At 50.5% G+C, this 143,645-nt stretch overlaps 1 protein-coding gene across 1 annotated transcript; it reads left to right on the top strand.

Annotated features, from left to right (window-relative positions):
• Window positions 1–90,978: 90,978 nt before the first annotated feature.
• On the top strand, window positions 90,979–140,789 carry PODXL (podocalyxin like). Its single transcript, XM_080663164.1, has 8 exons — window positions 90,979–91,337; window positions 130,194–130,796; window positions 132,207–132,457; window positions 132,783–132,854; window positions 134,867–135,023; window positions 135,296–135,357; window positions 135,631–135,798; window positions 136,785–140,789. Exons 1-8 carry the CDS (start codon window positions 91,268–91,270, stop codon window positions 136,980–136,982), a joined length of 1,581 nt encoding a protein of 526 aa, XP_080519290.1. The 5' UTR covers window positions 90,979–91,267; the 3' UTR covers window positions 136,983–140,789.
• Window positions 140,790–143,645: the final 2,856 nt, after the last annotated feature.

Raw genomic sequence — 143,645 nt, 5'->3', positions numbered from 1 at the left:
TGATACATATGAGCAGGTACGAGGTTTAGCAGGGAGGTGGGAGAAACATCTCTAAGCAACAGAAGTGACTGATATCAACCAAAAAGAACCTAAAATAGTGATGACCTAAACTGTCTTGGGTATGTTTGCAACACCATTAATTCAGTGCTCTTTCTCTGAAGCCATCCTATCCACTTTACCCATCCTGTTGCACTCTCCTCCTAAAATGAAGAAAATCAGGATTCAAAATCACTTGGACATGCCAGAATATGGACTGCGGTCATCAAGGTGAAATCTCACAGAGGTAGGTGTGACGTCTCATATTCAAGTTTACAAACCGTCCACTACGAAATTATTGGATGGGTTGGGAGATGAGGATTACTTCATAATCCAAGGATGGTGACTTAATAGAAGTTTACAGAGTCAACCGTGAGGATGCTGGGAAAACTACTACGTGCTTGTAGATGACATCAAGGGAAAGAGCAATTTCACCGTCTTCTGCCCTGGCCAAACCACATCTGGAATACAGGGATAAAATCTGGGTACCATATTTTAAAAGTCACTTTGATAAATGAGAATATATCCAGAGAGGAGTGACCAGGAAGATAAGGAGTATTGAAATTATAAATCCCGTTTTAAAAAGAATGTATGAGATTTATCCTGGAGAAGAAACAACAAAGGGAAGAGGGTTTTAAACATCAAATAGCTGAAGGCTTGTTATGAAGAGTGTTTTGTAGATGAGGGGCTAGAAGACAGATTTTGCCTAGATAGAAGAGAGAGCTGGAAGGAGCTGGGAGTGTGCAGCAGTGGTACCGGCTGTGAGATAGGCAGGAGTTATGGTCGCCATCATCATCATCACTATCACTGTCCCCTTCCCCATTCTACAGTTGAAGCTACTAGGACTGAGAAACAATAACTAACTAACTCCACAGCATGTTGCTCATTTAGAAAGCCATTTCCAACACTACCATTCTGTTCTTTTTAATTATGCAAGAAGCAATCTCCTTTTTCCCTGACTGGAGTGGAGGGAAGGGTAATCAGGGGTCCACCCTGAGGTCTCTCTTTGCTGCTGGTTTCTTTTAGCAATTTATACCATCACTAGAGGCCCGGTGCATGAAATTCATGCATGGGTAGGGTCCCTAGGCCTAGCCAGCGATCAGGGCTGATCAGTTTCACCGCCTGCATGCCTCCTCCTTCCCTCGCTCCCTCAGCACCCTGCCACTGCCACTGGTCGCCCGCCATGATCCACGCTGCCCCCTGGTGGTCAGCGCACATCATAGTGAGTGATCTAACTCCTGTTCTCCTGGTCGAACTCCCAAGGGGACACTTTGCATATTAGCCTTTTATATATATATATATATACACTGAGTGGCCAGATTATTATGATCTCTGAACGCATAATAATCTGGCCACTCAGTGTGTGTGTGTGTGTGTGTGTGTGTGTGTATACACACACCAGGCCTCTAACATATATATATATTAGAGGCCTGGTGCATGAATTCATGCATGGGTGGGGTCTGGCCAGCCTGGCCAGGGAGAGGGGACATGGGCAGTTGGCCGGCCTGCCTGCTGGTCGAACTCCTAGTCGAGGGGACAATTTGCATATTAGCCTTTTATTATATAGGATATACACTGAGTGGCCAGATTATTATGCATTCAGAAATCATAATAATCTGGCCACTCAGTGTAGATGAGCTTTGATATTAGACAGACTCTTTGGGCCCAAGCCCCAGATCTACCACTCATACAACCTACGGCCAGGTCTTTGGCCCCTCTAGTCCTTAGCGACCCATCTGTGAGACAGAGTTAATGAGCATGAACTTCTTGTGAAGTTTATTTATGGACTGACTGGGCTAAGGCACACAAAGAACCACTAAGGTAAACACAACAAATGTTCATTGATGTTTCCACCTTGAACTTGCTGAGCACCCCCCTCTGACCCTCACCAATGTAAGGACAGTGTAAGATGTGGTCCTTACCCACAGAGCTCATGGCCTAGCTGCCAAGGCTTTTTCTTCCAGGAAGCCCACCTCAAACAAGTGACTGAAGGTCCAAAAAAGTTTCCGGGAAGTGCTGAGGACTGGTGGTCTCAAAGGAAATCCATTTCCATTCTGAATACTCAACGTCCAAATATACCCCACTCCTGAAACTAATCTCCCTGAAAACACCTGCCCTAGAGACTTCCCCCATGCGAGTCCCCTTCTCCCACTTTGCAGAAGGAAGGCACACTCCCACCCATCCAGAATCACACCGCGATGCTGTATTCCCAGGTGTGTAAACCTCTGGGGCACCAAACAAAAAGAGCAATTTTGAAACATTGGATTATGTGGTGAGAAAACAAGTGAATCCATTTACTTTTTACAAGTCATGTAATTTTCCAATTCTTTGCTTTCTACAAAATAGGACGAGAACCTCATCAAGTTGTTAATTGATATAGATTGCTATCAATATTTTTTTATGATAGCTCACGATGCAGTTTTTTGGCTTAAAAATCAGAAGAAAGTTGAAGAATTGAATAATAAGTGGAACAAAACTTCATTTCCATCCTCTCATTTATGTGACCAAAGTTGTTCAGTACTTTTCTCTATAAAAGTAAAAAATAAGTCCAGCCGGTGTGCCTCAGTGGTTGAGCATCAACCTATGAACCAAGAGGTCATGGTTCAATTTCCGATCAGGTCACATGCCCAGGTTGCAGGCTCAATCCCCAGTGTGGGGTGTGCAGGAGGCAGTCAATCAATGATTCTCTCTCACCATTGACTTTTTCTCTCTCCCTCTCCCTTCCTCTCTGAAATCAATATAAATATATTTAAAAAGAAAATAATAGGAGTGAAATATATTGAGTCCTGGCTCATTCAAGCAATAATGATACTGGCCCATGTATGCTTGACCTAATGCGTCAGTCCCATCCACCTCATAAAATATTCCCATTTTTAAGTACTTAACTATTTATCAATTTTTATAATGTATGAATATATGTCATTTTGGTCAACAGCATACTAATAATAACTGCAAAATAACTCTATCCAGAAGAAATGTGTTCAACATTAAGGAACTTAGGATCATGAGAAATAAAATTTAACTTTATAAACATACTTGTGTTACTGAGAAATAGGAGAGGATGTCAACAAAATACTTTCAAAGGGAAAATATTACATCAGAATAAAATTGTTTAGGAGGATGTGGTACAGAAAAATGAGTTCAAAGAGAAAAAATTATGTGAAGCTTCAAACTTGTAAAGGAGAAGTTGTATGTGCATTTTTTAAATGAATGATGGTAGATATCAAATCACTAACATTTTAAAAAGCAATCTAAGTTTTATTTTTAAATGAACATATTTCAAATAGGCTGAAAATTATTTCACCTTATTTGGAAGATGTTCCTAACGGAACTTAAAAATGTGCTACAAGCCCTGGCCAGGTGGCTCTGTGTGCACCAAAAAGTTGCAGGTTCGATTCCCGGTCAGGGTACATGCCTAGGTTGCAGGTTTGATCCCAGGCAGAGGCACATGCAGGAGGCAACTTATAGATGTTTCTCTTTCACATCATGTTTCTCTCTCTCTCTCTCTCTCTCTCTCTCTCTCTCTCTCTCTCTCTCTCTCTTTCTCTCTCTCTCTCTCTCCATTCCTCGCTCTAATTCAATAAACATATCCTCAGGTGAGGATTTTTTAAAATGTGCTATAAGATACAACACTTTTCACAATTCTTTTAAGTAAAAGAAGGTGAAGACCACAGAGGTAAATGAAATGCACCTGTTCCAAAGAGGCTATCACAAGTTAACACAACGCATTCTGGTCCTGTTCCCTTCTCCCTTCTTAAGCAAGAGGCATCATCCCTATTCAGTTGAAAGAAGGGGCTGAGAGATTCAGATTCTAGAAAAATGGGAACTAAAAGAACCTAAAAGTTCCTATACATTTTTGGAAAGTATAAAAAAATACACATTTTAGTGTAGCTGAGCTCATAAGAGAGTGAGGAGAAATTCCTCGGTGCCGGAAACCTGTGGGACTGAAGCCTGTGAGCCTGTCCAGGTAAGTCTGAACTGCTCAGCTCAGTAATCAGGGGCTGCCTGCGTCCACAAACATGAAAGGAGACTTTGTATAGGACAAGGTGAGGAGTTGAAACCAAGATCCCAACATAGAGCCAGACCTCGAAAAGGGATGCAATCTCAATAAAGGGTGGATCACAACAATGCCTTCCCGTGCAGGGAGACGGGGAAACTATCTGTGTTTTCCTCATTGGTTTGAGAAGTCTCCCCTGAGAACCCCAGGCATCAGGGTATGACTCACAGGGTCTGGGAGTTGAAATTATGTCACCTGGGGACCTGGGAAGCCCCAAGTAGAAAAATAAACAGGCAGTTGGTTCCATGGCAAGCGATAACCCAAGAAGTCCAGAAAAAGCAATTGCAAAACTACTCTGAAGAAACAGGCACCTAACCCACAGATGAAGCTCCCGAAGATGAGCGCTCAGAACGAAAATGACAATTCCCAATTAAATTCTCAGGAACGCCCGTACTGAGCAGGAGCCAGCAGGCAAAACAAATACAAGTACTAGAAAACCAAATTTTCAGATGGAGGGGGAAATGCTAGAAACAATGAGACCAGAATATTTAAAATCATGAGACAGTCAAGAATTCATTAAAAGTATAAAGGCAACACTCACCATGAGAGAACAATGAGCTATTTTTGAAGACTTTTAAGGAAAGTCAGGCCCAAGTGATGCCCGCTGCCTGGACTCCATAAGATCCCCAGTCAGACAGGACCCCAGAGGGTCTAGGCAATGTCTAGCCAGGTCAGGCCAGTCACTGCGAGCCACTCTGGGCCGCGTGGGTGTCGAGGTGCATCGAGGCTGCCCAGGAGCACATCCCTCACCCTGCGCCTTGGAGCGAAGCCCAGTTTCCTCAGATGACCTGCGAGCGTTTCCTCCTGGGTTACCTCTGCTGCTTGCAGAGTTAATAAGAAGAGCTGTTGATTGTTGTTTTGCCTTGTTTTTAAGATCAATTGTGGAGCACAAATTAGTTTTCAGCAGAGAGGGCCACAGTGCTGAGCCAGCAAAACACTGAGACTCAGAAACTGCTGCAGTGCAGAGTCTGGGAAGAAAAACAGTGGACTCACCACACAGCCACACAGCAAGGGTTGTGGGGCTCATCTTCAACCTTTGCTTCCCACAAAAGGACACAGAGGCCCAGGGAAACGCACAGTTGGCCTTGAAGAATGCAGATTTAAACAGCGCGGGTTCTCTTAAACCACTAGAGATTTTTTTCAGCAAAAAGTCCGCCCTTCCCATCCCTGGGTTTCCTCCTGACCTCACACAGCTCCTCAGCCAGTACCACAGACAGGTGTTCTGTTATGGAATGCCCCACGCAGGTCCTCATGTATATATCAGTCAGGATGGAAAGGTTATGTTGACTTAACAGAATAACCTAAATCATCTCAAGGTTTAGTTCTTCCTCGTGCTGCATATCCATCCACCGTGGGGTCGCTGAGGGCTCAGTTTTCATCCCGAGAAGCTGGCTGGCAGAGGCTTGCCATCCAGAGCAATGCTGCTCCCTGAGGCAGCAGGAGAACGGGGCAAGTCACAGGCCAGCTCTCAAAAGCGCCGCCTGTAAACGACGCACACCACTTCCATTTGTGTCTCATTGGCCAAAGAAGTCCTAGGTCTAACTTCCAGGGACAGGGCATGCAATTCCATCATGTGCCCGCAGGAGAAAATGGAAGCCCTGCTGAGGGAAGCAGCACCGATGGTCACCACTCCATCCAGCCCGAGCCCGTTATAGAAACCATCTGTGTGCGCAGGAAGGCTCAGGGACAAGCCTGCTGCTTCATGCACAGTTTATAAAAACCTCCCCCAGAAACAAGATGGGGCACAACCTAAGTGTCCATTATTGGGAGAATGGATACAAAAATTGTGGTATTCCATATAATAAAAGCTAATATGCTAAGTGCCTGGTCATCCAGTTGTCCGTTCAACCAATCAAAGCGTAATATGTTAATGATATGCTAAGGCTGCTCAACCGTTCGCTATGACATGCACTGACCACCAGGGGGAAGATGGTCTGACAGGTAGATTTGCTTGCTGCTGGGGTCCTGCCAATCAGGACTGAGCGAGACAGGCTGGAGATGCCCTGGAGCCCTCCCGCGGTCCCTCCCCGGCCCCGATTGTGCACCACTGGGGTCCCTCAGCCTGGCCTGCACCCTCTCACAATCGGACTGAGGCACATCCCCCCCCTCCACCCCCGAGTGCAGGAATTTCATGTACTGGGCCTCAAGTATTCATATAATGAAATAGTTTTCAACAACTTAAATAAAAAACTCAAACTATAAGCATCAACCTAGATAAAGCTCAAGAACATAACATTGCCCTAGCTCAGTGGTCGGCAAACTGCGGCTCGCGAGCCACATGTGGCTCTTTGGCCCTATGAGTGTGGCTCTTCTACAAAATACCATGGCCTGGGCAAGTCTATTTTGAAGTGGCATTAGAAGAAGTTTAAGTTTAAAAAATTTGGCTCTCAAAAGGAATTTCAATCGTTGTACTGTTGATATTTGGTTCTGTTGACTAATGAGTTTGCCGACCACTGCCCTAGCTGGTTTGGCTCAGTGGATAGCACGTCAGCCTGTGGACTGAAGGATCCTGGGTTTAATTCCAGTCAAGGGCACATGCCCAGGTTGCGGGCTTGATCCCCAATAGGGGTCGTGCAGGAGGTGGCCAATCAATGATTCTCTCTCATCATTGATGTCTCTATCTCTCTCTCCCTCTCCCTTCCTTTCTGAAATCAATAAAAATATATTTAAAAAAAACATAACATTGATTGAAAAGGGTAAATTGCAGAGTACGAAGTGATGTGATTTGTATAAATGTTTAATCATATACAGCACTGTTAGTGGGAGTATATGTAACTGGAGTCGAACAAACAGGGCCCATGGGTGTAATCAGAAAGCAACTGCATTGTTGCCTATTAATGTCCCTTTGTTTTTATTTTGTGTGACATGTTTTCCCTCCACCCCAGAATGAAATGTAGGCAGTTCTGATCACTAATTAATGTCCTCTACTCAATAAATAATGTCTATCTTAGTGTAATCATCACAATTTTCCACTCTATTTGGTCACTCCTTTTATCACTCAGCGATTGCCATTGTTCTCATGACTAATGCCACATATAACCCACCCAGAGCACAGCGACACATGGAAATACATAAGCACCTATTTCTAGCTCGCGAGTCTGGCGGCTCTGCTGACCTCAGTCGGGCGTGCTCCAGGCCACCAGCTTTGTTCAGGGCTGTTCCGTGTTTTTCCTTCTTTAGGAAACACACCCTCTGCCTGGGTCACATTCTCCTGGTGACCACAAAAGTGGGAGAGCAAAGTCCTCAATGCGAGCATTTGGATGCTTTATTCATGTGACATCTGCTAACATCCCACTGCCAAGTCACATGGCCACACCCAACACCAATGGGGTGGGGAGATAGACTCTACCACCATGGGAGGAGGCAGATGGAATCTTTACAGAATCAAAAACCTCTCTCCTGCTATGTATCTCAGGCCAGCTGCAGTGCAGCCATTCAGTGGGGAATGAGGCCAGCTTCTTCCCTCTCTCCCTCCCTTCCTCCCTCCCTCCCTGTGTCCCCTCTGCCACCTTGTCAACCCTGATCTCTGACCTCTCCAGCCCTGAGGAGAGGGGAGGAAGAGAAGAAGGGCAGGAGACGAATGCTGGCATCACTGCCTCTGAGCCAGGTGGTGCTTCAAGGCCACTCTCATGAGCACGCAACAGGTTCTCTTTCGGGACCTTCAGAGTTCCAGGTGGCGGCTTCAGGTTTGGGGGCGGGGGTGGTGCACCAGGCTCAGAGCTCACTAACAGCAGCTGCTGCCCTCCATCCTCCCTGGACTCTCGAATCTCTGCCTCATTTAGACTCTCATGAGGATGAGGGTTAAAGGGTCTGAAGCTGGTTTTCCTTTGCAAATCCTCCCACATGGCTTCACACCTGGTCGTTGTCTGGTCGGCTGAAACTGCCACTTTACCTGCCATATTGTTGCACAAACCTGTGTCGTCATCGGATGAAAACATGGGTGAGAAGGAAACGCACCAACTTCAGGATGGTTGCTACACCCCTGGGGAGGGGAGAGGAAAGCAGGCGGACAGCGGGGGCTGGGATGGTGACATTTATATGTCACCTTGGCTGGGCCATGATACTCAGACACTCTGTCAAACATTATTCTAGATGTTTCTGTAAAGCTCTTTTTAGATGAGATTCATGTTAAATCAATAGACGTTAAGGAAAAGCAGATTGCCCCCTGTACTGTGGTGGGCCTCAACCAATCAGTTGAGGACTTAATAGAAAAAGACTGACCTCCCCCCAAGGAAGAGGGAATTCTGCCAGCAAACTGCCGTTGGGTTGGAAGGGCAGCATTGCCCTTCCTGGGTCCCCAGCCTGCTGACTAAAGATCTGGGGCTTGCTAAACCTCCACAATGGCAGAAGCCAATGTCTTAAAAGAAATAAATCAACACACATGCCTCCTGTTCTCCCTGGAGAAGCCTGACTGCTACGAGGCCTCTGCGATGGGCAAGGTGGGACACGGTGAGCATCGGAGCCGAGGGAAAGTCTTCACTTCCGTTTTCTTTTTCTTTGAAAACCTGCCTGGGCAGTTCCTGCCTTTTGCCGCAGTGTATTTTATCTCTGGGTCAGGTTATGTTGCTTTTGGCCAAAGGCTTCAAGACAAATGCATTCCTGGAAACTACAGTGTAAATCCAATTGTCACAGAGCGCACTGTGCTTTCCCAGGGAAACAATGTCACACGGAATAATAACAGGGGGAGCGATGCCCTGCACTTGTCTGGAGCTCTGAGAGAGGCTTTCAGGGGGCACCGCTGCACTTGCTCCTGGCAGGTGGGCCATTTGTTCTCTTGATTGCACAGATGAAGAAATTGAGGCTCAGAGGACCACTTTGCTCAGGGTCACAATGATAAATAGTGACTGGGCCAGGATTCGATCCCAGTTCAGTGGCCTTTCCAACGTCTCCTTAACCAGGTTAGGTCTCAGCTTCAACCAAGTCATACACATACAATGAAAAGCTCATCTAATGCAGAGATGCCAGAGCTCAAGCCTCCACAATTGCTTAAAACTGTAAAATTTTGCTCTTAAGTCACATAAAACAGGCAAATGAGCACATTGATCACTCGAGAAACCCCTGAACGATAAAGGCAGACATACAGTATAACACATAAACAATCATCACTACCCACCCTCAAAGCTACTTACCTAAAACGACTGTGCTTCTGTCCACGGAGGTCCTTCATGAGCAATCATTCCCTCCACTGAAGGAGACGCGAAACTGCACAGCGGACCTCCTGCCTCTGTGTGTTTTCCAGTCCCCTTTTCATGCTTTGATCTTCCTGAAAACAAATTAAACTTCATTAATGGTGTGGCTTGTGTCTGTCCAGCTTGGGAGTGGGGACCAGCAGGGGCTGACTTGGTTAGATCAGGGCTGAGCTATAAGCACCACATAGGAGAGGAAGAAAAAACTTGGGTGGGTGGAGCTGGGTACCGGGGAAAGTCAGACAGACCCCTCCCAGCTGGGCTGGGGGTGCCAAAGGAACCCTGTACCTCCACCTCTGAGACTGCTTTCAGCGCTGCCAGGCCATCTCCGATGCCTCAGTCTGCTCTGCCCTCCGTCTCGGCCGGGCTGCTCTGCCGACTGTGGGACCTGCCTAGCTTTCTCCGCTGGCACCTCCGGCACCTCTGCTGTGGCCCCTTGCCGTCTCTGCAGACTCATCCAGGCCTCAAGCTCCAGGGTGACCTGTGCCTGGAGGGCTAGAGAGAAAGGAACCCTCGGGGGCACAGCACTGCTCAGCCTTGCCAGTGTCTTGTTGTTCCTTCTCCGCTGCCCACACCCATCTGCAGGCGTCACTCCCATTGCTGGTTCCTGCTCCATCTCCATGTGAAAGAAGCGGCTGTGGTAACCAGCTGGGTCCTCTGGTCCCCCCACACTTGGGGTTTGGGGCTCTCCCTGCCTACTCCAACTAATCCGTGTTCCTGCTCTTGGGGCTGCCCAGGCACTCTGCCCCCAGCTCTGGGTGGCCCTCTTGAAGCTGACTGCCCGAGGGTCACAATCCATCAGCACCCACTCAGGCCACGGGGCTCACCTCCGTGTGCTCCCTCCAATCCCACTGCTCTGTGACACCACAGGGTGGCAGAGTCCCAGGGTAAGGCCTGGAGCCTCTGCCTACACATTGGACTCTCAGGGCACCTCCGACCCCAAATGCCTGAGCAGTGACTCAGGAAAGCAGCAAGAAAAGAGGAAGAAGGGCCTCAGTGGCAGGAGCCACAGAAGACTATAAAGCAAACACCTAGAAATTAGATTTAAACCACAGCCCCCAACCCAAGGCCAATGGCAAAGGGAACAGAACAGCCTGGTCCCTCAAGCAGCCTCAGGTTTTAGTCCCGGAGGTCCACGTGACTCTCACACATGTGGCCACATGGAAGTGGGAATTCCGTTCCCATGAAGAGGGTCACCTGTGTGACTTCCTCAGCCCCCAGGCTGGCAGGGTTAATTCCCGCAGGCCTGGGGTGTGCTGATCTGAGCCTGGGAAGTCAGGAGGCACACAGGACTGGCCCTGTCAAGGCACGAAGCACACTGAGTGATAGAGCTGCTGTGTAACAATGCCCAAGGAGTTTGAGGTGGTTCATGCCAGCTTGTGCTTTTGTAGCAATGACCCTGATGGTTTGCATCTGGCCTCAGTGATCCCCAGAAGCTGCCCTGGGGATGGCTGTGCAGCGAGAGCCCTTTGGGGACTCTGACGGGCTCTGTGCAGGTATGGGTGGCTCATGATTGGAGAGAGTGCATCCTGCCTCGGCCCCGAGCTGGGGAGGCAATAGCAGCTCAGATTTGGCCACCAAGACCTTTAGTGCTGAGCAGCCTTGGGCTGTGATGAGGCCTCTACGTTGATGTTGTTGCTGTGCTGTAATAAATGGTAGATTTGAAAGCATCATCATTTTGGACTTCTGACCCTCCTTTAGTAACTAAACCTGATTAGCTGCATCCCCACTGTTATGGGTAAAAGTGTGTTCATTCAAAGTTCATGAGTTGAAGTCCTAACCCCCAGCACCTCAGATGTGGCTTTATTATACACTAGAGGCCCGGTACACAAAATTCGTGCATGGGAGGGGGGGTGTCCCTCAGCCCAGCCTGCACCCTCTCTAATCTGGGACCCCTTGAGGGATGTCCGACCGCCCATTTAGGAAGACAACATGTATTGCTTTCTGGTGGGATCGGGCCTAAATGGGTAGTTGGACATCCCTCTCACAATCCAGGACTGCTGGCTCCCAACTGCTCACCTGCCTCTGCCTGGTTGCCCCTAACCGCTTCTGCCTGCCAGCCTGATCATCCCCTAACCACTCCCCTGCCAGCCTAATCAACACCTAACTGCTCCCCAAACAGCCTGATTGCCCCTAACTGCCCTCCCCTGCCAGTCTGGTCACCCCTAACTGCCCTCCCCTGCCAGTCTGGTCACCCCTAACTGTCCTCCCCTGCAAGCCTGCGTGCCTCCAACTGCCCTCCCCTGCTGGCCTGGTCACTCCTAACTGCCCTCCCCTACAGGCCTCCCCCCCACCAACTACCCTCCCCTATAGGCCTGGTCCTCCCCCAACTGCCCTCCCCTGCAGGCCTGGTCACCCCTAACTGCCTTCCCTGCTGGCCTGATCGCCCACAGCTGCCCTCCCCTACAGACCTGGTCTCCCCCAACTGCCCTCCTCTGCCAGCCCAGTCACCCCTAACTGCCCTCCCTGCTGGCCTGATCACCCTCAACTGTCCTCCCCTGCAGGCCTGGTCCCCTCCAACTGCCTTCCCCTGCTGTCCTGGTCCCCCCAGTTGTCCTCCCCTGCAGGCCTGGTCCCCCCCCAACTGCCCTCCCCTGCAGGCCTGGTCTCCGCCAACTGCCCTAACCTGCAGGCCTGGTCCCCGCCCCCCCAACTATCCTAACCTGCAGGCCTGGATTCCCCCCACCCCAACTGCCCTTCAATTCAGGCCTGGTCCCCCCAACTGCCCTCCCTTGCTGGCCTGGTCACCCACAACTGCCCTCCTCTGCTGACCCGGTCACCCCTAACTGCCCTCCCTGCTGGCCTGATCACCCACAACTGCCCTCCTTGGCAGGCCTGGTCCCTCCAACTGCCCTCCCTTGCTGCCCGGTCTCCCCTAACTGCCTCCTCTGCTGGCCTTGTCACCCCCAACTGCCCTCCTTACTGGCCTGATCACCCACAACTGCCCTCCCCTGCAGGCTAGGCCCCCCCCCCCACAACTGCCCTCCCCTGCAGGCCTGGTCCCCCCCCCAACTGCCCTCCCCTGCAGGCCTGGATCCCCCCACAACTGCCCTCCCCTGCAGGCCATCTTGTGGCGGCCATCTTGTGTCTTGGAGTGACGGTCAATTTGCATATTACTCTTTTATTATATAGGATAGGATCCATTAGTGCAGCTGTAATTAGTTAAGATGAGGTCATATCAGAGTAGCCTGGGCCCTAATTCAGGACTGATCTATATATATAAAAGCCTAAGTGACCAAACGACCAAACGAATGGTTGACCAGTCGCTATGACGTGCACTGACCACCAGGGGGAAGATGTTCAATTCAGGGAGCTGCCCCCTGGTGGTCAATGTGCTCTCACAGGGGGAGCACCACTCAGCCAGAAGCTGGCCTCACGGAGAGAGACAGTGCCACAGCCTGTAAGCTGTCTCTTTATTTTATAGCCAGACTAGTGACCTGGTGCATGAAATTCGTGCACATTAAAAAGGGATTAATTAGAGGAAATAATTTAATATTGCTACTTGCCCTTTCTCTATAATAGAAGTGTCAGAGATGAAAGAAAATTAGTAAAATGTATATGGAAACCTTCCTCCTGTCAGAGTCTGGGGCTCACCATGGGACCCAGAGTCAAGTCCCCGCCCACCCACATGCACCTCAAAATTGCATGAGACCCAGACCTGGCTGCCCCCCCCCCCCCCATTGGGCCAGATCCAGACCCGGCCAGTCCCACCCTTATCAAGCCCTGCCGGGCATGGGAATAGCCTCAGGTCTGCTGGCCCAGCGCTAGGACGGAGGGCGTGGCCTGAGGTCCCCCAGCCCAGTGGCGGGGGCCATGGCCTGAGGTCCTCCGTCAAGCCCTGCCAGGTGGGGGACATGGCCTAAGATCCTCTGTCAAGCCCTGCTGGGTGGGGGGAATGGCCTGAGGTCCCCCGTCAAGCCCTGCCAGGTGGGGGGGGTGCAGCCTCAGGTCCCCCGTCAAGCCCCACTGGCAGGGGCCTGCAGCCTCAGGTTCCCTGTCAAGCCCCACTGGGTGGGGGCACGGCCTGAGTTCCCCCAACCCAGCACTGGGGGTGCACCTTGAGGTCCCCCGTCAAGCCCCGCTGGGTGGGGGTCATGGCCTGAGGTCCCCTGTCAATCCCAGCCAGGCAGGGGAGCTCAGCCTCAGGTCCTCTTGCCCGGTGCTGGGGCAGGGGGCGTGGCCTGAGGTCCCTTGTCAAACCCCGCCAGGCGAGGGGTGCGGTCTGAGGTCCCCCGGCCTGGTGCCAGGGTGGGGGCCATGACCTGAAGTCCCCTGTCAAGCCCCACCTGGTGGGGGGCACGGCCTGAGGTCCCCCCGCCTGGCGCTGGGGCGGGGAGAGCAACCTGAGGTCCCCTAGCCCAGCACCAGGATGGGAAGCGCACCTTGAGGTCCCCTGTCAAGCCCTGCCAGGTGAGGGACACAGCCTGAGGTCCCCTGTCAAGCCCCACGGGGGCGGGGGAGGGCATAGCCTCAGGTCCCTGCTGATTGCTCGTTGAGTCTCCTTATGGGAACTTGGCCTTAGCTGTGGGTGCAGCCATCTTTGTGAGGGAGTGATGATCAACTAGCATATTCCCTCTTTGTTAGATAGGATTCCACGAGGCAAAGTAAGGGCATGGTTACAAAGTTCTCGTGAGTTTCAAATTTACTCAATTACATGCTCCTGAACTCTATCAAGCCCACATCACTCAGACGCATGGGGCCACGTGTTCGGACCATAGGTTCAAGCTTACAGCTATAGCCTCTGGCTATCATTGTGCTGGGAGGACTTTGCCTCCAAGCTGGGACTTGCATGTGACTTTGCCATGAGAGGACTGTGCCCTCTCATTAGCCTGAGGCTTGAACCTGTCCAAACACTGTAGCCGCTCTCTACAAACAGGTCCTTCCTGGAGCCTTCAGAGGGAGGTGGCCCCTCATCTTGACCTTGGACTTCTGGCCTAAAATAAATGTCCCCTGTTTAAGCCACCAATGTGTAATATTGGTTATGGCAACCACTGCAAACAGGTGCACCCACAGAAGGCTTTACTCTCTCCCTCTCCCATCTGATCTGCGACAAATGCTGGCATCTACGCGGCGCCCCTCCATATTCGGTCTCCATATGGGACCCTATGACTTTACCTGTCTTCTCCCCAGGCAACTGTGATCTCTTTGGCCATAAGGGCACAAGGAGTTTGCCCATAGTGTGGGGGAGTGTTTGTATGGAGCCATGCATTCTCTGCTCTCCCCACAAGACCTGCAGGCCAGGCTCAGCATCCATCTCAGACAAGGCAGGGGCCTTAGCAGTCAGGTGTCCACGCCTTGCAATTTACGGGTAAGTAAGATGAGGACAAGAAAAGGGGATAATTTTTCAAGGGCCGCATACCTAGCTCATTAGTATGCTGGTTATGATAACAGCCCAGGAATTCTGCTGCCCCACCCAGTGCTGCTCAACCTCAGCTTTCTCCTCCAGAGATGACTTTTGTCGCCAGCTGCCCTAAAGTGTGTCTGCCTTACTCATTAGAAGTTAATTGTGTTTAAAAGAGGGACTTTGATTGAGTCATCTCTGTAAACCCTGCAAGTCCTTCAGTGTGTAGGTGTTGAACAAATGTTTTGATTGGATTTACCAGAATGTCTCTTTCTGTTCAAAGCTAGCAGATCCCCAAGGGAATAAGATGCCAGGCCAGTGTTTCTCAAAGAGTGCCCAGGGGACCCCTCGCACAGGCGGCACTGCTGACTTACTTTTAAGTGAAGCATCGCCAGCCTCCACTGCAGACCGTGCACAAGGATTTCTGGGGCTGAGGCCCAGAAAGCAGGCCCCAAATGATGCCGACTCCATGTGAAAGTTGCAGTTCTCAGCTTTGGCTGCACGGAGGAGTCACCCACCTGGAGAGCTTGAAAAAATACAGAAGCCTGGGTCCCACCCAAGAATCTTATTTTTTTATCCTCACCTGAGGATATTTTTTTCATTGATTTTCAGAGAGAGTGGAATAGAGGGGGGAGAGAAAAAAAAAGAGAGAGAGGAGGAGAGAGAGAAACATCAATGTGGGAGAGACACATTGATTGGTTGCCTCCCACATGCACCCAGACCAGGGCCAGGATCGAACCTGCCACCCAGGTACGTGCCCTTGACAGAATCAAGCCTGCCACCCTTTGGTGGGCAGGCCAGCACTCTTACCACTGAGCCATGCCAACCAGGCCCCAAGAGTCTAATTTAATCGGTCTGAGTGCAGCCTAGGCCTGGAGCTTTTCAATAATTCACAGGTGATGCTCTGTGCAGGCAGGATCGTACCCATGGCACTAAAGCTTTGAGAGATTTGAGCATCCTGTGTTCAGAATCAGGTAACCACTTGTCAGTTCGCCTAGGGCTTCCCCAGCTCTAAAACTCAAGTTCCTGCCCTGGCCAGTGTGGCTCAGTTGGTTGAGCATCGTCCCTTGCACGGAGAGGTCACCAGTGGGATTACCGGTCAGGGCACATGCCCTGATTGTGGGCTCAGTCCCCAGTAGGGGGCAAGCAGGAGGCAGCTGATTGATGTCTCTCTCTCGTCCTCACCCTCTCCCTCTCTCTCTCTAAAAAACAATAAAAACATATTAAAAAAAAAAAAAAAAACCTCAAATTTCATATCCACGGAATACACGGAATACTGGGAATGCTGGGACTGTTGGTCACCCCAGTAAAGACTTGCATCTCTGTTCAGTTAAAGATCAAGAGGCACAAATATGCTGTGTTAGGAATGAAGGAAAGGACTGAGCCCAAGGCTTTCCCAGTGAGGAGCCCCCCACCCTCTCCAGCTCCGGCTTCCTCCAGTTCCTCCGTGGAGAAGGCTTGTCCCTGTTGGGGGGTGGCGGCCCCCACAGCTCCAGCCCTGATTTCCTGCTAATTCAGAAAGCATTTCCACAGTGGCCCAAAGTTTCTCTTTCCTGTCCCCTCCCAGGCTATTTTTAGGTGCAGAGAACATTTCCTGCTCAGCCTGCTCCACCCACCTGGTGCCTATCTCAGCCTCTGGCATTCCGCAGGGTGGGCCTGCCCAATGAAGCATCTGATCCCTGGGGTCCTGCCCTGCTGTCCCTGGGAGCAGTGTCTCGCCCAACAGCCCTCATGGCCAGCTCTGGCTTGGTGAGGTCCCTCTAGGCTAAAGTGCTTCTTTTTGTTTACCTTACAAGCTTGAGAATAGTATTTTCCCATTTCTATTGTGTTAGGCCTGGCTGTACCAAGACCCATATATCCTAAGGTGAAAAGTCCCAAGTGATGGTGTGCTGGCCAGCTCAGCTGCAGACACCTGTCTAAAGGCCTGTCTTTTGCCTGTTTTACAAGCAACTCCTGTGTGTTAGGCACTGTGCTTGTCTCATCAGGACTCACAGCAAACTCATGAGGCAATGAGAATCTATTTCCAAGGTGAGGCACCTGAAGCTCAGACAGGGACATCCTCTACCCCAGGGGCCACACCGTGGCAGAGCTGTCGCCCAAACCCCACTGACTGGTTGGAAGTCTCCTTGTCAGCATTTCTCGACCTTTTTATTTTATTATTATTATTATTATTGCCCTTCTAAGGAGCTGTATTAGACATTTTCCCCCTAATCGCTCCCTCCCCCTTGAACTTTTAATACCACAGATATACTGGAAAGCTGTCTGTGTACCATAGGGATGTCTGTACATTGTACATAAAAAGAGTGAGATCTTTTTCACTCTTCAAGAGCCAATTTCATCTCCTTGGGAGTGATATCACTCCTGTTAAGAATGTCAGCAGGGCCCTGGGCAGATGACTCAGTGGGTTGGGGCATTGTCCTGTGCACCAAAAGGTCACCGGTTCAATTCCTGGTCAGGACACATGCCTAGGTTTTGGGTTCGATCCCCAGTTGGGGCATATATGGGTAGTAACCAATTGATATTTCTCCCTCACGTCTCTCTCTCTCCCCCTTAAATCATTAAAAACATATTTTAAAAATAAATAAAATAAAATAAAAAAGAATGCCAACAGTGGCCCTGGCCTGTGTGGCTCAGTTGGTTGGAGCATCGTCCCATGCACTGAAAGGTCTCAGGTTTGATTCCCAGTCAGGGTGTTTATGGGATGCAACTGATTGATGTTTCTCTCTCACCCTCTCTTTCTAAAAAATAAGATGAAATAAATGGTTTTAAAAGAATGCCAACAGGGTGTGAGGTGTGACTGATTTGTTCTTTGCTTTGCGTGCAGGTGGAGAGGAAGACTGGCTAAAGCCACACAGAAGTTTCTTCCAAACTAATGTTCCCAGGACTCTCGTGCAGAGGGGGCGGCTCCCAAGGAGAGCTCTGTGGCCAACATGCTTGGGAAATGCTGAGTGCGACACCACTCCACCTCCTGGGACGTCATCTCAGCAAAACCTGAGTAGCTACTTAAAAAAAAAACACAAAAAAACACTTTATTTTTATACCAATATATCTTCGTTTAAGTTGACCATGAATGAATGTCTCTTCTTCTCTCTTACACTGTCTTTCTCTCCCTGCATTTGAAACTCGCGTTTATGCATTCATGTTTGTAAATCACTTTGAATTCCTGTTTACAGAACATACTTTTGGAAATGTGGCCACAGGTACAGAGTTGCTTTCTCTCAAGAAGTGAGTCATTGTGGTGATGTTTGGCCAAGAAGGGGAGTAAATAGCTCTGAGATTCAGTCAAGCTGGCCAGCCGGACTGCAGGGTCCTGACCAGCGGAGCCCACAGCACAGACTCAGCCTCTGTGCTGTACCCCAGCCGGACGCAGGCAGCAGAAAGACCTTAAGATCGTTCATTAAATCGCGTTTATTTAACACAAAGGTATGGCCCTCTTACTCACGTCAGAGAGCAACCACCAGCACGTGACATGTGCAGATCGAGCCTCCTCGTCCGGGGCCATGAGCAGAGGTTTCCTCTGAGAGGCAGGTGCCGGCTGCCCCAGAGCCACCATCCCCTGAGGCCACCAGCACACCCTGAAATCCACTGCCTCCCACACTGTCCAATCCCAGCCACACCCTAGAGAAGGGGTTCCGAGCCTGGCTTTGCAGTAGCTTTATAGAAGTCTGACTCCTGGGTCCAACCCGACCCACTGAATTAAAATCTCTGAGCATCAGCATGTGAGTTGTTACGCAGATGAGTCTGGTAAGATGATGTTTGTGTATCATTGAACTAGTAAATTTTGAAATGTCCCCCCACCCCATGCCAGAACCCTTCCAGGACCACAGCTTTGGGACACACACACACCACCCACACATACCACATACACACACACCTGCTACAGCCTCGTGGGAGCATTTATCCCGAAGTAGCCACTCGAGGGCAGGTGAGTATTCTGTGCAGCTTTCTGTGCCCCATGTCTAGCTCAATGCCGGGCCTGTGCTGAGCAGTCGGTAAATGTTTGTGGTGTCAGTAACCATATGCACAAGTGAGCAAAGGTCCCATCGCATGAGCATGGCAGAGGCACCCACCCACCAGCCATGTGGAAAGGGCGAGTGGTCAGTGGTAAAGCCATACAGCACCCACAGCAAGCTGCCATTAGTCCCATGCTGTATTTAATTGTTCAGGAATCTGCACTATGTGGTTTGTTCGCCTCCTTGTTTGTTTTTAAAGCTTTATTAGGAACAATAAAGCAGTTGTGAATTGCATGGAGCAGAAATGTCTAACCCCAGTGACACCCCCGCCCCCATCTGTCCCCCCACCGAAGTCCTGGCAGGGATGGGAATGTTCCACAGTCAGCCACCTGATTGGGGGCGGGCTGCACACCATGTCACACTGCCACTGCATTCATGAAGGCCCGCAATCTACCAAGTCCTTGTACAGTCCCTCTTAGCATCCATTTCACCCTCACACTTCCTGTGGCGGTATCACCCATTTGTGCTTCAAAAGTTGGGGACCCCCAGGAGAAGCAGCCGGCCTTGGGTACAAGGTGAGAGAAGAGGGTGGCAGGAGGTGCAGCAATGAGGCTGAGGGCAATAGAGACAAGAAAAGAAGAGAGGGAGACAGGGACACACTCGCAAAGAGAATGTGCCCAAACCCAGCCTTGGTGAGACGCCTAGTCACCTGCCACCCTCAGCCACCAGGTGGCAGGCCCTCACCATGGTGCCCAGGAGCAGCATCCAGAGGTGGCCTTGGGCAGAGATGGAGGGAAAGGGATGGGAAGGGGCTGAAGAGAACACACACCTCACATATCACACACATACACAACACACATCACAGCACACATGACATACACACGCATCACTCACACACAAACAAACATACCACCACAACATGCATCATACACAACACACACATCACACACAAAACACCACACACCACCTTCCACACACACACTACATACACATATATCACATACCACACACAACATACACACATTACACAACCACACACGTCACACCACAAACACCACACACACATAACCATATACACACCACACACATGACATACACACACCACACTCACACACCATGCCTCACACCATTGTGGTATCTGCTAGCATTTCCTTTTTCAGCTTTTCTACCCTCTTCTCCTCCCTTTGTCTCTTCAGTATCAACAAATTCCAAACTTCTCTTCACCATCCCTTCCCAAACACTCCCTTGCCATGCCTTTCTCTCCCACCATCCTCTCCACAAATATCAGCATTTTTCTTCTCTCCGCCATCCATTCCTCAGAAGTGAAAATAGAGCCTCCCACCAGCATGCCGAGAACCAATTCCAGCATGTAATAATAACAAGAGTTTTACCAAAAGGTTGGTGAAACTTGGGCGGCTCAACAAGGGTGAGCCACATATATAGTTTACCTGTTGAAAACGGCTAAATGGCACTTCCCCCAAACCTGAATAGGATTGTCTGCTGCCAGACAGCTCAGGCATTTTATTGCCTCCTGTTGGCCAAACACCTGAACAGCTGTAGGCTATTCCCTAAACTGACAATGCTTCTGTACCCTACCCTTTGATACTGTACCCTACCCTTTGATACCGTACACTTTGAAATGTATATCTCCACCTTGCCTTAGGACAAATTGTATGAATGAAAGCAGGGTCCTGAGACAAGGAGGGAGTCTTCAGTCCCTTTAGCTGAAGCTCCTCTGATCCCCAATGCCTTTCAAAATTATCTTTCGTCCTTGGACTCCTTCTTAATCATCTACACACAGCCCCTTTCTCCAGAATGCTGAACGCTTTGTAAGGCTGGGAAAAGAACCCCGGCGCCAGCAGGACATTTCTGCTGCGGGCAGGCCTCCTCGCCTGCTTTCTCACTGAGGGCTCTGCAGCCCTGCAGGGCAGATGCCAGTGCTGCCCCTTCACAAACGAGGAAGCGAGACTCCAGAGGTTGCGTTCTTGCCCACTCACAGCACTGGAGGCCAGGTCTTCACACGCCTGGGGTGACTTGCCCTGGGCTCCGAGTCCCTCAGCACCTGTCCCTCCCACAGCTGACACCCACCTTAGTCTCAGCCATTACCCCCTCTCCATCCCCACATGGGATGTCTGCCACTCAGGTCTCATCCTGAGGGAGACAGCTCCCCTGAGAAAGGCAGAGAGGTGTCAGGCTGCTTCTCCAGAGTTTCTGCCTTCGGGGAAAGGGGCTTTTGGCCAGAGCTAAATTCCCTGGGGGTGTCAGGGGCAGAGAAGGCTGAGAACACCACTTGAATCTTAACAAATGGCTTCCTGTCTAAGTGTGTCCTGTGTGCTGTGACTCAGAATAGAGGCCGCGGAAGCAGGTTCCAGAGCACCTTGGCCACACAGCGGGGCAGCGGGAGGCCCTGGGCCGAGGCCTCTGCCAGCTGCAACCCCGGGGGCCCACTCCTCCTGCCCAGACACCCACGGCACCTGCAGCGGCTCCTCTAGGGGACACTGAGGAGCAGTCTTCCAAACTGAACATGCCCAGCCTGTGTGGCTCAGTGGTTGAGCGTCGACCTATGAACCAGGATGTCATGGTTTGATTCCCGGTCAGGGCACATACCTGGGTTTCAGACTCGGTCCCCAGTAGGGGGTGTGCAAGAGGCAGCCAATCAATGATGAGAGAGAATCATTGATGTTTCTTTCTCTCCCTCTCCCTTTCTCTCTGAAATCAGTAAAAACATTTTTTTAAACAATTGAACAGTAGAGACAGGGACAGGCATAAAATGGGGATAACAGGTACCTCAGACAGTGCAGGTCTCGGGGCTCTGCCCCTCTTAGGCCAAACCCTGCTTTCCAGGAGCCCAGCCCCCAGGGACCTCACGAACTCCCAACCCCGAGACCCTTGCAGGGTGAGCCCACTTCAGGGTGGCTCTCAGGCCCGCGGATGTAGATGGCTGCTCCTTGGGGAGACCTCTCTCAGGCTCAGCCTCCAGCCCAAGATGTCAGGATGCCCCTTCTGGGTGGGCATTCACCCTGGGCACCGCTCATCTCACCCTGATTTCCTGAGCCCCAGCACCTCAGCCCCCTTCACCTTCCCAACCTTTCTCCTGCCTTCATCCTCCTACTTCCCCAGAATCTTAGCATGTCCATTTGCCCATCTGAAAAACAGGATCGCAAATCCTACACAGTTGCTGCAATGACCAAATGAGGTGAAGCCGATGTTTCCAAACCGTTTTTTAGCTACAAGAATCCATTGTTTGTTCTTTTCTAGTCTTTTTCTTTTTTGAAATGCATATCGAAGCAGCACAGGTTTGCAGCTGAATCCTTTGTGAGACAGCAGGGTTCCCAGGGTCAAGAAGGTGGGTGAGATCTACGACCCTACTGTGTCACCTGCAATGGGCACTCCTGAGAGTGTGAGAACCTCCGCGGAACGAGTGTCTAAGACGCTCCAATGGTCCTCCACACCCACTGGGCAAGGGCCAATTAGGTCAGAATCAGAATCCACCTGAGCTGAACACAACCCACAGATGATGGATAAGCAGGATGTGGTATATGTGGCATAGCCATGCAATATGATTCAGCCTAGAAAAGATAACCTGTCACGTGCAACCACAAGGGTGAGCCTCGAGGACATTCTGCTTTGTGAAACGAGCCAGCCACAAAAAGGCAAATGCGGCATGCTTGCACACAGAAGAGCATTAGGTCTGATCACATAATTGAGTCAACACCCCTCCCCTGGGAACTGACCTTTAGATCAGTTCACAAAGGACATTGCCTTTCCTTTAGACCACATTCCACTTGCTATGACCACATTCCACTTGCTAAGACCATTATCCTTCCCCTTCCAGCCCCACCCAGAGAATGCTCTGCCCAGTAAACGCCCACCTAGAGCCCTTTAAAACCTCTGACTCCCCATCCCTGAGTGTTGGTGCCATTTGGGGGCTCAGCCCATCTGGTCTCCAGATGACCTAATACATTTATCATCCCTCACCACTTTTGACCTTGAGTGTTCCTAACAAAGAGGTGCCTAGAGTAGTCAGGTTCATAGAGACAGAGGAGAATGGTGGTTGCCAGGAGCTGGGGGAGGCAGAAGGAGGAGTTGCTGTTTAATGGGGACAGGGTTCTGCAAGATGAAAAAGTGCTGGAGATCTTTGCATGACAATGTGCATATACTTAAGTTAACACCACTAACTGGATCCTTAAAGATGGCTACAATGATAAATTTGAGGTTGTGTGTTTCTTAAAAATTAAAGACTCTCGCCCAGCCAGTGTGGCTCAGCAGTTGAGTGTGGACCCAGGAACCAAGAAGTCATGAGTCTGATTCCCAGTCAGAGCCCAGTAGGGGCTGTGCTGGAGGCAGCTGATAGATGATGTTTCTCTCTCATCGATGTTTCTCTCTATCTCTCTCCCTTCCTCTCTCTCTAAAAAATCAATAAAAAAAATTTTTTAAAGTAAAGACTCTCTTGGGGGACCAAGAGAGGGATGGGTTTGCAATCTGAGATGCTGCAGCCAGGAGCATCCCCACCCCCCTTCCCCAGTTTCACCCAGCTGGTTGCAGAAACTAGCTTAAAAAGGGAAAGGAAGTTGAGAAGAGCACCAGGGAGGAGGGGGAAGGAGTTTGCTCAGTGAAGCTTGGGGAGATCTATAGCACCTTCGCCGCGTCCCATCGGCTCTAATCCTCCTGTTCTTCTACACGCATCTGTGAAAGTCTCCTCCTCTCTCCCGCCCCACGCTCACCGCTCACTCCGACCTCCGCTCCGCCTCCACACAGCAGTGACGTCAGGACTCCGCGTAACGTCACTGGTTGCTAGATGCCAGTCAGGCGGCCCTAGCGACCAGTTTACGGTAAATTAATTTTCATTCTGAGACAGAGCCTGGGCCTTATTTTCGGGGGATGCCTTATATTTCACTCAGAAGGAAACCTGTAAGTAGGTCTTATTTTCGGAGGATGTTTTATTTTCGGGGAAACACAGTATTATGTATTGAAGGCCACTTTAAGCCTGAGCTGAGTTCCTTAGGCACCTCAAACTGCAGGCACCAGCTCAGTGCCAGATATACTCTCATCCCAATTCCCCATCCTGTGCAGGCAGGGGGCACACAGCCAGGGCTCCCCAAAACGCAGTTCCAGAGTTCCCCCAGCAGCAGCATCTACTCAGGGAGATCCGGACTGTTGGCAGCAATGAATGCCTGGCTTCTGCCCCTGCCCACCAGAAACTGGTCTCCTGAGGATGAGTATCCTCACCTGTGCTTTGGACTAGCAAGTGTCCTGGCAAAGTGGAAGCAGGGTGGACCTATGGCTAAGGCACCTGGCAAGGGCATCTCTGAGCCCTTGGCTGAAGGGCCTGTGCATGAACTTGAAGGGCAAGCCCACGAAGGTAGCCAGGGCATTGCCAACGGCCCTGACTCCACCTCTTCAGAAGAAAATGACTCTGAGCGCGTGCTGCATGGCAGACATGTGCACCCTTAGCGTCCGTATTCCTCACAACACCCCCAGAGGGTGGTCCTGATGCTCCCTCTCGCAGAAACGGAGACCAAGTCTCTAAGACATTGACAGAGAGTCAAGGGAAGATGGAGGAGGGACAGAAGTCAAGTCTGCCTCTGAGGTCCTGAGCTGCCCCTGCTCCCTACTTTGCACTTGGGCAACCAGCCATGGAGGCCCAGGGTCAACACAGTGACCTCTCCAACCTGGCTTTCCTGGCCAGTGCAGGCTCAACCCATGAGGGGCATCCTCCACAAGAGGCCACATGTGCTCCTGCGAGAGGGCCATGCCCACACTCCCCAACGCCTGCCCCAAGCACCTGCTCCCAACCCCCCAGCGTTGCCCAGAAGCCTACAGGTACAAACCTTTCCTCTGCCTTTCTAGCCTCAGCTCCTCCCCGCCCTACCCTCCCCAGGGAATATGACCCCATGCCTGCGCCCCTGTTGGCCTGTCTCTTCTCTCCAGCTGATTCCCTGCACCCTCCCTCTTTCCTTCTTTCCCCAGCTTCTCCTTAGCAACCCAGAGGTCCATCCTGTCATCCTGCTCAGAATTTTACTACTCAGAACACATTTATCATCCTCCATCTCTCATTTTCACAGAAGAAAAATGCAAAACAAAACAGTACAACCGCCACCAACAGAAACAGATCATTCCTGGACCTGGGAGCAACCCTCCAGGGATGGGCAGGGGCAGGCAGACACATTCCTGGGCCGGGGCAGGGAGTCTCGGGTTATCTCTGAGCTGATTATATTTTGAAGTGGTTGCTTCACTTCAAAGGGGCTTTTAGGGCTCGCTGGGGGTTCTGGCGAGCAGAGCCTGTCCGTCCCCTGGGCAGACGTAAACCTGTGAGAAGGAACAGAGCCAGAGGCCCCGCACGCACACACACACGCAGACCCCAGGCTTCCAGGACAGGTTTCGGAGCTGATTACACTCACTCCTGTCCTCTCCCCTCTCCCCAGGGTGGCCTCTTTGGTGACAAAGGCAGAACCGCTACAGAGGACAGGTGGTGGCTGTTGCTCAGGGAACAGTGAGAACTCTGGGGCACCCGGCCTATGTCTGCTCTCCCCTCCACCCCACCAAGTGTCTTGCCTCGTTTAGGGGCTCCCACACCTCCCCGAATGCAGGGCACATCCAACAGGGACACCCAGCATCCGCAGTCCTTCTCACAGCGCCCTGGGACCTGGGCTGGGCCAATTATCTAGAATAAATTAGGCAATACAGTCATTAATGCCTCTACTGAGCACTTCCACAAGGATGTTACACACATTTTCCTCCTTCGAGCCTCCTAACCACTGTGAGATGGGTGACATGGGTGTGCTATACCCATTTAAAAATGAGCAAAGGGATGAGGGCATGCGACAGGGGGTAGGGGAGGCTGGGGGAAGGTCAATGGGGAAAAAAAAGGAGATATATGTACTACTATGTGTAATACTTTAAACAATAAAAAAAATAAAAATTAAAAATTAAAAAATAAAATAAAAAACAAAAGCATTAAAAAAAATAAAAATGAGCAAAGTGTCTCCACATCACTAATAAGAGAGAAATGCCAATCAAAGCCGTGAGGAGGTACCACCTCACACCCGTTAGCACGGCTACTATTAAAAACAAACAAACAAAACAAGTATTGGCAAGGATGTGGAGACATTGGAACCCTTGGCATCATTTGTGGAAATGTGAAAGGGTGCAACTGTTATGGGGGCTCCTCGAAAACCTAAAAATAGAATTACCATATAGTCCAGCAATCCCACTTCCGCATACACACGTGGAAGAATTGAAAGCAGGGTCCAGAAGAGATATTTGTACACCATGTTCATAGCAGCATTGTTTGCAATAGCCAAAAGGTAGAAGCACCCCAAGGGGCCACCAACAGATGAGTGGATAAACAAAATGTGGCCCATACAGATAATCTAATATTGTTCCGCCATAAAAGGAAACTCTGACACATGTTACAGCATGGATCAACTTAGGACATTAGGCCAGGTGACACAAGCCAGTCACAAAAAGGAATACTGATGATACTGTGTGAGCCTGTGTATACAAAGTACCTAGCTACAGTAGTCAAATTCACAGAAACAGAAAGTAGTTGTGGTTGCCAGAGGTGGGGAGGGAGAAGGAGGAAATGGGGAGTGATTGTTTAATAGGTGCAGAGTTTCAGTTTTGCAAGATGAAAAAGTTCTGGAAGTTGGCTGCACCACAATGTGCTCTGTACTTAGAAGCGTGGATTTACTTAGCATGACTGAACTGTACACGTCGAACAGTTCAAGTGGTGAGTGTTATGCTATGTGTGTTGTATGGCAACATTTTTTTAAATGAGGAAAGGGAAGAATTCAGAATTAAGAAACTCTCCCAAAGTTCAGAACTGAGATCCGAGCTCACATCTACCTGGGGCCAAAGCTTGTGCTTTGAAGCATCCAACCTGTCTCCCTCCCTCCCTCCCTCTGCCCAAGGCTCTCTGTGGAGTTGGCCACACTCTCTTGGTAACCACAGCACCCTTGTCCCGGGTGACACCCCGGCTCATGGTACGGTCAGGGTCAGGGCCTGTGCACCATGTCTGGGCTGAGCACCTGTGCTCCAGGCCCCGTGCTAGGCACTAGAGCACAGTGATAAAAAGGACAGTCCTATCTCCATGCACTCACATTCTAGTGAGGTGAGCCGGATAATCTATAATAATAAAAGGGTAATATGCTAATTAGACCGGATGTCTTCCAGATGTCCTTCCTGACGAAGCTGGGGCCCAGGGGAAGCCAGCCCAGGTCCTGGGTGCCAGAGGGAAGCTGGTGCTAGCAGCAGGGGGGGGGGGGGAGGCCTACTGTTGCACGAATTTTCGTGCATCGGGCCTCTAGTAGGTCCATAAATAAATATCTGGGAAAATTACAGATAGGGAGAAGAACTGGGAATAAAATAAACCCTGAATGTGAAGGAAAATAATGAAGGGCAGGCGGAAAGTACAGGCGCTTTAGCTAGACTTGTCAGGGAAGGAGCCTCAGAGGAGGGGACATCATAGTTGGGTCCCCCAGATTGACCTGGGGTGTGGGGGAGGTACTCCAACCAGAAGGTACAGTTCATACTTGAGTCAGGAATAAGCTTCTAAGTTGGATGGCCAGAGTGGCTGGCACAGGGTCAGAGAGGAGAGTGATGGGGATGGGGGGTGTTGGGGTGGGAGGACTGGGGCGGCTGCACAGCTTGGATTATCTAAGGGCAGAGGGAAGCCATGGAGGGCTGCAAGCAGGAGGTGACATGATTCAATTTTTGCTTTAGGGTGTGCGGGCTTTTATATGTGAACTTGACCTTTCCCTAATGTGTCATCAAACTGCTCTGGTCAGTGGCGGTCAGGGCTCAGACCAGGACCTTTCAGAGGGAGGCCTGTGATCCACACTCTGCACAGGGTCTTCTGCACATCGGCGCACAGGGACAGACACCCTAACTTTCCACAGGGCTACCCTGGGGAAGAAGAGGGACTGGGACACAGCACCACCACCAGAGTTGCTGAGACATGCTCGGAACCAGCTCCTGGGGCTGGGGTCCTGGTCTGTCTGCTCTGAGCCCCGCCTTCCTCCAACCCTAACATGGAGTCAGTGCGATGAGCTCCCCAGATGGCTCGTCCCTCACAGCTATGATTTAGGGAAGCATTCGGGCATTCATTTCCCTGAGTTACAAGCTGTTCTTTCTCTGTACTGGACAGTATTTTTAGCACCGTCAGCTCAGGAGAGGCAAGAGCTGTTTACACATGAGACAGCTGAGGTGCAGAGATGAAGTCGCTCATGACTGACAGAACCACAAGAGCCCAGGCGTCACAATCCCCGGGGGTGTCAGCCTGGCCCCCTGTGAAACCAGGTGAACACACGTGGTTATTACACCTGCTTTCACCCAAGGCCCATTGGGACCTCTGAACTCTATCTGCTTAGCCCTGACACAACACCTCTCTCCATCAGCCTCAAGTATCAGATCTCAATGGTAAGGATCAATGTTTTCCTTGACCACCGTGATGGTTTATATAAAACTGACCTGATTTCAGTTTGGGAAAGGGCGTGGACCAAGCTCCCTTTGTTCTTAAACTCTGGGCTAATCAGTTGCTCTTCTCTGAGCTCAATGACCCCATCTGGGCTTGTCTCTCTCTGAGCCCGATTTGGAGTATTGAAGGCTCATTTTGCAGCCACTGATCTTCTCACCCTATATTGGGTTGTAACCCTCACTCCTCTGCTGATGGAGCCCAGAACCACACCCCTAGCCTTCGTCTCCTGCTCAGGGAAGGTCCCACCGACACCCCAGGCATACTTTGACTGACATGAAGGAATTATTTCCTTCCCCAAACTGGCTCTTCCTCCTGTGTTCCCTATCTTTCTTGAAAGCCACACCAGATGGCAGCCAGGCATCCATCATCTTTGACTTCTCCCATGCTCACTTCCCATGAGAGGTCATAAGATGTTATCTGTTCAACTTTCAACATCTCTCACTTATATCCGCTCCCCCCGCCCCCCGACCCCCCGACCCCCCACGCCCCGCCCAAAACCCTCACTCAGGTTTTCCTCATCTGGTACCTAAATGATCACAGCATTTCTCAAATGGCAACCTGAACTTCCAAGCCCCCTCCCAATACATACCACCAGAGGTATTTTTCCAGAACATAGATCTGATCATGTTGCTCTCCTAATCCCAAATCTCTCATGGTTGCCCATAGCCCTCAAGCCCTTGCTAACCTGACTTCTACCACCTTGCAGTGTCTGCTCTTACGACACTCCAAAAGCACCCTGGTCTTCAAGCAAGTCCACAGTAGTCGTTCCCGAAACATGACATGCGCTTTTCTGTACACTGTACCTCTGCCTAGAACATTCTTCCATTATTTTCCCAATAGGCAGAATCTAGGCTCAATTCAAGGGCCACCTCCTTGGAGGTGCTTTCCCTGACCCTCCCATGCCCATTCCGAGGTGGTTCCTCTTTCCTCTGGACTCATCACATTTAAGCAGACTCGGTATGGTCACTCTGTGGTGGCCTGCTCCACTTGCCTGGAGCTTCTTCTTTTTTTAAAATAGATTTTTATTTATTTCAGAGAGGAAGGGAGAGGGAGGGAGAGAGAGAAACATCAATGATGAGAGAGAATCATTGATTGGCTGCCTCCTGTACACCCCCAACCAGGAATCGAGCCCACAACCTGGGCATGTGCTCTTGACTGGAATCGAACCCGGGACCCTTCAGTCCACAGGCCAATGCTCTATCCACTGAGCCAAACTGACCAGGGCCTGCCTGGAGCTTCTTAATAAGCAGGTCCCACCTCTGTCCTCTGCAGCTCTCACAGTGTTGAACATCTGATGTTCAAACATTGACAGAATTAGATTCATTCATTCATAAATGCAGTCAATAAATATTCCTTTAAACCTTGCTATATGCAAAGCATAGTTTTAGATATTTGGGGGGGTGGTGGCGCAAGGATGCTTGATGGGAATCTACTAGGGAGCTAAAATGTGTACATTCATACCTGTGCTACCCAACCACATATGAGAAGGGCCACGTGAATGTGTCACAGAGCGCAGGGGCTCCCTGGGGGGAAATGTCCCAGCACAGTTGCTGCCTTTACCCTAACAATCCAAGTGGCCCACTGGGAAGGAGATGACTGCTATGGCTGAATTCCAAGCCTCATCTTCTGTTCAGTTCTTTGGGCACCACGCTAGGAGCCTCAGAGTCATCTCAGTTCCCACCATCCTTCAAGGCCCCAGATGCCATGACCTTCGTGGAGTCCTCCCTGCCTGCCCCAGGCCACAGGGACCTTCAGTTCCTCACCCAAACTCCTACGCACTCGCTCCTCTGCCTGTGGACAGTTCTGCTCCATTGGTTATTTTCTATCTACAGGTCCTGCTATTTGTATCCGTCAGTGTCCCAGCAGGAAACAAAGAGCACACTCTAACCAGGATCCCTGTAGGAGAGTTTTTAGTGTAAAGAGTCTATTTACAAAGTTGTGGCTAGGGTAGGGAGGAACCAGAAGAGGAAGGGCTATAGCTCAGGGCTGGTAATAGGACACCTGTCACACCCCTGGGACTGAGAGGTGAGAGGAAACACATCTCTGGACAGGTAGTGACTTTGCATCAACAGGTCCCCCAGGGAGGGACCTCCAGGAATAAATGCCCCATGAGTCACCTACTGATCTCCTACCCAAGCTTCCCCTTAGCCAAACCCAACTGGTAACCAGAGAGCAAGGGAGGCCTTGATGTTTCTCTCTGGAGGGCAGAGAGACTGAGTGGGTGGGTCTACAAGGCAAACAGCTGATACCAGAACGCGTGTCTCCCTGGGCCTGGCACTCCGCCTGGCCCGTGGTGTGCCCATGGATCACAGCGTTTTCCTTTAATTGACTAAAGTAACGATGCTGCTTCTCACTTTTGCTCTAGGCCCCCATCGGGGACAGATCCATTCAAATCAAAGGAGACCTGCAGACAGGGGGGGAAAGCCTGGAACTCTGGAGAGAGACAGCCTGAGCCAGGAGCCAGTTTGTGACGTTCGGCAAGTTACACAACATCTCTGCGCTCCAATTACTTCGCCAGCAAAAAAAAAAAAAAAAAGTCTTTCAGAAGATTGTGCTGAGGACAAAGAGGCAATTTATACAAAGCATTTAAGACAGTGCCAGCCACGTGATGCTCAGTAAACATAGTAAATTGTTGGTGGTGCTTAATCAACCTCTCCTGAACCCTCTGGAGGAGTGGGGTGAGTAGGCCTGGCCCTCATGGGATCCCACAGGCAGAGCTGGCTTTCCCAGCCAGCACCCCAAGCTCTTTTCCCAACTTCCCCTCATCATCCCACCTCCACAGCTCCTGTCAGTCCCTATCCTGAACCTTTAGGGCCTGACAGGTGACCAGGAACTGGAGCTGCTTCCTACAAATGCCAAGGCTGACTCAGACCCAGAGCTGATCTTCAGGGGCCGTGGGCCCAATGTCAAGACCCAGTGCCGGCCTTGCTCATCCACAAGAATTGAGAGCCTTCGTCCCCCAACTCACACACACTCTGGGCCTTCCCCAGGCTGCCCAGCGCCTGCTAGGGACCACGGGGCCTGGCGTTCCCTTCTAGGGGTGGGTGCTTCCCTTTCCAGGAGAAAGCACATTGCCTGCCCGGTATGCGTCTAGAGAAGAGGCTGGGGAAAGGGGCCCCCGGAATTCCAGGGCTCCCTCCCAACAGCCTTTGACATCACTCCCCGAGTTGTACCAGGAACAGGGGAGCCCATCAGTCTGCTTGAATTTTCTTTAAACAGCCGAGTCCTGGACAGGAGGCAGCTCCGGCACAGCCCCCACTTGAGAGCTCAAAAGGGGTGTGGGGTTTTGCCCTTCATCATCATGTCAGCCAGGCGAGAGCCCGACCTCATCAGCACCATAATCTGGGCCCTGCGAAGGAGGGGGTGATGGACTGCTTTCTCTGCAGCAAGTCAATTAATAAGGAAGCTAAAAGGGCCATTGTGTTATTCCACTTATGAGAGGAATGTGACCTGGGGCCTTGGTTCCAGGTACCTGCTCTCAGCGCTCTGGTGTTGCTGCTGTGATAAGGGAGGCTCTGGGAAAGTAGGATCTGTCTGGTCTCCTGTGAGTGCTTATGCAGAATGGCCTGCAGGACCCACAGCAAGGAAACTGTGGTCAACAGGTTCATCTGAGGCTCTTCCCAAACCCTCTGCTGTTCGCCCACAACCCCAGGCTGCCCTACAGGGGTCAGGCCTCCGTGGCACACACCCTCGCCCCCCTTCTCTGTTCTGCATCATATTCTCTGCCTCTAAGATGTGGCCAAGCTGATCTGATTCACAGCCTGTGCAGATGTGGCCATGTTAGGCATGACGTTGGCATGGACAAGCTACCTTAAATTGGCATCAGGTCTCATGCCAACATCATTACAAAAGTCCAGGATTGGGCAGATGCTTGAGGGCACCTAAGAAAGAACATTTTCACAACTGGCTGATGCCCCAAAATTTCAGCCTTAGACATCTACTCCTTTAACTTTGTCTTTAGGAGTTCTCTGCCCTAGGAGAGAGGAGTGACCTTCAGTTGGCCACATGTTCATTCCAATGGCATGTTTCCAGAGACTGTGGCCTTGCCCTTGCCTAGAGCTCCGGCACAGAGTAGTTCATGGCCCGCTTGAGATGCCGCTGTAGGCTGGCGCCTTGGTTCAGAACAAATGGTTCAGTGGAAAGAGCAGTAGTCCGAGGATCAGCAGCTGTGGGTCATAGGCCATGTGAGCTGGGAAAGGTCACTTTCTCTCTCTGGGTCTCTGTTTCCCAACTCTAAAATGAGGCGGGTGAGTGCTCTCCAGGCTTCCTCCCAGCTCCATTGCTCGGCTGTGCAGGGGCCTGATCCTCCAGGATAAGAAAGAGGCCTGGCCCGCAGGCCCTGTGGCTGGCAGGCTGAGGCAGCTCCCTTGAACATTCCCAGTTTAAAGAATCCCATACTTGCTTCCAGGCTTCTCCCCTAATTCTTCCCTCCAGTCCTTAGGCTCCCACCGCCAGCCCAGCCCCTGGGTTCCATTTATCCTCTGCACCACATGGATTTGGCCCTCATCCACACCAAATGGTCTTCCAGCCTTCTGGGTTCATAGAGAAGCAAGGTCTGTCCTTTGACTTGAGGTTGGACCTGACCTTTCCAGCAGCCACCTCTAACCCCCATGCAGAGCCGACCCTGAACCTTGTCCCAGATCTGGACATCCAGAGCCACTGCTGGCCCTCCCCTCAGCTCTGCTCTCCTGCCTTTTCTCCAGCGTCTGCTCCTGGGCCCCCTGAAACCCTCCTCATGCTCTGTGTGCCTCATCTCCAGCACCTCAGAACCCCATGCCTGGGGGTGTAAGACCATCACCAACGCGGGGTGGGAGCCTCACACCCCGCATGCTCCTTGGTGATCACCAGCTTCCCTTCTGGTAGTTCAAGACCACATTAGTCAGGACAGGGGCCAAGTCCAAATGATATGAAGTTTATTTTTCATTCCGTTCAACAACTGTGACAGCATTGGGTCCCCATCCCAGATTCACATCAGCTCCTGACTTACAGGAGAGACCGATGACAACTCAAAGCCATTCTAAACTCCCTACAGGAAATGTCTCCTTGAGAGTACTGGGCAGAAGATCATCAAAGCACCCCTCCAGAGGCCGCTGCCATCAACCTCACACCCCGGATACCCCGAGAGTAGCCATGACAGAGAAAACAAGTGAAAGCCAACACTTACCATTTCTCAAGCACATGTGGCCCTGGCCCTCAGCACACTTTCATCTGTAATCACTTTGGCAAAGGAGAGGCCAGAGGATGCTTTTTCTTAAATTACTAGAGGCCCTGTGCACAAATTCGTGCATGGGTGGGGTCCAGCTGGCCCACCCTGATCGGGGCCGATTGGGCCAGGCCGGCTGGGGGGAGGGGATGGGGGTGGTTGGCCAGCTGGCCCCACCCCCTGGTCAAACTCCCAGTCGAGGAAACAATTAGCATATTAGCCTTTTATTATATAGGATGCTGAGTTATGAATCACTGGCAAAAAACACAAAATCATAACCATTTTCTGTTGGTGACATACCTGCACACACAGTGATTTGGGTGGGGGGGGGGGCGGGCGGGCACACCTGCACACACCATGTTGGGGGAAGCACACCTTCAAAACATGTCCGGGTTGATGTCCTATCCCTTTACCAAATACTGAGTGGTGGGAGGAGGCCTGAGCAAGGCGACTGATGTCTGTGAGTTCCTCTTCCAAGTTCAAGGACTGGGGGCAGACAGTCAGATGACTGTGCAAGGGTTGTTGGTGGTGGGGGGAGGGGGAAGGGGAAAGGGAATGAAAATTCCCATCCTATCCTCCACTCCCTCTTCCATGCAGTGGCTCACCCGAGTAATCAATACTCTGACAGGACAGTTCCGAAACGCTACATAAACTGGTACCGAAAGTTTTAGATAAAATCATAGAGTCTGTCCACTGTGGGATATTAAGAGCAAAATGGAATTTGGAGGCAAAATCCCTGATTGTAAGAGTGACACCAGGGAGAATGATCACCCACAAATCAGGACGTGCCTTGTCAGGAACACAGCCCTAGACCACTGTGACATTTCCTGTGCCCCCTTAGATACCAGAGACCCCCCACCCATGCAGTGAGAAATTCCCTCTTCCATCCATCTGCCAACAGCCCCTGCTCAGGCCCCATAGTCAGACACGGGAGGAGACATTTTTTAATTTTGCTGCTTTTCTGTCTTTGTTCTTCCCTGTGCTTCATTATCTTGAGATGTCTTTAATATCTGAGCAGGCTGGAACACTCCTCCTCCCCTTCTCCCACGCGGCTTCTGCCATCCCAGCAAGCAGGAGGCTGCCGGAGGAGCAAGCTGGCGCGCAGCCCCGGGCAGGCACTGGGAAGAGGGTCCTGCAGCCTCCACAAAACCCATCATCCACAGGAAATGGGACTTTTTAAAAATATGTTTCTATTGACTTTAGAGAGAGAGGAAGGGAGGGAGAGACGAACACCAATACAAGAAAGAGAATCATCGATCAGCTGCCTCCCACACGCACCCCGACCAGGGATTAAGCCTGCAACCTGGGCAGGTGCCCCGATCAGGAATCGAACCATCAACCTTTCAGTGCACAGGACACCACCCAACCAACTGAGCCACTTTGGCCAGGGCAGGAAATGGGATTTTAGCAGAAATGAAAGTCATCTGTCCCACCCTGTGTGTGTGTGTGTGTGTGTGTGTGTGTGTGTGTGTGTGTGTGTGAGTTCAGCAGCCAGCAATGCCGGAGTCATCATGTCCCATGAGTTGTTAGGTGAGGGGAAGTTTGAGGGGGAGGGTGGCATTCTAGGTTGGAACATGCCAAATCAGGTGTTTTCCTACAACTCACTATGATGTTAGGAACACACCCCCACGGACAGGATATTACTTATACGAACAGTGAGTCCCAGCTGGTTAACATTCAAGTGACAATTATAGAACATTCCAGGTGTTCCAAATGATTCCCAAACCATTCGGATTCCTGTCAGTCCACGTGGGAGGAAGGGAAGTTGGCATCGTCAGATCCAGATGGAGCCCTGTGCTGGGATGGGGGCACCAGGCAGACGCTGGTCCCCAGCCCTAGGGGCTCCCACATTTTCAGCAGAGCCACCACCATGCACAGCAGCTGCCAGCGGGGCTTCAACAAAACAAACTCTGTGAGGGGATCAACTAGGGGCCGGGGGCATCCCAGAAGTGGTGGCACTGAGCCAAGCCTTAAGCTCTGAATGGTGTCTGGGCTACCTTCCACAGCCAGGCGCCTGGTGCAAGCCCCGGGTATGGGTGTAAGCCCCGGATATGGGTGTAAGCCCCGGGTATGGGTGCAAGCCCCGGGTATGGGTGCAAGCCCCGGGTATGGGTGTAAGCCCCAGGTATGGGTGCAAGCCCCGGGTATGGGTGCAAGCCCCGGGTATGGGTGTAAGCCCCGGGTATGGGTGCAAGCCCCGGGTATGGGTGCAAGCCCCGGGTATGGGTGTAAGCCCCGGGTATGGGTGCAAGCCCCGGGTATGGGTGCAAGCCCCGGGTATGGGTGTAAGCCCCGGGTATGGGTGCAAGCCCCGGGTATGGGTGCAAGCCCCGGGTATGGGTGTAAGCCCCGGGTATGGGTGCAAGCCCCAGGGATGGGTGTAAGCACCGGGTATGGGTGTAAGCCCCAGGGATGGGTGTAAGCCCCAGGGATGGGTGTAAGCCCCGGGTATGGGTGTAAGCCCCAGGGATGGGTGTAAGCCCCGGGTATGGGTGTAAGCCCCAGGAATGCGTGTAAGCCCCGGGTATGGGTGTAAGCCCCGGGTTTGGGTGTAAGCCCCGGGTTTGGGTGTAAGCCCCGGTATGGGTGTAAGCCCCGGGTTTGGGTGTAAGCCCCGGGTTTGGGTGTAAGCCCCGGGTTTGGGTGTAAGCCCCGGGTATGGGTGCAAGCCCCGGGTATGGGTGTAAGCCCCGGGTATGGGTGCAAGCCCCAGGAATGGGTGTAAGCACCGGGTATGGGTGTAAGCCCCAGGGATGGGTGTAAGCCCCAGGGATGGGTGTAAGCCCCGGGTATGGGTGTAAGCCCCAGGGATGGGTGTAAGCCCCGGGTATGGGTGTAAGCCCCAGGAATGCGTGTAAGCCCCGGTATGGGTGTAAGCCCCGGGTTTGGGTGTAAGCCCCGGGTTTGGGTGTAAGCCAGGGTATGACAGATCTGTTTGGGAGCAGCTAGAGCATAGCTGCTTGGGAGCGGGTAGGGCTAGAGAAGCAAGCAGGACCAGGGCACAGAGCACTTGATGAGAGCTTGGATCTCATTTGCTGTAGGAAAAGAGTTTCCAGAAAAGGTTTCCTATTTAGTCAGAGGCTGGCTGCCTGGGTTCAAGTCCCAGCTCTGCCACTTTCTAGCTGCGTGGCCTTGAGACAGATGCCTTACCTCTCTGTGCCTCAGTTTTCTCATCTGTTGAATGGGATGATGTATTTAATTACTTACAAGAAACATAATCTTCCCCACACATTTTAACACCTAAAATCGTCTTAGAATCACCAGCAAGGTGGCAATACTAATGCAGTTGTCATCAGTTATGCATGTGTCAGTCATTCAGAAGAAAACCCAAGCGTCTACAAAACACTGCATCACTTTAATGGCACCGAAAATATAGTGTGGGGGGAACATAGATAAGGCTGATAACTCTGAGCTTCAAAACAATTCAGAAGGGCGGCACTCTGAAGGGGAGGACACTGTAAGACTACCTAGACTGATTTACTTCATGTATAAAGTCCTTCAGTGTGCACCAGATAAATATACAATTTTGAAAATCCATGTCTAAACAAGTCTAAAAGAGCTCGTTCGTTAAATATAAAATAAAACCTCTGTGTGATAAGGAAGCATTGGGTCATAATTTTTCTTCTTAGCGCTACAGAGATAAGGCGCAACTTACAATTGGTGACATCTTCAAGTCAATGAGATATGGTTATAACCTTGCATACCTCATGAGATTGTGAGGAGGATAAAATAAGTTAATATTTATAAAGCACTTATGGTGCCTGGCACATGCTGTCCAATCATCGGCTTTGTGCTTTAGAAACGTTCCTGGCGGGGCTGTGCATTAAAAGAGGACACTGTGCCGTGGTCTGGGAGAGAGAAGGTGAGAGAGAGCCCATGTTAATCACGGCCATGTGACAGACAGGAGTGGCAGGCAGACGGGACAGAGTTTTGGAGGTGGGTCATCACTGGATATGTTTATATGGGGAAGAGGGAGGAGCTAGAATCAACAGCAACGTTTCTAGTGGGGCCACGGAGCGAAGCTTTCACCTGAGGTGGGGAATCCAGAGAAGCAGGTGTGGGGAAGGAAAGAATGAGTTTAGTGTGGGACATTCGTGGGACATCCAGGTGGAAGTATCTGGCAAGAAGCTTCCGGAAATTAATGTCCAGTGCTCAACAGACACATCCAAACCTGTGGGAAGAATGAAGGCAGGAAGAGAGAGGAGAGGGAGGGAGAGAGGAAGGACAGAAGGAAGGAAGGTGGGAAGTAGGAAGGGAGATGGACCAGTTCCTGCCCATCACACATTGCTCACGTCGCTATTGGAACCCCACCCCATTCTCTTTAACACGTCAGCTGTTTGTGTGGTTGTTAGTCTCTCCCACTAAACAGTGAGCTGAGGGCAGGGACCAGGTTCCCTCAAATGTGTAACTGGGTGCCGAGGCCAGAACCCAGCACATACTGAGCTACTCCATGAACATTTGTGGGTCCCGCACTCTTCAAAGGTAGAAGCTGTGAAGCCCTGTCTTCGGTTCATTTGCTCTTCACTCTGCTCCCTCAATCTGTGGTTGGTGACTACAAAACAAAATGATTGGAACCAAATGGGTTAGGAGGAAAAATACAGGCCTCTGGCCAGCATCGATTCTCAACTGGATTGGAGGGTGGGGAAGGCCATAAGAGAGAGGACAACACAAGATGAGATCAATGAGCACAGAAGATGAGATGAGAGAGTAATAAGAACATCCCACGGTTCCATCAGGTCTGCCCTGAGTCCGAAAGCTGTCCCCTGCTGTGACCTAGTGTCCCCCCACCAAGAAACCCCACCCCATCAGCTTTCCCAGTTCAAGTTCATCACAACCCCAGGTGGTGTCTGAAGGGATGAGGGGGGAAGCATGACCTTGATCCCAGCAGCTTAGTTGCAGGGCCCTTGACCCTTCTATGGCTGGGCGATGAAGAGTCCAGCCCCTCACCTCGATGGGTGGGCCCATTTCCTTATCTGCTCTCTGAGGAGTGGCTGGGGGTGAAGGCTGGCTCCTTCCTGACTGGCCTCTGACTCTCTCAGCCCTCTCCTCTGCCTCCCGCAGCCCAGGGAGAGCTGGCTGCCTAACAGGAATGTGCCTTCACGGTGCTCAGCCCTTGTTGTTAGGGACTTGCTGTCTCCCCACCCACTGTGTCTCTATTTCTTTTGTAGCCACCACCCTCCTCCATGCTCTGCTCTGCCCTGTACCACTCAGCAGCTCTCCATCATCAGGGTCACACCTCTGACCTCTCCTGATGCTCCTGTGGTCATGTCGTTGTTCTGGGTGAGTCACTGTCCAGCTGGAGGAGAAAGTCCGAAAGGGAAGTTTGGAATCACCCCCTGGGACACACCCTGTGCCAAAACGGCCTTTCTGAAGAGCCCTGTTCTCAGGGGCCAATCCAGTCCTGCCCTGCCTGCCCCCAGGCTCAGGTTGAGAAAATGGGCAGAGAAGGGGCAGCCTCCAGCCAGCCAGGGGCGGGGGGCTGGGGGGAAGGGTACTCAGCCCTGCACCCCGAGGGGCAAAGGAGCACACGCTGGATGAGATGGAGAAACGCCGCCCCGCCCTGCTCCACACCCCACACTGCCCATGGATACCCTGGAACCAGGCTCTGGCTTTGGTCATTACTACCCTCTCCTGCCCCAGGCCCATTACAGGAAATGCTGGGTCTCCCAGCTGGTGCCCTCGCCTGCCTGGCCTGGGTTTCAGGGGTGCTCCACCCAGCACGGAACTGGGAGACTTCCCCAACCCCATGGTGTGTTTCCCTGCCTTCCTCTGCTCTTGCTCTGGCGGCTGCTGGGACGGCACAAAGTCACCTCACTTCATCCGAGCTGGAGCGGGGGAGCCCGGACACTGAAAGAGGGGGGTGGATTCCGGCAGCCACTGGGAGTCCACAGAAAGTCGGGGTCTGAGAAGCACGGGGTGCGCCTGGAAGATGCTGGCCGCAGGGGCCACAACCATCCCCAGAGCCCAAGGGGCTTTACAAGGAGACCCTGGAGCAGAATTTGAGCTGGGCCAGGTAGGGGGAGGGGTGTTCACAAGGAGGAGGAGTAGAGAATCCCACAGAGAGCTACTGGAAGCCCAGTGTAACACGAGGGGATCTGAGGAATGGAAACCCCCAAAGGCCCTGAGATGTGTGCAAGAAGGGGTCCTCAGAGGGCAAAGGCTGGCTAGCCAGCCCAGCGCCAGGTATTCAGAGTGAAAACCTGGGGGAGACCCAGCAGCAGCGAGAGAAAACCAGTACAGACTTTGGGATGGCTTTGCCTAGGTGAGTAGGGCAGAGGGGTAGGCCGTGTGGTTTTAGCTCAGGGAGACAAATAGTGGGGAAAGTTGTTGTTTTATCTACTTTCTGCCTTGTGCTTGGTTTACCCACTTGTCAAAGCTCCTGCTTCGCCCAGTGCTCTGGACAGTCGACCGAGTGGGGTATCAAGTGCACACTCCTTGCAGGCAGAGAACACCTTTGTCCGCCCTTGTTCCAGCATGTGATGCCTTGAGAGGTGGAAAGACCCATCGGAACAGCGGTGAGCCAGCAGCCACCCCCACAACTCCCAGCTGGGTTTGCACCCACACAGTTGCCCAGTCCCAGCAAATGCTCGTTGCTCTGAAATGACTTGAGTGAGCACCAAGTTACTGAAGGAAAAATATCAGTCACTTTTGTCAAACAATGAGTTTGACTTGGGGACTGAGGTGATCTCTTCTCCCCATATCTGGGTCCTAACGAGGGCTTCTGGCTGGGTGAAGGGCACTGCCCGGCTGCCTGCTGTGTTCTGGGCCCTGGCCAGCTGGCCCTAAACCAGGGCTGGCCTGAGGGGAGCAGCTGGGCCCTGCTGTGTTGTCAGAACTCCAGTTTGCCTCTGGCATCAGCAAATAGCACCAGAGAGTGTCATCACAAGCCAGGGACAAAATAAATAAATAAGAGGAAACCAGTGACAGCTGCCAGGCATCACCCTCATTTAAAAAACACACAGTCCATCGTGGTCAGCTTTCTGCTGCCCCTGATGCCTCTACACACTCGTGTGTGTGCGCGTGCACACACACACACAACACACACACATGCACGCACTAACAGGCCACAGCCAGGAGAGAGCTCCTCTGTCCCAGGGTGGCCCCCGGTCTGAGCTCCCATCACCTTCTCTCCCTTCACCCACCTGTGTGCCCTTCCTGTCCCTTCTGGAACCTGCCAAGCTGGGTCTCTCTTCCTCGGGGCTTCCAACATGCTATTGTCAATGGCTGGACAACTCTCCTGTCAAATCCTCGGCCCACCCTCTGTCACTCTATCAAATACAGCTCAAAGATCTCCCACTTCAAGCCCGGCTGGTGTGGCTCAGTGGTTGAATGTTAACCCAGGAACCAAGAGGTTTTTGGTTCGGTTCCCAGGTCAGGGCCTATGCTGGGGTTGCAAGCTCAATCCCCAGTGGGCATGCAGGAGGCAGCTAATCAATTATGTTTCTCTCTCATTGATGTTTCTATCTCTCTCTATATACCTCTTCCTTCTTCTCTATCAAAATCAATAAAAACATATTTAAAAAAAAGATCACCCCCTTCCAAAGGCCTTCCCCACACTCTGACACGGCACCCATGCAGCCCATCTCCATCTAACCCTTCAACCATTTCCAGTTCCTTCAAACTACTCATCTCTTTGTGAAGTTATGTTATATTCTTATGTTTTGCTGGTGTGTGATGGGTTCTCCCTCCATCCCTTTCCCACCCCCATCCCCACGCCCCACCTCCCTGCCCCAGCCATGCACATTCACACACCCCGAGCACAAGGACTGTACTGCTCCCTGTGGTCTCCCAAGCTGCTTGAACAGTGCCTGGTACCTAGTAAGGCTTCAATATAGATGTTTACTAAATGGATGAGTGTTACTCCTTTCATGCCAAGATGACCCACCTGACTTCCCATCAGGACTTGAGTTGCTGTGTCCAGTAAAGGGCGAGGTGGGGACAGTTCCTATTCCCTCTTATCACAAGGCCGCCTCCAGTTGGCAGCACAGGAATGACCATTCCCCTCGTTTCCTTGCGCCAGGCCCTCTGCTAGGCTCTCTGCATGAACTACATCACTTATTCCTTCGGGTAACATGCTTTCAGCACTCTTATCCCCATTTAACAGGTAAGAAAGCCAGGGCTTGGAGAAGGAACTTTGTTCACCAACTCACTGAGTTCACCCGTAACAGAGCCTGGACTTAAACTCAGACCTGTTTGAGCTTTTTCCTGGGACTACACCAGAGTGATTGCCATATGATCCAGCATCTCCACTCTGGGTGTTTATCCAAGTAAAACAAAAAGCCGACTCCAAAAGCTATCGGCATCCCCCATGTGCACTGCAGCATTACCTACAACAGCCAAGACATGGAAACAACTAAGTGTTCATCGATGGATGAATGGATAAAGAGAATGCGGTATAACGACGGAGTATTATTCAGCCATAATAAATAAAAAGAGAGGGGGGTGCGCCTGGCTAGTGTTGCTCAGTGGTTGAATGTCAACCCATGAACCAGGAGGTCACATTTTGATTCCTGGTCAGAGCACATCCCCAGGTTGTGGGCTCGACCCCAGTAGGGGGCATGCAGGAGGCAGTCAATAGATGATTCTCTCTCATCATTAATGTTTCTATCTCTCTCTCCCTCTCCCTCTCCCTTCCTCTCTGAAATTAAAAACAAAACCAAACCTATATTTAAAAAAACAAAAAAAACAAAAAAAAAAAAAAACAAGCTCACAGATACAAAGACTAGATTAGGGGCTGCCGGGAGTGGAGGCATGTCAGGGCTATGGAAATGCGTGAAGGAGATCAAAAGGTACAATCTTCCCGTTATAAAATGTAAGTCATGGGGCTGTAATAACATACTGCATGGCAACTATTCTATCTAATAAAGAGGGAATATGCTAATTGACTGTCCCACCCTCAAAGATGGCAGTGCCCACAGTCAATAAGAAGGGAATATGCTAATTGACTGTCATGCCCTCAAAGATGGTGGCACCCACAGCCATAAGATGGCAGCACCCACAGCTATAAGATGGCAGCACCCAGTCCCCTCAGCCCCACCAGGGCAGCAGGTGCTCAGCAAAGCCAGGCCCGCCCCCAGGTGGGCCCAGCCACTCCACACGCCTGCCTCCGGAGTCCCCCAGCCGCCCAGGGCCAGCCCAAGGCGCAGGCAAGCCCCTGATCACTGGGTCACCTCCTGCTCCTGAGGGCTCCTGGACTGTGAGAGGGGGCAGGCCGGGCTGAGGGACCCCCCGCTCCAGTGCATGAATTTTCATGCACCGGGCCTCTAGTAGTTAATAATATTGTATTGCATATTTGAAAGTTGCTAAGATGGTAAGTCTTAAAAGTTCTCATCACAAGAAAATATATTTGTAACTATGTATGGTGACAGATATTACCTAGACTTACTGTGGTGATAATTTTGCAATGTATACAAATATCAAATTGTTACGTTATGCACCTGAAACAAATATAATGCCCTACGTCTATTATACCCCAATTTAAAAGAAACAAAAACCTAGAGCAATTGCCTCATCCCTCCTAAAACCTCCCCTCCCCTCATTCTGCATCAGGGGCCAGCCTGCCCAGGAAGGGCCCTTTCCACCTCCCCTACCCACAGCACTGGGAGAGCTGAAGGAGTTAATGAGGCTGCCAAGCCTCACACCCAAGCTTCCCAGCTAATCATCCCAGCCTTTGAAGGGGATGGGAGGAGGACGGGAGAGCATCATAGGGCAGGCAGTGAGGTTAAGGAACCTCCTTTCTAAGTCCTGTGTGCCAGATATGGAGGGGCAGCCAGGGGCTCCCTCAGACCCTCCACCCTTCCCCGGCACCGATAGGCATCTGCCGCAGCTGAAGGAGCTGGGCCCAGGCCGCCTGGGACAATGGGGCAGGGTTTCCTGCAGGGACTGCCGCAAGGTGGGAGGCAGGGTCAGGCTGGCCAGAGGAAGGCAGGAACCCCGCTCACCAGGCACCAGCGGAGACTATGGCAGGGACATGCAGGCCCAGGACCCCAGCTGCTGACTCACTGCCTGTCTCAGGGGCAAGTCACTTCCGTGGGCACCTTTGTCTCGCAGGGACGGAGCCATGCCACACCCACCCTCAAGGGCTCTGAGGTGATGCCCAGGGCAAGGGAGAAGGAAGGGCTGCTCAGAGCGAGGGGTCCTTTCAGGAAAAACGTGGCTTCTCGGCCTTAGGAAGTTTCCTGTGCACAGGGCCCTCGGGCCTTCGGAACATCTCAGCTCAACCTTCCCCACACCCTGTGAAGTCGGTACTTTTCACATCCCCACTTCACAGAAGAGGAAACTAAAGCTCGAGGGGTCAAATAATTCACCCAGTCACCTCTAGGCAGCACTTCTCATTTTAAAGCAGAATGAGTTCGGCTCTGCCATCTTCAGTCCTTTCCCTTCACCATCAACACAACCAGGGGCCCAAAGCTCTCTGGGTCCTCCCCAGGGGGAGTGAGGGTGTTTGTACTGCGGACCACTCTGGCCCCGCCAGGAACATGCAGCCAGACAAACACACGGCAACATGGGAGCTGGGCTGTCCTGATTACACACGTCCTGCTTTCCCAATTCAGATCTCCAGGCACCGCCACGGCACTGCCCACACCCACTGCGTGGGGAGGATGGGCGGGGCACCCAGAGATCTGGACTTCAGGCTCAACACTGCTGCGCACCAGCACGTGGCCTCTTTTCCCGCTGAGGGGGGCTCGGGTTCGAGAGGCCCACAGTGAGCTGGAGACCCCCCTCCCGGCCGGTGCTGAGGAGGTCAGCGGCAGGTCATCCAGGATGTGAGGAAGGACACGGGCGATGTCAGCACTGGTTCAGTGCAGGCCTGCTGGGGACATCGAGGCAGGACAAGTTCAGCAGGATGAGCTCACACAGGACGCGGGCCCTGAGATAGGACCCAGGGGTGAATCGGGCCAGAGTCCATTCTGCCCAACCATGAGGAGTGCCATCTGGTTCCCTTCCCCTCAATACAATCCCCTTGACCATGCGGGTTGTGTATCTGAACCTCATGAACCCCAAAGAGGCTCAGAAAGCACTCAGAACCTCCAGGACCGTTAACAGCAGAAGGAACAGGACCACCCCTCGAGACGACATCACCCTCAGGGCACCGTCTCTGCAGCACCTGAGCACCAACTCCAGGGGAAGTGTTGGTGCTGAAACTTCAAGCTCGAACGGGGCACTTGGCATCCGGAGCAGAAATCCCGCTGACTTTGCCAGGTACAACCTGGTAACCCCGCAGACCCTCTGAGGTTCCTGTCCGCTCTATTTTTGTCCCTGTGTCTGGGAAAACTGACTAAATTTCCTTTTATTTGGAACCAAGCCCGACTCTGAAGTTGGGTGGATGTAGCCACACTTCCGCACCCAAGTTTCCGTTAGTTTGAAAACAACGCTGGGTGTTGTAGAAACAGCTGTGCTAACAAGCACAGCTCTTATCTGTCCAGGCCGAGTCCTGCCGGGGTGTCCTGGAGGGAGGGCAGTGACTGAAGAGTGGCCAGCCACACCCAACGGGGCCAGCATCACCAAGAGGCTGATTCGTCAGATAAGGAGCCTCACGGAAAACCCTGAGAAAGGGGTATGAGGGACTCTCCCCAAAACTGCCTCCAGAACATCTTCCAGAAAGACTGGCCTGATGAGCCTCAGGCCACCTGAATCACCACCTTCCCCGGCCCTTCCAACGCCCATGTCGGAATTGGCACAGGTTGGACGTGACGGGCACCCCATTGAGGGGTCCCGCCTCATTGAGCACAGGTGCTCACTTTCTCATCAACTTTGTAATCAAGCACAATCCCGGACGGCGGCACCTGTGTGCTGTCATCTGTGTGTCCTCTCCCACCATGCAGGCCCCTCTGCCAATGCTGGGGCCTCTGCCTCTGTCCGCTGCCTCGGTGGCCCTCCACCCGCGGCACAGCAGAGGCACCAGGGAGCCTTGGAAATGACCCTGCTCACCCCGGAGGTTCTGATTCACCTGGTCTGGGATGTGACTCAGGCCCTGGCATTTTTGAAATGTGCAGCCAGGATTGAGGATCTCCTCTAGAGTTTGGACATTAACTTGGAGCTAGAGAGATTGCTAACTCAAGGGATGGGAGGCGGAAAGAGGGAACCCAGGAGAGAGGTGGTGAAACCACTCATGCAGCAACATAGCACATCATCAAACTGGTGCTGCTGGCGGGGAAGGGGCTTGGCCCAGGCCCCTATCTTCCTCCCTTTCGAAGGAGAGATTGTGAGTTCTGGGCAGGGGAGATACTAAAATGTTTATCAATGAGTGTGGCACAGACACCGGTGAGTCAAGGTGGGTTGCTGACCCTCAGGAAGGATGCCTACTGAATGCTGGCTCTGAGGTTTCTGTATTCATCCTTCAGAACTTACCTCAACACAATGCTCAATAAACATATGATTTTTAAAAGATTTTAAAACATTTTGATTTTTAAATCTCTAGTTCCTCATTGTGTCCCCTTCTGAGAACACAATGCTTGCTGGTGGCAGGAAATGCAGAAGAGGAAATAAAGAAAGCCGAAATCATCCATAATCCACCATCCAGAGACAATCATCATGCGCCCACACACAGGTGTCTCTCGCCCCCGCTCCTCAGAACGCCCACCTGCATCTTTCTCTGCTCGGGCTGGCAGGCGCCCGCCTTGATGAGCAGTCAGAGGAAAGGCCCCGGTGGTCCCAAAGCCTCCCCAGGTGACTTGTCATCACTCCTTCATCCTGAGGGAAGTGGGAGGAGCAGGAAGTCCTAGCCACGTTTGAAGAGAAAGAGAAAGTAAGTAACCAGTTTGGGATGGGACTTCCCTCGGGCACACTGAGTCAATCAGCAAACATTCCTGGAATGCAAGGAATTTGGGGGTACATACACCTGACACCCCAGGCTCTGCCCTTGAGGACCTCACTGTACAGTTAAAGAAACCAGACAGACACTCCACACACACACACACACACACACACACACACACACACACACACTGAGATTAAATGAGTTAATATCTATAAAGTGCTTACAATAGTACCTCGAACATACTAACTGTTCTCTAAATGTTTGCTGATAGTCTTATTTTTATTACCCAAGATATTTGGCATGTATGTTCCAAGACAGTGATAAAGCTCAAAGGGCTCTTTGGAGGGAGGAAAGATTGTGGGGACTTGGGGGAGGGGATGGATTCCCGGATTCTGAGAGTGGACAAAGACCCCAGTCCTGAGCTTTGCAAACACCCGGGGGGCAAAGTCCAGAGTGCACACACACACACACACACACTCACACACAAACATGGGCCACAGTTGCAACCAGATCTCTCTGCTTCAAAGTCTTCTTCCCTGCGAGTGGTGGGATGAAGCAGGTGGATGCACCCTGGGCAGGATTCAGGGGCCACGGACAGGCACAGCACAGCTGTTGCAGGGCCGCTGGTGGCTGGGCAGCCTCCGCCCTATTTGCTGGGTGAGCCCTGCAGCTGAAGGGAAATCCTGAGGAGCCTGAGGGGCGGCCCTGGGAAAGGCCCCATTACTTTGGAGAGCAGAGGGGTTTTTAGAGTCTGAGTAAGGAACCGGCCGGGGCTGGCAGTCAGGCCAAGGAACAGGGATGCAGAGGGGGCCAGGATGTCTCCAGGGCAGGGAAGTCTGCTCCTGAGTGTTGCTGGGCAATTGGTGAGTGAAGTGCCCCCTTCCTGACCTCCACAAAACCTCCAGGAAAACCCACACTTCTCCCAGGGCTGGGGGCTGGATAAGGGGCGGGAACAAAGTGCTGGCTGACCCGAGCCCAGTCTGGGCTTGCAGCAGGGACCTTCCAGGAGGCCTCACTGTTCACACCCAAGATGTTTATGCAAAGGACCTCACAAGGAAACACAACCCACTCCCCCCACCCCAACCCCCACCCCCCCGCATGTATGTACGTTATCTGTCTTGTCACTCCAGCCACTGGGTGGTGGATCCTGGAAATAGTGGAGTAGGAGGGGTGGGCCCACAAGCAGTCCCCTGTGATTGGTCCTTATCTACCCATGATGGGTGTGAGGCCCAGAGCTCCTGGCTCAGCCCCCCACCCAGCGGGGCCAGGCCTATAATTCATAGGCTTCAGAGGGGCTTTGGTGGTGAAACCACCGTACTAGCTGGTACCAGCCACACCCTCCCCCAAGCCCCAGGGATTAGGATGTGGGGGCTATTGCATTCCTCCTGACCACCTCTCCTCCACCCTCTGCCTGTGGGGGCCTCTCGGGCATCTGTGGGCCAGGCCTCAAGGAAGGTCCTGCAGCATTTCAGGCAGAGAAATGAGGAAGTGAGATTGTTTCTCCCCAGGAACCCCAGGCCTTCCTCTGAGACAAGCCCTTTCCCATGGTATCCGCCTCACTGCCCATGAGTCAACCCCAGAGCCTGGAGCCAGGAAGCACTCCCCTAGCGCCTGGCAGGCCTGGCTCCACAGCTCCAGGAGAGAAAGAGCCAGACAGCAGCCCTGAGCAGGGCCCCCACCCACTGCCCCGTCCCCCGCAAGCCCCGGCCTTCTCTGCTCCCTAACGAGGCAGGGTCCTCTGCCCCGATAAGGGCATCTGCTCTACTCGCCCCCCCGCCCCCCAGCTTCATTCAACCATCAGCTCTTTGAGGGTAGAGCTGTCTGTGCCCTTAGCTCCTACATCCCAGGGCTTGGCACAGGTCACAGCTAGGAAGGGACAGGGGCACTTCCTGGGGCTGCTCTGTGCTCAGGGCCTATCTCTTTCATTCATCCTTGGCAGGACAAGAAGCTGTCCTGTCTGTTCTCTGCATAGGCAGCCCCGTGCTTGTGGGAACCCCTCAGGTGGAGGAAGAGGGGCTGGGCCCTCAGTTGGCCAGCGCTCCCCACACCTCCTGGAGGCTCCCTCCACCACTGCCAGGTCAGAAGCCCACAGAAACTGGCCAACTCCACAGTCCAAGGGCTGTCTCCCTTGAAGTGCTTCCAGTTAACGTTTCCTCTCCGGACGAGATAAACAAGGCTAGTGACATCAGTGTGGCCACCCGGGGATTACAGCCAGGACGATGGTTCACAGAATCCTCTGAATTTGGGTTCATGTTTTGATGCTATTGTCTTAGTATCATCAACTCTCCTCCACACCAACCTCAGGAGGTGGGGAGGACAGTTATTCCCGTCTCTATCAGACCCAAGAGAAGACGGAGACAGGAAAGTTACGTGACGTGCCCAAGGGTTCACAGCCACCACGTGGCTGCCGAATTAACCCCAGCTCCTGGCTCTTCTCTGTGAACTGTGCACAGGGGAGGGGGCGTGCCCAGCAGGGTTCTCTTCCCTGGCTCCCTGGGATGCTGGAGGCAGGAGGGCAAGGACGCTGCTCAGTGGGAATCTCAAGGATGGGGATGCACCCCAACACTCCACATCTCCCTACAACAGCCAGCCATTCACTCCCTCATCAACTCACCTCTGTACCAAGCATCTGCTTGGTACGCAGTACTGTGCTGGCAACAGAGATCCAGGACATGTGAAAGGATTTCAACCTAAAATGGAACCAGGAAGGAAACAAAAGCTCTCACACATGCGCCTGCAGAAGAACAGAACTTGAGAACAAACTGAGCCTGGCTGGTGTGTCTCCACAGTGGAGTGTCGACCCAGGAACCAAGAGGTCACTGGTTGAATCCCTGGTCAGGGGTCAGGGCACATGCCCAGGTTGCAGGAGGCAGCCAATGGGTGATGGTCTTCTCTCGTTGATGTTTCTATCTCTCTATCCCTCTCCCTTCCGCACTCTCTCTCTCTAAAAATCAATAAAAACATATTTTAAATAAATAAAGAATGTGCTTTTTTTTTTTTTTTTTTTAAAGAACAAGCTGAGAGGCTGATTTCCTGTAAATGCCTGGTTTACAATAGACCAAGACTTACTTCCTGACCAAGGAACCTGCGCCAAGAATCTCTCCCCACCCCCAAGCCAAGGAGCTTGCTGCCTGGACACTATTTCCAGGATCTACCACCCATGCATGTGCCCTGCTTGGCGCTCCTTGCCCATACATACATCCCTCCCCGAACCTCAACAGTCTTACCTGCTGCAGCATGCTTTGTCCAAATTACAACTCCTCTGCTATTCTTGAATAAACTCAATTTCTTGTAATGAGAGCTTCCTCAGTTTACCCCTTTGTTTAGGTTGACAGCTGATGACACTGAAGCCTGGACTATGGGAGTCTAGTCGAGGAGCCAGGGAAGGATTCTGGGAAGAAGTCCATCTCAGGTGACATCTGAGGGTGAGAGCTGCCTGGCCATGAGGAAGAGTATAGTCCCCTGTCATCCAGGGGAGATGGTTAGCAAGATGTGAGAGGGGTCCAGGCTGCGTGTGGAGACTGAAAATTATCAGCCTAGAGCAGGGGTCCTCAAACTTTTTAAACAGGCGGCCAGTTCACTGTCCCTCAGACCGTTGGAGGGCCGGACTATAGTTTTAAAAAAAAAACTATGAACAAATTCCTATGCGCACTGCGGGCCCGGGACGAGTCGGCTGCTAAGCAGGACAGGCAGCAGCACCCGGCGGGCCAGATAAATGTCCTCGGCAGGCCGCATGTGGCCCGCGGGCCGTAGTTTGAGGACACCTGGTCTAGAGATAGATGTCCCAAATCCAACCATCTCCTCTAAGAAACAGATCCTAAGTAAAAGTAACATGCAATTCCTAAACAACTTTCCTATTTGCAGTTACAATCAGCTGACCCTACTTAGCCCTTTTCATATAGAAACTAGAGGCCTGGTGCATGAAATTCATGCATTGGGTGGGTGGGTGGGGGGTCCCCCAGCCTGGCCTGTGCCCTGTCACAGTGCAAGAGCCCCGCAATTGATCGCCCCAAAGAGGTAGGCTCCGCCCACCCATCCAGGGCTCTTCTATGGATTGCCCCAAAGAGGTAGGCTGGAGCCAGGGGTCCCACCTCCATGCCGCATGGAGCCGGGAGGAGGTGGGACTCCCAGGCAGATTCTGTGCCACGCACCCAGTGTCAAGCCCAGACCCACCCACCTGCGCACACCCATCTAGTGATGGCATGAGGGCATCACGGCATGATGACCACTTAGGTTTTTATTAGTAAGGATTATAGGCCCAGCGGCCCCTATCTAGAACATTCTGCCCGGAATCCACCTTCTCCCCAGTCGGCCCTTTTTCCCACCCTGACTGGGTTTGCCTCTGTGTCCTCCATGCTGCCTGCCTCCTTCACACCAGTGCAAGGTCCTCCCATCAATGAGCATCATTTCCTCCTCCCTGTGGCTCCTTTGAGCAGACATCTGGTTCTCTCCTTTTCTAAGCCAGGCACCTGCTGGTTGCTCTCACATCCCTTCCCTGCTCTCCTCTGTATTGCAGGGGGACTGACTCCTGCAAGCTATATCCCCCAGGGTCTGTGGAGACAGTGTTATCCAGTGAAATTGGAGAACAGGAGAAAAACAACAAAACCAGGGCATTTCTCCCCGCTTCTCTATTCTGGGCAGGGTCTGCAGCAGGAGCTGTATCATTGAACTTTTTATCCTTCATTACAATGAAACACATTAGTCTCTCTTGCATTTTGAATGAAGCTTTTATCTATGCCTGATTTTGCAATCTCATGCACTGATCTTTTGAAAAATATTGGTTCATTAAATCATAGAAATCTTCCAAGTGTGGGCCCCTTTCATACAATATCAAAAGTGGCATTCATTACTATCAACACCACTCTCAGAAGAGTCTTTAAATATTAGGCAGCTGTCAAGCTCACAGAGGCAGATACAAGTTTTCCCAAATTCCGATTTCTGCCTTAAAGCTGAAATTTTGTAATTGGCAATAAATCAGTTGTTTTCATTGAGGTGACAGTCTCACTTTGTTCCTTTTCAAGAATATCTGCAAAATATCCAAGTCTAATTAACAGTTTGTCAGTCATTCTTTCTAGTAAAAAAATAAAATAAGGTTCCACAAAGAGAGCCTCTAGTTCAGCTCATAGTGCAGAAAAAAAAAAAAACAAAACCCAAACACATCAAATGCTTTTTCCTTAAGACAACCCCCATTTCAGTGCGTTCTGCATGTTTCCTATGTCATCACACAGAAAAAATAAAAAGACTCATAGGTGAATATTTAATAAAATTAATACCTATTACAGCTTCATCAAAAACATTACGTGAAACCGGCTTTTTTTTTTTTGCCTTAATTGATGCTAAAGCACCAGCCTAACAGGCATATCCTCGTGTTTATTTTTAAGATTTTTTTTTATTGAAAATGTTTTTATTTTTTGAGAGAGAGGAAAGGGAGATGGAGAGAGGGAGAGAAACATCAATGTGAGAACAAGACATCAATCAATTGGCTCCTCCCACATGTCCCTACTAGGCCTACTAGGAATTGGGCCTGCAACCCAGGCATGTGCCCTGACCCAGAACTTGTAACCTTTTGGTGCACTGAACAATGACCAACCCACTGAGCAACACGAGCCAGGGTGAATACCCTCATTTGATTTTTGCACTTTGCATATATTGTGGGTTGTTTTTTTTTTCTCACAAATTGAAGGTTTATGGCAACCTTGTGTCGAGAAAATCTGTTGGCACCATTTTTCCAACAGTCTCAGATGATGGTTGGCATTTTTTTAGCAATATGGTAGTTTTTAATTAAGGTATGTACATTGTTTTTTAGACATAATGTAATTATACACTTAATAGACTACACTATAGAGTGGACATAATTTTTATATGTACGTACTGGAAAACAAAAAAAATTGTGAGACTCTCTTTATTTCCGTATTTGCTTTATTGCAGTAGTCTTGAATCAAACCCACCCTATTCTCCAAGCCATGACTGTATAGCATTCTGACATTGTTTAAAATGCATGTATTTCTTTTTCTCCTTTTATTGAATTTATTGGGGTGACACTGATTAACAAAATTGTACAGGTTTCCAGTGCCCAATTCTATAAGACATCATCTGCTCACTGTATTGTGTGTTCACCACCCCAAGTCAAGTCTCTATCCATCACCATTTATCCCCCCAAACCTTCCTCCACCTCCCTCCACCCTGCCCTCCCCTGGCAATCCCCACACTGTTGTCCATGCCCATTGTTTAAAATTTATTTATTTATTTATTTATTTTTACAGAGAGAGAAACATCTATTTGTTGTTTCACTTATTTATGCATTCATTTGTTGATTCCTACATGTGCCCTGATCAGGGTTTGACCCCAACACCTTGGCATCTCTGGACAATGCTCTAACCAACTGAGCTACATGGCCAGGGAAGCATTATGACATTTTGTAAAATTATTTACAAAACTTCCTTCTTCTTCACTGATGGACTAGGTATTTCCCATTTGTCCCTCCACATCCACTCTCCACCCTAAACCCCACCCAGGAGGCTGATATGTAGGGACTATATGAATATTTCCCCCCTGGCACCTGGGTGGGTTCAGCCACCAGGAAACACCAAGGGATGGGAACGTGGGAAGAGAGTGAGAATAGGATATTTGTTCCTTGGGCTCCTCCTCCCTCAGGTCACCATGGTTTGCCTGTGTGCCTGCCAGGCAGCCCTTTCCATACACCGGTCGCCCAGGTTCTCTCTATGGCTCCCAGTTCTTGCTAATGGGGTGGGGGGTACTGTACCATCTATTGGTTTCTTTTAACCCTGCACATCTGTTTTAAACAGTCTTTTTATTGACCTCTCTGCAGTTATCTTTGTGCATGGCATCATTTTCCTGCAGAGACCCTGACTGCCCATCAGCTCCCCAGCTTCGTGGTCCAGGCTGCACTGTCACTGGCCAGTCCTACCTCCCTCAATGGCTGTTCTTTTCTCACCTACCTGCAGGGACCCTGGATTTATTTATGATCCTTTTCTTCACACACTCCTTTCCTCAGACACTCCTCCTCCTTCACCATTTCATTGGGTCATATGTATATGAGGAAAGCAATAGATAGATAGATAGATAGATAGATAGATAGATAGATAGATAGATGATAGATAGACCAAATGATAGCATATAAAACATCATCCTGGTTTTTAAATTTTATTACATACTAGAGGCCTGGTGTATGAAATTCATGCACGGGGGAGAGGGTGGGGTGTGGCAGGTGGGTGTGTGTCCCTCAGCCCAGCCTGCACCCTCTCCAATCTGGGATCCCTCTCAGAACCCAGGACTGCTGGCTCCCAACCGCTCACCTGCCTGCCTGCCTGAATGCCCCCTAACCACTCCCCTGCCAGCCTGATCAATGCCTAACTGCTCCTCTGCTGGCCCAATTGCCCCTAACTGCCCTCCCCTGCCAGCCTGGTCACCCCTAACTACCCTCCCCTGCTGGCCTGGTCACCCCTAACTGCCCTCCCCTGCAGGCCTGGTTGCCCCTAATTGCCCTCCCCTGCTGGCCATCTTGTGCCAGCCATCTTGTGTCCACATGGGGGCGGCCATCTTTGACCACATGGGGTGGCCACCTTGCGTGTTAGAGTGATGGTCAATTTGCATACTACCTCTTTATTATATAGAATTAGTTCTAGACCAATAACATAAAAATAACATCATAGATGAGGAGAAACCAAGATGGCAGCATAGGTAACACCTGAACTGTTGCCTCGCACAACTTCAAAACTACAACTAAAAGACAAAACGGACATCATCCAGAACCACAGGAAGGCTGGCTGAGTGGAAATTCTACAACTAGAAGGAAAGAGAAAAGCACACCGAGACTAAGAGGAGCTACGGAAGTAAAGGCAGAGGTAAGGAGGCACACATGCAGAGAGGGCTGGCAACTGAGTACGCGGCTGTCTTTTTCAAGCGGGAGGGAGACAAAAGCTCCTGACTGCTCTGAACTCCAGTTCTGGGCAAGACTCTGGGGACCCAGACTCATATGGGGAGAAACTGGACTGTCTGGCAGCGGGCGAAACTCGAGGGCGGCTTTCTCTCAGAGGTGCTTGCAGCGATTACCATGGGACACTGAGACCCGGGGGGCCTCTTAGGGCAGGGCTGACAGGAAGCCATTGCTGTTTGCTCCACCCTGAGACTCCGCCCCACCCCAGCTGTGTGCAGAGGCTTTTGCATATGAATGGCCTGGTCCTTTGAAATATAAACTTACCTAACAAACTGCAGCTGAGTCAGTGAGACCCAGAACATCCGAAAGAAGGGCCAAGGCCCCACAGCAGCTTGCATTGCTTCACAGCTGGGCCTCATCTGGGCATCTCCAAAACCCAAACAAAGAAGAGGAATCTGCAGATCTCTCCGTAGCTCCTGCTGGGTGGCCTCAGGCAGAGGCTAAATTAGCACCTCCTTGGAGATCCAAGAGCCAGTGTACCCAGGGGTCAGAGTAGGACCAGCCGGATTACAACTTCTCAGATCCATAAGGGACACACTCAGGGGGCAGACTCAGTGAGCACCAAAGCCCCACTGAAGCAAGTCTTGTCTCATAAGAGTGTCTCCAGCACAGAAGTTCTCCCATCTTAGACACAGCTGATCCTCACAGCCAATTGGCCTGGAGGTCAATTCCTCCCAGTGATACCAACAACAATCAAGGCTCAACTACAACAAGACTGTGCACACAGCCTACAAAGGGATGCACCAAGAGTGTCCACCTCAGGTAAATGGGGAGGCTGAGCCACTGGGCCCTATAAGACACCTAGCACACAAATCCACTCTATCAACTCAGGGAAGCAACCAAAATGCGGAGACAAAGAAACAGGCCACAAATGAAAGAAATGGAGGAAGGCAAACTACTGGATATAGAGTTCAAACCATGGTTATAAGGTTTTTCAAGAATTTTCTAGAAAAGGCTGATAAATTTAGTGAGACCCTCAAGGATATGAAAAAGGACCAACTAGAAATTAAGCATACACTGACTGAAATAAAAAATAATATACAGAGATCCAACAGCAGAGTAGAGGATCGTAAGAATCAAGTCAAAGATTTGAAATACAAAGAAGCAAAAAACACCCAGTTGGAAAAGCAAAAAGAAAAAAGAATCCAAAAATATGAAGATAGTGTAAGGAGCCTCTGGGACAACTTCAAGCATACCAACATCTGAATTATGGGGGTACCAGAAGAAGAGAGAGAGCAAGATACTGAAAACCTATTTGAAGAAATAATGATAGAAAACTTCCCCCACCTGGTGAAAGAAATAGACTTACAAGTCCAGGAAGCGCACAGAACCCCAAACCAAAGGAATCCAAAGAGGACCACACCAAGACATATCATAATTAAAATGCCAAGAGCAAAAGACAAAGAGAGAATATTAAAAAGAGCAAGAGAAAAACAGTTAGTTACCCACAAGGGAGCACCCATACGATTGTCAGCTGATTTCTCAACAGAAACTATGCAGGCCAGACGGGAGTGGCAAGAAATATTCAAAGTGATGAATAGCAAGAACCTACAACCAAGATTACTCTCTACCCAGCAAAGCTATCATTCAGAATTGAAGGTCAGATAAAGAGCTTCACAGATAAGAAAAAGCTAAAGGAGTTCATCACTGCCAAACCAGTATTATATGAAATGCTGAAAGGTATTCTTTAAGAAGAGGAAGAAGAAAAGGTAAAGATAAAAATTATGAACAACAAATACTTATCTATCAATAAGTGGATCTAAACATCAAGTGAATAAAAAAATCTGATGAACAGAATAAACTGGTGAATATAATAGAATCAGGGGCATAGAAAGGGAGTGGACTGACAATTCTTGGGGGGTGTGGGGGGTGTGGGAAGAGACTGGACAAAAATCGTACACCTATGGATGAGGACAGTGGGGGGTGGAAGGGCAGAGGGTGGGGTGGGAACCGGGTGGAGGGGAGCTATGGGGGGAAAAAAGAGGAACAATTGCAATCTGAACAATAAATATTTATTTAAAAAAAATAATAATAACGTCATAACTACCACATGCGAATGACCCAGCTTAATAAAGAGAATGTTACCATGGCATTTGAAGCACCTTTGTGCCCTCTTAGTCACACCCTTTTGCACCCTCCACCTCCGGCAGAGTAGTCTCCTGAATTATTTTATTTATTTTAGTCTTGCTTTCAAGTATACTTTCAATACTTATGTACACATCCCTCAAAAACTCTTTTTAGAGAGTATGTTTTTGAATTTGGATACTTTTTTCTGTTTGCTAGTTTTTTTGTCCACATATGGAGGCTATTCCAAACCATTAATACCAATCACAGCCAATGAGCATCAGGGGTTTCTACTTGGCACATCCAGGCGATCTCCAACTTGCAGGATGTCATCTTAAATATGTAATCGGAGGGAAAGGAGCATAGACAATACCACGTCACTTTTGCTCACATCTCAGTAGTCAGGACTACTATCACCCAAAACTAGCTGCAAGGGTATCTGGGAAATGTAGTCTTGCTATGTGCTTAGGAAGAGAAAAAATGAAGCTGGATTTGGTGAACACATTGCATTGTCTCTGCCTCTCCAACATAGAAGTGTCCCCTGTGACGTAGGTTGTTTGCTCCTTAGAGGAATGGGTCCTCTTTAGTGTGACACTATTTCTCTCCTAGAAAGCTCTAATGGACTTTTGTAATGGTCTCTTCTGGACCCACAGAAGAAATGACGATTCCCTGTTTCTTCATGTTCCTGGGTGACTAGAGTTTAGGGATCTTCTTTCTTTCCCTGGAGCCTACAGAACTAAAAGAAGTGATTTTAGAACTGCAGGGGGCTTTTCCAGCCCCAGGTTCAAGGCTCTGTCCCAGAAAACTTCCAAACACAGAGCCTGGGCACTGCCCAGCAGTAAACTGCTATAGGCTGAGTGTATGGGACTGAATATTTGTCCTCATTCATCTACTCACTAATTACCATGTACCAGGCACTGTTCTAAGTGCTGGGGCTTAGTTAGGTGAATAAACGCGTCTCGGCCCTTATTCTAGCCAAGTCCGGAAGAGAAGCACAAAAGCAGGTGATGGAGTTCAGGGTGGCTGAGGAAGATTATTCACCCACGTGACCCTCTCCTGGGCTAAGATGCAGACTGCAGCTGGGGAGGGTAGCGGTGGGGCTAGACAGGGGAGAGTGGGAGGAAAGAGGGGGAAGGGAGAAAATGGTTCAAAGAGTGTGTAGGAGCCGAAACCGGTTTGGCTCAGTTTGGCTCAGTGGATAGAGCGTCGGCCTGCGGACTGAAGGGTCCCGGGTTCGATTCCGATCAAGGGCATGTACCTTGGTTGCGGGCACATCCCCAGTGGGAGGTGTGCAGGAGGCAGCTGATTGATGTTTCTCTCTCATCGATGTTTCTAGCTCTCTATCCCTCTCCCTTCCTCTCTGTAAAATATCAATAAAATATATTTTTTAAAAAAAGAGTGTGTAGGGGAGAGAGGCCATTGGGGCCAGCCCTTGCCTGGGGCTCACCTGGGGTTCATCACCTCCACCTCTAGGCTTTTCTCCAGGGAGCCTACTGCCCCAAGCTTGCCAGTTTATGCATCTGCCGGCTTCCCTGGAGGCCTGGACTGGGCCCAAGGAGGCCTCTGAAGAAGAGAGATGGCTGAACGTGAACCCACCAGTGGCCTAAGATGACCTGGGTGGGATCACTTGTTTCTTTCTGATAGAAAAGTGAAAACAGAACAGCATCTTCCCTGTAAATCAAGTGGCCCCCTGAGGCAGCTGTCATTTTGACAGGGCTGGCCATGCAAGGCCTCAGGACTGCTCCCCAGGGCTGCCTGTCAATGAGCTCAGGAGAAAAACAAGTCCCAGGGAGCAGTGAGTCACCACTGCATGACAAGGGCAGCCGCCCAGCCTGGGACTGAGAGCAGGCACCAAGGAGGGCTGCTCCGCAGGCAGGGGGCCAGGACAGCTGGTCAGGAGACACTCCGCCTTGACTCTACCTGGTGTCACACAGCTCATCCCAGAAGGCCACCATTCCATCTCTACCTTGCCACACCCAACTCAACCTTTCAGGCCCCCTTGTCCATGATGTCTTCATTAATTCTCTTGCCTGAATGGGAAAAATTTGCTCATTCATTCACTTATCAGCAAACATATATTGAACCTTCCATGTAGTAATGGATACAGAAAAATAAAACAATTCTTCCTTTATGGGGATCACATCCCACTGGAGCAGATAAGGAACTAAGTGTGAAGAGTGTTGGATGTATATGTCCAAATGCACTTCTGTACACATGTGTGTAAGCGTGTATGTAGGGGTACATGTAAATATACCTCACACATGAGGTGTGAGCACCTGGGAGGCCACTCACTGAGCCTGGGCTATTTGGAGGGGTGGGAGGGACCTGCCAGGCAGAGTGAAAGAGCCCTCAAGAGTCCACAAGAGTGAAAATGAAGAAAGTAAGGCCACCATCTCATCTAATTGTACTAAATAAAACATCAGCCATAACTTGCTTCTCCATTATATTGTAACCAAGGGCATATCCACATCCAATATCCCATTAACATGCTGACCGGGGGCAAACAGAGGCCTACTATCCATCTGTTTTGTTTTCACTATACATCTGATGATCAATTGTTCAGTGGGGAAGGCCTGGGAAATAAGTATAAGGAATTTCAAATGTAGTAAAAGGTATAAAAGTAGGGTCACCCACGGTCCCAGTTTTAGCTCCAAAAGTTCTGCATCCGGGTAAATCCTTTGTTCCCCAGTAAACCAGGATGACTGATCACCCTAGAAAATAAGACAGAGGGAGAAGAGAGAGAAAGGCAGGGATCTGGCTAATTGATCAGTTAACCACCTTGGGAAGGTGAGGGTTGGCTGCAGGTGGACAGAGAGAGGAGTCTATCTAGGCCAGGGGTGGGCAAACTTTTTGACTCGAGGGCCACAATGGGTTCTTAAACTGGACCGGAGGGCCGGAACAAAAGCATGGATGGAGTGTTTGCGTGAACTAATATAAATTCAAAATAAAGGAGCGGAGGGGAGAGCAAGAGAACCGGATAGAACAGCTGGATCCGGCCCGCGGGCCGTAGTTTGCCCAAGGCTGATAGGCCCTAGATTCTAGGGGAAGGAGGCTCTTCCTTTGGAAGCATTAAACCCACTCCCCATTGTCACGCACTAAGCCCCCAAACCCTCCTGATAGCCCCAAGCCATTGTCATCTGTCCCTGATTTGAAGCCCCGCCCAGCCCCCAGCAAGGCTGCCGCTCATCCTCACCGCTCAGTGACCTTGGGGAGGGCACGCTGGGATTCTATCCCCTTCACACAGAGAGAGCACCTGGCATCCTCCCTTGTCTCACAACATAGGCCCCACTGGAGCCGGGCTTTGGCGATGTTCGATGTTCGATGTTGCCAAGCAGCAGTCTTTAACCCGTTCCTGCCCAGCCTGCCAGCTTACTCCCTGCATACATCAACCCCTTCGTCCACTTTCTGTCCCCCAGCTCCGGCCTTGAACCCTGACTAAGGGGGTCGGGGCAGCTGAAGCTATGGACAATATGACTCTGCGAGTGTCCCCCTCTGAGAGGGACATCCAAGCCCCCCCTGCCCGCCTCCATCCAGCCCTGCTGGCCAACGCAGGGTCAGGAGGAGAAGCAATGTTGTTCCACCAAGACCATGCGTCTGCCGGACCTCACGTCGGCCCGTGAGCCACCAGTCACGCTCAATGCCTCCTCTGTGGCGAGGTGGCTTGTGAAAAGCCCCTGTGTTGTGGCTCCGGCCCTAGTGAGGTCTTGGATACAAGGTCTCCATTCATATCGGGCTGGCCCTCCGCAGCCGCACAGGCGCCCCTGCTGCCTGAGAAAGCTGCCTGGGGTTCGGGTGGATCTTCCCCTCAGCCTCCACCAAGTGCCTGCTGCCAAGTTCCCTCCTCCACCAGCAGGGCCTTCTGTCTGCCTCCTGGGAGGTGCCGATCAGGGCTCAGAGCAGCAGGTCCTGGCATGCACACTGGTCCGCGGGTCTGTGGGGAGCCTGTACCTCTCTGTCAAACGCCACCCAAGCTTCTGGCTGCCACGAAATGCCAATGAGAGGACAGGAACAATAAAGCATGTAGTAGACACTTTTTCCTCTTCCGATGCGCTGAGGGGAAAAAAAAGAGCTGTCTGAAAGGAACCCACCTCGAAGGACCAAATGGACAGTCAATTCTGAGGAATGGGCTGCTGGCAGGGACCTTATTGGTTAAGAGTCAGTTCCTTGGGTTTTGAAACGCATGCATCTTGGCGAGTCCTAAACTGTTCTGCAGAGTATGCATGCTCCCAGCAGCGAACAGAGCTGTGGGTCTCCAACTTGACCGTGTACTGGAATCACCTGTGGAGCACAGACTGCTGGGCCCAGCCCCAAAGTCAGTGGTTCATCGGGAGCGGGGTGGGACCCAGGAGTATGCATTCCTACTCAGTTCCCAGGTGATGCTGGTGCTGTGGTCAGAGGACCTCACTTTGAGAATCATCGAAATAGGGTCCCCCTGCCCTCAAGGGCAGATTACAAGTCACTTAACCCTACCAATACACATTTGAGTTCCCTAACACACTTTCAGAGCAAAAACTGTCCACAAATGCAATGAATGCAGACTGAATACATCAGAATTGAGGGGATTTGAGGAAACACATCAGACCTGAGGGAAGACCTTTGTTGAGTGCTTACTTTCGATGCTCGATGCTCTCATCATCTCACATGACTGTCCTCAAGGCCTGTAAGGTGACTAATCACTTCCCTGCTTCACAGATGAGAAAAAAAGTGGCTCAAACTCGTCACTTCCCCAAGGGGAAGCGAACACAAGGCCTGCCTGACATCAAAGAGGAGGTGGGGTTTGTCAGAGAAGCTTCCTAGAGGAAAAGTAGCTCAAGCTAGATGGTGAACAAGATGAGCAGTGAAGAGGAGTAAGGAGCTTCCGAAATGTCATATTGAAATGGGGGAAGAGAAGGAGGGAAAGAAGGGAGGTGTTCTCCATGGTGGGTGGAATAAGAGTCGGGAAGGTGAGAACAGGGGAGGAGTGAGATAAGTGAGAAGTTGGCAGGTGAAGGGCAGTGGGGGGTGAGTCTGTACGTAGAGGCTGGGAAGAGCGGATCCTGGACTGCTGCCCACACCGAGACCCCAGGGGCTGATCCGGTGGCCAGAAGGTGCTGCTACAGGGTCTACAGTTGGCAATGGCCTGACTCTTCTGGCAGCCAGATGGGAACCAGGAGAGCCTGAGGCAGGACTACCGAGTGGTAGGTCAAGGTGGTCCACGAGCAAGGCAATTTCCCCGATACTGTCCTGTGGTAATGGAGTACTTCCACACAGATTGCGTAACCCAACTGTTATCATTGCCAACCACTCCTCCAAAGATTACTATGGGTGGTCATCTTTTCTGTTTTTCCTCACTTTCTGAGGAGTCACAGTGACCCCCCAAAATCCAGATGCTTCAAAGGAGGGGGCGAGTGTCAAATAAACGTGACAGTGAGGGCTGGCAGGGGTTTGTCCAGACGGCCAAGGGCTCCTTAAAGGCATCTTAAAATGAGTTCTCTCCCGGTCTCTACACTCCTGTGCTGTCCTGGAAGCTTCAGCCCTTTTGTTCAGCCTCCAAAGCAGGAAAACTTAAGAATCCTGAGCCCAATGAGGGCTCTTCTTACAGGCCTCTGTCAGAAAGTGAAGATGGCCCCACTGCCCTGGAGAAGGGCACATCCGCTGCTCCACCCGCCACCAGGGTGGCTGCACTTGGAGAAGGTGGGGGGAGGGTGGGGAGGGCGAGGGAGGGAGAGCGTGCACTGCCCGGTGAAAACCGTCCCACCAAGTCCTGGGACCCCCTCACCAGGCCCATTCGAGTTCACAGGAGTATCTTCTTACATGAGCACAAGAGCATGAGGCTGAGCAGGGAGATTCCTAATTTCATTTCTCCTTAGATACAAGCTTTTATCAAGCGGGCAGCAGGCCAGGCCCGACCCAGAGAAGAAAGCGCCATGCGCATCCGCAGTGCCCTCCGAGTTGAGCCAGAGAGTGGGGGAGATGCCTTTTGAAGGAGCCTCCTTGGAAATTCCTCACATTTTTTGGCCTTTGTCTCTGGGCATTGAGATGGAGATCTGAATTAAACTCTGCAGAGAGCTCCCAGTCTCTCCTTTGCATTCAAAAGGAAGACCCCAGCAGAGAGCTGAAAGAATTTGGTGCCTGTTTTCTCATCTCCGTGACCCATGGAGTCACTTGGGGTGCAGGGTATAGCGGAAAGATTGGGTTTCTTTTGCTTCTTCACAGCATTTTCTTTTCTTCTCTCACCTCTTGCCCCAGCCCCAGGTCTCCAGTGATTAACTGCCATGCCCATCTCTAAGACGAGCTAGGGGTTTCCAGGGAACATCCAGGGCACCTGTGTGCTGGTAGACATGACTGGGAGCCCTCAAGCAAACTTCAGTGGACTTGGATGTGTCACTCATACCACCTCCCAACATAGAGAAGAGTTTGGCCTTGTTCTCCTACTTCCCATCCCGGGAAAGGTGAGGGCACCAAAGGTGAGAGTCAGAACCACACCATGGCCGGGCTCCGTCAGTAGATTAGCTGGAGCCCCCTTTGGCCAGTAATTTCAGATTTCCACACACCTCTGTCCAGTAAGGCTTTGCAGTTGTTATGACCGAGGGTACCTCTGTCACCAATTTGAGATCCATTTCGTTTTGTTCCCCCTGAACTGGCACCCCTCCCACCAGATACCACTTTGCATCCAAATCAGCAGATTCACTAGTAGCTGGGGGAGGAGAGGAAGCGGGCAGCCTCCTCCCCCTGCTGTGACTGGTATCACAGCCGCCCTGACCACCACCAATTGAGTTTCTCTCCTCACTCCCTTCCTGATTCTGTGCAGATCAGCCAAGCTCGGAAGGACTTGAGTCAGCGTATCCTTTTAGTGACCAAAATGAAGTCTTCATCAAGGTACAACAGGCCCAAAGGAAGGAAGACACTACAGACAAAACGAAGCAGAAACTTCTTTGACAGTTAGTCCCACAGTACTTTCTCAACCATCCCTCTCAGAAACCCTTGTACCTGTTGCCAGGTTTTGGCCCCACCAGCCCTGCCCCACAGGCCTGATCTCCCTCCAAGAGGTAAACACACACACACACACACACACACACACACACACACACACACACACACAACTGACCTAAGTTAAGGCAGCAGCCATTGATAATGCCAGAAGAACCATTAACTCCCTGCATGATCTCAGGTGAATCACTTAACCTCTGAGCTTCCATTTTCTCCTCTTAAAAATTAAAGGGCTGTATGAGGAGGCCTCTAAGGTCCCTCCTCCCAGACATGACAGCCTAAGGCTTGGGTGTGAGCTCTGCCTCTGACCACAGGAGCAACTCATCCCTTCCTCCCTTCAGCTGTTCAGGTGCAGGACCTGGCCCATAGGACTGGCTGTGGCTGGAATCCACTAGCCATTCCTTTGTGGTCTTAATCCCCATGTGGGTGGCTGGAGGTCAGAACCACAGGCAGACAGCCACCCTTCTGTGCCACATGGGGATTGGCCACTTCTCCAGGCACTGAGAGGTGTCACTGTGTTCCCGGAGGTGGGGACCCATCTGAGTGCTGGAACCACAGACTAAAAAGACACTCAGAACTCATCTGGGTTCTGGCAACTTCTCCAAAAGCAAGTCTACTCCTGTTCTCCTTTCTTTCGCTTTTTAACCTCAAGGAGCACATTTCCCTATGAAAAGGGATTGTATTGAATGGGCTAGCCATAGCATTTCCCCTCTCCTCTCCTGCAGACGAGCACAGCAGCGACTTTACCAGGACAACCCAAACATCCAGAAAGAGCCCCCTTTTCTTCTTCTCATGCCAAGCCCGTCTCACCCTCCTGTACGAAGGGGCGATGCAGTGTTCGTCCTCTTAAGCCGCCAGGTCTCTTCAGATCTCTGCTCCTTTCCGTGCCCGTGGGTGCTGTGTCTTGCCCTGTATGCATTCGTCTGTGTCCTTCTGTGTCTCTTGGAGCTCTCTCCTCTCTGTCTCTCACTGTGTCTGTCCAGGTGTGTGTGTGTGTGTGTGTGTGTGTGTCTGTATCAGTCTGTCTCCCTGATACCTCTGCAAGAGCTACTTTGGGTTAATGTATAGATGATTTTGTTACTCCAGTAGAATTTTCTTATTTTCTCCTTACATTCAAGGCCAAACTTCTCAAGGTTTTTCTGCAGATGACTGGTTGTAGCTGGGCCTTAGGGGCAGCCTTGGTTCTAAACCTGTGTCCTCCGGGAGTCAGCACAAGCCGATCTTCCAAAAACACAAGTCTAAGGCCAGAAGCGTTGTGAGCGATGTATATTTTATCACTGTCTCCAAGGGATAATGGGGGAGCCATTATATCACACACCACATCACACCACAAAATTCAATCTTCCTCGTTTTGCTCTCTCCTCAGAATTCTTCTGAAAGCATCACATTTTCATGTACTTTGCACTGGACAGATGAACAGGCATTGGAAGACCTGCCATATCTGCAGCCCCCTTTAAAGACTCTGTGCTACAGCAGGTACGCTGCGGCTCATAGGCCATAGCCGATTGGGCCACAAGTGAGCACCTGACCTGGGGCTGCCCCTGTATTGGTCAGCCAGCACCCTATGAAGTAGCCCAGCCTAGGAACTAGTGAATCTGAACCAATAAAATTAATCTGCTTAGGGAGTTTGGATGCGGCATTTGGATGTTGTCAGTGAGAGAATCAGAATGATGTAGAAAGAAAAGCCAGGGCAGCCCTGGCCTGGTAGCTCAGTTGGTTAGAGCATCCTCCCCATATGCCAAGGTTGCGGGTTGGATCCCAGTCAGGACACACGCAAGAATCAAACAATGAATGCATAAATAAGTGGAACAACAAAGTGTTGTTTTTCTCTCGCGCTCTCTCTCCCTTAAGTCAATAAATTTTTTAAAAAGCAAGGACAGGGAAATATTGTCCTGTGAGAACAGAGCAAAGTAGGGTGAGAAGCTGCAAATCCAGGGCATTGTAAGCCCCAGAGGCCCCTATCAGCCTGCTTCCCAGACCGTCCCCTCGCAGGCCTCAGTGGGTTCTTGTTAAAGCTTGTTAAATGGGCCCGTCTGCATCCCGGAAACACCTCCTTGCTCTGAGCTATATCCCCCGTGTTTTCATGGAGGTTAGGTATGCTGCTCACTGGGGGTCTCTGGTACCCTTCCTAGAGTTACTCTGACACTGAGGCCCTGGGGAAAGTGTGGACCAATTCATCTTTTCCTGACCTGAGGCTGGGGGAAGTGTCCCTGAGGGCTTTCCTCTCCAATCACATCCTTCTCAGAGCCTCAGTGAGGACAGTTATTGTCCAGTGCTCTGCAAAGAGAAATCCCAAATCTCTGTCTTTGGATGGTGAGACCCATTCACAAGCGCCCACTGTTTTGTTGGGTTCCATGAGCCCCCTCCACCCAACATACTCCACTCTGGCTGGGCCACACAATGCCAGGGGAGTGAAACTGGAGAATGTGTGGAAGTTGATGGCTTTCATCTCCTAAACAAATAGCAAATTCCTCAGGGCTGCCGCTGCTGGAATTAAACAATGATGTGTTCAGGGAGGCTCTAAGGCGTTACCTTAGCAACGCCCAGGCTGTTTTCAGGCAAGACCTAGTTAAAGAGGAAAAGAGAACAAAAATAATAAAGGGACACGTCTGGATGGGGTCCAGGGATGGGGGTCTTTTGGCTGAATGTGTGCGTTGTGTGTTCTGATGTGTTTGCAGTCCGCCTTTCAGCTAAGCTTCCTCCTGCTCCCCTCGTGTGTTCCACCGCTGGCGAGTTCACCCCCTAGAATACTAATGGGCGGCTGAGAAAAGACAGCATGATGCATGGGGGACAGGTTAGACAGGGAAAGACGTCACAGCTGGGACCTCCTAAGTGGGAAGTGACACACATGAAGCCTGCCAGGTGGCTCTTGAAGTCACAAAGGTCATGGGAGGAAGCAGGAGAGACTTTTAAATGTGACCAGGGCAAGGGCCGTAGGCCGGGCAGGGGCCCGGTGTGGTGGACTCTGTCAGACCGTGCGTGGGGACAGAAAAGATAAATTTCCTCCCACCTTTCTGAATTCTTCTGGCTGGACTAATAAACAAGTTGGCATGAGACATTCGCAGGAGGAAACAACATTTAATAACACGGGTACCTCCCGAATACAGTGAGGACGAACACTGGACAAGCCCAGGGGAGACCTGCGTGGCAGCCTTGCAAACTCAGAGACCTAAAGTAACCACAAAGGATGGTCTGAAATGAAAATGTTTTCACTAAAGGCAGTGTGTGGCAGGTAGTCACGTCCTAGGCTAGATTGACAAAAGTCAATCTTTACCTTAACTGAGCCCCTCCATTGTCTTTTGCATCTAGGATAACAAACCTTTGGAATGTCAGGGCAACTCCCCTTTGTTCCGGACCCCTGAGGACCCAGACAGTGCACCAGAGCTGAGACTTCAATCCTCTCAGTATTTTTATCATGTTCATTGTTGACTGTTTAACTGTCCTGTACCCACCTATGTAAAAGATGTATCATTTTACATTTTATCCAATCCCAGAGGTTCCTCCACTTTGCTCTCTCCCGCCTCCCTAACCATCACCAACAAATTTCTGTAACCCACTTACACCTTCTCTTTTGATTGAAATGTATCAAATAAAGTGCAAAACTGCTGTTCTCTGGAGCATTACCTCAATGCATTGAGATTTTGCTTCCTGGCAATTGTCAACAGCTCAGCTCGTATAAACGCACAAAAATTCTTCAATGTTTTTTACATTGACATCAGGGAGAGGCCCAAGAAAGTAAAAGCCATTACCTTAAATACCCCTTCAGCTAAAGACCAGAGATGTTTGGGGGTGGAGAATGGGTGGACGGAGGTCATCTGGAAAAGTAGAGTAAACAAAAGTAAGATTGTTATGGAGATTTAAGTCCTGCTTCTCCAATGCTGAAAGTTTATAGAGATTTACATATCCTCTTTGGAGTATGGTGAGACACCTCACAAGTTAAATGTCTTTTGACACAGGGTAACTTCTACTTGGTTTTCAAAGCTTCTTCCTTGTCTGCAATTTCTTAAAATTAACTAAAATAATCAATATCCCACCCTAGCTGGTTTGCCCAGCGGGTAGAGTGTTGGCCCACGGACTGAAGGGTCCGGGTTTGATTCCGGTCAAAGGCATATACTTCGGTTGCAGACTAGATCCCCGGCCCTGATTGGGGTACATGTGGGAGGCAACCAATCGATGTGTCTCTCACACATGGATGTTTCTCTCTCTGTCTCTCCCCCTCCCTTCCATTCTCTTTAAAAATCAACGGAAAAATATCCTCGGGTAGGAGGATTAACAAATTAATCAATTAATTAATTATTTAATTAATCAATATCCCAAAGAGGCATATTTGGGGTGGCGTACTCCGCTCTCCTTCACTTGCTACTTGGTGTGGCCACCTTTTTTGTGTCTAAGTGGACTTAATGTAAGGTGGCGATCCCACACAAAAACAGACATGGCCAGTTTGCTGATAAAGCATTTTGGTGTGTTTGTTTATTTACTTAATTATTTTCCTATTTCTTGTCTCTTTTAGTAGGATGTAAATTTTGGTCCCCAGAACAGAGCCTTGCCCATGCCAGTTTTGCGGTAAATAATGGGCAGGGAGCCTGTTAAATGCACTATGATGTGTGCAGAACTGAAATGTTCAGCAGCCAGTGGGAGGAATGAGTTGGGTCCCTATGCAGTCCCTGGAAAGATGGCCCTGGGAGCAATTTGCACAGTGATGCACATTTGCTCCTGGGCGTGAATATATTTCACAAATTCATACAGCTAATTATTGGTGGTGCTACGTCTTGGATGTGGGATTGGTGAGGAGTGTGGTGTGAACCAGGACCAGGACCAGGCAAAAAGAAACAGGACCAGTAGCTGCAGAGAGAGAATTTCCCAAGGTCAGGGAAGGGACCCACAGGAGGGAGACCCCAGGACACATCCTAACAAATCCTACCTCTATCCCCAAGGGCCAAGGGCTGACCAGGCCACAGGCCCAGGGACTCTCCTGTCCCTGCTCCCATTCCTGCCTCCACTGAATTGAGAGAGCCTGGGGGGCTGGGGACTGGAGGGTGTCCACAGGGAGAGCAGCCCTTCGCCTACTGTGTGACCTCATGGACTCTTGGGCTCCTCGCTGGAAACCAGTCACAGACATGATGCCAGTGGGTGGATCAGCCCCCTAGGCTGGGGTGGAGGGCAGTCCAGTGGGTTGACATGGGAGGGAGACTGTAACCAGGGGGATGTGCTGGGCGCTGACCTTCAAGGACAGAGATGCTTTCTGCTTGGAAGGATGGGCAGGGCCTCCCACAGAGAGGAAACCGCGTCATCGGGCCCAGCGGCAGGAAGATACCGGCCTGTCAGAAGAGACAGGAAGTGCCTGGGCAGGCAAGGTGGGCAAGGGGGCCACAAAGGCCTCCGCGATGGCCTGAGGCATCTGGGCCATATTCTGAAGTACATGGGAGCCACAGCCACCGGGGACCACAGAGCAGTGACAGCTCAGCTGTTTGCAGGACAGTGTGGGTGGGAGCTGGGCCAGGAGCCTGTCCTCCTGGTCATTCTCCTCTTTTCCTACTGTGTCCACACATGCACTGCACACACACACCACACACGCACTGCACCCATACACCACACATGTATGCACAGCCCTCACATGCACACACACATACATGCACCGCACACAAACACCTACACACACCACACATGCACACATACTGTGCCCACATACCACACACATCCAAACCACACATTCACACAGACACACATTTACACATGCTATACCCACCCACTAACCCCACACAGCAGACACAGTGCACCTACACACCACTTCCACACATCACACACATACACTCAACATCCACAATGTCCAGTCCCCACTGCACTGCACCCACGCATACGCATGTCCAGCACCCCGAACACTGTACCACACGGGGGTTGTGCCTCCTGTAAACGTAGGCAGGTAACTGAGCATGAAACACCTGAGAGAATAAAAGGTAAAAATCCTTCAATCTCTGGGGCTGTTGTTGGGCATTCAGACCCCAACTAAGGTTTGGAGCTCCTGGATTTAGGGTGACTCCAGGGAACTCCCACCTCCATTTCCCATCAAAATCGGAGTGACTGGGTCAGGGCCACGAGATGTCCCCTCCCGAGCTGGGGCCATGGCGCCCTGGTCCTGCCCCCACCCCTCCTTCTCTCCCTCTGACACACTTTGGCACCTTCCTGTCTCCTAGGACCCTGTCCCCAGACCCTCGCTGTGTCTGTGGCGTTCCTAGGATGAGGGCTAAGCACAGGTTATCTGTCCATCTGCTGGCCACTGGCCTGTTTATCTTCTTAGGGCTCTTTCCCGAAATAGCTCGGGGTTATCTAAGCGGCTGGAGCCGCCTGACAGCTCCCCCTCCCAAGAAGAGCAGCGCTCATCACTGGCAGCTGTAAACACCTTTAATCCAGGCCTGAATTCCACACATTATTAGGCCAACTGGAGACCTTCCTGGGGATGTGAGCACCTCCACCCCCCAGACCCCCAGCGGCCGCCCACGCCCACGAGAGCACCAGGTAGCTTCTGCCCCCTCCTCCCTCGGCAAGGTGGTCTGGTTAGTGAGCTGGTCATGCTGCTGCCTGGTTGTTTCACCCCAGCACCCAGCAGCCGGACATGTCTCCTCTAAGTCCAGTCATGCCCTCAAAATTGGCAAACTCCAAGCCAACCTCATCTTCTGCCTTATTCCAAACCTCCTACCTCCCCCACATTTCCACCATTCAGCCATGCCAAACCTTTCCTAGGCTCCTGGACTGAAATCTCAGTCACATTCCCGTGCCTTCCCATCCCTCAGTGCCCTTCACCGGGACCACGGCCTGAGCCCGGCCCCTTTCTTTAGGCCGGAGCCCTCAGACAGCTGCCCGGGACTCTGGCGTTCAAGCTTCCCACACAGCTGCCGAGCCCAGTCTTCAACCAGCATCTTGCCTGGCACTCTCTGGTCAAGAACCTTCCGTGACTCCCTGTCAAGGGTTGTATCAAATCTAAGCATATCTGGCCCTTAAGGTACACCTGCACTTTAGGTAACAGCATACTCCACTGTTCCAACAAGCATTGCCTCTGCCCTGGCCCCTCGAAGCCCCCCACGAGCAGGCTCTTTCTGGCCTCCATGCCTTTGTGGGAGCTGGCTTGCCCACCAGAAACGCCCTGCAGTATCTCCTACCCCTCACCAAGACCTCCTCTCCTTGCAGGTCCCACTTTTGTTAAATCCTCATCCATGCTCCTCGGTCATTCATTCATTCAGTGCGTGTTAATTGAGCACTTGCTATGGGCCAGGCTCTCACTGACCAGCCACCCCTCTGAGCTCTAATGCCCGAGTAACTTCTGCCCCACGCTTTTGCATAGGATCCCTGAGGTCTTGTAATGTGTCACCATCACAGGTGTGTGGGCCTCCACCCTGTCATAAGCTCCTGGAGGAGGACAGCCAGCCAGCCTCCTGGCTTCTTCTGGGTGTCCCCTGGGGTTCCTACACCTTCCAACGTCACCTTGGGTGGTAGCGGTTTAGTTTTTGTTTGGATTGCCAACTTTTCATTCCATCAAATAAAGACATTTCTCCATGACCGCAATGTCATAAACCACAGCACATTTTGATACTGTGAAAGTAACACCAGGAAAACAGGAAGGATAGAATCTCAGGATAAAGGACAATCCTTGGAGAAAAGTTCACATTTTTCTGTTTCTTCATTTTAGAACATAACCTCGGAATCAACGGACAGTCTTTTTCATGGAATACATTTAGCAGGTTGGAAAGTTCTTCGTTCCTTTTCTTTTTCTTCGGTTCACAGGGGACCATCAACATTCCCCCCGTGTTTGGCGCCACTGCCTCTGAGTCCGTTGGCGCTGAGCTCAGCTCTCAAGTGCCTGGACCACTGCTTGGCTGTCTTTGGTTGTCGCCTGAAGGAGCCACCCTGAGCCTCTTTCCACAAGGTCCAGCCTGGGCGTGAGGGACGTGGCTGGCCGGGCAATGGTGACCCCATGCCCAGACTGCCATCCCTTCAGACTCTGGGACACATGGCCGAATGCTGGCCCCTCCACAGGCACACAGATATTCTTGACACTGCACCCTACTTTGGGGGGGTGAAGTCCTGGAGCCTCCGGGGAGGCAGGTGGGATGGGGGCAGAAGCAGAAAACAAATGGGTCCCGGAAGCCGACCCCCACCCCATGGCCTCACAGCTCTGAGCCAGGCAGGAGCCGAGCTGGGTGAGACCCCAGAACCTCTGCCCCCACCCCGGATTTTGCCGTCTCCCATCCTTGTCTGAGCTGGCGTCTTCAGGAGAGAAATACACACGAAACTTTCCAGTGCTCAGCCCAGGCCCCCTCCAGCCGCTTCCATAAAAAGCTATGCCATTGGACAGGAGAGAGAGCAAGAATTTTTCCAAAGGATGTATGTGTGTATTGTTGGGAGCAGCAAGCATCTCCGTGAACTCCGGGTCATGGCACAGCCTGACAAATGGCAGGAAGTTCAGGACTTGGGCCTGACATTTTTACACAAAGGCTGCACAGCCCAGCCAGGTGAGCTGGGCCTGGGGACTGACACGGCCACCGCCCGGCACTTCCTGCCCTTTGTTGGCCCATGTGCAGCCTTCCCAGTGCTCCAGCCTTTCCTTCGTGTCTGACTCCCGTTCGTTATTTATGGAGAGGAGCTCCTCAATATAGAAATGGGTGGATCCGGAGTCCGCAGCAGGATGTGGGAAGGCAGACTGGCAGGGTGCCCACCACCGGGGGCAGGATTGACGAATTAAAATAATGTGGCCGTAGACTCCCAATAATAAGCCTGTCTGGTATTTATATACCTGAAGAGATGTTTCCCGTGCTCCCCTGGCACGGTTCAGGGGCTCACAGCCGCCCATCCATCAACCCTCGTCTGGCACTGCCCTCCGGCCTGCTCTGCCCTCACCTGACTGAGTGGACTGAGTGGACCAGCCTGGCTCGACCCTCAGTCAGGGTAGGCTCCTAGAAGAAAGGGGCCCTTTCTTTCCACCGTAGGAAAACCTTCATTGTCAGCTTCCTCAGGGTTCTTCTTAGCTTCCAGAGAGCTGGCATGTGGGTTTGTGGTGCACATAGGACCTCTTTAAGTCCCCAGTCTTTCTTCAGTATATCAGTTACAATGGCATAATTCTGTCTAAAAGATTCACGCCCATTCCTGATGTCTCTGATAGAAGACGTAGACAACATTTGAGGTTTTCTTGGCCACTCAGGGTCTTGGTTAGGATCCTGTGTGAGCAGTAGAAAGCCCTGAAGGTAGGACCAGGGGATCTGGGTGCCGTTCCTCACTCTGCCTGGCTAGCTGTGCAACTTTGAGCAAGTTCCTTCACCTCTCTGCTTCTTAGAAGTCGGCTCAACTTAGTTCTCATGATCTGTGGTTCCATGATTTGTCTTGTACCGAGTGGTCATACAGTGATGGCAATACAGAAGTTATTGTGGGGCAGAAGGCCATTTGCCTCACACACGTAACCACAGCTGGCTCTGTTCTCATGGTTGTTTTTGGCATTTTCCTTCTCTCCTACCTTGTCTTTAGGCTGATTTTAGATGCTGGTTAATGACTCATTCACAGTAGCAACTCTCTCTTTCAAGCATGTGACTTCTTAATCTGCTGGAACTATATGTGAATTAAGAGTTAATAGGCCCAGCGTAAATATATGAGTTCATGTTTTTATGCGTGTACTGGGTGCATATTTCTGACTAATCAATGACTTTTCTTTCCTTCCTAGTTCTTGACTGTGTTCTAGCCAGAAGAGTTGTCAGAAAGATGAGATCTGGAACAGTGAGATACGACTGGACCTTTTCCATATATTCCTATGGTGCATTTCAGAAGAATAGAATAAATTTAATAAATTATTGTTGAACCAGATAGCCTTCCCTTCTACTTAAAATTCACCTTGACTGAAAGTCAGCCTCGTCCGAGTTTATTTCTGAGCTAAGGTACAGAGTGCAAACTGGCCAGGCCTGCATGCTTGTTTGACAAATCCCTGCCCTTCCTCCTGCTCCCTACAAAGTGTCCCCTCCCTTCCTCCTGGCTTCCTTCCCCCTCACCTGGAGCTGCCCCATCACTTCCCCCAGCCAGGGGACAGTAATGAGCATGATTAGATTGCCTCTCCTCAGAGATGTGGGAGCCCCAGACATTCTAGAGGCCACACCGAGGCACTCCAGGGAGGTGGAGCCCAAAAGAATAATTAACATTTGCATAGACTTCAAGATATCCAGAGCACTTCCACATACTATCTCACTTAGTCAGCCCTCCAGTCCTGAGATAGTGGTGCCTGCACATGACAGATTAACTAAGACCAGGTCCCGCTGAGTTATTTGCCAGGATTAATTTGGGAGCCCAGGACTTTGCCCCGTGTAGCCAACCATCTCAGCCAGAGGGGCTGCAGGGATGGTGAGAGTTGGTCTTGGGGTCACCCTCTTCCATGGGGGTAAAGACAGTTACCTTTGACAGGGAATGTGAGGAGGAGGTAGAGGGAGCAAGCTCAGGGGCTGAAGTAAGACCAGAGCTTCCTGATGAGAACAAAGTCCTTTCTTGTAGATTCTGCTCACTTCAAGGTTGCTGCGAGGAAGCTGGGATTTGGGGTTAGAAAAGTTGGGCTGATGCCCTGGCCAGGTAGCTCAGTTGGTTAGAGCATCATCCCGATATGCTAAGGTTGTGGGTTCAATTCCCGGTCAGGGCACATACAAGAATCCACCAATGAATGCATAAATAAATGGAACAACAAATCAATGATCTCTCTCTCTTTCTCCCTTCTTTCCTCTCTCTCTCTCCCAAATCAATTAAAAAAAAAAAAAGAGGAAGAAGAGATGAGTTGAACCTTGAGTTCTTCTGGTTCTGGGGAGAATTGACACTCTGAGCTTCCTGTCGAATCTCTCATCTGCAAAAGGAGAATGATAACACTAGTAATAGCAGTAATGATAACCCCACAACAGCAGCGAGCACGCCTGCTCTGGTCCCTCCTCACCAGGCAAATGTGAGGACCAGTGAGTTGAGCAGATGCAGCTGTTCTTGTGACATAAACCAGAATACGCTGGCGGGTTGTCTTTGTTTTCATTCATTGCGAAGATATTTATTGAACACCTGTCCCTCCATAGTCCTCTGCTTTGGTTCTGCTGGGCTGTGGAGCAATGTGGGCCAATTCTTTTATGTGTTTATTTATTTTCTTTATTGATTTGAGAGAGGAGAGGATAGAGAGAGAAACATCGTCTTTGTGGTTCCACCCAGTCATGCACTCATTGGTGGATTCTTGTATGTGCCCTGACCAGGGATCCAACCCACAACCTTGGTGTATTGGGACAATGCTCTAACCGAGTACCAGGCCAGAAGAGAAGAGCCCGGCCAGTTCTCCAGGCATCCATGTCCTTATTTGGATAATTGTTATTGCAGGAATAAGTGACGTCACTTGTATGGAGCATTTGCATCTAACACAACGACGCCTGTCACAGAGGGAGGAGCACTCTGCAATCCTTAGCTCTCTCTCCAAAAGCACCCTTTAATGTCACACCCTCTCTGAACAGGAAGATTTGGGTCTTTGTGCCCTGAGCTTAGTCACTGGTTTAAAAGACTTCCCCCACCCCACCCCCAATCCTGTCAATGCGGATGAATACAGACCTCTGAACCCTGACGCATTCCTTCAGTCTCGGAGGGTGTTGTGTGCGTGTGTTCTGGGTGCCTTATCTCTCCATTCACCACAGGTTCCCGGAAGGTAGGGGCCTACTCAGCTGGCCCAATTCCTCTCCAAGGGATGCCACCAGGAGGGACAGGCAAGCTGTCTGGTCTCCCCAGGCTGGGAAGAAATCCCCGGCTCTAGTCCTATCGATTTCCTCTCTAGCTCAGCACTGAAGTGTGAAGTGTTCTGACCTCCCAGCAAGGAGGTGTCAGGAAGTGCCTTTGACACTTATGGTGAAGGAAGAATAATTTAGTAATCTAAGGAACATTGCTATTCCGTTTTCCCAGACACAACCGGCCAGGGAATGAAAAGGGGCTACAAAGACTGTAACCCGGCCAGTATTTCCCTGGCTCCGAGCTTGCCAGCTCCACCCTCCTGGAGCCCAGCCTTTCACTGGGGAGTGTGCCATGTAACACTGCTCTCCAGTCTGGCCACCAGCATCCTGCTCTCCTGTCTGGTTCTGGCCAAGATGGTACCCATGTGCTGATTAGGACAGGGGCCCTGGCTCTGGGCAGGCCACGCCCACCACAGGGCTTCCCTCTCCCTGGGCACAGCAGCCCTCCAGGTTCCTGCAGAGATGGTTGCTGCTGCCACACTACCCACATCGCTGCTGCGCCCTGGACGGAGCTCCTGCCCTGCAGCCTGGCCCGGTGCTCTAAAACCTATGGATGGTGATGCTCTAGCTCTCTGCCAGCGGGCTGCTGGACTCACCCAGCAGTCCAGCTTCATGTTGAGACCTCAGAGTCCTAGGGGTTTCAGTCTAATTCCCTCCCAAGCCTGAGGACCGCCCCCCCCCCCCCCCCCCCCCCGCGTAGTGCCTCTCTTGAACCCCTTCAGTGATAGGCCCTCTTGGGCCACCCATTTTATTTTTTAAATTGCTTTCACTGCTAGAAAATTCTTGCTATGGTTATTCAACAAATCTTTGTTGTTGTTGTTGTTGTTGGTATTGACTTCAGAGAAGAAGGGAGAGAGAAATAGACACATCAAGGATGAGAGAGAATCATCCATCGGCTGCCTCCTGCACACCCCACACTGGGGATGGAGCCCACAACTCGGGCATGTGGCCTGCCTGAGGATTGAACTGTGACCTCCTGATTCATAGGTCAATGTTCAACTACTGAGCCATGCTGGCCGGGCATTCAACAAATCTTTTTTTTAATACTTATTTTATTTTATTTTAAATATATTTTTATTGATTTCAGGGAGGGAGGGAGTGAGAGTTAGAAACATCAATGATGAGAGAGAATCATTGATCGGCTGCTTCCTGCATGCCCCCCACTGGGGATCGAGCCCGCAACCTGGGCATGTGCCCTTGGCTGGAATTGAACCCGGGACCCTTCAGTCCGCAGACCAACGCTCTATCTATAGTGCCAAACCAGATAGGGCTCAACAAATCTTTATAGAAACCATTTCTAAGTCCCTGTCCCAGACCTCAATCTTGGGGACAAGACAGACCGAGTCGCCCTGCTCACATGAAGCTCAAGTTTAGTTTCGGGGACAGATAACAAAGAGTATCCCATGGTAATGAGATGATTTCAACTAATAAAAAGCACCAGGAAGAAAACAGTGTGGCAATAAGGAAGCCTCTAGGAGGCAAAATGGGGAACCTCGGAGGCCTCCCTGAGGACCAGAGGGGTCAGCCATGGTTTGGTGAGGCAGAGGCTCCAAGGGCAGAAGTGGGCCTAGGAAGGCTGGCAGGGTGGGGCAGTTGCTGGGGATGAATCTTTACCTCAGCTATACCAAGGAGGTAGGCGAGGAGAAAGAAAGAAATGGGGACTCAATCCTCACCTTATACGGAAACCTTTTTTTAGGGCAAAAACTGCCACCACCTCCCCCAGCAACACAACCTTTCTGTATCACCCCATTTCCCTCATGTGCAGCCACTTCTTGCCTCCCACCCACTGATCCTTCGGCCCAGCGTGTCCTCCCACCCCACCCTCTGGCCTTGGCAAACTCCTACTAGGCCATTGAAATCCAGCTCAAAAGTTCCCTCCTCTGAGCAGCCTTCCCAGATTCCTACCCCTGGGCAGAGGTAGCCGCTCCACCTTGCCACGGGGCTGCTCCCACTCCTCAAGGTGGCATGAAAAGCGTGGGCTTGGGAGGCAGACCCTCCTGGCTCCGCCCCACCAGCTGTGTGACGGGCTGCTCTAAGTATCACAAACTGGGTGGCTTAAAAGAACAGAAATGTATTGGCCAGAAATCCGGGTGTTGACAATGTTGGGGTTCTAGGAAGAACTTGTTTCAGCCTCTCACCTGGCTTCTGGTGATAGCTGCAGCCCTTGGCGTCAGACACTACCCCAATCTCTGCCTCTGTCTTCACAGGGCTGTCTTCTCCCTGCCTGCCTGTCTGTCTGCACGCAGCATCCTCCACCTTGTGCCTCTCTCCTCTTCTTGTGAGGACACCAGTCATGAGGGATTAAGGGCCCACTTTATTCCAGTATGAACTCATCTTAACTTATCTAATTACATCTGCAACAACCCTCGTTCCGAATAAGTTTGCATAGTCAGATCCTGGGGGTTAGGGCCACAACATATCTTTTTGGGAATCAGAATTCGATACCGGGGTAAGTTTAATGTGCTTACTCCTCTCTAAAACACATACAAACATATATCTTCCTTCAACAGGAAGATTAAATGAGCTAACGGGCATCCAATGCTTATTTATAGCACATAATAAACCTTCTCAAAGGTAGCTGCTGATGTGAATAATAACTGGCCCACCCACAGTGAGTTCTGCACAAAGTCTGTGCTCAAAAAGTTTTGCCTTCTCCCCCGGCCAGTGTGGCTCAGTTGGAGTGTCGTCTTCAATTCCCCATCAGGGTACATACCCGGGTTGGGACACGTACCGGAGGCAACTGATCGATGTTTCCCTCTCTATCTCTCTCTCTCCCTTCCTCTCTCTAAAAACATTTTTTAAAAATTTGCCATCTGAATGAGCAGCTGCCATTTTAAGGCAATGTTAGGATAAAAAAAATCGATTTTAAACATCTCTGTTCCCATTAAAGAAAATTCAATCGGGCAATGGTTCAAACTTTCTTGGATAAGTTCTTTTTTTAAAATATATATTTTATTGATTTCAGAGAGGAAGGGAGAGAGATAGAATCAATGATGAGAGAGAATCACTGCCTCCTGCATGCTCCACACTGGGAATCCAGCCTGCAACCTGGGCATGTGCCCTGACCAGGAATCAAACCAGGACCTCCTGGTTCATAGGTCAACACTCAACCACTGAGCCATGCTGGCCGGGCTTGGATAAGTTCTTAATATACTCTGGGTGCCTGGGAAGTATCTCAAAATTTATTAAATTATTAATTTAAAAAATGCCTCCAAATTTTATCTCAAAATATCTTCAAATTATTCTCAAAGATCCTTTCCAAATTCTGTGAACAGCAGGGAACTACTGTTAATTGATCTTTTAATTAATGCTTATCATAAGCAATGTATCAGTCCTAGGGAAAATCTATGAGGTAGCAATACTGTATTTTTTTTTATGTTCATTGGAGCCTTTCATGTAATCAATATGATTGGTCCCTTTATGTACATCTGAAAAATGCTTTGGAGCACAATTTCATTATTTTAAGTGTTTATAAAGATTTATAGTTCTTTGCTTTTATGACATCTCCTGTGATATTTGTGTTTCTAGATGCCAAGACTTTACATCAAAATGTAACCGCCAACTGCATTTTTATAGAGCAAATCTGATTTAGAATCACTTTATGCTTAGTTACCAGGGATGCAAAGTAGCAAAAACTATTAATTCTCCTTTAAAACGTAATTCCACTTACCTCCTCTTTCTTACCTCCCTATTCTCCACTCCCTGTCCCAGCCCATCCTTAATTACTTGAAATAGGATGCATTTCAATCCATCCCAAGTGGGAACTCTTTTCGGACAGCTTCACAGTTTTCTGTTATTTTGTAATTGATTTTTAGAGAGAGAGGAAGGGAGAAGAAGAGAAATATTGATGTGAGAGTGAAACACCCATTGGCTGCCTCCTGCACACCCATACAGGGGATCGAGCCTGAAAACCCAGCATGTGCCCTGACTGGGAATCAAACCAGCAACCTTTCAGTGCATGGGATGATGCCCAACCAACAGAGCCATACCAGCCAGGGCCGTTTCATGTTATATTCATACTAGAGGCCTGATGCACAAATTCATGCACCTGTGGGGTCCCTCGGCCTGGCCTGTAGGATAGGGTCAAAACAGGCTCTCTGACATCCTCTGAAGGGTCCCAAGTTGTGAGAGGGTGTAGGCCAGGCCGAGAGACCCCACTGGTGCACAATTGGTGCCAGGAGAGAGGCGGGAGGTTGGCCAGCTGGGGAGGGACCACAGGAGGGCTCCAGGGTGTGTCTGGCCCCTCTCGCTCAGTCCTTATCAGCTGGACCCCAGCAGCAAGCTAACCTACTGGTCAGAGCATCTGCCCCCTGGTGGTCAGTGCATGTCATAGTGAGCAGTTGAGCAGCCATAGCATATCATTAGCATATTACGCTTTGGTTGGTTGAACGGATGACCAGACACTTAGCATATTAGACTTTTATTATATAGGACTAGAGGCCCAGTGCACGAAATTCATGCACGGGGAAGGGTTGTCCCTCAGCCCAGCATGCACCCTCTCCAATCTGGGACCCCTCGAGGGATGTCCGACTGCCCGTTTAGGCCCGATCCCAATAGTCGAACATCCCTCTCACAATCCAGGACTGCTGGCTCCCAACTGCTCGCCTGTCTGCCTTCCTGATTGCCCCTAACCACTTCTGCCTGCCAGCCTGATCACCCCTAACCACTCCCCTGCCAGCCTGATTGCCCCTAACTGCCCTCCCCTGCAGGCCTGGTCCCCCCCAAATGCCCTTCCCTGCAGGCCCAGTTGCCCCCAACTTCCCTCCTCTGCCAGCCTGGTCACCCCTAACTGCCCTCCCCTGCAGGCTTGATCGCCCCCAACTGCACTCCCTTGCAGGCCTGGTCCCTCCCAACTGCCCTCCCCTGCTGGCCTGATCTCGCCCACAACTGCCCTCCCTTGCAGGCCTGGTCCCTCCCAACTGCCCTCCCCTGCTGGCCATCTTGTGTCCACATGGGGACAGCCATCTTTGACCACATGGGGGCAGCCATCTTGTGTGTTGGAGTGATGGTCAATTTGCATATTACTCTTTTATTAGATAGGATTGGGGTCCAGTTTCTAACAAATGTTGAAATTTTAATTGATGACTTGTTATATTATTGCATATTCTTGACAATGCATATGTAACATATATTACACATATAAACTATACTATATATAGCTAATATATGTACTATATTTTAGCTAAAACATGTTAGTTTTTCTGGCACATGCATGAAGTATCTCTGGAAGAATAGCATTGGTTGTCTGTGTGAGGGGAATGAGTGCCTGGGGGACTGGGTGAGGAGAGCAGTCGTTATATTCCATTTAGACTTTTGGAATCATGTGAATTTCTACCTATTCCAAAATTAAGTTGATCTATGTCCATAACCAATACCTAAGTATGCATTTTTTGCCCTTGTGATGTGCTGCTTCATAAAGCCTTAGGCTCTGGATTGCAAATGTTCACATAAAACATCCCAGTTAGACTGTAAACTTCAAAAAGGCCAAACCACCCCTTTCATTTAGTTTCTATCCTCCAGGATTCCAACTAAGCTTGATGCTTAGTCCCCAGAATTTCTTTGACAGAATCCACTACCTTCATATTCATCTTTTTTTTTTTTTTAACCCTCACCCGAAGATATTTTTCCACTGGTTTTTAAGAGAGAGTGGAAGGGAGAGGGAGAGACAGAGAAACACCAATGTGAGAGAGACACATCAATTGGTTGCCTTTTGCATGTGGCCCTGGTGCAGGGAGCCTGCAACTGAGGCACATGCCCTTGACTGGAATCGAACCTGGGACCCTTCAGTCTGCAGGCCGACGCTCTATCCACTGAGCCAAACCAGCTAGGGTACATTCATCATTTTTTAGATCAGCAACATTGGTGGGGCTTCTTCTAGGAGCTGGAGAGCCTGCCATGGATGTAAGGTGAGACCCTGCCTCTAAAGCAAGGACAGAGGTGGGGTGGGGGTGGGGGTGGGACAGACTCAGGTGCCACCATTTACCATAGGATGGCAAGAGCTCCAATGGCAATACAAATAAAATGTCACAGGGGAGGAAAACTCAGGATACAGGCCTCACAAAGGGATGCTTTTGAGCTGATCCTTGAATAACAGAGGATTCAAGTGGAAAATAGCTTTCACTTGAAGGGTGCATGTCTTCCAAATAGCTATGGAAGGCCAATGAAGAGCATGCGCAGTTGACCGCCTAGGTTTTGAAGCCCAGGTCACCACTTACTAGCTGTATGCCTGTAGGCAAGTTATTTAGGTTGTTTCCTTGTCTGTGCAATCGGAAGACAGTGTTCCTTCCTCACAGGGTGGTGGTGAAAATTAAATAAGATGAAGCTTGCAAAGAACTTCAAAGGGCCGGGCACAAAGTAAGAGCTCAGCAATGATTATTAGAGGCACCTGATTCAGGAAGAAGAAAACATCTTCAAGGACTGAGTCCCGGTTGGAAATCTGGACAGTTCCAGGCTCACTGACTGACTCTCCGTGGCCCATGGAGTCCCATGTGTCTACTACACTGCAGTCCCCAAGTAAAAACCCTCTGCCGCGGATGGATTTTGGGTTTCTAATGTGGAGCGAAAAATGCTGAGTCACTGGAAGACAAAGAGGAGGCTGAGTTTGCGGGTGGTCCTCAATGCCGAGACCAGGGTTTGGGGATGTGGGGGCATCAGTCAGAAGGAGGGATGCCTAGGAGTCTGTGTCAGTGTAAATGCAACACCCGGCAGCTGCAGAGATGGGTGGTCTTTGGATCCTGTAGGAGGTGGTTGCTGCTAGAAAGTTCCTTTCAGCCGTCAGAAGGTGAAGGGCAGATGCTCTTTGTGGGGGCTGGTCCCCAGGGAGATGTTCTGACCAACCTTGGGTCCAGGCTTCCTCTAAAGAGTCTGACCTGCCGAAACCGGTTTGGCTCAGTGGATAGAGCGTCGGCCTGTGGACTGAAGGGTCCCGGGTTCGATTCCGGTCAAGGGCATGTACCTTGGTTGCGGGCACATCCTCAGTGGGAGGTGTGCAGGAGGCAGCTGATCGATGTTTCTCTCTCATCAATGTTTCTAGCTCTCTATCCCTCTCCCTTCCTCTCTGTGAAATATCAATAAAATATATTTAAAAAAAAAATAAAGAGTCTGACCTATTTTACCCATTGAGCTCACAGTCTGGTTAGAACACCTGTTCACGGCAACTGTCAGATCCTCCCGGAGAGGTGAAGGGAGCTATGGAATTCTCTCTCCTGGGTTTCCCTATGCAAGGAGGGGTGAGAGCTGCCTGCTGAGGACAGAGGAACCAACCTCTGGGCCTGGACCCTCATCCCTCCTATACCTGTCACTCTCTCGGGGTCTTGTGGGTGGTTACAGGGCTCCCCTAAAAACAGCACGAAGGGCCCTATCCAGTTTGGTTCAGTGGATAGAGCATCGGCCTGAGGACAAAAGGGTCCCAGGTTCGATTCCGGTCAAGTGCTTTGGTTGCAGGCTCCTCCCCTGGTCAGAGCTCATGCAGAAGGCAATTAACTGATGTTTCTCTTACATCGATGTTTCTGTCTTTTCCTCTCTCTTTCACTCTCCCTAAAAATCAATGGAAAAATATCCTCGGCTGAGGATTCACAAAAAGAAACAAAAACAAAAATAAAAAAAACAGCACAGAGGAAGCATCCATAAATTGTCCCCCAATTGTTTGAAGGTTTAAAAAAGCAATAACCTTGAGGTGCTCCAGGATATAACGTGGAGTGTTCATTCCTGGAGCTGAAATGATTTGCCATGGCCAGTATTAGATACCAACCTGTGTGAAGTCCAGGAAAGTCTGATCAAGTAATAAATAATAATTACTGTAATGGCTACAAAGAGCAGGGTAATTTTCAAAGCTCTTCAAAAAGTTTTGCTTCTAGAGGTTCAAATCATCTTTGAAAAGGGCAGTCGTTGCCCTAGCCAGTTTGGCTCAGTAGATAGAGTGTTGGCCTGCAGACTGAAGGGCTCGGGGTTTGATTCTGGTCAAGGTCACATGCGTGAGTTGTGGGCTCCATCCCCAATACAGGGCATGCGGGAGGCTGCCAATCAATGATTTTCTTCATTGATGTTTCTATCTCTCTCCCTTCCTCTCTGAAATCAATAAAAATATATTTAAAAAAAAAGAAAGGGCAGATGTTTTCTTCCATTTGGAACATAAAAAACTAACACTTTGAGAGCGTCCTGATATCACGTGATGGTTGATGGTAGAACAAAGAATAGAAATACAACGTTTTGCTTTTCAGATTTTCTCTGGAGATCGATTCCATTTACTCAACCAGTATTTACTGAGCATCTACTATGGCCTTCCCTGCAAAGTGCTGGGCCCCAGGGATGTAAGAGTGAACACAGAGACATGGCCTGTGGCCTCATGGAGCTGTGAGTGAGGTGGGGAGGCCAGAACTGCGAGCACAGAGAGATAAGCCCAGGGACCAGCCGTGCTATGAAGGCAGAGGAGTCAGGGGAGAAGCCCTTACCCTCTCAGAGTCTCTGAACCTGGAATTGTATCTAAGCCCCTGAGCTACATGGTTGTCAGAATTCTTTCCAACTTGAGAATTCGTGAATTCCCACGTGGCCTCTTGGAAAACCGCTCTGGTTGTGGGAGGCGAGAGGCTGGCTTTAGTCTCCAGCCCTGGCAGCCACCCTTGCACAGGCAGCCCTTCCGAGCTGTGGGCTCTGCTCTGTCTCTGCTGCACGGAGGCGGATCGCACACCCCGGCTGTGCACTGCGTGTAAATGTTATCGAAAGACCCTGGTGACGGGGAAGAACAATGCTTCAGAGGTTAATGAAGTCATGGGAACCTCAGTGCCAGATCCCAGCCCCGTCCCGTGGCTGCTGTTTGTGCATATCTGGGCCAGCTTGTTTATCTTTGCAGGTCTGCAGCTCTGCCCCCGTGGTCCCAGCAGGGCTGCGGTAGTTTTACTCACTCAGTAGCAAGGAAGGACACCTGGGCTAGATACCTTTTCTGTAGACCTAATTCACTGGCCTAAGTTCACATAGCTATTAAGGATTGGAGTATGTCCACCCCGTAGAGTGAATAAAAACCCTTAAAAATGCCAACCAATCAAGGCAGTTGGTTAGACCCTTGGGAATGTGGACGGGAGAGTTGGGGGCAGTGGTGTAGAAGCACAGGGTTGATTCTCATTTCTGATTTTGCAGATGGAGCAAGTAGCCTTGAGATGTGAAGGATCCAGTGATGAAATGAATAGTTCTGTGTCTTTAACTTAAATGCAGGCCATAGTCTAAAGCTCCTGTGTATTGTTACGAAGTTTCAGCAACTGAAACAGTAAGGCTAAGCCCATGTCCATTTTTATTTGAATTGGGTGGGCTTTTTGGGGGATACAGGGAAGTGTGGGTTTTGACAAGTGTAGGAGGGGTTGTGTGGGTGAAGTGATCATTTCTTGAATTGAGAAAAACACCCATAGTCTGCTTCATCCATACTGTATGTTCTGGATTGCTCCGAGGGGCAGACATTTCATCTTAACCATGTTTATGAGACACAGAAGACAAAATTATAGTACAATGAATATCACTAGTCATTCACGCACCTATTCCCCCTCTGAAGAGTCAGGCTGCTGGGTTCGAATCCTTAATAGCTATGTGAACTTAGGCCAGTGACCTAATTTCCATTAATGACTCAGTTTCCTTATTAATAAAATGGGATTAATGAACAGATCTCATGGAGTTGTTGAAAAGACTAAATGAGGCTTTGCATTGAAACACCTAGCTCAGTGCTAGCCCATATGGTACAGTAAAGATCAACAAACTCAGACATTACTCACCTTATTTTTATTATCAGGTGCCAACTCTTCAACCATGCTAAGGATGGGATGGACACGGAAATAACTTGAGGTCTGTATGTGTATATAACTAACAACACACATTCAAAGTCAATGAATTAAGGCACTATCCTAGGCACGGGGACCCCAGCAGAGGACATGGGGGCCAGATCAGAATAGGCTGCATGATACCTGAGCCTTCAAACACTATGACAGGTGGAAAGTAGGTTAACTCTAGGCATGGGGAGAAGCTAAGGCAAAGACTCAGGGGGGACACGTATCATAGTTGAATCTGAAGCGCTGTCTCTCTCTCAGTGGGACAAGAGATTTTCCATCTTCCTGTTGGGTCAGAACTTGGAGACCTTGCCGTGTTTGAGCAAGTGAGGGATAGGATCACATCTGATTCCGAGGACAACACTCTGGTGGCAGGTGGAGGGAAGGCGGGAGAGGAGAGAGGTGAGGGTACAAGATGCAGAGTGGGTGTGGCTGTCAACGGTCCAAACCAGACACAGCCAAAGGTGCCTCAAGGAGCTCAGAGCTCACTGGGGAAATTGGACACAGGCATGTCAGCATCCACCTAAGAAAGCCACGTCTTCTACCCTCAGGTGGATGCCAGGGAAATTAAGTTTTCATTTTTTCATCTGCAAAATGAGTTAATGGGAATATATAGTATATAGTATTTACCTCTCCGGATCGTATGAGAATCAAACCACGTTAGGAAAGGAAAGTGTTTAGCACATGCCCACAATATAGGCACAGCTCCATGCACTACCACTCAGCACACAGTCTGGCCCTGGGCAGCCTCCAGGGTGGAAGAAGCTAATTGCAAGCTGTGTTTGTTGTTCTAAGCAGAGGAATGCGGGGGATGGTCAGGGGCTAAGTGGAAGATGAGATGGAAAGCAGGTTGGGGAGTAGGTATCAGGAAGACTGAGCTGAAGCTGATGCCTCAGGCTTGTTTTACTTCCACTTAATTAGGAATTGACTCATATCTCCTTCCTTCAGTTCCACTTCCCTGATCTCTTCCTTTGTTCCTGCCCTGGGACCTGTAGATTTTGAGTTGGGAGATGGACAGCTGCATTCGTAGATAATCCTGATGGGGAGGCAATGGGCTCTATTAGAACAGAGGCTGGAGTTCTAGACTGGTTCTGGAATCACCACTGTTTACAAGCTGGGTGAGCGAGGACAGGTCAGCCCAACTATCCCAGCCTCCTTTCCTTATCATGTGATGAGGCAGTGGGCCTCTAATATCCACTGAGCCCCAGGCTCTCTCTGAATCTGAGGTGTCTGGAAATTCCAATAGTAAAGGTTAGGTGCTAGGTGGTGTCTTGAGAGCCCTGGTATAAGCGGTTCCATTGCATCTGATAGTGAGGGACAAGCTGATGTTCCAGGATGGCTGCACACACCTCTTTACCTGCTGCCCTGGCACAGCTGCTCTTGTGACCCTCTGACCTAGGAAGCAAGGCTATCAGAGAAGGAAAATGCCTGGTGAAGAGCAGCAATGGTTAAGAGCACAGAGTCATGTCCCTGTTGCTTATGGCTCATCACAGGAATGAAAACACTAGGAGGATGTGGGCAGTGGCATTCTGCTGACACAAGAATATTACCTTCCAATTATTCAGCTGGTCAACTAGGTATCATGCACTCCCTCACATTCTCACAGTGATTCTGCAAAATTGATGTTGTGATTTATTTTATAGGAGACTGCAGCTCAGAGAGGTTAAGTAAGAAACTGAGGTCACACAGCTACTAAATCGAAGAGCAAGGATTCAAATGCTGACTGACTCACTCCAAGGCCATTTCTCATCTGCCATAACAGATAGTGTCAACCTCATACCTTTAGCGATGAAGTTGCTTTTGCCTGAGATCGGTCCTTCTCTCCTCTCTACTTCACATCCTATTTCCTGTAATGTCCTTCTTCCCCTTGGCCCGCAATCATGGATGCTTCTCCCACTTTGAAACAAACCAACACACGCAAACCCTTCCCTCAACCCGATGTTTTGCCTCCTTCCTTTCACACCCACACCTGATGCTTCCACTGCCTCATCTTCATTCACTCCCCCAACTTATTGCACATCGCTAAAGTCACTCTGGGCAACATCCCAATGACCCTTTCATGGTCATGCTGTCATTAGAGTTCAGTCCTTGCAGCAGGTGACACTCTTGACCACCTCCTTCTAATGAAAACTTTCTTCTCCCTCCATTTCCAAGGCATCCTTTTCTCTTGGTTACCTCCTATACAGCTCCCCTCCCCTTCCTCAGCTCATTCTGTAAAGTTTGAAGGGCTCTGCCCCAGACTCTTGTCCATTGCAGGGTATTCCAGGCTTATCATCTCCATTCCTGGCTGCAACCCCGCCTGCACATTGGTGGCTCTCCAATTTCTATTTCCAGTCCTGACCTCAGGTCTGAGCTTCAGTATCACAGATATAACTTCTAGACATGGCTCCTGAGTGCCCCAGGGGTCTTTTAGAGTCAACAGGTTCACAACTGGACTCATCATTTTCTTCTCCCCAACTTGCTTCTCTTCTTATGTCCTCTATCTCAGTGACATTGAGCCACGGCACTTGGGGTAATCCACCCAGGAACCCAGGTGGGAACCCTGGACTTCTAGACACACTGCCATGCCTCCCACCCGCAACACACCATATACCAAGTCCACATTGAATGGCCACTAAGTCCTATCAGTTCTGCCCCCCAGTACCTCTTCTTTCCAGCGTCACTGCTGCTCAGGCCCCTCAGTGCTCTGCTCACCTCCACATCCTTCCATTCACTATGGCTAGAATGACCTTGCTCATATGGAAAGCCTGTCTTGTCTCTTTCTCCATTGTCTAAGGATCTCACCCCTATTGGTCTCTCCAGCCTCTTCTTTCACTCATTACAAACCTTACACTCCTGTAGTTCCCAGGGCCCCTCTTCACTTCCACGTGTGGTTCCACCTGCGTGAATGCCTTTCCTTTTGCTCTTTCCCTGGTGAAGTCTTACTCCTCCTCCAAACTCTGTTCCCCCTCAGGAGCCTTCCCTGACCTCCCCGGCCCAGCTGAGCCTGTGTTGCTCTGCTTCCCACATGCCTGCTCACGGCACTTGTTCCAGCCCCTACGGCACTTCAGCTATGCTTGTGTTCAGGCGGTGCTTCTCCCGAGAGCGCAGGGGCTGTGCCATCCCTGTCTGCATTCTCAGCACTGTGCACAGAACCTGGCATACTACGCTAGAGTAGATGTTGTTGAATGTCATACGTAAGTGCATGACTTTGGGGAGAGGTGCCCAACCCGAACCCCAGCTGACATTCATAGAATCATACAACTTGGCAGTCAGAGATAAAATCCAACCATGGAGATAAAACCCAAATGCGTCTTTATCTATTCAGCCCATGTGCCTTGACAATCTTTTTGGGGTTAGGCACCAATGTACTGGGAACTGAGATTCCAAGATGAAGGAAATGCTGCTCCAAGCTCCCAAGGAACTCCGAGGTCAGGGGTTAAAAAACCAAAGTGAGAGCATCCCTGGCACCTTACCAGCAGGTGCTATGGCTTCAGGATGACTAGCTGTGTGCTTTTGTCTTCTGTCAGGGGTGTGGCGGCTGGAGGCTCTGTCCCATCTCTCAGTGTAGATCCTGTGATTGGGGATTAAAGTTGCTTAGGGTGAGGATAAAGAGGACTTTACCAAACCTGCATACATTTAAGGATGCAGGCAGCAACGTCACGTGGGGCCGAGAATCATGACCCTGACTTTGATAGGGACCAGGAGGAAAACCATTTTAAACCTTGTGCCGTAGGTTCCTGTGTATTATCTCCCAGTTGGTATTCATGTTTGCATTCAGTATCTCCATCTATAAGTATGATGTGGCTTGCTGTTCTGGGTGGTCTGAGGAAGACCCCCCCATTAAGGTTAAAATCCCCTAGGGGATCTAACTCATACATTCATATAAGCAAAATGTAATAAATCTCTAAAGGATTGTGGGATAGCATCTATAAAATGCTTTGAGTTTTGACTAGAAGCTCAGGTGATCTGGGATATTGGGTTTGCTAGTGTGGGCAAGCTGTTAAGCAGGGCCAAGGACATAGGCTGATTACCTGAGGACAGATCTGCTCTCTGTCCACAGGTGAGCCCTAAGCCCAGCCAGCCTGGGCCTCATTCCTGAAAGCCCATTGTGCAGGAAGGAGGATGGGCTGTTGGATACTGTATAGAGTCCAGAGCTAATTTTGAGTCTTCAAGCTACAAAGACTAGCCTGGTTTCCTAAGCCTGCATGTCTACTCTCATCTTATTTGGCACCATAAGGACCAATTCCAAATCCTGTGAATTAAAATGCTCCAAGTTTTTTTGTTTTTACATTTTTATTGATTTCAGACAGGAAGTGCAAGGAAGAGAGAGGAAAAAACATCAATGATGAGAGACAATCATTGATCCGCTGCTTCCTGCACACCCCACAATGGGGATCCAGCCTGCAACCTGGGCATATGCCCTGACACCGGGGTGGAACCGTGACCTCCCAGTTCATAGGTCTACGCTCAACCACTGATCCATGCCAGCAGGGCAAAAAATGCTCCAAGTTTTGAAATATATATAGTCTCCCTTTACAAAGTTAACATGTTTTTCCAGAAACCTATTTGTTGAGTGCAAAAACTGTTTAAATCAGACAGCATACAATACAAAATTTTTAATGCTCAGTTTTTTAAGAGTACACTTGGTTTCTGACAAACAAATCTTTTGTTGACATGGATATTAGGGGAACAGTACTAAAAAATATCAAAGATAGTCACACATCCCACAGTTTTATAGGGAACACCCTCTGTCTTTCCCATATGCAGCGTGGAAAACAGGGCCAGGACGATCCTGCAGAAACTTCCTGACGAAAACAGCCCGGTCAGCCGTTCCCAAGCTGCAGCCCGGCTGTGGCACAACCACAGCCAGGGCTCAGCGCTTCCTTGGCGACTCCGGAGATGCTGTGCCTCGGGGCAGCGCCTGCATGCAGCCGGCCTGAGGGGCTCAAGGAGCATGCGGTCCTTGGCGCGGGGCTGGGTCCTGGGGACACCCCAGACCTATCTGGCTGAAAGACTCGATTATCTACCCAATAGTCACGTGGCCAAACCCGGGTTAATCACCCCTCCCGCTCTAGGTCCGTTTTCCGCCCCTGCGCGCCCCCCCTCTTGCCCCGCCCCCGCACCTGCGCTGCCGCTGCGCTTGCTCTGCAGGGAGCCACAGAATCTGCAGACACCGCCGCCCTGCCCCCCTTCCCCCCCAACGCATCGGCAGCTTTTGAAAAGGAAACAAGGAGGGGTGCTCTTTTGTTCTTTCACTGGGTTAACTCGGTTAATGGAATTCAACTCCCATCTCCATCCCAAATTTGCAAATTGCTCGCCAGGATGTCGAGCGCTGGCCACTTCATTGATGGAGATTTTCTGTGTTCCTGGCCCTGTGCTAAGTGCTCTTCCATATCATCTTAGTTAAGCCTCAGAGTCACGCACCCTCTGAGGGCAGGTGTTGTTATCCCTGTAACGCAGACGGGAAGAATCCAGGCACAGAGAGTCGCTTGCCCCGGGCCTCTGATGGCGCGGCGCCCAAGCCGGTCTTGACCTCAGAGCCCTAAATCTTCATTGCTGCTCTTTATTCAGCAAGATTAAGAATAATAGCTTTAAAAGAGAATAAAAGCTAATACTTATTGAGAAATGACTACTTGCCAAATGCTATGCAAAGTATTTTTCCAAACTACTACTCTCGGAGGCAGGTCTGCCACTCACCAGTTATGTAATCCCGAGCAAGTTTCTTAACCTCTTTTTGATTCGATTCCCTGTCCGCAAAATGAGGCTAAAAATGTGGATGTTATGAAGAGTAAACGAGTTAATATATGCAAAGCTCTTTGACTGGCACATATTAATCCCTCAAAAAATGTGCTTATTTACTTATTTTGACCATCACCTCCATTTCACAAGTGAGGAAGGTAAGCTTGGAGAAATTAAGCAACTACTTAGTCCAGATTGCCCAGTGCACGCACACTCTGCAGCACAGACCTGCTCAGAAGTCCTGCGAGGTGCGGGCCTGCCCGCAGGTGCGTTGCACCTGGCAGGTGGGAGACACGCTTCCTGGGCGTTGCAGAATGCGCTGCAGCCCGGAGGCCTCGAATGGTCCTCAGTGGACACAGCTGGGGGCTCGCCTTGCCCGGATATTATGGGCGTGCGAAGGCCGGGGCTGTGCGGAGGTCCCGTCGGAACCCCCCAACGCTAGTCGGGTGACACCCTGAGCAGCCAGCCGGGAGCGGTCAGCGCGGAGTCCCTACCCACCCTCACCCACCAGTACGCCCGTGGCCCACCCCCCACCAACCCGCTCTCGCCGCGCTCCCCCTCCCGCCGCTCTCCAGGGCGGAGTTTCCTCCTCTGCTTATTGTTCGCGGCCCAGCGCCCGCCCAGCCCTGCCCCGCCCGGCACTGCCGCCGCCAGCGCGCTTCGGGGGGAGGGGGGCGGCGCGGACTGGACGGAGTCGCAGCAGTCGCTACCCGGACCGCAGCCGCGCAGACACCGCCAGCGACGCAGCCGCCCGCCGCTCCTCTGCCGCTTGGCTCCGAGCCCCAGCCCAGCTCTGCAGCAGCGGCCACGAGGAGGGGCCGCCGGAGCGCCACTCGGGAGCACGGGTCACCGCCCGGCCGCCACAGCCACCGCCAGGCCTCCGCGAGCCGCATCCAAGCTCTCACGACCCGGGCGCTCGGACCCTCCGCCAACCGAGCAGCCACCTGCTCCGGGCCCGGGGCCAGGACACGATGCATTCCGCGCTGGCCCTCTCGGCGCTGCTGCTGCTGCTGCCTCCGCTGCCGTCGCTCTCCCAGGATGGTAAGACCCCACCGTGCCCGTGCGCTCCTACTGGGCGGGCCTGTGGTGGAGCCCGCCGCGCCTCCAGGCCGGCCCGTAGCAGCCTGCCCCTCCGCAAACCTCCCGCTCGGGCCACACACCGAGTCCTGACCTTGCACCATCCACGCCCCTTCCAACCCGAGAACGCGGCAGGGGCCAGCCCGAGCGTGGATTGTCTCTGGTCCCGGGGTCGGGGGGAGTGGGCGAGGAATTGTGCCGGAGCGGACGGGGGCGCGGGGGCTCTGGACGGGATTTCGGGCAAAGAGAGCAAGGACTTAGTGCACCACGAGGCCCCAGGCTTTCGCGCGACCCTCGGGGTCTGATTACTCCTTTTCTCCGAGGGGCGGTATTGTGTGGTCGTTGATTACAGGCATAGCGGCATTCCGGACGCTCAGGAGAAAGTCACCGAAGCAGGTGACAAGCCTCCACTAATAGCCCACGCGGGCGATGTGTGACTGGTTCGCAAAGAGGTTTTTCCAAACAATGTGCAGGCTCAGCCCATCGAACCGTGCTGGGGCAGGTGGAGGGGGAATAAGTAGACCTTCCCCAGCCCCAGAATCACCTGAAGTCCCTGCCTCCTTGTCACCAAAGGATCCCTTCTTAGCGCGTGGCCAGGATCCCTGCTACACCCCCTTTGCACGAACAGGAGGAACTTTGCTCATGCAACTTGGGCTGCACCTTAGAAATACACCCATTTTTCTTCTGAAGGTAAAATGTTATCCTTTTGGGGGGACAGGCGGTGGCTGCAAACCCAATCAGAACAGGTGTCCCACAGCCCCTAGGAACGGCTGTGATCTCAGCCCCAGACAGAGTTGCGTATCTTTCGTACCCACCTGAGCACGAGTCTGCGGTGAGGACGAGTGATGTTCCCACCAGGGTCAGGAGGACCAGGGTGAGAGCCCAGCCAGGGGAGGACGCTGCTGCTCGCAGGTGCTGGCATTTGGGACTCAACTCAGTGGGAGGGTGGGCTGGGATGGCGGTACTGCACCGCTGGGAAGCTTCGGTGGTGCGGAGGGCTGGCGCTCAGCACACAGGCTCCACCAGCCTGGCCGGAGAGGGAAGGGCACTCCCAGTGAACAAAGGGTGTGCCCTGGAGGAGGGAGCGCAGTGTGAGGAATGGTGGGAGCAACTCTGAGGATGACAGTCCCTGAAGATTGGTACAACCGCCAGGGCTGAGAAGCTGCTGGAGAAAGTGCTCTCTCAGCCCTGCTTGCTGGGCAGCCCACTTCGCTGTGGGCCTGGACACGCACCTTCTAGGAGCCTCTTAGCGCCACCAGAGGGAAACGGGCAAGTTAGTTCCCAGTGCTTCTAGCGTACAGAGGCTGAGCTTTGAGGAGAGGGTGAGGGTTCGGGGACGAGACATCCATCCTCCTGCCCTAAGAGAAGGTGCCCTAGAGCCCCCTATGGGAAAAGCTGCAAGCCCAGCTCTGCTGGCTTCAAGGCTGGACTGTCTTCCCTGGCATCTGGGCACTGCCCCGAAGCCCCATCTCTTCTAGGATGCCATCCTCAAGCCTAGCAGGGGCATGGCACATGGCAGGAGCTTGATAAGTGGTAAACAAATGTAAACAAAAACCGACCAGAACCTCCCTCCTGCACCCATCAGCAAGTCACTTGGCTTCTCCGAGCTCCCCCAAATGCAGTTATTAGAAGATGCAGTGATAAAGAGAAATGCTTTACAAAGTGTAAATCAGCAAGGGGTTATTATTATTTGCATACATAGAGGCCTGAAAAGGCTGAGGGGTACAGGCTGGGTGTTTAGTGGCTGTGGAGGGAGTAAGGACTGCTCCATCTCTGCCCTTCTGAAGGTGTGGCCACCTGGGGTTATCAGGGATGGTGTGACCCCCAAACTGCTGGAATCCTGTGATTCAGTGCTAAAAAAAACACACACAGGCTTATAGTGAGTGAGTCTCCTTAGCAAAGGAATTATCCCTGGCCAAGGTCCCCTGGGAGCTTACCTCCTTAGACAGGCGGATCACGCAGCTTGTAGCATAAGCACATTCAACCCAGTGTCCTGACAGTGCAGTAGACTCCTCCCCAGTGTGTTTTGGTTTGATATCCATGTGGTTGAATCGAGTCGTATCTCTGAGCCTCAGTTTCCTTATCTATGAAATGATAACAAATCTCTGACGTGCCAGTCGCTGTAAAGATAACTTAGGCGACGAGCTTGACATTGTGCCCAACTCCTGGTCAGAGCTCAATAAACTCTAGCTGTTAACGATCAATACAGCATATGGACTGAGCACGTGGCTGGCTTAAGATGCCCGTGTCAGGATTCTGCTTGTGTTTGTGGGTGTCCGTCCATCTGTAGTAATGAAAACTGAAACTTAAAGTGCTACATGGTGTGGGAAAGGTGGTGACTTGGGTAAAGCTTCCTGAAGGAGGTGGGGATTTTAAACATAAAAGGGCCAACGTGGCATGGGAGACCCTTTTCTAGAGTGGCTGAGGCTAAATGAATTGCAGGGTGCAGGAGATCCAGACTAGAGGCTGGGGGGTCATGATGGGGGTCCTTGATATGGACCCCCATCAATATGGACCCCCATCATGACAGGGCTCAGAGGTGGGGAGAGGGGACAGCATAGAGGCTGCACCCCAACTGCCTTTTTCTCAAGGATCCACGTTTGAAGGCAGAGGAGGGCTCCTGCTGGGGTGGGCGTGTTGATATCTGCTCTTTGGAAGCTAAAAGAGGAAGGGGACACCTGCTGGCTTGAATTCCCCTGAGCCGGCAGGGCCTGGAGGGTTAACTCCTGTCTGTCCTCAGGTATCATCCTGCTGAGAAGCCTTCCCTGCTAGGTGGAACCAGTTATGTTCCACGGTCTGTTGGGTGCCTCCCCCACCACACGGTGACTCCTCAAGGGCGGGGATCTGCAGATATTCTTCTCCACCTCCAGGGCCCAGCGCAGCATCAGGCACTGAGCAGAGTGTGGAACTGAGGGAAGGGCCCTAGCCCCCGGTTCTGGCTCTCTGGGAGGGAGCCATGCCAGCTCGCAACCTGGGCAGTGATCACGGCCAGGGGGCTCCTTCTGCAGCAGCCGGGGCTGGCGGGAGCAACTGCTGAGGGTCCAGGCTTCTGGGCTTGGGATCCCGCCCAGACCCGTGGCTGCTGTGAGGACAGCTTAGCGCTGAACTGGAGGCCCTCCACTCCTGAGGCAAGTGGGCAGAGCCCTAGGGGAAGCTCACTGCACCTCATGGGAAAGAGGCTGGGATTCGATGGCCTCTACCCTGGGAGAGGCCTGCTTCTTCACACCCTTCCCACACCAGGGGCCCTCTGCAGGTCTGCCGGGTGCAAGCTCTCCCACATAACTGGAAAGAGGAGAACCAGCTTCCTCTGCTCGCCCCCTGCTCACCAGCCCGAGCCCAAGCCCGAACCCAAGCCCCCTGAAACTTCCTAACCCAGAGGCCTGGGAGCTCTGGGCTCACTTCCTATTTGTGCCCGTGGAGTGTGAAGCAGGGCAGGGAGCTCTGTGGGCGGGGGTGGAGTGTTCCTGTCACGTCCCATTCCCAGGAACGTGGGTGAAGTTGCATGGGCCTCCCCTTGTCACGTGTCCTGTCTACTGTGTGGGGCTGTTGGAAGATCAGATGAGGTAGCAGATCTGAAACTGACTCTGAGGTCACACAAGCCTCATAACTGTAGGTGTTCTCTCAAGGAAATCCTTACAGAAAATCTACACACAAGATCTTCATATTGGCAATAGTGCTTACTGTAAGATTCCTTCAAGCAGGCTGTGCAAAGCAGAATTCAGTTGGCAATGGTAATTTCTACACCACTAAGTAAACTAGAGAATTGTAGAACACAGAATTCCAGAACTGGGAGCCTTCTGGAAAACATTTACACCTGCTCTCTCTTTAATATATTTTTATTGATTTTAGAGAGGAAGGGAGAGGGAGAGAGAGAGAGAGATAGAAACATCAATGATGACAGATAATCATTGACTGGCTGCCTCCTGCATGCCCCACCCTGGGGATCGAGCCCACAACTCCTGGAAATTAAACCCAGGACCCTTCTGTCAGCAGGCCAACACTCTATCCACTGAGCCAAACCAGCTAGGGCTCTTTTTAAAAAATGTTTTTACTGATATCAGGGAGAGGGGGTGGTGGAGGGGGGAGGGGAGGGGAGAGGGGAGGAGGGGAGGCGAGGGGAAAACATTGATGATGATAGAGAATCATTGGTTGGCTGCTGCCTACACACCTTCCACTGGGGATCGAGCCTACACCTGGGGCATGTGCCCTGACCAGGAATCGAACTGTGACCTCCTGGTTCATAGATTGACACTCAATCACTGAGCCAAACTGCCTGGCCATCACCTGCTCATTTTTCTGATGAGGGCATGCAGACCAGGCTGTGAGGTCACTGTCCAAGTTCCCAGTGACTCCCAGTGGCGCTTCCGGGAGCTGTGTGGACATGTGTGCAGCCACAGAAACTGGTCACTGGACCTTCCTCCTGGGCATTGGAGAAACTCATTGGAACACTTTTCAGAAAGGAATGCTTGATGTTGACAACTCCATACTGTGCCCAGACTCTCGCCCCACCCCTTTGCCACTAGGGCAAGCTGAGGCTTGGAGCCACTTGGTTACTCAAGAGTTAGGCTCTCGGAGGGCCCCCTGAGCACCATGCCCAGGGCTGGCCACCATGTGTTATGACTGCATGTGCCTGTCTCCCACTGCTGGGTGCCCCTGTCGTGCCCACAACACCCTGCCAGGACCTGGAACAAATAGGTGGTTAGGCGTGCTGGTTAGATGACCAGTGCATGAATGCCAAAATCGACTGCAGATTCAGGAGCATCCCCTCCCCACATTCTCCCACCTCAAGCTTTTGTATTAGCTCTGAGCCCTGCCACCTGCACCCCCCCTCCCCCCCCCCCCCCCCCGCCACACACACACACCACTGTAGCAGTGGCCAGCACAGACCCTCAGCTTAGCTTGGCCTCCTGGCCCATCCTCTGTCCCCACCCCTTTCCACCACCCTTTCTTCCTTTGTAGCCTTATTCCCCTCGGGTCAGCCACCTCCAACTTCCCTAGGGCCAGGGCGCAGGGTGGCACCCCGTCCGCCAATTGTCGTGGCCGGAAGGCTGTGTGCCTCAGCCCTAGGGGAAGAGAATTCTGAGGAGTGGCTGAGTGTGGCTTGCCATGCAGCTCCAGGTTGGGGGTACAGAGGGCCCTCCTAGAGCTAGGTCCCTGGAGACCCATGGGATGACCAGCCCATAGCTGTCTGATCTCTAACCTTGCAACTCCCAGGTCAACATACAAGGGAGAGTGGGGAGCAATTCTTAAGCATATCAGCTAAGTTCAGGGAGAGGCCAGCGCCACTTCCCCTGAAATTCATGAATCTCTGTCCTAGGGTCCCTCCACCCCCATCCATTCTGACTCCTTTGGAAACCTGCTCTGAACACACTGACTGGAGCTGGAGTCTCCAGCTGGGGTAACACGAGGTTGGCTTTGGACAGCCGCTACCTCCCAGACCATTCCAGAGAGAGGCAACTGAGGCCCAGACACCAAGGACTCACAGGAGTTCACACTACCAGCTCTTTCCCAAATATCCACATGCCTCATGGCCTCCTTTCCATCAGCAATCTGCTTGAATGCCACCTTCTCAGGGGCCTTACGGGATGCCTTGTATTACACACCCTTGTCCCCCTCCTCTGTTTATCTTCTCCATAGCACTTGTCACCTGAGTGCACTCACTTCTTTGTCTCTCCCCTGCGTAGACTGTAAGTTCCACGAGAGCAGCACCTAGACCAGTACCTGGCACGTAGTAGATGGTCAATAAATATTTGCTGAATGAGTGAGTAGCAAGCTGGTTTAGAACCCAAAGGCTTGCCTGCCAGATTTGAGCTTTCTAACTGCAGGACTTCTAACCTGTTTCCAGAAGAAAAAGGCAGGTGGCAGGTGGCAGGTGGGCTGGCCATAGGCGTTGGGGGAACAGACAGATGGGGTGGTTGAGAGGGAGCAGAGACTCCTGGGAGGAGGAGAGCTGTGGGAGGTGCAGCAGCTAGGGCTTCTGTTTGTTAGAACTTGATTTGGCTGCTCAGAGCAACTAAAAAGAAATAGTGCATTATACAAGACAGAAGTTCTGTCTCTATATAATAGTTTCAGAGGGCTGGTGTGGTAGTTCTGCCACCATTAACACTGCTTCATGGTCCAAGATGGCGACTTGGGCTCCAGATATCAGGAAAAAGGAACAAGAAGCCTGCAGCTCCTCTTTTGGGGATACCTGCCAGAAACCACACACAACACTTGCAGTTACATTGCATGGAACTTAGTTCTGTGGCCATACCTAGCTGCAAGGGAAGCAGGAAAGAGTACTTTCCTTAGGGAAAGTAATTTTTATTCCAGGCAACTATGTGTCTAACCGAAAATCAGTGGTTCAGTTACAAAGACGAAGTTCAGAATGGATATTGAAATAGATCTCCGGCAAATGCTACCATAGACCTGGTCCCTGAAAACCACGGGTTTCTCACCAGCTGCCCTCAGTCAGTCCTCGCCTTGCCAATCAGATCAACTTGGCACCTGAGTGAATAAAATGTAAGCAGTTGTCCTCAATGGCCTGAGGCTTTGCTACCTTCTGGCTGAGTCAGTTCTAGCTTAGCCCTTGTTTTTTTTGTGGCTCCAGCCTTTTGGTACTGATGGAGCAGTTCTTTGTAATGCACCACAAAACCCAGCTTCCTCCCACTCAGGTCCCTCAGCCTTGAGCTACTCCAGTGAGCAGAGGTGGCCTGGGGACACATTGACCAGGGCCTCCACCAGGGCAGGCAGAGGGGGGACCTGCTCTCCCCCTGTGGCCTCTGGATGACAAAGAAGTATTTCTGCACCCCACCCTCAGTGGGGTGAGTACAGGGCAGAGGGGGATACTATACTGTCTTAGGAGTTAGGTCCGGGAATGCAGTAGCTGAAGGCCAGTGGCTTTCATACCTGGTGGAGGTGTTCTGTGAGATGCCTTGGGGGCCACCCAGAGCTTAGGGTACACACCTGGTTGGGGGGAACTAAGAGTAGGCCAATCTGGGGGGAGGAACTTCAATCCACCCATTCTGTGCAGCTTTGCTTTATCTGTTCTGTGTGGGGGTCTCCACATAAGAGTTTCTTGGAGAAAAAGTCCTGTCAAAGAGAAGAAAATGGAAATCTCTTGGCATATGCCCCAGGTTTTGAAGTTAGAGCTTGGATTTTAGTCTGAGCTTTGGAGCTTTGGCACTTACTAGCCTTGTAATCTCAGACTCGTTCCTTGGACTCTGTTTCCCCAGCCATAAAATGGGAATGATGCCTTCCTCAACAGTGAGGGTCCAGTGCAATCTCAGGTGGAGTGCCTGGCACATTTTGGTTTTATTTCTTTTACGGGCCGCAGCTCTAGCCTAGTGTGAGGCGGATGAAAAAAGACCCTGCTCCTGGACCCTGCTGGGCCAGGCTTTCCCTCTGTGACTCTTGCCCAGGAACCAGCCCTTCCCCATTTAGTCACAGCTCCACAGCCAGGCCACTTAGGTTGGAGGCCCCAGGTCGGGGGGCTTAGTTGTAGACCACAATCCCAGGTGAGGTGGCCAGGGTGTGCTTAGCTAAGGAGTTCTGATGGCCAGCCCCCTCACCTTCTTCGTTCCCATGAGGTGCTTCTTACCCCAGCTCTAGGGGGCACTGCCTGTCACTTTGGGCTTCAAGTGAAAACAGGCTTTCCTGAAGCCACCCAGACCCTTATCCTTGCAGGTTCTGTCCGTCATACTGAAATGGAGTCTCACACCCACAGCTGTTTTCCACCTGGACAGATGTGCCACAGCCACCCTGCTCCACTGCCCTGGTCCAGCCGCCAAATCTGAGTCTCTCCCCCTCTCCTTCTACACAGCGTTCTTTCTCCTCAACCAACTCCACCCTCTCGCACCAAATTCCCAGTGACACCATCCAGCCCCGATGGTGAAGGGTGCTGCTGGTCTTTCTACTTTGTATTTCCCTTCTCCGAGAGGGGCGGGGAAGGGGGAGGGGCATGGGGACCAGGGAGCCGACTGTTTGTTTCCTCACAAAGATAAGAAGTGGGAGGAAGGCAGGAACTTTCTGCACAATAAACCCCCGTGGGGCAGTGTTCTGTGACTCAGTTTACTCAGATGGTAAGTCAGGGCTACCAGCATCATATACACTGAGTGGCCAGATTATTATGATCTCTGAATGCATAATAATCTGGCCACTCAGTGTATTTGTATCTCAAATGGGTATCAGAAGTATTCTAGACAGCCGGCCCTTTTTCCATAGGGCATTCATAGGAAGCGCACAGATGGCTGGATCAACCACCTATTTGCCCTGAGCTTTCTATCAGCCAGTGCAAAGGGGAAAACTGATCAGGTGCACGATTTCTAGTATCTTTGATATCAAATAAATGAGGTACTCAAGAGAAGTACACTGAGTGGCCAGATTATTATGCGTTCAGAGATCATAATAATCTGGCCACTCAGTGTAGTCTTTTAAGAAAAAGTCTACAACTTGTTAGAACAAGCTGTGTCCCAAACTGTGTCCACAGAGAACCCTAGTAGCACTCAAGATATTGATAGTTATGCTCTCTATGAATGATAAATGAATAAAAATTGTCTTATGAGAAAAAGAGAACTATGGCCTACAATGTTTGGGAAATATTCCCCTCCTCAGAAAATCAGTATTATGATCTTACCTGCACTGAGCTGTCCCTTATTACCTCCATTTAATCTCATTTAATCCAGTGTTCCCCAAACATACGTTAACTGTGGAGCCTTCCCTTTATTGCATCTTTAGTGGATCATCTGTTAACATCGTGTGGGAAAATACTGATGTAAAGGTGGAGTTTCTTTGCCTGGGACAGAGGTATCCTGGGATGTGCGATGTTCAGTCCCATGCAGTCCCATGAAAAGCCCTGGACTGGGCTGAGGGGACATCAGAGGGAAAAGCACACCGGTGCATGTCGGGGGACTTTGCTAAGCAAGACCTTTGATGCAGAGATGTGGCCTCAGCCGGCTCTCCTTCCATAGGGCATTCATAGGAAGCGCACAGATGGCTGGATGGGGCCAGCAGCTTGCACCAGAGCTTGTTTGGGAACGAGGTACATTCCAGGCCCCTCCTGGGTGTTTAACGATGGTGCTGCTTCTCAGAAGTCGGAGGCATTACTAAGAATGGTGGACGTGTTGATGTTTGTTCCGCCCAGATGGAGCAAACATCGTTGTTCCTGGCTTCTTCCTGTTGGGCCTCTGCCCCTGCTGCTCTGAGTCCCTGATCCTGACAGCATCAGTGCAAGTGCAGTGCGAGTCCCTCATCCTGTCATCCTGTCATCCTGCCCCCGGGCTTGGAGAAGGGAGTGCCAGAGGACGAGCTGTTAGCCAGTACTGCCTCAGTGGCTCACCCCGTGCAGTGGTGAAGCAGGGCTTGCTGAGGTTCGTGGATCTTACCCACCTTCAGGCTCTCATTTTTCCTGGGAGTTGGGAGCCAGATGGCTGAAAGGGTGGGGAGAGCATCTTCTTTGCTGAGTCACGTGCTTGCATGTGTTTTCCAAGATGCTGTCAGTACCTAAGGTGCCCCTAGCACATACGCCACCCCTCACAAGAAGGTCGCCACCCCTCACAAGAAGGTTGCTGAGCTCAGCTCAGTTCAGCAAGCACAGGGAACCCCAGCTCAGGCAGATGCAGCTCTGCACGCCAGCCCTAGAGGGCGCTGCCAAGTAGTGTTGGCTGGGTCTCAGCCTGCTGCTCCCTTCCCCAAGCCTTATGCTATCAGCCCACTCCCCAACGTATCCCCTCCTCCAGCCAGGCTGCCTTCATCTGGAGACCCCAGAGCACCACCCAGAGTTACTTCTCAGCCTGAGGTCACCCTGCTTTCCACTCCTCGACAGCCACCGTTGGCCCAGTCACTAGGGAGCTTGTGCTGTGGACACCTGGCTTTCCTCCCCTTGGTATCCTGGGAGCTTGCACTTGGGTGGAGAAACACTGGCTTTTACTCCCAGACCCAGGGAGATCCTGGAAGTCGGGTCCTGACCACACAGAATCACATCTCTGAATTCCATGGGCTTTTTCGGGCAATCCTGTCACCCCCAAATGTAACTGCCCTGGGGCCTCCTGTTAATTAGCTTTGTGTATTATGTGTGTATGGGGTGGTGGCAGATACTCAGGAGTGTCCATCTGAGTTGGGTGTCGACTAGAGAGCAGAGAGGAACGAAAACAGGTTTGCAAGAGGAAGATGCTGCACCTACTCGGGGCGAAACGCTCCCTGCGGACCTCAGTTTCCTCATCGGAGAGGGGCTGGTCCAGATCTCGGGGACCCTTCTGTTCCCTATGTCTTGGTGGTCTGGATGACTTGACCTGCCTGATCATTTTGGCCCCAGAACTGCTGGCATATGGGACTGGGTTCAAGTGTGTGGATGCACCCAAGGGGGGCGGGAGAAGAGGCCTGGGGAGCCTTGATTGGACAGCACTGAGGCTTTGAGTCTGTGGAGATGAGAGGAGGCGAGGGAAGCTGTTCTCACAGCATCTGGCTGCTGGGGACAGCCAGCGAGCGACACCTTGAATTCCTGGATAATGTGAGGGAGGGCATGTGTACATGTCCCCTGTTGTCCTGAGATGCCCTGTCTCCACTCAGCACCAGCCTCCCCATCCAGTGGCCAGGAGGGGGAGCTGGAGCAGGAGTATAAGGGCCTATGCATCCTACTGCAGCGATGGATGGTCACCGCTGTGCTGCAGGAATCTGTGTATATATAGACGTATATTTATTTATTTAGAATAAACACCTTTATTACATGAGCTAAGATGGGAGGGAAGAGGATGTAATTGCCTTTCCGGGCCTTGATTTCCTGCAATTAGAACTCCAGCCCCTGGCCCTCCAGCACACAGCCATCTGCTGGGCACGCTGGCCTGGTCTGGAGCGATGCAGGCAAGAAGCTTGCCTGCTGGAGCTGCCCCTTGAGAAGACTGCTGATTTTGGCGTTCTTTTTCTTTTCATCAGATTTCTTCTGAATTTCCTTTCATCGTTTTCTATCAAATTCTCTTCCTCATCAGGAGTAGCGTGGCCGAGGGGTGGTGCCTAGTGAAACTCGACCACTTGGGTACCGGGTGCCGTCAGTGAGCAGGATGCAGTTCTTTTCTGGGGGCTTGCTGTGGACCAGTTCCTGTGGGATGCATACAGACAACAGTCCCTGTTTGGTGTGTACAGCACTCGGAGCCCCAGGAGAAGTTGCCCACCTCCTGCACCTGGGTGGTGTGTATGCAGCGGCAGCCAATCTCCGTGCTGGCAGGAGGACGTCCAAGCTCATATTTTCACTTCTTGTGGTAGGGCTTTCTCTTGCCCCCTGTCTTGCAAGTGCTTGTACCACTTGTTCTGAGAGATGCCCATGGCTCGGTGCCGGCTGGAAAGAGCCCGCAAGAACTTTTAAAACATGCAGTGCCTGACTCTTTAGTCAGGGCACTGACCTCTTTCCTGAAATTGTCAAACTTTTAAAAAGGACAATAGCCAACACAACAGTAGCCATCTGGTGTGAATGCATCAAAATTATACTTTTTTTTTTTTTTGTCAGATTGGCAAAATTCTTGGTGTCCTGCAGAATTTAGTAATTCTGTGTGCCATGAGATGGGAAGGGTTGAAAATCGCTGCCCACGAGTTCTGGAAGCCAAAGAAGGTGTGACTAGGTGCCCTGTACTCTGACCCTCTACCCATCTGCCCCTGGTCAGGGTGGGATTAAGTGAAGCCCAGGGTCCCTTTAGTTCTGGTGTTATGACCCTGATGCAGACAGAGGGAGGTGATGTCTGCATGGCTCCCTGCCTCTCTGCCCTGCTTCCCCAGCCTGAGGGGCGAGCACCAGCCCCTCTCTGGCTGCATCTGCAGGTGGGATGCCATCGCCGTAAAAGCAAAGACCAGTCTGTGAGGGGAGATGAGAAAGGCAGTGCCCCTGGGCTCAGCATCTCTGAAATCGCGGGCCCTGGGTTGTGCCACACTCCAGAGCACCCACTTTCCAGGTGGGAGATGTGAGGCAGGAGGACAGTGGTGATTGGCCCAGAGTTTATGTCTTGAGGCTCCGTAGCCCTTTCCACGTTAGGTACGCCTTAGTGCTCTGTGCACAGAGGGGGCCAAATGAACTTGGCCTGGACGCCTGGGCTCTGCACCCACCCGGCAGGGGAGCAAGACCGGAAACGCAGTGAAGGGAGTGGAGAAAGAAGTTGGGATGGGAGGCGTGGGGCAAGAGGCGGTGCTTCCCCTGCCACATCCAGCCTAACTTCAGTAGCAGTCACGCGTGATTCAAGAAAGCCTGACCCCTTGCCTGGCCCAGAACCTTCACAGGGAAGCGTTTCACTCCGCTCCCACTTTCTTCCGAAAAGAGCTGTGAGGTCACCATGCGTGAGCGTGTGTGCATGTGCGTGTGTTCCCTTGCAGTCTCCCTCTCTGGTGTCACTAAGCCTCGGTGACTTTTGGGGGAGACGTTTTCAGCTGTTTGGACACCTGGCTCCAAGCAGGGCTGGCTCTGGGACCCTCGGTTCCCTTCCTTAGGTGGAGCCATAGGAAACCGAGCTTCCTTGACTGGCTCCAGGGACGACTTGGCTTTGTTTAAAAGGAACGATGGTGGCTTTTAACTAATCTCTCTCCCCCCGCCCCCCCACCCTTAGTGGGGGTGGGGAGGACTGTTCCTTTATGAAGTTTGTTCTTTTTAGGCAATACCCCTATCGGACTCCCACTCACTCCCCCGAGGGAAGCAAAGAGCTCTCCCACCTTCAAGCACCAGAGAGAGCCAGATTTCTGTGTTCTGTGGGGAGATGCTGTGCTTTTCCCTGCCTCTGGGGCCAGAAGCAGAGTCTTGCCTCTGTTGAACCTGCTGTGCCGAGTAAGGGGGTGTCTGAGGAGCCTGCTCACTGAGCCTGAGCCCAGCACGCGCAGACCTACCCTGGCGACCGAGTACTGATGTGGATTATTGTGCAGAAAGGAGGATGCAGGTGTTATTCCTGGAAGGGGTGCACTCTCTCCCGGACAGAAATGCGCTTGGGAATTTGGAAAGCTCGCTGCTGCCTAAACCTTCGGCTTGCACTGGGCGGAAACCCGTGGCTGCCTGGGAACTTCACAGGCCCCATTTCACAGAACCTTCTCACTGGCCCCAGAGGCCACTGTCCCGTCTATGCTGGACTTCCCTCTGGCTCCTGGCCCTTGTTTGTTTTCAGCTGGGACTGGAGCCTGGTCCCTGGCGGAGGTTTCCAGGAGTGGCTCAGAAACCCCTCCACATCTGGTTATTTTCATGGCTTCAGGAGGTGGCGTGGGAATGACAGCGTGCTCCCTCAGAAAAATAATTACCAAGGTTGTTTTTGAACTGACTGCTGAGGGAAGAGTCAGGTGCCAAGTGTGCGCGCACTTTGGCTGTGGAAGTACGTGTGCACCCCAGGGCTCGCACAGCAGGTGCGCCTGGGGCCGGACGGGGCCAGATGAGAAGTTGTGTTAGCCCTGCACCATGGGGGCCCAGCCCTGCACCATGGGGGCCCAGCCCTGCACCATGGGGGCCCAGCCCTGCACCGGGTGGCCATTATGGGAGGCAGCAGAGCACTGCCCTCCACAGATGGCCTGCTCCCCCACCCTTACAGCATCCCCCTGTCTCCCCAGCGTCCGCGTCCTCCCCTCTTCAGAGGGCGTGGGAGATGCAGACAGCATCACATGTAAAGCTCTCGGCTTGGTGTCTGGCTGATATGACAAGGCCTTCAGAAGTGCTAGTTGTATAAGTTTAAAAGTAATGATGATTTACTGTTTTTTGATGGGTTTGTAGAAAATTCCATCACGTGAAGAGAGGAGGCATATGTGCACACTGGTGCCCGCGGCGGCGTCAGACCCAACAAAGGGCTCTGCAGGACAGGCAGCACCCTGCCCTCCGGCCCCAGAATGCCAGGCACCCACAGGAAAATGCTTCCCATCCAGCCAGACCTCCTGCTCTGTGGATTTGGAGTATGTTGACATCTCCCCCCAAAGCTTATACATGTTTTTAAAAGTTCATTTTGTTCCAAGACAGCTATTTCTCTCTCTTGATAGGCAAGGACCAAGGCCCCAGCGTGCCCCGCTCACACAGGCCCGTCGCCCACCCTCTGTGGAGGCTGCATGTGTGGCCCGTCTGTGATCCTTGGAATACCTTAAAGGCGAGCTGAAGGGCACTCTACCTCCTCTGGGGTCTGGCCTGTGGTACTGACCTTTGTGCTGGGGCCCTTCCTGGCAGGGAGGTCAGCTCAGTCAGCCGGACATTACAGGCCAGTGGGTTGGCAGCTCCTGGGCACGCTGCCCGGTCAGACAAACCAGGATTCACATGGCCTGCAGCCGGCCGAGGGATTAGGAGGCCTTGAAAGGGTATTGTTTGGAGGAGTTTGTCCTCTTTCCAGCTCCAAAGCAGCCTGGCCCCTTCCCTGGGCAGGCTGGCCGGCTCTACATGAAGCCTGACACACCTGTCCCCAGCCTCCAGGGGTCAGCACCTCACACCCTCCTATTAGGACTGTGGCTACCCGGCTACCCGTGGCAGAGGCAGGCCCAGGAGGGACCTCCCGTGGGTGGGAGAGGAACCAGAGGGTGGTGGGAGCTCTGCCACAGGCAGGGCAGGGCCACTACCCTGGGTGGCACAGTTGATTGGATTCCAAGCTCTTTTCTTACCTCTCTGCCTTCAGCCACAGACTTAAAATAATGAGTAATCCCAAGAATGTGTTTAGAAGCTTCCTGCTCAGGAGCTCTTTCCTGTTCTGGCTTGGGGGTGGGGCTCTGCCCTCTGACCCTCACCTGGAGAGCTTCTGATCGGGTGCAGTGGGGGCATGCAGCCAGCTCTGGCCTTTGATTGTCAATAGGTCATTGCAGCCACCCCTATGAATCGTGTGGAAAGAAGGCCTCTGAGCTGGCCTGCCAGGGAGGGAGTTGAGAGCAAAACCAGACCTCCCAGCTCCCTCGCTGCACCCACCACTCCAGCTCTCCAGGCCTCTGCACTAAAGCCCCCATTTGATGATAACTAGCTGGCTGGGGGGAGGGAGATGAGGGTGGAGGGAGTGTCTGCAATGACAGAGCTGAGTGGAGTGGCCCACACAGAGAGGGCCTGAGATTCTACGTGGGGGTGGCATCTGGGAGCGAGGGAGGAGCTCAGGCCTGGAGCCAGCCTATCCCCCTGGCTCAGCTCCTCCCCATGCCCTGGGGGACCAGCAGCTCAGCCTCTTGAAGTGTAGACATCTGTCCCCGTCCCCCTTCCCCCCCATGGGCATGAGCTGCAGTGTTCATGGCAGCCCTGCCCACAGTGGCCATGCATGGGAAGCCACGCAGTGAGAATGAATAGTGTACAGCTCGGGAAGGATGCAGTGACACTCCTGGAGGATGCGTCGCACAAATAAGATGCCGGACCCAAGAGTCAATACTGGGTGATATCACTGATGTAAATTCAAAAGTAGGCAAAGCTAACCCGAGGTGTTTCAGTCAGAAGAGAGGTCACCCTGGGGGTAGAGCGTGGCTTCAGGGCACACAGGAAGGACTTCTGAGATTCCGTGTCCCATTTTGGGATCTGGGTGCTGGTGACATGTGTGTTCCACCCGCACCTGTGGCGTGTAATTCTCTGAATGTAATTCTTGGATAAAAATTCTGTGACGTGAATGAGGAAGGGGCTGTTCTCTGAACACAGCAGGCGCTACTGGGAACCCAGCGCAGAGCCACTGAGCAGGTGGGCGGCCCAGGCCTGGGTTTCCTTCTTGGTGAAACCGAGGAGGAGAGAGGCCCTGGACCAGGGGCTGCCGGCCCCAGAGGAGAACAGACAAGGAGCCAAGTTAGGTGCACCAACTGTCTACCCCAGTCTTGCCCCGACCAGGCCATGTGTCGTTGGCCATTCCAGTGCCCCCTGGGGATGGGTGCTGTGCAGGTGCCAGGGGGCCTTGGGGAGTGGCTGCAGATCCTTCCTCCAGGAGTGCCATTGCTGTAAGTGGTCACAGCCACACAAGGAGGGAAAGCCATCAGCTCCGCTCACCTCTCTGAGGGGTGAGTTATGGGAATGTGGTGCTCTGAGGTTTTAAAATTCTTACTTTTGTGTGTGTGAAGAGTTGACAATGTAGGTGTTTCCCTTTGTCTGTGATAGGATTTGCAAATACTTCTTTCAGTTTCTAATAGGGGGCTAGTGCAGGTGGCTTTGGGTTCTTCAGGGACCACAGAATTGGGTCCCAGCGGGGTAAAAACCTAGGCTCCCAGCTCCCGACAGGAGGGATCGTGTGCCTCAGGGGTGGGCACACTCCGGCTCAGCCACCTGTCGTTTGTAAATAAAATCTATGGGAACACAGACGTGCTCATTTATGTACATGCTGCCTGTGGCTGTTTTGGGGATGCAGTGAAGTTGAGTAGTTGCAACAGAGACTGGATGGCCCACAAGGTGTGAAATATTTACTCTCTGGCCCTTTACAGAAGAAGTTTGGTAAATCCTGTTAGACATTACTGTGTCCCAATGCCATTATTCTACAGATGGGAGGCAAGGCCCAAGAAACGAAAGTGGCTTGCCTGAGTAGTCACCCCAGGCTGAAAACCAGCCCCCCACTCCTAGCTGGACCTCCTCAGGGCCCCAGGTACGCGGAGAGAAAGCTGCCCCTCAGTCGCACCGCACCCCAAGTTCCCACGTGCTGTGGGATCCACCCGGTCAGTTCACCTTCCTGCACTTCCGTGTTTTTGTTTTAGCTTTTATGTACTGATTGATTTGAGAGAGCGAGAAACATAGATTTGTTGCCCACCCATCCACGTCTTTACAAGTTGATTCCCATACGTGCCCTGACTGGGGGTCAAATCAGCAACCCCGGCGTATGGGCCGGCACTGTGCTCCAACCAACTGAGCTACCCGGCCAGGGCATGCACTTCGGTTTCTGAACAACTGAAACTTTTGGAGGTTTTCACCATTGAGATGCCACATAAAAGCCGGCCTTCAGTGGACGGCCAGTACATTTTATTTATTTATTTATTATTATTATTTTTTAATATTTTATTGATTTTTTTACAGAGAGGAAAGGAGAGGGATAGAGAGTTAGAAACATCAATGAGAGAGAAACATCGATCAGCTGCCTCCTGCACACCTCCTACTGGGGATGTGCCCGCAACAAAGTACGTGCCCTTGACTGGAATCGAACCCAGGACCTTTCAGTCCGCAGGCTGACGCTCTATCCACTGAGCCAAACCGGTTTCGGCAGACGGCCAGTACTTTTTAATCCACGAGCTGCCCGCCTTCTTCCGAGCCAGACATCCCTACCGCCCAGGGTGGGCTGGCAAGGAGGCCCAGGTGCTGTAGCTTGGCTTCTCGGGGGAGGAAACCCAGACTGAGCAGGCGATGGGCATGCCCAGCATACCCCTCCCAGCGTGGCCCTTAACACCAGGCGCAGGTCCTTAAATAGCACTCAGAAGGGATGCCAGGCCGCGGAGCCTTTCCCTGAGACTGAGGTCTGGAGTCCGTGTCAGGGCAAAACTCAGGCTGCTGGCAGGAAAGCCCTCCCTCCTTGCCCTGCTCGGACTCCCCAGGCCTCTGAGGAGGTGAGGAAGCTCTTCCTGGATCCAGGCCCCTCCCTGATTACCCCCTTATCCGGGAATTCGCATGGCCATAGCCACCCTGGTGCTTCATCGCCCCTCACCTCTCCCAAGTGGCCGTGCCTCACTGGGGAACCTGGGAAGAGCCCCGATGGGTGGGGAAGGCTGTGTCCACCCCGCTGGGGTCACGGCCTGGCAGGCGTGAGCATCCCGGGAGGAGGAGCAGGCAGGCCTGTAACAGGAGGTGTGGAGGAGCATGACTGTGGGCCTGGGGTAGCATCAGTGCACTGTCTGTGTGCAGGCACTGCTGTCAGCATGTGAAGGTCTGACTCAGGTACTGTTCGTACCTTCCTCCCTTGTGACAGGGAAACAGGAACAGAGTTAACACACTTGCTTGGCACACAGCCTGTGTGTGGTAGAACAGGGACCTGAGCCCAGATGGTCTGGCTCGAAGTGTGCTCTTAGCCACTGTTTCTCGGGGGTGGGGAGGGGTGCAGGTGGGGAGAGAGGAGGGGTCATACAGTGGGACTGAGCAGGGGTGTGTGCAGATTGGAGTGGATGCCCTCAGGCTCTGGGCCACACTGCCAGGTGTAGGGGACAGGAAAGCAGTATGACTTGCTGGCTTGGGGCAGAAGAGGTGGGGTGAGGTCCCCTGGCCTTGGAGCCCTCGCCCGCAGGGAAGGGGGTCCCCATGTGAAGGCTGCCTTTCCCCATTGCCGGGAGACCGCATGCTGGACAGTGGCTGCCCTCTCCTGCCCAGGGAAACTGCCAGACGAGGACCCACCCTGGGAGTGAGTGTCGGGCGGTCCAGCTGAAACAAGCTGATAAGGGCTGAACAATTCCAGATTTGAAGAATGGCCGGAATTATCTCCCCTGATGGGGCAGCTCTGGGCCCGGCGGGGAGAGGCAATGCTGAGGAGCCAGGCCTGATACCCCCTAGGGTGCTGTCCTGCTGTCCAGACGCTCCAAGAGAACAGGGGAAGGGACAGGGCTCTGGGGAGGGGACCAGAACCTGTGGCCACACTTGTCTGCCTGACCACTCGGCCTGCCTGGCAGTGATGAAGGCTGGTTGGGACCCTGCCCTCCCCAGACATTGGAGCCATCCTTCCTGCTATTTTTATTCTCATTATTAACCTCCACCCCAGCCCCTGTCCGTAGTCAGCTTGGGCTGCTGCAAAACCCACAGCCTGGGTGGCCTAAACAATAGACAGTTCCAGGGGCTGGCAATTCCAACTCAGAGTGTCAGCGTGGCAGGTCCCGGAGAACCCCGCTGGCTTGTAGACCGCCGCCCTCCCGTGTGTCCTGACACCGCAGAGAGAGGAAGCTCTGGGGGCCCTTCCTCTAGTCTGAGACACTAACCTGGGCATGGGGGAGCGGTCTGCTCCCATGACCCCATGTGAACCTCCCAAAGGCCCCACGTCCTAGTAGCATCACATTGCTGGGTAGGGCTTCAACCAAACATTCAGACCATAGCACTTCCTATGCCAGGAAGTTGACCAGGTGCATCTTTGGGGTCCTTGGCCCAAGCAAGGAGCTGCTTGGGGGGTATAGAGAGGAGCCGCAGAGGTCATTACCCCTATTTTTCAGATGGGGACCTGTGCCGGGATGAAAAATGTCCCCCTCTCCCAAAATATACATGTCAACCCTGAAGCCTGTGGTTATCACCTTATGTGGACAAAGGTCTTTGCAGATGCACTTACTAGTAAGCTAAGGACGTTGGGATGAGGCCACCCTGGGTTACCTGGGGCCTTGTTGACAAGTTCTACTTTTCTCTTGTTGACACGTTTCCTTTATAAGAGGCAGAGAGGAAGAGGCGGCAGTGTGATTATGGCGACAGAGGTTGGAATGATGCTGCTGCAAGCCAGGGAATGCCAGCAGCTACCAGAGGAGGCAAGGAAGGTTCCCCCCGGAGGATCCGAGGGAGACAGACCTGTCACTCATTGATTTCAGACTTCTGGCCTCCAGAACTCTGAGGATGAATTTCTGTTGCTTTAAGCCACCCAGTTTGTGGGAATTTGAATGGCAGCCACAGGAAACTGATAGGGGACCCCATCTGTACAGAGAGGGTCTGGGCAGAGCTGGGAGATCACCACAGCTGGCTGACCACCACAGCTGGCTAAGAGAGGTGAGGCAAGGCCGCCTCCCTGCTCCCTTCCCCGGGCTCCTGGTCCAGAGCTCTGACCTTTGCCCATAAGCCCCTTCTTGGTGCTGTCCACCCAGGCCAGGCTCCCTCACCCTCCCCCCCCGACCTCATATACACAAAGGTCCTAACCAGGTTGGTGGGATTAGCTTTCTTAATGCCACAGAGGAGGAGTATTTATAAAGGGTGGGTACAGGCTAAGATACCCAGAGCAGAACCCCCGAGCAAACACCAAGGACAGGAGGCGCCCAGGGCAGAGAAGGGATGGAGAAGGGCGTCTTGGTGGGAGGCAGTGAGTGCTCAGCTCAGCAAGAGGGAGGTGGCGGGAAACCAACTCTGCTGAGGCAGGGACTTATTTCATAAAACCCCGGAAGCACAGAGGTGGGGACATCACCTGGGAGGGGGGTTGGAGCACCTCTTTCAAAACAAGGGAAGGAGAGTGAAGGGGCCTGAATACAGTGTACAGAGAGGACATCTAACATGGCGCTGGGGTGGGGCGGGGGTGGGGGGTTCCTGGCTAGGCCACCAGTGGGCTCCTGGGGCAGCCCAGGTTCCTTACTGACCCAGGAGTTTGGGGCCTGCATCCTTTCAAAGCCCCTGTCCCACCAACCCCACTGTAGTTTCCAGCTGCTACCTAGAAACCTGTCAATAGAGGAGTTGGGGTCGGGGGTCGGGAGGGGGTGTCCTAGAGATCTGGGAGGGGCAGGCTTCAAGCAGATTGAACTGAGGCAGCATCGCCACCCCTTCCTCTTCGCTGGCAGTGCCTGCAGGGGAGTGGGGGGAGGTTCACAAAGCAGGTGTCCGCTGTTGGAAAAGCAGGTCAGGTAGTTCTCAGAAAGGGACAGCAAGGCCTCGAAAGTGGCTGGTTAGGATGGCTCTTCGTCACAGCAAAAGCAGATGCGCGAATGTGCACCGCATCCTGCTTGGGGAAGCGCCCTTGCATCCTCAGGGACTGCAGAAAGCATCTGGCCCATTTCACAGATGTGTTTCTTTCTCAGAGGCCGAGACCTCACCCAAGGCCTTGGGCATCAGAGGCAGAACCAGGACAAGAAGGTACAGGTTTCTGATTTCCCAGCCTGAGTGCTTTCCGTTGTCACACGAGACATCAGCTTATCCTGCCTGTTCTCTGCCCTTTCACGGTGCCCCCTGGGAGCTTTCTGGTTTTATTTCCCTGGAGATAACAGCAGCTGGGGGAGGTGAGCTGGGGTAACAAAGGAAGGAGAGGTGGACGTCGGTGTCCAGGCCAGAGCCTCCCAGCTCTGCCTTCCTGCCCTCCTTCCACACACCCTCTTCCTGGGGCATTCTTTTGAGTTTCCTTTCCTGCTATTAATAGTGGAGAGTCAGTCCCAGGTCTGTCAGTAGCCAGGAGCAGAAGGAAACGGCCCTCGCTGAAGGTTCAGGGTAGCATTCTCCTCACCCCAGGGGAGAAGACTAGGTCAGGGTCTCCTCCCACTCGCATCCACTCCCGACATGAGATAGACATGTGGACCAACAGTCACGTCCCTGGTGCTGCCACCTGCACCACACTTATTTCAACACAGCCTTCAAGACAGCTTCAGTGTCATCTCCTCCCTGCAGATACCTCACCCACTGCCCGGCACTCCCCACCCCTCCCTGAAGACTCCCTCCCTCCTCTCAATCTTCGTTTGTGAACAGGGACCTCAGTACTCACTTGCATAAGCAATGAAATGCCCCGGCCTCCCGTTTTCTTGAGCTTTCCCCATCTCTACTTCATTCAGTCCTTCCGTTTCACACCCGAATGTTATCCACACAAGCTGCCCACCTCTGAAATGTGAGCATTTCATTCTCATTGCCCATCCATCCATCTATCCATTAACAAACAAACTATATATATATATATATATATATATATATATATATATATATATATATATATTTTTTTTTAAAATATATTTTATTGATTTTTTTACAGAGAGGAAGGGAGAGGGATAGAGAGTCAGAAATATCGATGGGAGAGAAACATCGATCAGCTGCCTCCTGCACACCTCCTACTGGGGATGTGCTCACAACCAAGGTACATGCCCTTGACCGGAATCAAACCTGGGACCTTTCAGTCCGCAGGCCGACTCTCTATCCACTAAGCAAAACCGGTTAGGGCTTAAAATATATTTTTATTGATTTTAGAGAGGAAGGGAAAGGGAGAAAGAGATAGAAATACCAATGATGAGAGAGAATCAGTGATTGGCTGCCTCCTGCAAGCCTTCTGCCCCCCCACCACCCTCCCTTATTGGGGACTGAGCCCGCAACCTGGGTATGTGCCCTAACTGGGAATCAAACCCGGGACCCTTCAGTCCTCAGGCCAATGCTCTGTCCACTGAGTCAAACCGGCTAAGGCCCATCTGTCTTTGTCATCCTGTATTTCACAATCCATCGTAATCCACCCCTACCTTACAAATATCCTCAAGTCCCTTGTACCCTCTTCCACCATCATACTCACCTAGCAAACCCATTCCCACAGGAACCCTTCTTCCATTTTTCCGTGCCTGTGCCAACGTAGCGGAACACTGCTAAGGTAAAATCACACTCTAGCTAATTGGATTTATTTTATTTTAAATATATTTTTTATTTATTTCAGAGAGAAAGAGAGAGAGAAACATCCATGATGAGAGAGAATCACTGATTGGCTGCCTCCTGCACACCCACTACTGGGGATTGAGCCAGCAACCCAGGTATATGCCCTTGACTGGAATTGAACCCAGGACCCTTCAGTCCACAGGCCGACGCGCTATCCACTGAGCAAAACCAGCTAGGGCTGGATTCATTTTAAATTCATAATTTTGTGCCTCAATTTGGCACCAAATACTACGAGGCAGTCGTACTTTTTTGCTCTAGCACAGTGATCCTCAAAGCGTGGTCCTCTGCCCATTAGCATCAGAACCACTTGGGAACTTGCTAGAAATGCAAGTTCTCATGCTCTATCCCAGACCTGCTGAATTGAGAACTCTGGGGCTGGGGTCTTTGGGGTTGGGGTCTCTGGGGCTGAGGTTGGCAGCTGGTGCTTTAACAAGGCCCCCAGCTGACCAATGCTACCAGTGGAGAACCACTCTCCTCATAGGCTTACTTTCCCATTTCCAACATGAGTGTTTCATACTTTTTCCTTCCACATAACTCCTCCTCATCTCCGATTTCATTTATATTTGTATAGCAGATTTCATCTAGACTTGCTTGAGAAAACTGAAACTGTTAAATGGAAATTCAGGTCTCACTACCCCAATTACAAATTCTATCTAATAAAAGAGAAACATGCAAATTAACCATCACTCTGCTACGCCCACCAGCAAATCAGAACGAGTATGCAAAGTAACCCAACAAAGATGGTGGTTAATTTGCATACGTAGGCGCTGAGCGGCCTGGGTCCCAGGAACATCCTCTGGACCCAGGCCACTCCTAGCCTGTAGGCCCGTGCTTAGGCCCTGAGCAGCAGGGGTCCCAGAATGCCCCTCCCCCCCGCCCCTCGGCCACTCCGGGCCTATGGGTGCAGCCGCTTGCGCATGCTCCAGCACCAAGTGGCGGTTCGCATCCACGCCCCCAGCCCAGCGCCCACAACGGGGGGGATGGCTGCCGGCCTCTGGGGTGTGCGGAGACCCCAGCGGACACGCCCCTAGCCCAGTGGACACAACGCAGGGGCTGTATGAGCTGCAGAGGAAACACCTTTTTTAAAAAATATATACTTTATTGATTTTTTTTACAGAGAAGAGGGGAGAGGGATAGACAGTTGGAAATACCAATGAGAGAGAAACATCGATTAGCTGCCTCCTGCACACTCCCCACTGGGGATGTGCCTCCAACCAAGGTACATACCCTTAACAGGAATCAAACCTGGGACCCTTCAGTCTGCAGGCCGACAGTCTATCCACTGAGCCAAACCAGTTTGAGAGTAAATACCTTTTCTGACAGCTTATTGGCTAAGCTCCCTGTAGGCCGCCACTTGCAGTGTTCTTGGTAACTTGGGTTATAAGAATCCAAGAAGGTGATCTAGGGTTTTTCCACCACACTGCTGGAGGAAAAAACGAAAGTCCACTACTGGAGGGGCTAAGAAATGTCATATCCTGCCCTAGCTGGTTTGGCTCAGTGGATAGAGCCTCAGCCTGCTGACCACAGGGTCTGGGTTCGATTCTGATCAAGGGCATGTACCTAGGTTACAGGCTTCTCCCTGGCCAGCGCCCAGGTCAGGGCTCATGCAGGAGGCAACCAATCAAAGTATCCCTCTCACATTGATGTTTCTCTCTGTCTCTCCCTTTCTCTTCCACACTCTCTAAAAATCAATGGAAACATATCCTCAGGTGAGGATAAAAAAAAAAAAAAAAGAAAGAAATGTCATATCCTATGAAAAATACATCTTGAAAATGCCTAAAGAAAGTTGTCATTTTTTCACAGTGAAGGGACTAGAATCCATGTTGATGAAAACACCTTGGCGGCTGCAGTGGCTGCAGCAGCGGGGAAATGGGGTTGGTGCCTTCCCTTGATCAGCCTGGCCACCTCCCGCAGAGCTTGGCCAGACTGCCTAAGCATTCAGTAGGACATCCCCTGAGGGCTCCCAGTCTGTGAGAGGGGGCAGGCTGGACTGAGGGAACCCCCCACTGTGCACGAATTTTGTGCACCAGGTCACTAGTGTACTTATATGTCTCTATGCATCTTCTTCCCTCGGGTTTCAAAGGCGGAAGTGTCCGACCCTGTGATGAAGTCCGGTACTCCCTCCACCTGGGGCTCTGGATCAAACCCATGCATCCTCTTCTGCATCTTAAAGGCCCAATAAGACAGTAGAGCAGGGACAAACCAAAAGGAGCATTTTTATCAGCTCTAGGGTCTCCTACGTTCAAAAAACGCAAAACTTGCTTTAGACCAGCTCCCTCCAGTGACTGCCACATTTCTCTGCTCCTCTTCATGCCTAACATCTGATAAGTTATCTACACACACAAGCCCACTGGCCTACCATCCACTCACTGTCACTCAGCTCCAGTCAGACTCCCCCTGCACTGATGCCATTGAAAATGGAAGTGATCCAATCACCAGGGACTTCTATGTTGCTGATTTCATCAGTCAGCACAGACATCTCCCTCTTTGCAAAAACAATCAAACCAATAAATCAGATACCTGTTGTATCTTCCTATTTTTCCCAGAAATAGCTGTTATCCTAAACTTAGTATTAAATTCTGTAAACTTTTAGTAATATTTTCTGTTCCTATCTTAAAAATTGTATGTAGTTTTGCCAATTTTTGAACCCTATAAATGTAACCATGTAAGTATTCTTGTTGTTGCTTTTATTTTTTATTTATTTATTTATTTATTTATTTACTTTTTAATATATTTTATTGATTTTTTACAGAGAGGAAGGGAGAGGGAGAGAGAGTTAGAAACATTGATGAGAGAAACATCAATCAGCTGCCTCCTGCACACCCCCCACTGGGGATGTGCCCGCAACCAAGGCACATGCCCTTGACCGGAATCGAACCTGGGACCCTTGAGTCCGCAGGCCAACGCTCTATCCACTGAGCCAAACCGGTTAGGGCCTTGTTCTTGCTTTTACTGGTCAGTATTATTTTTAGATTTACTCATGATAATATATGTATTATATAATAAAAATATAATACAATACACATTCACTGATTTTGTTCAGTGTTGTTTAGTATATTCCATTATATGAATATATCATAACTTTTTTATCCATGTTACTGTTAATAAACATTTGCTTGTTACCTATATGGAGCCAATACAAAAATCCTGTTAGGGGCATTCTTATGAACACATCCTATCTAATAAAGAGGGAATATGCTAATTGACCCTCACACCATCGCAAAGATGGCGGCGCCCACAGCCAATAAGGAGGGAATATGCTAATTGACTGCCATGCCCTCAAATATGGTGGCGCCCACAGCCACAAGATGGCAGCGCCCAGTCCCCTCAGCCCTGCTGGGTCGGCAGGTGCGTGACAAGGCCGGGCCCACCCCACGCGCCTGCCTCTGGAGTCCCCCAGTCCCCTCAGCCCCCCAGCTGCCCAGGGCTGCCCGAGGCTCAGGTAACCAGGGCCAGCGAGGCTTGCGCTGCCGGCAGTGGCAACAGCAGAGGTATGATGGGGTGTCGCCTTTCCCTGATCACCGGGTTGCCTCCCACCGCTGAGGGCTCCCGGACTGTGAGAGGGGGCAGGCTGGGCTGAGGGACCACCCTCCAGTGCATGAATTTTCATGCACTGGGCCTCTAGTCTTGATATATACATGTAGGCATCTTCCCAGGGTAAGTGCCTAGTGGTACAAATGAAAACTGTAGATTGAAAGCTATGGGCATGTTATACTTTACTGGGTAATGTCATACTATTTTCAACATGCTTGTACCAATTTACACCACTCTGTATTTTTGCTATCACTTGCCAATCTGGTGTGTATGAAGTGATAATTCTTATTTGATTTAGCATTTCCCGAATTACTAACATTTCCACATGTTTATAGGCTATCAGTGCTGCTTTTTTTCTGTGAAATACCTGTTTGATTCTTTTGTCTATTTTTCTATTGGGTTGTTTTCTTACATATAGAAGTTCTTTAAAAATATTTTTTATTTTTTTTATTATTTTTTGTTGTTGTTGTTGTTTGTTTTTTATTTTATTTTAATAAATCTTTATTCAGATTATTACAATTGTTTCTCCTTTTTCCCCCCGTAGCTCCCCTCTACCCAGTTCCCACCCCACCTTCTGCCCTTACCTCCCCCCCACTGTCCTCATCCATAGGTGTATGATTTTTGTCCAGTCTCTTCATGAACCCCCCATACCCCTTTCCCCTGAGAATTATCAATCCACTCCCTTTCTATGCCCCTGATTCTATTATATTCACCAGATTATTCTGTTCCTCAGGTTTTTAATTCACTTGATTTTTAGGTTCACTTGTTGATAGATATGTATTTGTTGTTCATAATTTTTATCTTTACTTTTTTCTTCTTCCTCTTCTTTAAGAATACCTTTCAGCATTTCATATAATACTGGTTTGGTGGTAATGAACTCCTTTAGCTTTTTCTTATCTGTGAAGCTCTTTATCTGACCTTCAATTCTGAATGATAGCTTTGCTGGGTAGAGTAATCTTGGTTGTAGGTTCTTGCTATTCATCACATTAAAAATTTCTTGCCACTCCCATCTGGCCTGCATAGTTTCTGTTGAGAAATCAGCTGACAGTCATATGGGTGCTCCCTTGTAGGTAATTAACTGTTTTTCTCTTGCTGCTTTTAATATTCTCTCTTTGTCTTTTGCTCTTGGCATTTTAATTATGATGTGTCTTGGTGTGGTCCTCTTTGGATTCCTTTTGTTTGGGGTTCTGTGTGCTTCCTGGACTTGTAAGTCTGTTTCTTTCACCAGGTGGGGGAAGGTTTCAGTCATTATTTCTTCAAATAGGTTTTCAGTATCTTGCTCTCTCTCTTCTTCTGGTACCCCCATAATTCTGATGTTGGTACTCTTGAAATTGTCCCAGAGTCTTCTTACACTATCTTCAACTTTTTGGATTTTTTTTTTTGCTTTTTGCTTTTTCGGTTGAGTGTTTTTTGCTTCTTTGTATTTCAATTCTTTGACTTGATTCTTGTGTTCCTCTTGTCTGTTTTTGGGTTTCTGTATAATATTTTTTATTTCAGTCAGTGTATGTTTAATTTCTAGTTGGTCCTTTTTCATATCTTCGAGGGTCTCATTATATTTATCGGCCTTTTCTAGGATATTCTTGAAAAGCCTTATAACCGTGGTTTTGATTTCTATATCCAGTCGTTTGTTTTCCTCCATTTCTTTCGTTTGTGATCTGTTTCTTTGACGCCACATTTTCATTGCTTCCCTGAGTTGGTAGGGTAAATTTGTGTGCTAGGTTTCCTATATGGCCCAATGGGTCGGCCTCCCCAGTTAACCTGAGGTGGACACTCTTGGTGCACCCCTTTGTGGACTGTGTGTACAGCCTTGTTGTAGTTAAGTCTTGATTGTTGTTGGTATCACTGGGAGGAATTGACCTCCAGGCCAGTTGGCTGTAAGGATCAGCTGCATCTATGCTGGGAGAAGTTCGGTGCTGGAGACAGCCTTATAGGATTAGACTTGCCAAATTGCAATAGCCTCTGTGCTTGGCTTGGATGGGGTGGAGTCTCAGGGCGGAGCAGACAGTCTTGGCTTCCCGGCAGCCTTACTCTTGCGCGCACGCGCAGACCTCTGCCTTCCCCGGCTCCCGAGTCTCCGCCCGAGAGTCCAGACTCCCCCCACAAGAGCGTGGGTCCCCAGGGGCTCGCCTGGAACCGGGGTTCAGTGCAGTCAGAACTGGGGCCCAGTGCAGTAAGGAACCTCTGACTCCCTTCCACTAGGGAAAGCCTGTGGCAACCTCCGCAGCCTTTGTGCACATTGGCACGCGTGCGCCTTCAGTCCTCCGCCTTCCCCAGCTCCCGAGTCTCCGCCCGAGAGTCCAGATTCCCCCCACAAGAGCGTGGGTCCCCAGGGGCTCGCCTGGAACTGGAGTTCAGTGCAGTCAGAACTGGGGCTCAGTGCGGTCAGGAGCCTCCGACTCCCTTCCACTAGGGAAAGCCTGTGGCAACCTCCGCAGCCTTTGTGCACACTGGCACGCCGCGCCTTCAGACTTCTGCCTTCCCCAGCTCCTGAGTCTCCGCCCGAGAGTCCAGACTCCCCCCCGTAAGAGCGTGGGTCCCCAGGGGCTCGCCCGTAACTGGGGTTCAGTGCAGTCAGAACTGGGGTTCAGTGCGGTCGGGGGCTTCCTTCCCCCTTCCGCCAGAGAAAGTCAGCCCGGCTCTCAGCCGCCCTTCCTCTCTGCGCACACAAAGACCCTTTGCCGTACCTCCAATTCTCAGTGAGCTTTTCTCTTTCCTTCTAGTTGTAGAATTTTCACTCAGCCAGCTTTCCTGTGGTTCTGGATGGTGTCCGTTCTGTCTTTTAGTTGTAGTTTTGAAATTGTTGTGCGAGGCAGCAGTTTAGGTGTTTACCTATGCCGCCATCTTGGTTTCTCTAAAAATATTTTTTAGATACTAATCTTTTATGACTACATATGTTGCAACTGTTTTCTCCCGATTTCTTTTTATTTCCCTTTTGGTCTCTCTCTCTCTCTCTTTTTTTTTTTTTCCTGCCCTGTGTTTTTAAATAATTGTAGATTTACAGAAAAATTGAAGTGATGATTCAGAGTTCATATACCTTTCCTTCAGCTTCCCCTGATGTTAACATCTTACATAACCACTGTACATTTATCAAAACTAAAAAATTAACACTGGTACAATACTTTTAACTAAATAAACTACAGAGCATTCATATTTTTTTTAAATATATTTTATTGATATTTTACAGAGAGGAAGGGAGAGGGACAGAGAATCAGAAACATCGATGAGAGAGAAACATCAATCAGCTGCCTCCTGCACACCCCCCACTGGGGATGTGCCTGCAACCCAGGCACATGCCCTTGACCGGAATCGAACCTGGGACCCCTCAGTCCACAGGCCGATGCTCTATCCACTGAGCCAAACCAGTCAGGGCAGAGCATTCATATTTTACCACTATTTTCACTAATGGTCTCTTTTGTTCCAGGATATGACATTGCATTTAATCCTATCTTTCTTTTAATCTGTGGCAGTTTCTTAGTCTTCCCTTAATTGTTGAAAACCATAATAGTTTTTAAGAGTACTGACTGGATATTTTGTAGAATGTCTTTTAATTTGGGTGTGTCTGATGTTCTTTTATGGTTAGATTGGGGTTATGTCTTTTCAGAAATAAGACCTTACCAGGGGACCTGATGACTTATGGCTAGTCATGACTTATCATTGGTGATGTTAACCTTGATCATTTAGTTAAGATGATGTGTCTTCCAGGTTTCTTCACTAAAATGTTACCAGTTTTCCCTTTCTGTCCTTCTTTAGAAGAGCCTAAGACTTGCCGCATTCAGATGGAGGTGGGGAAGAGCGTTTCTCTTGCAGGAGGGAAGAGCATCCACGGTTTTTGGAATTTTTCTGTAATGATGATTTGTTTCTTCTGTCCCATTTCTTTTTTTTAATCATTTATCAGCATGGACTCATAGATAATCATTTTATTCTTTTGGTTCCAATACAATATATTTTTTTATTTCGTTACTTAAATTGTTCTGGGTTAGGCCATTGGGAGCTCTTTGTCTTTTGGACTTGCCCACTCCCTCCTCACTGCCCACTTCTACCCCCAGCACTTCCTTACTTTTTGGCATTACATGATGTTCCAGGCTCATCTGACATTTTCTCTACATCAGCACTAGGATCAGGTCATTTCTCCAGGGAGCCCTGGTTCATTTTGTGGGAGAATGACTGGGTTACCCTTGATGCTACTGGATGCCACTACTTTGAGACCCTCTCAGTGGACAGAGCTAGGAAATATATGTTTGTGTACTGACCCATGTATGCACACAAACATATACATTTATCTGCTTGTATGTATGTGTACTAATATAGGAACATGAGTTTGTACTGACTTCTCTGTCTTATCTTAACATCATATCTCCTCAGAGTTCATTCAGCTTCCTCCCCACCCGCCGGTTTATTTGTAACTTCTCTGACAGTGAGGAATCTGGCTCATGTTATGTATCATTTATTTACTGATTTGACTAAGCCTGGTATGCACATAAACTAGATTTAAAGTTGATAATCCACACCCTTGTAAGAAACAAATTTACCATTTAGAGTGCATTGTTTTTATACAGTCCTTTTTGTCTTAGCTTTACAGCATCCATTCAAAATACCATTTCCAGTTGCTTGATCAACTTTCCCATCTCTCCAGTGAGGTTATGTCACATGCATTTGTAACCTAACTAAAATTTATTTTCATAGCCTCCATTACATCCTTGATCATTTGGTTAAGATGATGTGTCTTTCAGGGATTACATCCTGGGATTTCCTGAACATCTCAGGGTTTTCCCCCTCTAAATTGGCACTAACTAAAGTTAATTTTTTAAGGTGTACTATTTTATGGGTTTCTGCAAATGCAGACTCTTGTATCCAGCACCCCAAAACCATATATAACAATTCCATTGTTTTAAAATTAATTCCTCACCCTCCCTCAACCCCTGGTAACCACTGATCTGTTTTCTATCCCTATAGTTTTGCCTTTTCCATAATATCATAAAAATGGAATAAAACATGTAGCCTGGACTTCTTTCATTTTAAAATGTCTAAGATTCACTCATGTTACATTCATTCCTTTTTATTGCTAAGTAGGCATTGTATGGATGTATGAATGACGATTTGTTTATTCATTCACTTGAATGACATCTTGGTTGTTTCCAGTTTTTGGTGTAAATAAGTAAGAAAGGAATTGCTGGGTCATATGGTAATTATATGCTTAACTTTAAAAGAGGCTGCTAAACTGTTTTTGCAGAGTGGCAATACTGTTTTGCATTCCCACTGGCAATGTCTGAGAGTTCCTGTTGAATATTTGGTATGGTCAGTTGGTTTTTAGCCATTCTAATAGGTGTGTAATGGTATTGCATCATAGCTTTAATTTGTATTTACCTAATGACTAATGATGTTGATCATTTTTTCATGTTTTTCATCTGTATATCTTTTTTCTTTTTTTTTTTTTAAACTGATTTTTAGAGAGGAAGGGAAAGGGAGAGAAACATCAATGAAATCTATCTGCTGCCTCCCGCACACCCCCTACAGGACACAGGACAGAGCCCACAACCTGGCCCTGTGCCCTGACTGGCAATCAAGCCAGTGACCTCTTGGTGCATGGGACCACGTTCAACCAACTGAGCCACACCTGCCAGGGCTGTATATCTTTGGTGATTGTTTTTCCTTGTAGATTTTTTGCCCTCTTAAAAAAATTGGGTTTTTGCCCTGGCTGGTGTGGCTCAGTGGTAGAGCTCGGCCCACCCACTGAAGGGTCGAGTGTTGATTCTGGTCAAGGGCACATACCTGTGTTGCAGGTTCATTCCCTGGCCCCTGCAATGGAAAATGTCAATGGGAAAAATATCCTCAGGTGAGGATTAACAACAACAAACATTGGGTTATCTTTTTATTGTTGAGTGTTGTTGTTGTTGTTTTTTAATGTGTGGGTTTTTTTGTTTTGTTTTGTTTTAGAGGGAGAAAGGAAGGGACAGAGATAGAGAGATAGAAACATCAATGAGAGAGAAACACATTGATCAGCTGCCCCCTGCAGGCCCCCTACTGGGGGTTGAGCCTGCAACCCAGCATGTGCCCTGACTGGTAATCTAACCATGGCCTCTTGGTTCCTAGTTGGATGCTCAACCACTGAGCCACACCGGCCAGGCTATTGTTGAGTTTTAAGAGGCGAGTTTTCTCTTATTGAGCTGGGTAGGACTTCTCTTACAATGCCCAAACAGAGTGATGAGAGAGTACAGACTTGCCTTGTTCCCAAATTTAAGGGCAAAGCATTCAGTCTCTCCCCATTAATTATGATGTTGCTTGGAGATATATTTATCAGGTTAGGAAAGTTTCCTTCTATTCCTGGTTTACTGAGGGTTTTTTTCAATCATGAATGAATGATGAATTTTGTCAGGAATTTTATGAATATAATGAGATGAAATGATTTTTCTTATTTTATTGTCAATATGATGAATTGCACTGATTGGTTTTTAAATACTGAACTAGCCATGAGATGAACCTCATTTGATCATGATGTATTATCCTTTTTATATATTGCTGGATTTTAGTGAGTCATTAGGGAAGATCAAATTAAAACCACAATGGGGCTATACATTATAGTCCATTAAAATGGCTATAACAAAAAAGACAGATGACAACAATTGTTGGTGAGGATGTGGAGAAATTGGACCCCTCATACATTGCCGGTGGGTATGTAATAAATATGGTGCGGCCACTTTGGAAAACAGCTTGGCAATTCCTCAAAATGCTAAATATAGACTTATCTTAAGACCCAGAAATTCCACTGCTCGGTATATACCCAAGAGAAATGAAAACATATGTCACACATAAACTTGTGCACAAATGGGTAGCAGCATTATTTATAATAGCCAAAAAGTTGAAACAACCCAGATGTTCATCAGCTGATGAATGGATAAACAAATGTATATCCACACAATGGAATAGTATTCAGCAATAAAAAGGAATAAAGCACTGACATGCTCATGGATAAACAAAAAACAAACATTATACTAAGGGAAAGAAGCTAGTCATTGAATGAGTCATACTCATTGTGTGAGTCCATCTATGTGAAATGTCCAGAATAGGCAAACCCATCGAGACAGAGAGATTATTGGTTGCCTCGCACGTGGCTCTTCTTCTGCTATGTCTTCAGTGTGCGAGTTTGCATTCCTCCAGCTAAGAAGTTGGGCTGGCTTTAAGACTTGTTGCAGCAGAGGCTGCAAGTTCTGTGAATGGTACCAGTTTGTTTCCCTGCCTGGCTGTAGGTCTTCTCTTTCTCTTGCTCCCCAGTAAGTCTCTCCCAGCTCCTTCTAGGCGTGTTCTACTTTTCACTGCACACTTGCTAGCATTTGCATTAATGGCGGGGAAGAAGGGCATTTTCTGATGCTTTGATTAACGTCAGTCTTACACAGGCCCTGGAACGCGGGGCTCGAGGGTGTGGCCTTCTTGCCTCTTTTCTAGAAGTGAAGCTGGACTTAGCACGCATTCCTGCCCTCTCCAGGGGTAGAGAGCTCTTTTATTTTCCTGTTCCCTTTCCCAGCTGCAACGGGTTTCCACCACTGTCTTCAGGCCATATTTCTCCGCCGTTCTCCTGCAGTTTAATTCTTTGATTTCCTAGCAGAAATAGGGAACATGAAATAGGCAGCGTTTCATTGGTGGCTGGCCACCAGTGCTCTCAGGCTATAAATTTTGTTGACTCCCACTGAAAAGTAAGGCTTTTTCCTCTCCGAGGGGATATCGGCCTATATGGAGTTCCAGCAGTGGCTACTGTTGACCTTCTCTAGTCAGCCCCGCAGGGGAACTTTCTCAAGGTTCTTCCCAGTCTTCCTGATGAGCCTACGGGGTTCTTGGGGGAAAACCTAAAAAGGGTTTGAACCTTTCAATGTCTGCAGCTCCCAGGGCTTCCCACTTTCACACTAGCTCACATGCAGCCTTGACCAATTCATTAAAAAGGCTTAGTCTTCTTGCCCAACTTTGTCCTGGGTAGCGAATGCTCAGGTCCAGTTTCTCCCTGCAGTTGCCTGTCTCCAACTGTCAGCTTGTTCAGGGTAGCTGTTTGCTCATGACCTCAATTCTCCAACAGTTGTTAGTTGTCTGTTTTTCCAGCTTTTTTCTTGTCGTAAGGGTAGGAGTGATGTGTTTTTTTGTTTGTTTTTTTCAACTATCATTATTAGCTGAAACTGGAAGTCCTGTGGTTTCTTTTGATGAACATAGGCCCTTAATTCTGGTGAAGCCAAATGTGTCTTTTTTCTTGGTTTGTACTTTCATGTTTTGTTGATTGACAATTGCATATGAATGAACTCTTTTTATAGACACACATATTAAGGCAAAACAAAGTATGCTATAGAAATTTCATGTAAGGTTAGACTATTTGATCCTTGCATTGTGGCTTGGAGTTTCTTTGTGAGAGAATTTATCTACCAATTTAATTTCTTTGTGAATATAGGACAAGTTGTTATTTCTTCTTGAGTCACTCTGGTAAGTTGTATTTTTCTTAGAAATTTGTCCATCTTATCTGCTTCAAATTTATCAGCATTTGCTCATAATGGCCAATACTATAAATAACTGTTATTATAATTCATATTTTGTATTTATGCCTTCTGGGTTATTTTTCCTTTTGATCAATCTCACCAAAGCCTTTACTATTTTATTAGTTATTTAAAATACCAATTTTTGGCTTTGTTTATATTTGCTATTGTCTTTTGGTTTCTGTTTCATTGATTTCTAATTCTCTCTTTATTATTTCATTCCTACTATTTTTCTTTTGGTTTATGTTTCAGCTTTCCATGATCAAGTTGAAGAGTATATAAAGGACCAGACCTGAGCCGGTCCTAAAACAGATATGTGTAAATTACAAGGTGGCCACACCCTCAGCCTGTCTGTTTCTGCTACATTGCCACCTTCCCTCAACTCATACCTGAAAGTCTCAAAGAAAGGTAGTTCCCGTGATCAGCTGTCTGAGAAGGGGAAAGTTTTGTTGATGTATGTAAAAGGCTGGGACCTGGCAAGAGTGGACAGCTGTGGGATAAAGGCCCATTTTAGGAGAGACCCTGAAGGATAGTGTAAAAAGTTATTCCAATGGGCAGAACTTTTAATAGTACATTTCATGATTTTTTTTTTAATTGAAGGTAAGCTACACTGAGGTGAGGATCTGACTAAATTCATAGGTAATAACTAATGATTTTTGGATAGGTGTTTAGGAACTTAGGATAGTGAATGGAGGATCAGTGCAAAGAGGTTTATGGAAGAGTCATATGGGTGGACTTCTTGGGGTAGAACTGGAGTGCGAGGATTTTTTTCTCACTCTCGATAATAATCAGGTGGACAAGATGACCCATTGTGCCCATCGGTTAGTATCTTTCTGCATCCACCTAATAATGATTGCTCTGTGGGCTCATGAACAAGTGGTTGTGGTGTAGGGAGGCAGCTAAAACAGACAAGTCTCAATCTGAGTATGTTTTCCCAGCTGCCATGTTCTGTCAGCAACACTATGCATGGATATATAGAATGCCTTAGTCACCATCATGGTATTCCACAGAGCACACGGCATCTACCAGGAATTCATTCAGGGCAAAATAAGAGCATTAACCTTACATCTCACTATGAATCCTACATGTGGTGACATAATGTAGCAGTGGGGAATGTGGATGGAACCCAGGGATCCCCTGTGGTGCCTCCAGTATCTTAACATACAGACATAATGGAAAATGGAGAAGCTCTTACTGATGGCATCCCTGAAGACTGAGCTCTCTCATCAGTTTCTAGCACTAATGGTGTCAGGGGTGCAAACTGAAGCCACCCATGCTCAGTGCTGGTGGAAGTGGTGTCCTCACCAGCCAAGTTCAGGAGAAGAGTTCTGGGTGCTATTTCTGACTTAAGCCTCATTCTTTAGCCATCTCAAGTGATTTCATTAACTAACTCATTATCTTTTTAATAAATTTATTTTCTGTCTAAAGCAGAGTTGATTTCTAATTACCCTGGTTTTTATAGTGGAATAAGTGGGGTTGGGGGAGCAGATTAGAAGGTTCAATTGTGTTCCCCCCAAAAGATGTGTTTGAGTCCTAACCTCCAATACCTGGTACCTGTGAATGTGACCTTATTTGGAAATAGTCTTTGCAGATGTAATCAAGTTAATATGGGGTCATACCGGACCTTAAATCCAATGACTGGTATCCTTGTAAGAGCAGAGACCCAGACACACAGGGAAGAAGGCCGTGTGATATAGAATCAGAGATTGGAGTGATATAAGCCAAGGAATACCAAAGATTGCTTACCAGGAAGAAGCAAAGACTTCGCTTGCGCCTTCAGGGGGAGCATGGCCCTGACGACTACAGATTTTTGGCCTCCAGAACCATGAGAGAATACATTTATGCTGTTTTAAGCCATCTAGTTTGTGGTTTGTGTTACCACAGCCTTGGGAAACTAATGCTTCATTCAAGGTACCCTAAGTCTGTGAAAAAGATTCAGTTCTGGGAATTGGATGCATGGCTAGGTGTGTTCTCTATTGTGGTGATTCAACACAGGTCTCAGTTTGCTAGGTCGAGAGGTCCGACATACTGGGCTGCTCTTCCATTTTGGTCCCAAAGGATCCATGATTATTAGCCACAGCCCCTAATTCCCTTCATTAGACTATTTTGATTACCATGCTCGTCCTGCTGCCGGTGGGTCTGATACCCACCTTTTGTCCTAGAAATGAAGTTCTGCTCTTATCTCTACTCCCCAGGGAACCCGGTGTCCATTTCCCTGAAATCAACAGCACCTCCCAGTATAATGGCCACAACACTCTCTTAGAACATGCTGCTGATTCCCACAACAATACCCCAAATTTTAATAAAATCCAAGACACCATCTATAATAATAAAAGTGTAATATGCTAATTAGGCTGGAAGTCCTTCTGGACGTCCTTCCGGATGAAGCCATGGCAGCGGGGGCCGAGGCAGCAGCGGCGGGGGCCAAGGCGGTGGCAGGGGCCAAACCCCTTGCACGAATTTTGTGCATCGGGCCTCTAGTCAATGATAAAATACACTATTGTTTCATGAGCCACTGGGGGAGGGGCACTGGCTAAGTGTAGTGACCTACAGTAATTTATAACACACTCTTATCAGAGACATGAAAAAAACGTGCATCTTAGGACTCATGAAATACAGTATTTCTCAAAACCTTGGTAGAGGGAGTCATTTGAACTCTTTCAAAGACCAAAGTTAGAACGTGAGTGACCAGATCATACATGATAATCCACTCTAACACTTCTATTAAGACCTTGGGTTCTTCCTATTCATTTTTTTAAAATTTATTGGGGTGACATTGATTAATAAATGTATACAGGTTTCAGGTATACAGTTCTACAATACATCATCTGTATGCTGTGTTGTGTGCTTTCCACTCCAAGTCAGGTCTCCATCCATCACCACCAGTTCCCCATGGTCCACTGCCTCTTCACTCACTGCTGGCTTGGAAGCAGCTGATCCGTGGCAGCGCAGCCCACACTGTGCTCCAGCCACAAGGGAGCCGGAATAGCCAATATTGGGCCTGCTCAGCATCTACAATAGGAGACAAAGCCTGCTGCCATCCATCACACTGTGGGAAATTCCCAGATACAGAAAAATGGTAGATTCTGATTGGCTACAAAGAATGGTGAAGGTCCACTGTACCCTTCCCACCCTTCCTCCCGTCTGCTCAGGACAGATTCCCCTTTTCACTTAGCACATCGGCAGGTAGTTGATCTGTCTCCAAAATATAGAATTGTTCGTCTCTTGTGTTAATAACCTAATGCTATTGTCCATTTCCCCTGGATCGCTGTTGTAGCCTGTCCTCCCACCTCCACACTTTCTCCCTTCCAATCCATGCAGATTCTCCAAAGCAGCAAGTATAAATCATCCGATAAAACTCCTTTGCTTTAAAACCTTCGGTGGCTTCTTTTTTAACTTAGAATAAATCTAAAATCCTTATTTGATCTCTAAGGAGGGTGATCTTACTTCTCATTTTGCTTAGGATGTGATTTCTAAGAGAGAGAGCCTCCTTGTATTCTCAGAGATATGTAGCTTGGACAGTAAGTTAGTGTCACTTTACCTAGAAGGCCCTGTGTTTTCTGAGCCCTATCTCTGCCACCCCCTTCCTCACTAAATGCCACTCACACTTGTCTTCTCTTCGCTCTTCTCTCTACTTTGGAGCCTTTGCAGGTTCTGTTCCTTCCACTGGGTATACTTTTCCTCCCATTTCCCCACATATCCTTCTCCTTGTTATCCTTTGAGTCTTAGCTTAACACTCACCTCGGAGCTCCTTTCCTTAGCGCTCTGTCTAAACAGCTCTGCCGTGTTCTCTGTATCATTTCCTTGTTCATGTCACAAGAATCTGAGGTTCCCAAGTTCTGTCTACTTGTTTCATCGCTGCCTTACTCACTGGAATGTAAGCTTCCTGAGGCCTATGTTTTATTCATCGTTGTATCCCAGGGCTGAACAGAGAACCCCTCATGGAAGGGCTCCCTCAATAAATAATTTGTTAAACAAACAAGTAGAGGACTTTCATTTCCTGACCCCCTGACAGGGTTAAGCTACTGCGCTAACCAGTCCGAGCACGCTGCACTGTCCCCGCTTCGTGGTCTCACTGTTACTCTTAAGTAGTAATTTGTCATGTGAGCTCGATTGTCAGCTTCTTCTTCCAGATTGAACCACCCTGAGAACAGGACTGTCTCTCTCCTGCTTAGAACAGGGCCGTTCAACAAGCAGGGGTCTTTACAGATGTAAAGGGGTCTCCTCAGGGTCATGTGCCTGGGAGCTGGGGAAGGAGGCCCAGTGACCCCGCAGCCTGGGTCTGGGGGGACGGATTGAAAACTTCAAGGGCCCGTGCATGGGGTCAATGGAGAGGGCAGGGAGTCCACGGTGGGCTCCACACGCAGCAGGACTAGTAGCTGGCCTCGCCTTTCATTTGGCAGTTTCCTTGACTTGGCTTCGCTTTCAGTCTCCCGGTGAGAGGCTTCTTGAACCCCAGAAAAATCTGGGCACGTCAAGGGCCAGGCCTTCAGGGAGGCAGATGGCAGAGACACAGTAAGGTCCCTGGATCCTGGGGAAGCTGGGGCAGGGGGCAGAGAACACTGCCAGCTAACACCCTAACTCGTTCTGTGTTGTCCTTGTGAACAGACACCTCAGCCGCAGACGTACCTGCAACCACAGGCAAGCCAAACCCGGTTCCAACCACAGCCAGCCAAAGCACAGCTGTAGCACTGGCAAATCAGGGCACATCACCCAGTGTCCCAGGGGTGGCTTCAGCCCCAGCCCCGCAAAGTGCAGCGACAGCATCCAGTGGCGGAGATCAGAAAGCAGACTCAGGCGACACTACCACCATTGTGGATGGCCTGCAAGGTTCAGGCCAGACTACACCTATACCATCGGCTGCTTCGACGACAAAGCCCAAGCCGGAAACCACAAGCATCCAGAATGAAATGAAAACTACAGCTCAAGCTGGGACCCCAAGTAGTGTTACTACAAACATCATGACCACTAAGCAAGGACATCATCAGGCGACCACTCAACCTCCACATGTGGTTAACATCCCAGATACCACTTCTGCTGGTCCTTCCTTGACCACCTCAAGCACTCAACAACCAACCCCGGGCCCTGGGACTCTGAGTCCCCCAGGGAGCTCTCCTGAGGGGCCAACCAAAATGACTACAGCTTCCAGGAGCCCAGGGACCACGCAGACAGGGGACGCAGGCACATCTCAGGGGACATCTACCCCAACAGGTAAGTAATGCCTTTTATTTTTCAAGCGAGAAGAAACTTTTATTTATTTATTATTTTTTAAATCCTCAGCCAAGGATATTTTTAATTGATTTTTAGAGAGAGAGGAAGGGGAGGGAGGGAGGCAGAGAAAGAGAGAGAGAGAGAGAAAGAAAGAGAAGGCCATCGACGTGAGAGAGAAACATCAATCAGTTGTCTCCTGTATGCACTGCAATCAGGGATAGAACCTGCAGCCTTTTGGTGTATGGGATGATGCTCCAACCTACTGAGCCATCTGGCCAGGGCAAGAAGAGACTTAAATACTTAAAATCTATACAGTTGTTCAGCTGGAAGATGGAGATCCATGCTCAGGGTTAAACATTGTTAAAGACACGCCACCTTCACTCAGCCCGGAGTGTCCTGAGCGTCGTATTGTGCCCCGCCCGGCTGAGCACAGATACAAGCCAACTGTGTGCTCGTGGGCGGGACTCGTGGGTAGCAGTGGCGAGGTATTATTAGAAATTCTCCAGAACAGTCTTTCTCCAATATGTTTGATGGCAGTCTATAAGGAATACATTTTGGTTTTACACCGTGATGCAGGACACATATATGTAAAACGCATGTAACAACATATAACTGATACAAATTTCCACTAATCAGGGCTTATCCTTACCAGACGTGACACACCCTGATATTTCCTATTTTATTCCGTTTCCTCTTTCTTTTTAAGTGCTGGTCTTAACCCAGTAAATTAATTTCGGAACTCACTGATGGGTCATGAGCCTCATGGTCATGACCTATGTCAGAGGTATTGCATTAGAACTTCTGAGTGCAGGCCTCAGGATCTGCAATTTCAAGCTTCCTCAGGGAGTCCAGGTGCATACCAAGGTTACGGACTGCCACGCCGTGAGAGGATGGTCGAATCCCGCTGTAAGAGCAAGGGCTCTGAGTCGGATGCGGCTGGATTCAAATCCTGGCTCAGCCACTTGTTAGCATATGACATTAGGCAAACCTCCAGGCTGGTTTCCGTGTTTATAAAGCAGGGATAATCATGGTACCTGCCTCCTAGGGTTGTTGTGAGGGTTAAATAAGACAGCGCCTTGGAAGCACTTAGGACAGTCCCTCCAGGAAGTCAGCGCCTTGGTGCATGTTAGCCATTGCTGCTGATGTCACTGTCATTGTTGTAACTTCTTTCATCTGTTCTCACGCTGGCTCCCCCAGTCCAACCCACCCTGCACCAGGTTGCAGGAATTGCCCTCTGCCTTTTCTTCCTCCTGGTTTGCTTACTCCCGCTTGCAGTCCAGGTGGGCTAGGGGGTCGGGGGAGGGGGGATAAGACCAAAGGACCCAAGGAAACTAAGAACAAGAAAGGCTGTCCTTTTCTCTTAAAGGTACTACTCATCTTTTCTCACAACCTTTGTTTTCCCAATGACAGCCCCATTGGTTACCTCACAAGGAAAACAACCGATCTCCAGCAATATGCCAGCCATCACGGGGACCCTTTCCTCCGTCGCTGGGACCTCTACTGGGGCCTCTACGTCTGAGCCCCCGCAGCCGGCAGCACCTTCATCAGGACCCGCGGCCACGTCTCCTGTGGGACCCTCAGGCTCCAGCATTCCCCTGGCTCCAACTGCCCCCCAAGACTCCAACATCCCATCTTCCACCTCAGCTCCTGGGCATGGCAGGGTAAGTCCAGCAGGGATGGGCCACAGAGAGCCCAGACCCAGGTAGGGAGAAGGGGCTGGCTCTCCGAGAAGAGCATTTCTCTTCTTCCCTTCAGCCCTGGGCCCCTGGCGAGGGCAGCAGGAGCAGCCGTCCAATGGCCCTGCTCCCTCCTGGCTTTGCTAGCTGGCTTAGATGGGCGGGACACATCTGGCTCTGACTCTCTGGCCCATCCACGCTCCCGATGCCAGGAACTCCTTTGTCTCACCCAACCAGGGGGGGAGGGGAGGAGTCAAAGATGAGGTCCTGTCCGTCTCAGCCTGAACCTTAATCCAGTGGCTTCTTACAGGTAAAATGTGAGTCTCCGGAAAGGCTGAATGAGAAGATGCTCATCCTGAACCTCACGAAAACCAGCCTCTGTGTGAGTGCCTCGCTAACCCAAGCCCCACCCTGATCCTCACCCCAAATGCAGTTCAGCAGCAGCAGGGTTAAGGAAGGTGGGAATGAAGGAAGCATTCCTTCAGAAAAGGGGCTGAGATGTGTTCACTTTCCTGGCCTTGTTTTGTCCTATTAGGAAGTAGCCCCATCCCGTCTTATAGAGGGAGGAAGTGGGGTTCAGGTGCCGCTATGTGAAGCCCCAACCCCAGGGCAGTGGCAGGGCCAGGAGCACCAGGCGTCCTGGGCTTTCACTGCGCAACTATTCACATGCTCTGAGCATCGGGAGACCCCAGTCCTGGTTCTTGTTTGCCTCTAGCTCAGGGTAATGTTTATCTCTGTGGGCTTCAGTGGCCTCCAGTGAAAATGAGAAGCTTAGTCTGCTAACCCGCCCTGTTCTTATCGTCTGGTTTTCTGTTTCCTGGGCCATGGCTTCACGAAAACTAGAGAGAATCTTCCTTTAACCTGAGGAATCAGAGCTCCTGAGCATCAGAGAGCCATTGCCAAGTTGTTCTCCCCGGCGGAGTGGCGCGTGTGTGTGCACGGGAGTGGGGTGGCCTGAAAGCCAGAGTGTAGCCTCCTGTGGGTTTTACTCAGTACCTAAGTGGCTGAGCCCTGCGAGTGCAGGTGATGGATGGCTCACTGCTGCCCTCTTCTGGTCAGTGCTTGTTTTTGCAAACACCCCTAGGAACGAGACTAGATGGTTTCTCAAGAATGGAGAACTTGGGTTTGTAGCACTTCAATGCCGCCTGTATTTTCTACAGTTGTCTCCTTTTGGGTGCCCATTTTGCTGGCATTTTCCAAGCGAACTTTATTTACAAAAACATACATTTAGACGAGAGTTTTGAAAGGGGAGCAGTGTTCCCCTGAGGTTGGACTTCCTGGACCAGGCACCAATCTCATTGTTGGCAGGCTGTCACATTTTCCCCTGTTGCTATGAAAGGCAGGTGGGAAGCCCTGGATCCTTACCTGGTGTCAGGCTGGGGAATTAGTAAGCCTAAGAAAGGCCAGGTCGAAACCCAGCAGTTGGTTTGTGGGGATCCTGAGGTAAGCCAAACCAATAGTCCTTTCTTCATCTCGGTCCCTTATTCCAAAATCAGGTCAGAGAAATGCCAGCTCGGTGCCTCTAGATGGCATGGCAGGACTGGGCAAAAGCTGATACACTTTGCTTCTTCACCCTCTGCCCTAAGGCCATGCCAGCCAGGCTCTGCTGCCTAGACATATAGAAAACCCCCTTCCAAGATGTCCCCTTCTGCATCTTCAGGATACTCCCCAGCCCCCTGTTCAGTGTTGGCCCTGCCTTTCATGCTGTCAGCCTACTTATAATTTCAGAGGGTCTTAGCCTAGGGCAGTGGTTGGCAAACTGCGGCTCGCGAGCCACATGCGGCTCGCGAGCTGCGGTTTGCCACTCTGTTGACGAATGAGTTTGCCGACCACTGGATAGGGGCCTAATCACAAGGAACAGCAGCAGCCTGTAATTATTGGGATCGAGAGTCTAGGTCAGTGGTCGGCAAACTCATTCGTCAACAGAGTGGCAAACTGCGGCTCACGAGCTGCATGTGGTAAGCCACATACTTTATTTACAAAAACATACATTTAGACGAGAGTTTTGAAAGGGGAGCAGTGTTCCCCTGAGGTTGGACTTCCTGGGCCAGGCACCAATCTCATTGTTGGCAGGCTGTCACTGGGTGTGGGAAGCCTGGAGAGAGATGATGAAGGGCATTAGGGTGAAAGGCCTTGTTCCACATGGACAAGATAAACAGGGTGAGGGACTGGTGGCAGAGAGGTGCACGGGGCGTGGCGGGCAGGGTCTGTCCTGCAGAGCAGCACAGATCTCTGAGCTCCTGGCTGGCCTGGGAATGGCCCCAGCTGAGGCTGGCGAGGGAAACAGGTTCGTGCTGGGCGGCAGCACTCTGTCAGCCCTGCTTCTGAAGGGCAGCCCCACAGCCTAGGCTGCTGTAGACTCCCTGAGGAATCACCTGTGGTCTCCCACTCCAGGCGGGGGACCCCAAGAACCCTCTGGATGACAAGCTGGTCACACTTCTGTGCCGAGCAGCAAAGGCCAACTTCAACCCAAGTCAAGATCAGTGCCATATACACTTGGTGCCTGATCCAGAAACCCAGGCCGTGGCAATCAAAGAAATCACTATCCTGAGTGAGTTGGGGGCAAAGAGGGGCTGAGCCCTTTGTGGGGTGGGGATGGGGTGGGAGGGGTGACAGCTCAGGAGACCTAGAGATGGGTCAGCGCCGGTGCTCCCTCAGTTCTCTAAGAATCGTCAAGCCGTCCCCCTCCCAGGCCGCACCAGAGGCCCCCTCCCAGGCAGCTCAGGAGGTGGGGATACAGCATGTCCTCCTGTTGGGGCCCCGTCTGTCCCTCACCAGATCGCTGAGCCAGACTACTGAGGCAGTGTTTTTCCCTCCCCACAGCTAACCTCCTGCCCAAGGACCTCTATGAGCCGCTGAAAGACAAATGGGATGACCTGAAGGAGGTAAGGGGCTCCTCCCATGTGCTAGGACTGAGGGGTCAGGAGCCTATCCCTCAGAAGTCCCCAGTTACTTTGCTCCACATCATCTCTCATTGTAGAGGCACCTCTAACTTGCAAGCATCTAGAAGACAGGAGGATGAGAGAGGGGACAGCAGGGTGGTGTCCTAGGCCCCACCACACCCTTAGCAGAAGACCTCTTGCATGAGTGGGAATTCAGAGAGAGGTGGCCTGGCACCTGTTCTCTGCCATACACACACCTTCCTCTCTCCTGGCCAGGTGGGAGTCAGTAACATGCAGCTGGGGGGCCAAGGACCACCGGAAGAGACCGAGGACCGGTTCAGCATGCCCCTCATCATCACCATCGTCTGCATGGCATCCTTCCTGCTCCTCGTGGCAGCCCTATACGGCTGCTGCCACCAGCGCCTCTCTCAGAGGAAGGACCAGGTGAGTACTCCCTGCTCCTAGCCAGGGACTCTCACCCCACTGTTCCCATGGAGGGGTCAGTGAGTGGGCCTGGGACCCTGGCAGACACCACCCTTCTAGGAAATGGACTCTTTCATGGACAGTTAAAGCGGCAGCATGGTGGGAGGGAAGAACATGGGCTTCGGAGTCAGAAAGACTTGGTTTAAGCCCTCGCTCTGTCTCTCTTGTCTATGTGACCTTGAGCAAGTCATATAGTCTCAGCACCAGGTTTCTCATCTGCATAATGGGGAGAAGATCCACCTTGCCGAGCTGCTCTGAGGAGTCCCTGAAGTCGGTGGGTGTAGGCACGCCTTTTGAGCCAATTCTTCCACTCACCTCACTGGGATTCCCATCATTCCGCTTCCACCCAGACCCTGGTTCTCAGCCCTGGCTACACAGTGGGTGAGCTCTAAAACAATTCCCATGCCTACACGGCATTTGAAACAGAATCTCTGCATCACTGTATTTGCTAAAAGCTTCCCAGGTGACTCCATTGTGCACCCAGGGTGTATCTCAGGTGAGACGGAGAAAGCTCTGGCTCCAGATGGCCACGGTCTGCAGCAGAAGTGGCTGCACGCTCTGCTGGGCCCATCTTGCTCTGCCTAGAGAGGCCTTCAGCACCCGGTCTGAATAAAGTGTGTCCTTCCCAGTTCAGTACAGTGGGGTGAGACAGGCGCCTGGAGAGTAAGGTTCGTGGGGAGGGAACGGAGGAGAGAGCTTGGAGGACTTTGGAGAACAAAGTCCATTTCCACTCACACAAGTAACCAGGGCGAAGGCAAGGTGAGCTGGGAACTTGAGGAAGCCCTTGTCTCCTGCTAGCCCGGAGGCAGGCCAGTGGTCAGGGTGGCCTCCAAGAGTACTTATTGCTCACACTAGCCAAATGGCGGTTCCTGGATTATAGGGGTACCTGTGTTACAGTAAAGGTAATAGCCCCCACAGATTACCTTCACTCCTCTTCCCCACTCTAGCAACGACTCACAGAGGAGCTGCAGACAGTGGAGAATGGTTACCATGACAACCCAACACTGGAAGTGATGGAGACCTCATCAGAGATGCAGGAGAAAAAGGTGGTCAACCTTAATGGGGAGCTGGGGGACAGCTGGATCGTCCCCCTGGACAACCTGATCAAGGATGACCTGGACGAGGAGGAGGACACACACCTCTAATCAGGTCTGCTGGCGCCGCCGACAGGGCACAGAGCTCCAGACTGAACCACCTCAAGTGCCAACTGGACAGGGGAGGAAAGTCCTTCCCACGTGAGGGAAAGACTGGGGGTGGGGGGATGCGCAGACTCAGAGGGACCTGCCCTCCAATCCCCACAGGGCCTTAATATTTCCCTTTTCAAGCTGAACAAATCACATTCTGTCTAGATTCCTCTTGTAAAATAACCCACTAGTGCCTGAGCTCAGTGCTGCTAGAAGACGAGGAAGAGAAATAAAAGAAAGAGCCATATGAGGGACCTTAGGGATCATCTGGTAGAATCCCTTCGTTTCGCAGATGAGATGACTGAGGCCTACGGAGGGTAAGGTCAAGATCACACAGCCGCTTGGCGACAGAGTCAGGATGAAAACAGACTCCTTCAGATCAGTGCTCATCCCCACCTTGCCACCTGCTCGGATCACTGGCGCCCTCCCTCCGGAGCTGCCTGGGCAGGGGTGAGGCTGCAGTCTATGGATGGATGGGGCAGAAGGGAGAGCAGGGCCAGGTCCTGTCTCAGTGGGATCTGATTACTTGAAAGTCTGGGTCCCAAGGTCGGTGTCCTACCCCAGCCTCGTCTGTCAGTGTTCCCATCCCCATTCCTCTTTCCCCTCCCTTCACTCAATTTTTATTCCCACTCTGCCTTGGTGCCCTGGGACTCACAAGTCATTCATGACCTTGAACCCCTTGTTCTGAATTCTGGCTTCTTGGCCTTTGCTTAGGAGGTTGGGACGTAACCCACACAGGACTCCCAGTGTGAACGAGGTCTGTGAAGGGGTCTGTCTACAGTGAGCAGCAGGGGAAGCCCTTCCTCCCGGAGTGGGTCCTGCCCATCACCACAGGCTTCTCTGTTCCTTTGGCCTCCCATTCCACCGGGGACTTCAATCCACAGCAGCTACTGAAGGCAAAGTGTTCCTAGTTTGTTGTTTACTGCTCATCAGATGGGGTGAGACCCAAGCTAGGGACCCCCTTCCCCTGAGATCCAGTGTGAATGAGCAGCTTCAGGAAGGACCTCCCCGGTCTCCAGCCAGCAGAGAGGTGTCCTAAAGAGACAATCGGGTGAAACAGCCACAAAGGATGGGCTTTCTCTCTCTGTCATAGGAAACTCAGGGACTTTTCAAGTTGCTGAGCATTTTGTTATTTTGATGTATCTGTTTGTTTGATTTTCAGTCCAGCCCTCTACTGCCCAAGGCCAAAGCTCAATTTATAGGGAGACTCTCAGGCAGGTAATCTCACCGATTGCGAGTCTCCTGAGCCCCAGGGATGAGCGGTGAGCGTTTTAAGGTGCGCACGGGGCAGCCTGGGAAACCAGGTATCTGTCTCTTCCCAGCAGCCTTGCTGTTCTGCCTAGGAACCGTGTCCTCTTCTTGGGTCCTGGGGGGCTGCCCAGGTGTCCTGCAGTTGCTGGTGGCATCTCAGGGAAACCAAATATTTCTCAGTGGAGGTTTGTCGGGAGAGCTCAGCAGTTAGTGCCATGGAGACGGCACATGAGGAGTGGGCAGAGTGAGGCTTAATCTGACTTTCCGAGAAGAGGGAATCCTGTGTGGAGTTTTGCACTTTGCCCAAGGTTTCTTGTTCCTGGGCCTCAATTCCCTGGAAGCAACCAGGAAGATGGGCCCAACTGCTCAGGAGAACGAGAAAAAGCCAGAACTCCAGAACCTAGAGGCAGGCCCTGCCATGGCTCTGATGAAGTCGGCTTTCTGCTTTGGGATAGGTTCTTTGTTTTAAAGGGTAAGAGCTGAGGGGGAAGCTCTATGTCCTTCCCTGGCTGCCCGATTCCTTCTTCACAGCCTTTAGCCCTTTCACCTTGGGGTTCAAGTTGGGGCTCCAATGGCTTTCCCAAGAGCTGCTAGAGAGATGCGAGGTCAACAAGGATCCAAAACCATCTGCCCTGATCTCCTCTAGTGTGTGGAGTTGGCAGGAGGGAGAACGATGCCAGTTTGGGGAAAAGAGGAAATCTTGTCATGCTGGGAAAAGACGTTTGCTTCCTTTCTGCCCCAGTGGGTTTGTCATGGCCACTGTGGGAGGGGCCAGGATTCTCCTCCTTTGCCGATTCTGGGTCGTGTTTCCCAGACAGAGCGAGCAAATATGTCTGAAAATTGGCCAAAGCCACTCCCCCCAGGCCTGGGGGGGCGGGTGGGGATAAGGGGGGGAGTGATGAAGCTTAGCAAAGCTTGGTCAAGAGGAATGACTGGCTCTGCCCAAGGAGGTACCTAAGAAGCTTTAGGCTGGTCTGGAGGCTCCTTTGTTTGGTGCATCCAAAGTGTGTTTCTCTAGCCTTTGGGGCAACTTCCGAGTCCAATCCCTTGCCTTGGCTTGCTCTTGCCACTAGACATCTATGTCAAGGCCACACGGCCGTGCGCCTGTAAAGGCCTTCCCGCCTCTTCCTGGGTTCTAACTGCTGTCGGGAAGCCAGGTCCCGGGCTGAGGAGAGGAACACGCCGGAAACACAGCTGACTGTAAACAGATTGTGCCCACAGAGAGGTTACAAACGCTCTCGAGACTGCAGTGACACACTGGTTCCCCTAAGCCACGTAAAAGGCCAGAAGCCGTGAATCTGACGATTGAACAAATCCCGTGGGAAGTGTGCTGTCACGAGATTTGTGGGAAGCCGCAAAGCTTTGGAAGGACGAACAGAATATTCTGGAATCGTGAGAGAGAATACGCGTTTAATCTAGACAGATTCCTTTCCCCCCTCTTGACAAGGAAAGCTAGCAGTTTATTTAAACTACTAGCAGTTTATTTAAACTACTTCTGAGCTTTATCCTTTTGGACAATATGCTGGAGAAACTTTGAAAAACAAGTTCAAGCTGATACATCTATAGATATTTTGGTAATGTATATAAAATGGCCACGTTAATATTCACCCAGCATTGTTTTAAGAGAGTATTCTTTGGGAAAACATTTGTAAGAGAGATGGCTTTTTTCTCTGCACAGGAATGTAAATGTCTATTTTACTAGAAATGATGTTTCTTGAATGATGACACAGTGTTTGTCTGGCATTGGGCATTTTAATTTGAAAATCGATCCTCACTCTCCCCACAGTCCACCCTGTACGGCGAGGGCTGCCGTCAGCATGCATTGGCTGGAAAGTGACAGTCCCAGGAAGGGGGTTGTAGAGACCTAGAGACCTAGTCCAATCTTTTTTTTAATCTTAAACAGAAAACCTGGAGCCTAGAAAGATAAAGTGACTTGGCCCAAGTCACATAGTTAGTGACAGAAACAGGATTAAAACCTGCGTTAGAAGCCTGCACAGTGCTCTGTGCCCCAGAGAGAACCCCTAAATTCAGGACTGCTAATCGAGCACAGGCCACCCCCGTGACAAAGGGCAGAATTCCCTTCTCCATCCTGCCCTGCAGCAAGGCAGCAGCAATAGGAACTTACTGTTCTTCTACACTTTCTCCTAGTTATTCAGGTCTAAGACTTAAATGAACAATTCTTTTGTCAAGAAAACAGCTTTGAGTGAGCTCTTACATATGCATCTGCTACTAGCGGACCAAGGATCAAAGGGAACAAGATGAGAAAAGGCCGATTCACTCAGGCCTGGTGCAAACCCAACACTGAGGGAGAAGAGGGGGTCACTATTGGATGTGGGTCTCTCTGTTAGTGGATGTTAAACCGTTTGCCCAGGAGGCTGTCTTGGTGGACAGGGGTCTGAAGTACACTGGAATTTACTGAGAAACTTCTTTGTAAAGGCTATACTTAATTATTGCCATTTTCTTACAAAAATATATTTTTGAAAACTGTACACTGTCCATTAAAGTGCTTTTGTGTAAGCTGGTCTGGTCCCAGTGTTGTGCTCTGATTGGCTTGAGTTCTTCCTAGTGCACCTGCTGCGAGCCCAGAGAGAGGAGGGGAGCTGACAGGAAGAGGGAAGCACAGGGTCCTGGAGGTGACGGGGCCTCCGGATTACCTCAGGCTGCTCTAGTCTCAGAACGAAAGGCCACTGCCCCTCACAACACTGCTTTATCACTTTCACCTCTTCCCCCTGCTTCTGCGTCAGACACAATTGTCAACCACTCAGCACCACACCCTAATCAGGTATGAAAACACCGATGGAGACAAAAAAATATTTAAAAAAAATAAATGCAGGTTCTGTCCTGGCCCCGTTCCTCCCACAAAAGGATCTATTTACTTGTCACAAGAAGCCTCTGCTTGTCCTTTATCATTTGAAGATGCTCGAAGATGCCTCAATTCTCTTCCTCTAGGTGGTGTGACTTACCTGTGTGTCCGCATGGAAGGGAAGAACTATCAGTCCCAGCTTCCAGAAGGGAACATGGATCTGGTCCATGTTCATACTTGCTACACAATCTCTTCTATTTGCCTGACTGTGCCGCTCCAGCACAGCCAAGGGTTCGGCGAGCCTGAGGGAGGGCCAGCAAAGGATGAAGAAAAGACAGACAAAGAGAATAACTGGGTCTAGGTGGATCTTCTGTGCGTGACTGAGACCACAGAACAGATCCAGACTGCAAGCTGATGCTTTATTTTATAGTCAGAGGTAAACAAGGTAATTTACAATGTTTTTGTAAGTTTCACTTGTTTTGGCAGCACTTGCTGCACCTACCACAGCCCATTAGCTACCCAGGAAAGATCTAGGGAGCTGTCACAAAATCAAGCTTAATTATGCTAAGAGGGCTGTGCTCTCCAAGCTGGGACTTGTTTGCGGCTTTGCCAGCAGGTCAGTCCGAGGCTTAACCCTATAACCGCTCCCTACATCTTGCCCTTTTAATTTTAAGCTACTAATAATGAAAGTAAAATTTAAACATCAAGAACAAAGTTCTGACTATTAAAATATTAACAAAACAATGCCAATGCAAAACCCAATAACAAAACAATGCCAATGTAAAACCCAGACATGGTTATTAATAAAACAATGCCAATGCAACACTACAATAATAGAGAAATCCAACTACAGTAATACTTTTCTACTAAATGAAAGTTTCTTTTGCTGATTTACTCAGAGTCCTTGGACTTGGCTGTGCAAGAGTTTGCAGAAGACTGGCAGCTAACCAATGCTAGCATGGCCAGAAACATGATTGAGGGAGTAGCTTCCACTTCTTGCTTTTCTGCCATCTGCTGGGTCTCAGTAGTTAACTTCTTCAGCTGACCCCATGTTGGCACCTCGGTCTCTTGTGTAGCCTTCATCATCTTCCTTTTCCACTTTGCTGTCATTGGGCAACTCTCAGTCTTTTGAACGATGGGACAAGGAGCTTCTCTGGGTCCATTGTGGTGACGTATGTAACGCTCTGGCACCCAAATTGGCTGCGCTGCTCCTTCTGAAAAGATAAAAACACAACCTCTTCCCCACATCATTACTGGATCTGGAGCAAACCATTGTCCAGTTTGTGCATCCTTCCATCGGGCTAACCCTGCGGAGGCTATTGTACAGGAGGCCCGATGCCTTTCGGTTGCTGTATGATCCTCTGCATCGCAATTCAAAAAATTTAAAGTATAAAGAAAATGACTGAGTTTGTTTTGAGGTGACATATAACATCCGTCTCCCCCTTTCTGTTTTAGTAATTGCATTTTAAGAGTACGATTTGCTCTTTACACTATTGCTTGACCTTAAGGGTTGTAAGGGATACCAGTTTTATGACAAATTTGATATTGCTGACAAAAATGTTGAAAAGCAGAACTAGTATATGTGGTTCCATTGTCTGTCTAGCTAAGGGAGGACCTAGTACTGCAAAGGCAGCTAGGCAATGATTAATTACATGCTTGACACTCTCTCACCTGGGAAGTCGCAAAGATAAAGCGGGAGCAGGTATCTACATTAACATGTACCCATCTATGCTTAATTACACACTGAGAGCACTACTTAACAATTTAACGAGCTTGCTCCCTAGAAATATGGAATTGTTTGCGTAAGGCAGCAGCATTTTGATGATGCAAAGCATGGGAGGACTGGGCAAGAGAAAATGGGGTAGCCTCTTGAAATACAGCAAGGAGGTGATCAATAGCATCATTGCCTATAGCTAATGGACCAGGGAGACCTGAATGAGATCAGATATGACCAATAAAGCAGGGAAATTTTCGTCCTCTAATGACTTTTTGAAGGTTGAAAAATAAATGAAAGAGTTCCTCTGAATTAGTGTGCCCTATAGTAGCTGTTTGAATTAGTTTGGCCATACTTACCACATAGGCACTATCACTATATAGGTTAATGGGCTCCGTAGCAAAATCTGTCAAGGCATAGATAAGAGCTTGTATTTCTACAAGTTGTGCTGAAATATAAGGGGTTTGAAAGGCCTTTGCACCTCTGCTGCAGTAGTATCCAGCTTTTCGAGAACTGGATCCATCTGTAAAAATGGTTAATGCCTGCGGTATAGGTTGTGACTTCACTATCTTTGGGAAGGTAAAGGCAGTAACTGAGAGAAATTGTAAAACCTTATTTGCTGGATAATGGTTACCAACCTGTCCGGAGAAATTAGCAAGTGCAACTTGCCAATTTGTTGATCGTTGCCAGAGCCAGTCTTGCTGTATAGCTATAAATAGCACTACAATAAGGTCAGGGTCTTGTCCCATTAATTGGCCTGTTCGAAGGCGGGCTTGAGCCATTAGCTGGGAAACCGAATCATGGAAAGAAGTTAATACCTTAGTTGGAGAATGAGCCAAATATAGCCATTCAACAA

The sequence above is a fragment of the Plecotus auritus genome (genome assembly GCF_963455305.1).
Source record: "Plecotus auritus genome assembly, chromosome: 4".
NCBI classification, from domain to species: Eukaryota; Metazoa; Chordata; class Mammalia; order Chiroptera; family Vespertilionidae; genus Plecotus; species Plecotus auritus.
Note: the sequence above shows the minus strand (reverse complement) of the source record. Positions and strands in the feature narration are given on the sequence as shown.

Bases quoted from the DNA above. Each gene is read 5' to 3' on its own strand.
- PODXL (XM_080663164.1), top strand. From the start codon at position 91,268: ATGCATTCCGCGCTGGCCCTCTCGGCGCTGCTGCTGCTGCTGCCTCCG. The intron at 130,797-132,206 runs GTAAGTAATGCC...TCCCAATGACAG, and splicing joins GGGGACATCTACCCCAACAG to CCCCATTGGTTACCTCACAA. The intron at 135,799-136,784 runs GTGAGTACTCCC...TCCCCACTCTAG, and splicing joins TCTCTCAGAGGAAGGACCAG to CAACGACTCACAGAGGAGCT.